General features: G+C 40.9%; 3 protein-coding genes across 4 annotated transcripts; 2 read left to right on the top strand and 1 right to left on the bottom strand.

Moving 5' to 3' along the window:
• Positions 1 to 43,729: 43,729 nt before the first annotated feature.
• On the top strand, positions 43,730 to 48,259 carry PIM1 (Pim-1 proto-oncogene, serine/threonine kinase). Its single transcript, XM_070941467.1, has 6 exons — positions 43,730 to 43,927; positions 44,175 to 44,281; positions 44,450 to 44,500; positions 44,643 to 45,009; positions 46,447 to 46,623; positions 46,980 to 48,259. Exons 1-6 carry the CDS (start codon positions 43,846 to 43,848, stop codon positions 47,135 to 47,137), a joined length of 942 nt encoding a protein of 313 aa, XP_070797568.1. The 5' UTR covers positions 43,730 to 43,845; the 3' UTR covers positions 47,138 to 48,259.
• Positions 48,260 to 55,919: 7,660 nt separating this feature from the next.
• TMEM217 (transmembrane protein 217) lies at positions 55,920 to 68,118 on the bottom strand. 2 transcript variants are annotated; one of them, XM_070941466.1, is made up of 4 exons: positions 68,050 to 68,118; positions 67,405 to 67,487; positions 62,300 to 62,416; positions 55,920 to 56,666 (listed from the first exon to the last, which is right to left on the bottom strand). In XM_070941466.1, the coding sequence occupies exons 3-4, from the start codon at positions 62,300 to 62,302 to the stop codon at positions 56,073 to 56,075; spliced, it is 597 nt and encodes a 198-aa protein (XP_070797567.1). In that variant the 5' UTR covers positions 62,303 to 62,416; positions 67,405 to 67,487; positions 68,050 to 68,118; the 3' UTR covers positions 55,920 to 56,072. The 2 variants fall into 2 exon arrangements, with proteins under 2 accessions (XP_070797567.1, XP_070797566.1); XM_070941465.1 differs by lacking the exon at positions 62,300 to 62,416.
• A 265-nt stretch (positions 68,119 to 68,383) lies between these two features.
• On the top strand, positions 68,384 to 118,658 carry TBC1D22B (TBC1 domain family member 22B). Its single transcript, XM_070941464.1, has 13 exons — positions 68,384 to 68,599; positions 72,557 to 72,613; positions 76,880 to 77,187; positions 79,091 to 79,270; positions 79,746 to 79,816; positions 80,462 to 80,590; positions 82,033 to 82,098; positions 85,715 to 85,829; positions 113,116 to 113,222; positions 114,502 to 114,577; positions 115,529 to 115,656; positions 117,094 to 117,189; positions 117,823 to 118,658. Exons 1-13 carry the CDS (start codon positions 68,544 to 68,546, stop codon positions 117,949 to 117,951), a joined length of 1,518 nt encoding a protein of 505 aa, XP_070797565.1. The 5' UTR covers positions 68,384 to 68,543; the 3' UTR covers positions 117,952 to 118,658.
• Positions 118,659 to 144,179: the final 25,521 nt, after the last annotated feature.

Genomic DNA, 144,179 nt, shown 5'->3' with positions numbered 1-144,179 from the left:
TTAAAAAACTAAAACAACCATTAAAATTCATGTTTAAGACAGCCCAGCTTGTTGAAACAACAGTGTCTTGAGGGCACAGCGAAAGGTGTGTAGGTCCGGGATCATACGTATCTCCGGGGGCAATTCATTCCAGAGGGCAGGTGCTCCCACAGAGAAGGCTCTCTCCCTGGGGGTCACCAGTCGACATTGTTCGACCGATGGCACCCTGAGGAGTCCCTCTCTGTGGGAGCGTATTGGCCGGTGGGAGGCTATTGGTGGCAGAAGGCGATCTTGTAAGTACCCAGGTCCTAAGCCATGGAGCGCTTTAAAGATGGTAACCAGCATCTTGAATCGCACCCGGAAGACCACCGGGAGCCAGTGCAGCTCGCGCAGGAGAGGTGCTACATGGCTGCGCCGTGTCACTCCCATAATCACCCGCGCGGCCACATTCTGGACCAGTTGGAGCCTCCGAATGCTCTTCAAGGGGAGCCCCATGTAGACAGCATTACAGTAGTCCAGACGGGAAGTGATGAGGGCATGAGTGACCGTGCGCAAGGAGTCCCAATCCAGAAAGGGACGCAATTGGTGAATCAGGCAAACCTGATAAAAAGCCCCCCTGGCCACAGCCGTCACATGATCTTCTAGAGACATCCGTGCATCCAGGTGGACACCCAAGTTGCGCGCCCTCTCTGAGGGGGCCAAGATCTCACCCCCAATAGTCAGCAATGGAAACAGCAGGCTATAACGGGACGCCGGAAACCACAGCCACTTGGTCTTGGAGGGGTTGAGTCTGAGCTTGTTTCTCCCCATCCAGATCCGCACGGCCTCCAGGCACTGGGACATCACGTCAAGGGCATCATTGGGGTGGTCCAGGGTGGAGATGTACAGCTGAGTATCATCAGCGTACTGATGGAACTTCACCCCAAAACCACAGATGATCTCACCCAGCGGCTTCACATAAATGTTGAACAGGAGGGGCAAGAGAACCGACTCTTGCGGCACCCCACAAACAAGGCGCCTCGAGGTCGACCTCTGTCCCCCTGCCAACACAGACTGTGTGCGGTCACAGAGGAAGGAGGAGAACCACCGCAACATGGTGCCCCCCACTCCTAACCCCTCCAACTGGCGCAGCATAATACCATGGTCGATGGTATCAAAAGCCACTGAGAGGTCTAATAGGACCAGATCAGAGGAACAACCCCTGTCCCGAGCCCTCCAGAGATCATTAACCAATGCGACCAATGCCGTTTCCGTGCTGTACCCCGGCCTGAAGCCCGACTGGTATGGATCTAGATAGACAGCTTCATCCAGGTATTGGGGAAGTTGTCACGCCACCACACTCTCAACAACCTTCGCCACAAAGTGAAGGTTGGAGATTGGACGATAGTTCACTAGTACAGCTGGGTCCAGGGAAGGCTTCTTGAGGAGGGGCCTCACCACCGCCTCTTTCAAGGTATCCTAAGTACTGTATAACAATCTTCTGTACAACATATGGTTTATCCCTAAGAAACAGCATCTTTGTCACTGAACAAGATTATTGCTGCCTCTCTCCCGTTCTTCCATTTGTCTTCTTCCACCCCTCCCCCAGTCATAATTTATCATGTGAGAAGAGACAAATCCTGGTCTTACCACTGTTTGGCAGTTTACACAACTAATCCATGACTATGTGTGATATTAAAATATTGATTTTGATGATCGGGTAAGTATGTTTTCACACATTAATGAAAACTGACTATAATTGAAGTAAACCGACCCCCCAGTTTATCAAAAGCTTATCAGAAATTTTCAAATATTTGATGGACTGCTGTGCAAAAGATGAGACAGCTTCATTCTTCACTGTTTAGAATGGTATGACTAATTAATAAGGCAATAATTTCTAGTTAAGTATTAGGAAAAAACAGTTTAATACAGTAGTGGGATGGAATGCCGTGGGAATTCATGGTACTTAACCAGAAACTGTGTAGTCATCTGTCAAAGATGTTGTAGTTGCAAGATTCCTGCACTGGTTCCAAGGGCTGGACAAGATGACTTTCAACATCTCTAAAATGTTATGACCACACTAGCTCTGAACATCTGCTTTGAAAGTCAAAATAATAACCCTTCCCTCCCTGAAAAGCATCTCCAACATCTCAAATCTGGAGAACCATGCTAGAAGAAAGTCCAAAGATGGAGTCTACATTTTGTGACTGATGGTTTTCAGTTCTTCAGAGTGTTCACTCCTAGTCCGGAAATCAATCTAGCTTTGGCCTGAGGGCAGGGGATGGGGAGATAACTTGCACACTGAGGAAAGCTACTATTTACATAAAAATGTAAAGAGAAAGAGAGTTTGCTACAGTGGTTAAATATACTGCACTAGAACTTTGGGGGTTTAAGTCCTACCTTAGGCATAAAAGCTGAGTGACTTTGGGCTGGTTACTCTCCCCTCAGCCCTAGAATGAAAGCAAGATCAAACCACTCCTGAAAATACTGCTAAGTAAATTCTGTGGACTTCGCCATATAGTTGCCAGGAGTCAAAACTGACTCAAAAACCAACTGACTGATTGACTGATGAATAAGAGGAATAGGTGGGACATGCTGGAAAAAAAGATTGCTCACTGGGAGGCCAGGGATCTCCATGGAGGTATCTAAAAAAGTCAAGATGGCAGCTGCAAATAGATGATTGATGCCCTGCCTTTTGTTTCATGGGTGACACATGCGTCACACATAAAAAGGGATAGAGCTTTAATTCATGATCACAGCCACCATTTTGGCTTTGTTTTTACTACCCCTACAGCCAGCTTCCCTAATCACCCATAATTCCATAATATAGGATGATCAGCAGCTATCTTTTAATATTGTAGATCTGTGTGGAGGTTAGGTGTAGCACCAGTTTTGTTTTTTTGTTTTTTTGCAAAGATGGATGCTGTTCAATAAGCATGATCTATTTCGTGCCTGTTGAATGCAATAATAAATAAATAAATTTTTATAAAAAAAATGTATATGCCAGTAGTGCTTTGGAAACATTTTACTCCTTATCATCTCCTTATGATCGCTGTAAGTCAAGTCAGTATAATTAACTCTTGTATTGCAGAGAACAAGTAGCAAAAAGCAAAGAGCATTAAATCACCTAGTGATTTATCATGGCAGAAGCAAAATCCAAGAATTCTTGGTCCATAGTTTAAGCTGGCTATTATGCTGCAATAGTTTCTGGCATCACAGAGACAGTTCTTTCTGTTTTTCTGTGTTGGGAGGAATGCACCCATAACTGTGTGTCTTCCGCCCTTTGGTTAGGAATTAGAAAGGCTGACACCACACCACACCATCTGCCTGCTAGCAAATGTCTAAAAATGGTTTGCAAGGGCTGAGTTTATTTTTTAATTGGAGCAACTTGCAAACCCTAGGAGTTGTGGTATGCTAAATATCAGTATTCCTGAAAGACCAGTTGAAACTTCTTCTAGATCAGGAACATTTTTTGCTTTCTCATAACATCATCAGAATGGTCAAACCATGTTTAAAGAATTATGGAGGTCTGGAGCATAACTTTAGGATTAGGAGGGTTTAAGTAGTGAAATTGATAGTTTAACTTCCCTCCCTCCATTTTATGATGAAGCCAACAATGTTTTTTTATATCTGCATATTGAGCTTGGCATATATAGATTCCCATATAGTTAACAAACACAATACACAGCAACAAAACTGAGTTCTAGTTAGCTGCTATAAACGAACTAGAACTAGTATCATGGTGAAAGCTAGTTTACAACTAGCTGAGAATAACCAGCTTCCATTGTATAGAGAACCTGGTCATTCTGAGCTAGTTGTAAACTAGCTTTCACCATGATCTAAAGAGTTATAGGGGTCTAAAACAGGAAACTATTTAGGGTGCATAAATAATTTCTTTATCTTACTGTCTCAAATTTTGGAGCAGTGATGCATTCTCATTGCCCCCAATATAACTAAGAATTTGTCTTCAGAATTCACTCTTTTGAAAGATATTCAACCAGGCCAAGGTTAAGCAGACTGTACTTCCTGCACACAGATGTTGTCCTTCTGCATCCTTATTTGCTCAGTAGCACTAATGCAACCAGTTATTAAAGTTTTTCTTTCAGTTTGCTCTCATATGACTTTGCAATACAACTTAATCACAATTCATTCTCTCTGGTTTCTTTTCTTAAATATTGAAAAGTCCTCTGCTTGTTGAAGAGAGGATGCTCCTAAAATTAAAATAATCACCAAAGTATCAACATTATTAGAATCTTTGGTGGGCCTGTCCTCAACTCTTGTTTTTTGTAGTTCCTAGAAGTCTCTTTCATTTGTATTGCAAAATTTGGGGTTTCGAACATTAACCCAGTTTAAAGAGACTCCCCTAACCCACCCCATACTGAGAAATACTGACAGTACCTATATGCATGATATAGTTCCATCCACTTTGCATTTTCATTCTATATGTTGAAATTCCCCAAAATGCAAATACACACGCTCTAGTAGATTGTAGATTGATTACAAGAACGGAAAAAGCAGCTTTTTCATCAACCATCACCTAATGTTCCAGAAAGGCAAAACAATAAAATAGTTTCCTAGTAAGCAGGAAATATCCTTTTCTGAAAAGTGGATAATGATTGCAAAAGAAGATTTGGAGACAAGTCAACATCAGCCTTTAATTGTTTCTTACCCATTTGTGGAATTTTATAGTGAGTTCAAATGAGGTTGTCTTCCAAATGAGGAGGGTGCACAATCAGTGCTTGTGCCCCTCCTTTCTGTTAACTCCATGACATTATACGTGTGAGAGACTTCAGAAGCCTTGCATATATTGATAAAGACTGTTTCAAGGTAGTGACTATCTCTTGTGACTCAGCAGCCTTAGCACCTGAAGGGATTCTTGTCTCACCCCCAACTCACCTTTAGGGATCCCATTATAATGATCTGATTCAGAGGTGGTATTTAGCAGATTCTGACCAGTTCTGGAGAACCGGTAGCGGAAATTTTGAGTAGTTCGGAGAACCGGTAAATACCACCTCTGACTGGCTCCGCCCCCATCTATTCTCTGCCTCCCGAGTCCCAGCTGATTGGCAGGAAATGGGGTTTTGCAATAACCTTCCCCTGGAGTGGGGTGGGAGTGGAGATTTTACAGTATCCTTCCCCTGCCATGCCCACCAAGCCATGCCATGCCCACTAAGTCATGCCCACAGAACCGATAGTAAAAAATTATGAATCCCACCACTGATCTGATTAGGTAAAGGAGTACAATGGCGTAAGGGGGATTGAAGACAAAGAGGGGGGAGGGGTGTTGTGTTCAAATATTGATTTCAGGGGACAGGAGAAGATGGCCTTTTGGTTGGCGTACTCCACATTTGATCCTTGGCAAGAATGGCAAGCAAGACTTGACTGGTGGCTCTCTGTGTATGACCTGTAGTGCAAATATATAAACATATCCACAACCATAATGTGCTGTTACCCAAATACAGATGAAAATAGTAAAAAAAAAAAAAAAATCAAATTCATTTGCAAGTGCATTTTAACTGGATTCAGAGATATGGGAGATAGAAAAGGTGGCTTTCGAATGATCCTTAGATAGAATTTGATTCTCTGCCCAAAGAAAAGGTTTTCCCCCCAATCAACTAAACAAATGGATACTTAAGTAACTTACATGGATAAGCTAAATGTTTTCCCTTCTGATTGAATTAATGCACCAATTAAGAAAATGTATTAGTAAAGTAGCTTTATACATTTAAAATGGGATGAATATGATTTTGACTTTAAGAATATGGCTATTTTATAGAAAACAGAGGAGTTATGCCCAAACATTAATTCTATCTGTGTGTCAGGAGATATAATCTGAAATTCAGTTTTTGACTTAAGTTATAGGTATTATTGCTAGAACAGCGATGTAAATTTCATGAAAATACAGTAAAAATTTTAAGGCAATAAAAAAAAAAGAATAAACACCTGAGGAATTCACATGTTCATTGTATTTAATAAATAAATAAATGTGATTAAGTTACATTGAATATATTGTTGGCCTGTCCTGGCCCTGCCTACTTTGTTCTAACTACATGCTAATACTTCTAGCATGTGGAGCTGCAGGATCTGGTAAAAAACGTCAAGATGATGGCTGCAGCAGCGTGATCAAACCACTGGCCCATGATGAGCCGTGGTGGCAATGTGGTCAGAATGCAGTATTGCAGGATAATTTTGATTGCCTGCAGTTTGGGAGTTTGAGTCTCACAGGCTCACGGTTGACTAAGCCTTCCATCTCTCCTAGGCTGGTAAAATGAGGAGCCAGATGATTGGGGGGCAATATGCTGACTCTGTAAACTACTTAGAGAAGGTTGTAAAGCCCTGTGAACAGTGGTGGGTTCCTCCCGGTTCAGTCCGGTTCAGCCGAGCCGGTTCTCCCCCCCGCCCTCCCACGTTATTCTCACCTTTTATTTGGTCCCACCCCCAATCTATTGCTGCCTCCTGAGTCCCAGCTGATGACTAGAGGGAAAAAAACTGTTTAAACTCTTGCCGCGGGGCTTCAAAGGGCTGTCCTACAGCTGATCAGTGTTAAAAGCAAACAAATGAGTCGGGTCGTAAGTGCGAGGACTGGTCATAAGTGCGAGGACCTTCCAGAAATGACTCTGGCCAGCTAGCCACGCCTAGTCACATGACCTCTAAGCCACACCCACAAAATAAGCCACACCCACAGAACCGGTAGTAAAAAAAAATATTTATTTTATTTATTTATTTATTTATTTAATTTGTATACCGCCCTTCTCCCGGAAGGGACTCAGGGCGGTGAACAGCCAAAATTAAAAAACATACAAATGCAAAAGTTAAGATAATTAAAAGAATTAAATCACTGGCTACCCAATTTAAAACCCCAAATCCATAAAATTTAAAATCCCAATTAAAAACCATTTAGGCTAGGCCGGCTTGATGAAATAAAAATGTCTTCAGGGCTTTACGGAAGGTCCGGAGGTCCGGGATCAGTCGTATTCCAGGAGGCAGCTCATTCCACAGGAGAACCCACCCCTGCCTGTGAAGCAGTATACAAGTCTAAGTGCTTTTTGCTATTCCCCCAAAACAGGCAGAGGTTCGATCACACCATTGTGATCTTGAGGGATTTTTTTTTACCCACCTTGACAGGTTTTTTTTTTTACCATTCTCTGTTGCCTACCTGGCCTCTAGTCTGAAAATCTTAGATCCCTTTGATCTGCATCATTCCGTTGGATATCTGAAAGGAAGGGTGAAACTTTGGCTAGGATGGTTTCATTTGAACTCATTTGTGAGGGAAAAGCAGAGTGCATTCACTGATATCAAGCAACCTATGAGGTGATAGAAGAAAAATTATATGCTAAAGAGGGCAGGCAAGAAGTATCATTTTATCTCCCTAAACCTATTCTTTCTTGTCTTAGTCTAAAGAAAGGAGAGATACTTGTTTCAATGAAAACTGACTCAAGTGGAATATTGAGTCATGTGAGCAGGAAACCAAGAATGCGATTGCTAATACTGCCTTTATTATAAAGTTACAGTAAAAGAATCTTGCACGTCTGAATGCACCTCTCCTCCCTACCCTTTCCTTCAAGAGAACTAAGGAGGGTCAGGTCAATAGCACTTTCTCAAATTCCATTCCTGCTTTGAACTCAGATTTCTCTTATCCAACCTTTGTCTTCCTTGCGGCTCTTCTTTCTGTTCCTTAAGGTTATCCTCACAATCCATTCCATCCAGATGTATATTATGTATTAAACTATTCAAGACACACCTTTTTGCCACAGCCTCTTCTAATATCCAGTGGGATGATCTCATCAGAGGAACAAAAGATCCCACTTCCTGATGCAACAGGTTGGAAAAACCAATGCAGACAACAACATACCCAAGGGCCTTCGAAACTAGCTGTGGAAACAAAAATTACCCCACTATCTCCATCTTAATAGGAATTCTGAGCATCCCTATCTCTCCAAGGAAAGCAGATTTTCAGAGTGATTGCCTTGCCTCCAACTAAATTGCTATTGAATCAGCTTTTGGTTTGTTTTGCCCAGGCAAAGCTGTTGCTTTGGTTTCTGCCCCCTCACACTGCACACTTGGGGTTTGGATTCATTCTATCTGTGCAGTAGTTAATCAGGTACAAGGACGAAAAGAAGAAATGGGGGGGGGAGAGAATAAATGAAGCAACTGTTATAACAGCATCCTGTATCTAGGAAACCAGCTGAGGGAATTCTCTTGTTTTGGTCCTGGAGCTGAGCAGGAGTCACTCTCAGCTGGATGTTGTACAGTATTGTCATAACATGCTGAGGGTCCAGTTGGAGGCGATCATTGGATACTGATTCATGAGAGGCCAGGCGTAAGGCTCTGCTTGTTGGATTCTGAGCTGGCATTTCAGAAACATGTTTCAGGGAGGTCACATGCATACCTTGGAGATATAGACAGCTTCAATCTCTTTCATCCTGCATGGTTGTCCCTAGCTGGCAGCAATTCCCCAAAAGTAACTGGACAGGCCAACAGTTAAAGCTGGATCTGCATGTCAAGGAAACGCTCTACAATAATCAAGCAGACAAAGTTTATTTCCCTATTAGGGCAGAGAATCTGTTAGGTGTTGAGAGGCAGCTGGCTCCTGCTCAAGAAAGCAGCCACTGTGAGGAGGCTGGTAGGGGACAGAGAAGGACAGGTTGCTTGGCCAAAAGCCCTGGGATTCCATTTTCGCTTCCAGGATAGCAAAGGCTGCCCTTGTTCAATAGCATCTGGATGGGACAATGCAAGGGGATCAGGTATGGGCTGTGCCCGAGATGCTACATCCCAATGCCATAAAATTTGTACCAGATCACAATGTACTAGCTTGCAATGTGACTTTATAATGTCAATCATTATTCTCCAATTTCAAATCACGGGACCAAGCTGCTTCCTCTTCCAGGCTGACATTGAGCAATAAATCAAGTACAAATGCCTTTTGCTGCTAGCTCCTGCTAATTAATACTCAGGCTCACCTTCCACTCACACTTCCACACATCACATTATTTTACAGAGGCCCGGAAGCCCAGTGAGAACATTCAGTATTATGAGGAAAAGAAGTCAATGCTGGATGCAAACAGCAAGCACGCATTACAGGGGCTAAAATGCCTCTGCGCTGCCTCTGTGATTTTTCTGTGTTTGTTTTGTTTTACCTTTCATCTTCAGAATACTGTATTCTTTTGTGTGTGTGCCAAAACTCCTTAAAACTGAAATAACAAATATATGTAAAAGGACTTCTCATCCTCTCCTCTAAATAATGTTTTAGCGTCCGTCCATGTAAAGATAAAGTTACTCCAACTTGCAGAATACAAATATACAAATACAAAATATTGTATGGGTTCAAGAACTCCTTCTTAGCATCACTGCTTTTCCACTCTAAGTTACGAATCAGCGTAGAGGTTAAGGAGTATGCAGTAGCAGCAATAAAGAGGAAGTATCACAGTTTTGATCACATTTCCCACGGGAGAATTGTGTTGTGCTCGCTCTCATTGAGTAGTATTAGTGATTAAACTGGGAGAAATGTATGTTCATTCCCAAAGGAAAATTTCTGCTCAGTGTCCTCCCCCCCGCAAACCCCCCCTCCCGTTCTACTGCTAATGATCTGATCCTTTTTTAGAATGGTCAAGCAGAAGAAAACAAGTTCTCACGTGCCTTGCTTTCTCCATGTGATCTCTCCAAGAGCTTGGTTAGATTGAAGTATGGTCGGAACACAAAAAGCTGGGGGGGGGGAAACACCCTTTGCCCTACCTTACTCCCCCCCCCACCCCCAGCTCATGATCTCAGGGACCTGTTTCCCTAAGGCAGGGGAACAGGCTTCCCCGTGATCAGGAAGGTCAGCATTCCTGTTTGCGCTCACAAAGCCAAGAATCTGGAGAATGCACCTGAGAAAGGAGCAATTCTTTTCATTCCAGGAGGCGGTATGCAGAGATGCAGAATGCTGCCGGGGGTAAGCTCAACTTCATTTGGTAAAGAAGCAGAATCCCCATCTGCCTGACCTGCAAAGATCTGCATTTTGTAAATGGCTTTTGCTTTTGACTAGGAACAGGAACTACTAGAAGACTCATTAGCTCTCAGTTCCTAGAAGCAGATGTTCCAGAGGGGACATGACAGCCGCTTCCTAGCCTTGTCTGCTATGAACTGACCTATCCCGAGCTGCACCATCTGCCCTTTGGCACTGCTCTATCAAAGGATAGTCCAGTGATGTCATTTTTCATAAGGTAGTTCTGCAAACCTTTTTTCACTGGCAATGGCACGTTTCTGCATATTGTTGGATGTATTTCTAAGGAGAGATTAGAATGGCGACTGTAGAAGTAAAGTAGCCATGCTAATAGCCTTTCCTTTAAAAACATTTTGAGGGGGAGACCTATCTGTATCTGGGTGCTGCTGCACTTTTAAAGCATGCCCTCTTTTCAGCAACCAAAGGTTGCATGTATGTTGGTAATGCCACCACCATATGACTGGAGGATGAAGAGCATGTGCTTTGAGAGGCTGGTTTTAAAGAAAATGCTGTAAAGGGCATTAACTGTTATCACTTGATGTGGCCCAGGGGTGGGTTCTACTTACCTTTACTACTGGTTCGCAGTGGGGCCGCGTGCGTGTGCTTGCTCACGCGCTCTTCTGCCCATGCGCAGAATGGTGCAAACTGGGGGCAACCCACTACTGATGTGGCCTATGTCAGTGTTGGGCTGCTGCCGGTACAGAACGGTTCAGGCGAACCAGTAGTTGTGACCCACGGATGGGTGGCCCACCCGCCCCGGCGCTATTCCGTCCTATATCGCCATGTTTTTGAAGCTGTGCACATGAGCATGCTCACATTTTCGGTGCTGGGCAAACCGGTTGTTACAGCCGGCAGCAGCCCACCACTGGCCTATGTGTTCCTGGAAAAGTGGCTGCATGTAGTCTCCAAAGAATAATACATGAGCCAGCTGGATGTCCCGCATGCAATGTATGCTTTTCACCTTGTTGAAACACTTTGGGACATTCCAGGTCCCCAGAACGTTCTCTACTTTTCCAGTCATTGAAAACTCAATGGCTTGGCTCCATATTTTGCAACAGGAAAACCTTCTTCCTTTGAGAACTTGAACTTGGAAGAGGCCCACTACTCAAAGCATTATATCAAGGTAAAATTTCTTTTCAAAGCTGGCAGGGCTGTAAAACCAAACACAGGAAGAATGGTATGTGGAAAGGCAGAACAAGTAAAATTACCATTTTTCTCTCTTCAGTTTGCTAAAGTGGAATCATCGAAGCAATTGACTGACAGCTGTTTTCTCCTATGAATGGCCAAAGCAAGTTCCTGTGTTGTGATTCTGTATCTTTTCCACTTTTATTGTTCCTGTTTCATCCAGCCCTGAGAATGATCCTTCCCAGAAATATGGGTGTATATTATAGTTCAGTGATGGCGAACCTTTTAGAGACCAAGTGCCCAAACAGCAACCCAAAACCCACTTATTTATTGCAAAGCGCCAACATGGCAATTTAACCTGAATAATAAGGTTTTACTACGTAAAATAATGATAAACAAGGCAGGGTTCAGCTAATTGTTCTAAGAAAAACATAATAAATGCACTTTTATGCTCCTTCATTTTTTTCTCCTTTTAAAATATTACATTTAGCAACAATAAAAAAGAAAAACTTTTGTAACATCATTTCTCTTTCCCTCTCTCTCTCCCTCCCTCTCTCTATCTCTGTCTCTTTCTCTCTCTGTGTCTGTGTCTGTGTCTGTGTCTGTCTGTCTCTCTCTCTCTCTCCTCTCCTCTCCTCTCCTGCCCAGCTTCACGTGTCGTGTGAATCCAACCTGTGGGCTGTGGAGGAGGAGTGGAGGCTGGCAGGCAAAACCAAGCGTTGGAGATCCATGCAAAATAAGGCAACTCCAACCTGGATCCTATTGGGGAGAACCCCCCTCTCTCCCCCTGCAGTGGGGGCCCGGGTGGCCTGAGGGCAGCTCCCTCCTTGGAGGCAGCCAGCAAGCAAACAAACGTGGCGCTCTGGCTGGGAGGCAGCAGCACAGAGCCCCACCTCTGGCAGGGCGCGCACCTTTTCTGCCACTGCAGTGCTGGCACTGGCCGAGAGCAATGCTCAAACCAAACGTTTGGAGCCATGCTCAGTGGAGTTTGCAAGCGGGCTCGGCGGGGCCACTTAGCGAGGAGACCCCTGTCCGTTTGGTTTGCTTCAGCGCAGTGTGGGAATGCAGAAGGCAAAGGAAATCCATGCCTCTCAGCCCTCAAAGTTCAACCCTCAAAGACATCTTTGGGGTGATTGGGAGGGCAGGGCGAGGGGCGGGGCCAGCCAGTGGTGTGATCATCCAACAGGGAGCCGCAGCACAGGGATGAAAGAGCCTGCGGCTTGCCGACACCCTCCCTATGGCATACTCTGTGCTGGGGTGACAGCGCACGTGCCCAGAGAGGGCTCTGCGTGCCATCTCTTGCACACGTGCCATAGGTTCACAACCAGGGTTATAGTTAAACAGTTGCAAAATGTCATACAGCTTATTGGCAATAGAATGTAATTTCCAGGAAATCCTGGCTTTCCTCTATTTCATTTTAGATAAATGTTGTTCCATAACATAGGCTCCAAAGTGGGAAACAGGCCAGTTGAAATCTTAGAAATCAAAGGCTTTTTCACAAGATAAGTAAAAAATGTCTGCAGTCAGATGGGGTATTACAGTTCCCTGTGTAGTTCTGCCTCTTTCCTAAATGAAGAAAAGTGGAAATGATTATATACAATGAAACAACTCATGCATATTTACACAATTGCCAGAATTCAGTGTGTTTCTGCTTCTCCTGCAGAATTTGGATTCCACTGATACAAAATCAAAAGATTTCACAAACCCAGCTTATAAAAGCCACATAGAAAACACTATATTGAGGGATATGGATATATGTGATTTCTGTAACAGAACTATAATGGGCAATGTGTTACAGAATTGAACACTGTAAGAAAAATGTTATTATAAAATTATTTAGGATTTTGAAGACCCAGATTGTTGGGGGCAATATGTTGAATCTGTAAACAGCTTAGAGAGGGCTGTAAAGCACTGTGAAGTGGTATATATGTCTAAGTGCTATTGCTATTGCTATTTTAGAAGGACACTCAGGACAAAGAGAAACTCAATCTCTAACAACTAAAACATTAGAGACAAAAATATTTCAGTGAGAAATTATGGGGACAAAGAGGAAGTTTATGTAGGAAGTTTTTAATAATGTGGCTTTCAGAAGAACAAGCTAGATGATGTAGGAGAGAATGAAACCACACAATTTTTAGATGACACAGATCATCTGCAAATCCTGTCTCAAAACAACATTAAATCAGCCCCAAAGCCATTGATTGGTTGTAAATCTTTAGAGCAAGGTTTTCTTTGCATATTAGCATCAGGTTTCATATATCAGGCTTCTGGCTGTATTGTATCAATATAGCTTTACAAGTCCACATTTATTCAGGTCTTGGGTGCATTTTCAAGATATGACATTTTTCTTTTGAACCTCCTAGTTAGTTAGTATTTAAAATCTAATTTGCCTTCCCTCTGCCTTACCACAATATCCAAATTGGCCTTAAAATGGTTAGTTGGGGCAAAAGTCCCTGCAACCCTGAAGACATTTGACCCCTTGTTGTCAATCCATGCTAGCTTCTGATAATCACAGAAAGATCTCCAAGGTCCTTATAGATTGATCACACTCTGGATTATGATTTATTGTTCATGGAATGCAACTGAATTGAACTTGCTACAGTTCCAAAGTGGAGTAGTAAAGCTCTTCAAAGGGATGCTTCACTTTCTTAGAGATGCAAGTGGTAATACGCCCCTTTGAAGCAACTTCACAAAACTGCTCCCTGTTTCAGATTGTCAAGGCAAAGTTTCAAGTTTCATTAGGAACTTGATGAATTGTGGTAGAGCAAAGTGTTTCACAAGGTAAAATGCCTCACTGAGGGTAGCTTGTCTGCAGTCTACACATTGCTATTCGAAACATTTTTTGCCAAATCAGAGCTTTGCTAAGAAATTATGTTTCTTCTCTTTCAAACAAAGTAGGTTGTAATATTTACTTCTTTGTTTTGGCATCTGCATGCTCAATACACTGAAAAAGCTTAGTGGACTCTATGATTGGATAATACTGGGCTGGCCTAATGAAAAGGAAGATAGGGCTCCTGTGCCATTTAAGAAGACATTTTAAGCAATTCCAGTAATTGTTTGTTTTCTGTTTTCTCTTCTTTTGCATTTGTTCAAACTACCCAATGGGTCTTTCTTCCCATGTGCCCTGGCCACTGGTTTTCTCTCTTCCATAGCTTCATTGCCTTCATCTCAGCCCAGCCCATATCTGAGGCAGTTTAAAGCTTTACCTGTTCCAGTGTTAAGGTTAAATTTTTGCCATGGATGTGATTGATCCAGCATGATTAATCAGTTAAGAGCTCAGTGATAGTTGGAGATTGGATCCTGCCCAGATTTTATTGGCCACTTTACCATAAGCACACTGGATACTGTTCTCCAGGGCCATTTTGACTTGGGATGCAAGAGAGACATGATATCTGGCTTCTCAAGAAGCCTTGTCTATATAATTCCTAATCAGCATTTTCTTTGTCAATTAACAGGTCTTAAACATGGCTTTATCTTCTGTAAGAGCATAATCCAGTGCTAGGAAAGCCAACTGCATTCTATTAGCGATGTGCATTATTGCTTTTGAAAAGTTTCTACAGTGCTGATAACAGAAGAATTATTCTACAGAGGAATTATTGAGTCTGTCATCTGCACCTCTATAACTGTCTGGTTTGATTCTGCAACCCAACAAGACAGACACAGACTTCAGAGGATAATAAGAACTGCAGAAAAAACAATTGCTACCAGCCTGCCTTCCATTGAGGACCTGTATACTGCACGAGTCAAAAAGAGGGCTGTGAAAATATTTACAGACCCCTCGCATCCTGGACATAAACTGTTTCAACTCCTACCCTCAAAACGATGCTATAGAGCACTGCACACCAGAACAACTAGACACAAGAACAGTTTTTTCCAGAATGCCATCACTCTGCTAAACAAATAATTCCCTCAACACTCTCAAACTAGTTATTAAGTCTGCATTACTATTAATCTTCTCATTGTTCCTATCACCCATCTCCTCCCACTTATGACTGTAACCTTGTTGCTGGTATCCTTACGATTTATATTGACTGTTTCCTAATATGATTTGATTGCTTATTGGTTCCCTATGACTATCATTAAGTGTTATACCTTATGATTCTTGATGAATGTATCTTTTCTTTTATGTACACTGAGGGTGTATGCACCAAGACAAATTCCTTGTGTGTCTAATCACACTTGGCCAATAAAGAATTCTATTCTATTCTATTCTATTCTATTCTATTCTATTCTATTCTATTCTATTCTATTCTATTCTATTGAGTTTCAGAATATTGTTTTACTTTGTAACAAAAAAAGTCTGAAAAGCAATGTACATGTGTTCAGAAATAACCTGGTTGATGAGTTATAGTTCAGATGTGAAGAGTGGAGAAGAGCATCAACATTGTTCCTTACTACTACATCACACAGTTCTCTCCACTTGCCACCTGTTAGTAGGACAACAGGTGGCTAAACCCACCATTCTAGGCTTCAGTCTAAACTCACCCCACTCACCCCCATTAGAAAGAGTGATTGGTGGTTGTGTCCTGCCAACAGGTGAAGTTGGTCAGGGGGGAAATTCATCAACCTGGACCTTTTAATTTGGCCTGGAAGAAGGACTGACAATGGGGACAACACAACATATGCTGTATTTTTCTGCTGTTCAAGGCTAATTGAGTCAGCTTCAATTTGACCATGAGGAAGACCTCATATCAATCCATTTCAGAGCAGGATCAGTGCTGGAGGAGCATCAATCATAGTCTTTTCATTTGTAAAATATACATCCATTCACTTTCTCCCAAACTTGGGAGAAAACTGAGCTTTTCTGGTTTTTTTGCAGTAATGCTTTATTCTTTTGATATTGTCTGTATATATAAAGTGATCCACAGTAGATCCCGATTGCATTCTCACTTTGCCTGCTTCCTTGACTATGGCCTTATTCTCCCATCATTGCTTATCTAATCCAGAGTTTGGGTTGCTGCTAGCTGTTTGCTTCCTCCCTCTCCAATACAGCCCATTTGGTGGCATCCACTTAGTAGTCCATCCATGTTCAAGCCACACAGTGAGGTTTTTCACCTTAAGACCTTGTTTAAACAGAGAGCAGTTCATTATCTCTGTTCCAACTCTAAAAATAAACAAGGGAGCAACTCTAATGCTGAAGCAGCCCCTTAAAAGGCCATTTTGTGGGATGGCTGGAATTCTTTCTCCTGCAACGGTTTTGCTGGGGTTTTTTGAAGGAGGGGATCAAAGCCAAGCCAAGAGGCAACTACCTGCCACTGTCAGTGAATGGAAATTAGTGTGATAAACTGGGTCTGGGCTGTGTCTCTTTTCTGAAACAGAAGTGCTGATCTCAGACGGGAGGTAAAGTTTCCCTGATCTCACACTTGCTGTCTAGTCCTACATGAGAGTTAAACTTCAGAGAAAAGGCATTGCTACTGCACACTCCACTCCTTTTCATCCCAACCCCTAACCCCATGCCTGGAGTTCATCCACATGACCTCACTTTTCACAAATGTTAAAGCAGTTGGCTTTCAGTCAGGAACAGCTGAAGAGCCATTTTCCTCCTTATTTATATCGAAAAGGGTTCAAGGGCATGCAATGAAAATTGACCCAGCTCCATCTGAGAGGGGAGAGGACACGGCTGGCGTACTTCTGTTGGAAGACAATCATGCTGAGCACTCAGTCCAGCGGCTCTAAAAAGATACCTAGGCCTCATGTATTCAGCAGGAAAGTAATCTAGCATATCCTATTGATATTAGCCACTTTTGAATCGCCAACCCCTTTTGCAGCTGATTTCCGTGGTAAAAGGACATACTATCCCGTCCTCTAATTCCAGATTCCTTATTTACAGGGATATTTTCTGTGTAAATAATACATAATCACTGAGCAAATTGTCCTTTTTTCAAAAATGGTCCATTCAGTAGAGCTGCTATATATTCATGTAAAAACTCAGCAGGCTTGCCGGCACACCTTTTAACTTGCAATATACATAATATATTATTGCAATTTTATGGAGCACCTGGATGCTATGTTAACTTATTAATTCTCATGCCATCTTTTAACATCCTTTCATCGGTTTTCCTCTTCTTAATGTGGACAATCTGTTTATGCAGAAAGATGATTGCCAGCAAAGAAACGGTTTCTTTTAAAAGGTGGTAATGTTCCATAGCACTTTATTTTTGCATGTGTTGGTAGCTCTGGCATCAACTGTGATGATTATCACCTTCCTCCCACTTTGATAGCAGTTAGGAATTATATGAGTTTATTCCAGCACCTTCGCAAGGCACCTGGTTGGAAAAGACTGAATGAGATGCTTGACAAAATACGATTAATTCTATTGATTTTCATTAAGGTAGCCACTTGCAAAAAATCAACCAGTAGGAATTTTTCTCACTATAAAAATGCAGCGATACAGAATGTAGTTGTGAAATGTTTATCTCTTGTATAAGAGTATGTGAATACATCCAGAAAAAAAAGCTATTAATAGCTTTTATGTTAGGATTCAGGACCAAGTCTAGGTTTGGGGAAATACTTAACAAAGATACCCTCTGATTTCAATATTCCCCTTGGGGTAGCAGAAATGGGTAGCAATAGCTCTATATTTAGCGATAAGAAGTAGGTTCTAAAACGTAGTATTGGAATTTTTTACTATGCCTCCACTGTAACATTATTCTAAGGCACAGGGAAATGAAATGATGGCCATATGACAAAGGGTGACAGGACATGGATTAATGTAAAACAATGGACATTACCAGTCTTTGAGGCCCCAGTAGCTACTTAAGGGGCTTGTATTGTTGAACCTGATATAGCAAATTTATGATATTCTAGCCCAAAGCAATGCCAAGATTAGTGTGCACAAACTGTCAGAATGAAGAAAATATTATTTGTTTCAGTGGTCTCATTTCATGTTGTATTAAATCCTTGAGTAAGGAGATAATTGCTCTGTTCACTATGAGTTCAGAGGAAATCTGGTTAAAGTAGTGCAAGAATCAAATATCTGTTTTGCTATGTATCCATTTGCGACATATTTCCTACAAAGCTCTGACTCCCAAGGAGAGTGGAAAAAGAACAACTAGGTATGAAACATCTGGTATTATTTCCAAAATATTAGCTTATAACTCAGGAAACAATCTTGTACTTGATTGACAATCTATTGATCAATTTTACACTTCAACATTTTACACATCTTTTTCTATCAGTGTCTTAAACATACTTGAATACTTTAGTTCACACCAGTGGTGGTATTCAGCCATTTCTGTCCGGATCGCACGAACCAGTGGTGGTGACTGCAGGAGGCTCCGCCTACCTGCCCGGATGTAATGCACGCAAAGCGCGTGCACATGCTCACATTTGTGAACTAGTAGGAAAGGTAAGCGAATCCCACCTCTGGTTCACACATAATATTAAATCATAATAGGTGGGTTCAAAGTTGTTGAGAAAAAGTCAACAGATCATAGCCTTATGTGGAGCATAAGCATATCCGGGCAACAAAAAAAAAAAAAAAAAAAAGAAGAGGAAGAAAAGAAAAGCAAATTAAATGTAGCCTCAAACTGACCTAATCTATTGATTAGCTAAATTTCTCCAAGTCATGAAATCTATTATCTTAGAGTTAAATGTGATTTCTGATACCTCAAGAAAATCAAGAAGAGTTCTGGAGAGGCTCTTTGAATATTCTGTTTCAGTTATCATTTTTTAAACTACCCATAACTTTACAAGGGAAGGGGCCCCTAGAAATGGGTGATTCTCCCCCATACCCTGTTCTCTTTGTTGGTGTGACCCAAATCACAGATTTTTCTCCATGTCTGAGAAGTGGCAAGGGGAGGAGGAATAAAACCAGAGAATAGGGAAGCAACAACCTGTCAGTCTCCTTTGAATAGTGACATGGCCATTTGATGACTGATTTTAAGTAACCCAATACTAGAGCTTCTGGCATGCAAAAAGGAGTTGTTTGACTGAGAGATGCTTGTGTCTTGTCATGCAAACATGGCCCTGTGCAAATCAAATGCCCTGGCTGGATCTCTTATTTCCCTCTTTATTTATACAGTCAGGTTGATTGTTTGGGTTTTTGAGTGGTCCCCGGTGCAATTTGCTTTACGTCTTGTTGTGTTGTACAATAATATTTTTATAGTAATATTTTTTTCTAATTGTGCGCTGCCCTATGTTGAGAGGGCATCTATATAAATTGATTAAGCAGAGAAGCAAAGGACCCCCATTGGCAGCAAAGGACTGATTGATTCTCTTGCTTTTCCCCCTTCCCTTGGAACCTGAGTGACCTTGGGCTAGTCACTCTGTCTCAGGTCTAAGAATATGTGGCATGTTTTATAACAACGATAGGGAGTTGCTGACACTCCAGGGGCGGGTTCCAAATCCCATCGCTACCGGTTCGCTCATGCGTGGGGCGCTTTTGCGCATGCACAGAAGCGTCCAGGTGGGTGGGCGGAGCCTCCCGCCGCCACCGCTACCGGTTCGCCCAATCCGGTAGCAACCCACCACTGTGACACTCTGGCTACAAGGGTGCAGTCTGTGTGCTTCTCTTAAACTTAAGTTGGATACAACTGAAACTTCTACCCTGTGCTTGCAATCACCACTGGTAAGGTGGTGTGTATGTATCCCAGCACTGCACTTGACACACATGCCTGGGTTTTCTGAATGGCCAGAATCTAGCAAGGCTAGTGCTCATTAAGGCAGACCCTGGCAACAACTCCACATGAGAGCTAGTTCTTTCTGAATGAATCCTCCTTCTGACAATTAGAGTGCTCTGTTTACCAATTGAATGGACCAAGCCCAGAGACTCAGCAGGCTCATTATGTATTTCTATTTTTTTAAAATGAGTGGACAACAGGAAAGACATAGAGAGGCATCTAGGAAATATGGTCGGCCTTACACAATTGAAGCGAGGAAATTCTGGAATTAAGCCAAAGGATATTGAATGAAATCCTAGCTAAAGGCTGGATTGTCAGTGATAGGCAGTTACTATGACTAAATGCATGAGACAAAACAAAGTGGCTGCTTCCGTTGGGAATTCTCCCAACGCACTGTAATAAAGCATGGCTTGGATTGCTTTACAGATTCGGGGGGAGCGGGAGAGTGAAGTGAAATATTCACTTGACTAATGTAGTATCTTTGGGCAGAACTATTGATGCCAGGCATAAATGAACTGAAAAATGTTGTGGGTTGTTTTTTTTTGAAGAACGTTGAAGCTACCTAGTAAAAATTAAACCACAATGCTGGTTTGGAACATCACTGACCCACAGACCAATGGTGTTGTATTTTGTGCCCTCAAGTCAGCACTGACTCTTAATGAACACATAGATTTTCTCTACAGCAATCTGTCTCTACTCTGATCCTTCAAATCTTCCAATGGTGCACCTGTCACCACTATAAATGAGTCCCACCATCTTGCTGCTAGTCTTCTTTTTCCTTCCACCTTTTCCAGCCTTCTCCAGCGACTTAGAGGGAGATCTTTCCATACTGCATCAAAAGTAAGGTATTTTGAGCCTGATCACTTGTACATCAAGTCAGAACTCTGGATTGATTTATTTGTGGATCCATTTGTTTCCTTAAATGTTTGTGGTATTCTCAGGAGTTTTCTCCTACAAAGTTCAAAGGTGCCAATGGTTCTGGTTCTTCCAAGTCCAACTTTTGCTTCCATAAAGTATCACATAGAATATCATTGCCTACACTATTCTGATTTTTGTAGGCATAGACACATCACAGTATTTGAATATCTTTTCCAAGACCTTCATAGCTACTCTATCAAGTGCAAGTCAGTAGCAATGTTTTCACTTGCTTATTCTTTTTCTGCTGATGGTTGATACTAAAAAGCAGAAACTCTCCGCCAATTCAGCAACATTGCTGTTATTTCTGAGGCTGGTTGTTGCTGTCACTAGCTTGGTCTTCTTTATATTTAATCTGAGTCCAATTTTTTTTCACTGTGATCCTTGACTTTTAGCTATACAATTTGGGATGAACACTCTTTGAATGGTATGGAGTAGGAATGGATTTCCAGAGAGGGAAAAAATGCAGAGTACAGGAACCAGGAGCACTACTCAGGTGACCCTGGGTACACAGATAAACCTCCAAGTGTTTGAACAACCCTCTAAAAGGATGCAAATGACCAGCTGTCTGCAAAGAATATAAATCCTTCCATTCCCCACTGAAGAAGAGCTGAAGAAGCTTCTTGGATGAGAAGCAAAATGTCTTCAAAGAAAAAACAAGTCCAGTTGCCTCCTGAAAAAGCACCTTTGGGATATATTTGGAGGACAGTGATCTGGGGAAGGCTGCTTTGAGGTGTCATAGGACTCGGTTATTTTTGTTATAACAAACTAACATAGCTACTCCTCTGGAATACATGGCAATTCACAATATTTAAAAAAATTAAAAACTATATTCTACTTTGGGATAATGGAGAAAAAAACATAGGCGGGGGGGGGGGAAATGGGTAACAAAAAAGTATAGGAGAAAAAGTAAGTAAAAACTGAGATCTAATTGTGCCTGTCCATTGAGAACACCAAAAACACCAGCAGAGCAGCTCTTTCTTCTGTGTTGCCTCAAGTCTGATTTGGAGGCTCCTGCGAAGGCAAAGATGAATGGTAGCAGAACTGGGGCAAAGCCTTCATTATCACTATTTCATTCCGTCTGCATGCAGAGCAGTGGACTGCATTTAAATATCAGCCTAGGAAAAGAGAGAAATGAACTGAACTCTACTCTCATGGCTAAGGGCATCTACACATGGTTGTTTGCACTGCTCTCAGAGTAGTTTCATTACCGTGTTATCCTAGGATATTGCTTCTGGCAGTTGAACTGATATATTTCCAGATCAGCTGTGCTTCAACAGGAACACATTGGATCTGGTCTTCAATGAAAAGGCTGAAATTCTGTGAGCTTAGGGGCAGATTTTTCCCCATTAGTGGGAATTCTTGCCTCACCTTTCAGACTCTCCTGCATCCTCAGGGATTAAGGCACTCCACGTTATAATTTCTCTGCTGTTTTAATAACTTCCCAAAGGAATTACTCCTTGGAGGCTCTGTAGCCCCCTGATTGCCAACGCTCAGATGTTTTAAATACTAAATAAAACAAACCATAGATAGGGAGATGCTTTAGTTGGGTGCTGCATTTGTGATCTTCTATTGTCACCTTATTGCTTAGGTCATGTTTTCTGTGTGTCATGGTTGGTGGCAGAGAGGACAACTGCATAGTAACTTAAGACTCTTTTGGAGGAATTGGGGAGCACAACTAGAGGCAGTGTGGTAGGGATCTAAGCATCTTCAGTTATTTTCCTCCCAGGAAAATCTCTGAGATTATAAATCCCCTGTCCACTTCCACCAGCACCCCTATTAGGAATAAAACCATTTTAAAGCAGAGTTTTAGGGAAGAAAGTGACACAATTGTCAGCTATTGCCTGCAAAATAACAATAACATTTAAACAGTTTCAAGAGGGGATTATGGGAACAAAACACTGAACATGTTCTGTTCCCATAACAAATGACAACACCAAACTAGCAGGAATAGCCAATACTCTGAAAAATAGGCTTAAGATACAGAAGGATCTTGACAGACTTGAACGCTGGGCACTATCTAACAAAATGAAATTCAATGGTGAAAAAAGTAAGGTTCTACATTTAGGCACGAAAATCAAAATACACAGGTACAGTATATGTGGTACCTCGCTCAATAGTGGTGACTATGAGAGGGATCTTGGAGTCCTAGTGGACAGTCACTTAAATACAAGCCAGCAATGTGCTGCAGCTGCCAAAAAAGCCAACACAGTTCTAGGCTGCATAAACAGAGGGATAGAATCAAGATCACATGAAATGTTAATACCACTTTATAATGCCTTGGTAAAACCACACTTGGAATACTACAGCCAATTTTGGTCACCACGATGTAAAAAAGATGTTGAGACTCTAGAAAGAGTGCAGAGAAGAGCAACAAAGATGAATAGGGGACTCAAGGATAAAACATATAAAGTACGGTTGCTGGAACTGGATATGTCTAGTCTTATGAAAAGAAGGACTAGAAGTGACATGATAGCAGTGTTCCAATCTCAGGGGTTGCCACAAAGAAGAGGGAGTCAAGCTATTCTCCAAAGCATCTGAGGGTAGAACAAGAAACAATGAGTGGAAACTAATCAAGGAGAGAAACAACTTAGAAGTAAGGAGAAATTTCCTAACAGAACAATTAATCAGCGGAACAACTTGCCTCCAGAAGTTGTGAATGCTCCAAAACTGGAAGTTTTTAAGATGTTGGATAACCATTTGTCTGAAGTGGTGCAGGATATTCTGCATAAGCAGGGGTTGGACTAGAAGACCTCCAAAGTCCCTTCCAATTCTGCTATTCTATTCTAACATCAATCAGTAATTTGCACATTAAAAAGATTTCACAACCACATTCATTTCATTTCATTTTCATTTTATTAAATTTGTATACCGCCCTACTCCCGAAGGACTCAGGGCGGTGAACAGCCATAAAAATAAAACATATAGATACAAAATTTAAAATAGAGATAAAACTAATTAAATAAATTTGGCTGAGACATTTTAAAACCCCAATAAATTAAAACCAAATTTAAAATTCCATTTAAAAGAGGAAAAGTTTAGGTCAGGCCAGCTTGATGGAATAAAAACGTCTTAAGCGCGCGACGGAAGGTACGCAGATCCGGAATCCTCCGTATCTCCGGGGGGAGCTCGTTCCAGATCGTAGGTGCCCCCACAGAGAAGGCTCTCCCCCTGGGGGCCGCCAGTCGACATTGTTTGGCCGACGGCACCCGGAGGAGCCCCTCTCTATGGGAGCGTACTGGTCGGTGGGAGGCTATTGGTGGCAGCAGGCGGTAAATAGCCAGGGGGAGCGTTGCAGTAGTCCAGGCGGGAAGTGACTAGTGCCTGAGTGACTGTGCGTAGAGAGTCCCGATCTAGAAAGGGGCGCAACTGGCGTATCAGGCGAACCTGATAAAAAGCCCCCCTGGCCACGGCCGTCAAATGATCTTCTAGAGACAGCCGTGCGTCCAGGAGGACGCCCAAGTTGCGAGCCCTCTCCGTGGGGGCGAGTGATTCGCCCCCAATAGCCAGCGATGGCGTCAGCTGGCTATATCGGGACGCTGGAAGCCACAGCCACTCGGTCTTGGAGGGGTTGAGTCGGAGCCTGTTTCTCCCCATCCAGGCCCGCATGGCCTCCAGGCACTGGGACATCACTTCAAGGGCATCGTTGGGGTGGCCTGGGGTGGAGATGTACAGCTGGGTGTCATCAGCGTACTGATGGAACTCCACCCCGAAGCCACGGATGATCTCACCCAGCGGCTTTACATAAATTTTGAACAGAAGGGGCGAGAGGACCGACCCTTGTGGCACCCCACAAGCAAGGTGCCTCGGGGTCGACTGCTGCCCCCCCGTCAACACAGATTGCGACCGGTCAGAGAGGTAGGAGGAGAACCACCGCAGAACGGTGCCCCCCACCCCCAACCCCGCCAATCGGTGCAACATGATACCATGGTCGATGGTATCAAAAGCCGCTGAGAGGTCTAACAGGACCAGGATAGAGGAGCAACCCCTATCCCGAGCCCTCCAGAGATCATCCACCAACGCGACCAATGCCGTTTCCGTGCTGTGCCCAGGCCGGAAGCCGGACTGGAGCGGGTCTAGATAGACAGTTTCATCCAGGTACCGGGGAAGCTGTTGCGCTACCACACTCTCAACAACCTTCGCAATGAAGCGAAGGTTGGAGACTGGACGATAGTTAGCCAAAACAGCCGGATCCAGAGAGGGCTTCTTGAGGAGGGGCCTCACAACCGCTTCTTTCAAAGCGGCCGGCAGGACCCCCTCACTCAAAGAAGCGTTAACAATCTTCTGGAGCCAGCCTCATGTCACCTCCCGGGAAGCCAGTACCAACCAGGAGGGACACGGGTCCAATAAACATGTGGTCGCGTTCAGCCATCCCAGGACCCTGTCCATGTCCTCGGGAGCCACAGGATCAAACTCCCCCCAGATAACACTCTCAAGACCTGCCTCAGTCATCCCATCTGGACATACCCAGTCAGAGGCCAGCCCTTCCCGAATCTGAGCGATTTTGTCATACAGATACTGCACAAAGTCCTCAGCTCGGCCCTGCAAGGGGTCATCCCGCGCTTCCAGATGGAGGAGGGAGCGGGTCACCCTAAACAGGGCGGCCAGGCGATTATCTGATGACGCAATAAGAGCTGCAAAATAGCTAGATTTCGCCGCTTTTATCGCCACTAGGTAGGTCTTAATATGAGACCTCACCAGTGTTCAGTCGGATTCGGAGCGGCTGGTCCTCCAACTACTCTCCAGGCGTCTTTTCCGGAGCTTCATCTCCCTAAGCTCCTCGGAGAACCAAGAAGCTAGGTGAGTTCGGTGCCGGGTCAGAGGCCGCAAAGGCACGACACGGTCCAAGGCCCCAGCAGCCGCACTATCCCAGGCGGCCACCAGGTCCTCAGCCGAGTCATGAGCCAGAGTCTCAGGAAATGGCCCAAGCTCCATCTGGAACCTATCAGGGTCCATCAGGCGCCTGGGGCGGAACCACCTGGTCGATCCCGCCTCCCTGCAGCGGGGTGCAGCGGTTAGAAAGTCCAGTCGAAGGAGCGAGTGGTCAGACCATGACAAGGGTTCGATGACTATATCCCCTGTATCAAGGCCACTCGACCACTGACCAGAGACAAAAACTAAGTCCAGAGTGTGTCCACCCATGTGAGTGGGGTCATGAATTAACTGAGTAAGGTCCATGGCCGTCATGGAAGCCATGAACTCCCGAGCCACCTCAGATGTTTCGCCGACAGATGGCAGGTTGAAATCCCCCATGACTAGAAGTCTGGGGGTACCAACCGCCACCTCCGCTATGACGTTGAGCAGCTCGAGCAGGGCCGTTGCCACGCGGCAGGGAGCCAGGTACGTGATCAACAAGCCCATCTGTACTCCACGACCCCACCTCACAAAAAGGGACTCACATCCGGCTATCTGTGGAACAGTGGTCTCCCTCGGATCAAGACTTTCCTTTATAATAACCGCCACCCCCCCACCCCTGCCCTGAGCTCTCGGCTGATGGAATGCTCGGAAACCTGGTAGGCACATATCCACGAGGGGAACCCCCCCCTCATGGCCCAACCAGGTCTCCGTAATACCTGCCAGGTCCGCTCCCCCCTCCTGAATAAGATCGCAAATGAGGGGGGCTTTATTTACCACGGACCTGGCATTGCACGACAACAGCCGAAGGCTCGGGCCCTGAGAGTCTGAACAGCCTGGGATACGAGAAGGGCTATGGGGACCGGGGCGCGCCACCACTCGAAGATAGCGAGTGCGCGCCCCCACCACATGATGCGGCCCCCTGCTCCCGCCATATCTGCCCCTCCCACTCAACACATTGATAGAAAAGCCCTCGACAGAATGGACTCTAATGTCCCCCTTACCCCCGGAATCCGCACCCTCTGTGGCCCCACTAACAGCTGGGCCAGACCCCTCCCCCCGTGGGTTAACCCCCAAACCCACACAACCCTCACACCCCTTAAAATCCCTTAAAAATCTATCAAAAAGTTTCCCTAAAAAACCCCTCAATCCCCTTTTTGCAGCATGCCACCTCTCGGGGTGCCAAAGCCCGTCATAAAGGTAGGCCCTTGATAAAGTGGAGGGCCATACCTGCGAGAGGGGGGAGTCTCGCAGAATAAGAAGTTCTGTTGGCGAATACATCTAATCAATCAGTTAATTAATTAATCTGGGGGAAGTCCACGGCCTGGGGGTAATCCAGATAGTCCAAAGTCTGGGGAGGGACATTCAATCAATTCCAAGTCAATAAATTCAATAAATTCCACTGCTCTCTCACAGCAGTGGATGGAGTCTTAAGCCACTTCGAGACCAGATGTTAACACCAGCTGCCCTCTCACGAAAGCTGGGAAGGGCCAGAAACCGCAGTCATCGTCCGGCTCCATACAAAGCTTGAAATCTGAGATATCTCACTCTACAACTGGGGGGCTTTAATAGCAGCCACCAATCTACAGGTCCGCGAGCCAAGAGAAGCCTCCGATGGTTCTGGCGGCTGCACCTTGGGCGAATCAGGAGGCGAATCAGGGGGCTGTAGATGTCCATGGGAGGCAAATATCATCCTATTGTATCCTATCCTATATATTATGATTACCATTCAGTCTTTTCACATTAGAATCCCTGGCATTATTTATGTTCAATCAATATAATCCAGGTTTATCTCTGCTGTTCCACATAGCACCATTCGTATTGCTACTTAAGAAATTCACCAGCAATCTTTCAATAACATTTTGAGGGTCCTGTGAATTACAATGACAAAACTAGTAGCAGTTTTCTGTGGAAAAACACCTTCCAAAAATGCAGAACAAATTCTGCTTTGCAGTGCACATCCCAGAGGGAAGTTTAATATGGGAGACACATTACTGCAACTGCTAGAGCAACCTCAAGCAAAGCATTTTAAACAGTTCTATTTTAGTACCAAAAGGAAATTTCAGCTTTAAAAATTAGGAAAATAGGCTATTAACATAAATTTCACCATTTAAAGAATCATAGGAAGCAGTGGTGAAATCTAAAATTTGTTACTACCGGTTCTGTGGGTATGGCTTGGTGGGTGGTAATGTGACTGGGTGGGCGTGGCCAATTTTTTTTTAAACTTTTAAAACCATTTTTTCTACAACCACTTCAGTGAAGAGGTTGTAAAAAAATGCTTTCAAAAGTCTCTGACAATCCCAGCTGAGTTGCCTGATGGCAGAGGTTTTTTTTCTTTTAAAAGCCTCTGCGGATCAGGCAACTCAGCTGGGATCATCAGAGGCATTTAAAAGAAAAAAAGCCTCTGCCAATTAGGCAACTCAGCTTGGATCATCAGAGGCTTTTAAAAGCATTTTTTCTACAACCTCTGAAAATGCTTTTAAAAGCCTTTGACGATCCCAGCTGAGCCGCCCGATCATCAGAGGCTTTTTTTTTACTTTTAAAAGCATTTTTTCGGCCGAAGAGGTTGTAGAAAAAATTATTTTAAAAATTAAAAAAAGCCTCTGATGATTGCGCGGCTCAGCTGGACATGGGGGGGGGGAGGCAGGGATTTTTGCTACCAGTTCTCCGAACCACCCGCCTCCATTGCTACCGGATCGGGTGATCCAGTCCGAACCGGGAGCATTTCACCCGATAGGAAGGCTTGATAAGAAAGCTTTAACGTACACATGCATTTCCTCTCCTGAACAGCTGATCCAGGGTACAGAACATGTACTGTAACAGAAAATGCCGGACAAGCAATGTAGGAAAATAAGGCTCCATTGATGTCATATTTGGCAACCTAGTAGATGTTACTTCCGATCAAGTAACATTCTAAGCAGCTTAACTATACTTTATACAAGGATTAATAATGCAAAACCCTAACTTAACATTAAATGTTCAGATGCAATAGCCAAATGTGGCTCCCTGGTTTATCACCATCCTAACGGTTTCCTTTGAGCTTTTGATTTCTGGTTTGGGAGAATCAAGCAAGAGGTCTTAGTTCATATGGTACAATAAACACGCTATCAAAGTAACATCCCTGGTCTGGAACCAAGTGAAAGCAATTGAGCAGCATGCACTAACATGTTGGGTTATTTAGTGTCAAAAGCCTCAGAAATGGTGGCTTGTGAAATGTAAACTTTTCCAATTTTTCTTTGTCATTCCACCCTGAAAACTTGATTAAAAAAAATAATAATAATCCTTGAGTTTTGACTACATAGAAAGGCAGAAAAATCTGGTAGGAAGACAGTTAAGAAAAAACTGAAATAATGCAATGCTTTGACTGCAATGTGCTTTGGGGATTTTGAAGGCTTCAGTGAGCAAATCAAGTAAAAAGCTATGTAGAACCCAATATATAGCTATATCCATTTTTATTTTTAAACTTTAGATTAGCACTGTGAAAACTTTTCCATAATTAAGGTATGGCATGTTAACTGATCACTGCAGTCGGGCTTGATGGCCAACTCTATGATTCTATCTACTGACAAAGTATTGACAATCAACAAATGTGCTGGCTTCCTTCTTTGTTCTCTTGTTGAGTAGCAGAGAGGGTAAAAAATCAGCCAGGACCCCACATTTCTTTCTGTAGTTAATCTATTATGGTGTGATTATAATTAGCCATCCAAATCATAACTATACAACATGAATTCAGAAAAAGAGAGGGGATTTTAAACCCATGGCTCCTATTCTTTTTCTCCAATAGATTTTGTGTATAAATCACACAAATATGCTTCTCCCACACCTCGCCAGGCTCTCTTTCCTCAGCACTGCAGGAGGTTTTGCTTGTAAACAGCTATCACTTAGTAACACACTTAATCGGTTTCTGCTGGACCATTATTCATCCCAGCCTAGCCTTAAACTCTGCCCCTTTTCTGTAAGGCACCTCCAGAACAGAGGAAATTCCTCAGCTCTGATGTGATGTGAAACAAAACATGAGCTGCCATCCTAGGTCTCAGTCAAACTCTCTCCTCCCCAAACCCTCTTTTTCTCCCTGTGACACTTTCTAATAAAGTGGGGCTCTCCCTCTGCAAATCCACCCCTCCTCTCCTTCATTCTTTTCTGGTTCAGGCATTGTAACCTGATAGGCTGGAAATGCAGTTCTTTCATCTTCCATTTCCCACATCCTGAGAGTCTGGCGAGAAGAAGCCCACCCAGAGAAAGGAATGTCAGGCATGTGGCTTCCTTTCCCTCCCCCAATCCCCCATGTGGCTCCATTCACAAAGCAGATTAGCAATGGCAAAAGGGCCTCCATTGAGTCTCTCTCTCTCTCCTCACAATCCACCCCCTCCCCAACAAAAGGAAAAGAAGAAAAAAGAGAGAGGTTCCTAAGAAATATTAGCTATCCAGAGGATTCAACTCCCCTTTGGTCCTTTTCTTCTCCAATAAGGGGGAGAAAAAAAACCACTACAAAAACTGGCTTTCCTCTCCTTTTTAATACAAAAAGAATCTGGGTCTGGAGCGTCTATTGAACTAAAGCAATAAATCTAATGATGGATTTTGTGTATCTAACATTTATATAATGGTGATATTAAAATCTCTGGGAAATCTTAAAAGTTCATCAAAGAGTAGATGATTAGAAAGAAATGGATGACCAAAAGAATTGAAGCCACAGCAATTCAGAATAGTCAATGTGGTTTTAGATACCTGCTTTTTGATTACGCCGACTTGATTCTTGTTTCTTCACTTTTCTGAATGTCTTATATGCCTTTATCACTCTCTCCAATCATTGGGAGCTATTTATCAACAAACAAGAAAATACGTATGTTCATATGTAATCCAATTCTAAGCACATGTTCTTGCAAACTTCAACATGACTTACTTTTCAGCAAACATGTAGGGCTCGGCTGCAAGTTTTAATCAAGTCGTATTCACAGATGGAATAAATTAGAGTTGAAGCTGGGGCAAAATACAATACCCATCATTTATATGCATGCATTTCTTCCTTTCATTAATGATTTTGATGGGTATATAATGTAGAAAGAAAGTATACTGCCTAAAACATTTAATACATAATCCTGGTCTACATTGTTTGATTCTGGTTTAATATTATATGCTAACCATTATGGTATCATTTCTGTGTAAACCATGTGACTATGGCTTATTGAACAAGCAGTGGTTTAAAAATTCTGACTTGGCATTATGCATGAACCATATCTACGTCTAAGCTAAATACACTTAGAATCAAAAAAGAAATGGAAAATGTATTTAAAAGGTTGATATAAAGCAATGTGCCAATTGCTTGGCTATGAACAATAATTTCAGAAACATCTAAAATTTTATTTACTTTTCCTGCATTAGAGGATTACCTTACAATACCAGACAGAATGCTGATATTTCATGATAGCTATATGTCTGCTTGAATGATCTCAACATAGATTTTAGGAATAAACTAAGCAGTGCCTCAGGATTGGATGGGTAGTACGGTAGAACGTTCTAACAGTCAAGGAAAGATACTCAGTAATGTGTGTTGTGAATTGAAATGAGAGAATATTTTTGTTCCCACCTTTAAAAAGTTATTAAACAATTTGTTAACTGTAATGGCGAACTCTCAAGGGGGGCAAAAAATCTAAGTAGCTCTAAAGAAAGAGGCTTGTGGTGAGGGGACAGGAAGAAATGTACATGTAAGCTGAGAAAGAGACATTATACTTCCAAAGGCCCAGCAGAACAATTGAGGGATAAAGCAGTAATTAGGCCTGATTATCATGCAAGGCAACTCTGGTTAGAGTGAAATGCAGCTCAAGAGAATGAAGAACTGGATGGATTGTTTCCAGTGTTAGGAACTGACCCTTTGATGTCTGTATGGAAGCTGCTTCTCAGCCAGGAGAACATACAGAAACATAAAACTTGGCTGCAAATATCATATATTTAACTTAACACCTTACTAGCAGAGCAGAGAGATGACCATGACAGCTGGATTAAAGGAAAGGTTTTCACATGCCCAAGACCCTAATTTTTGTCTCATCTTGAAGTCTTTTTCAAAATTCAATTTGTCAGTTTCAAAAAACAACTAAATAAATCAGCCCAGCGAAGTCAGCCTCTATTTCAAAGTTGCAGATATGGGTCAGTTTGAGAAAGCAAGAACTTAAAGACAAGGCCGTTTAGATAATTTAGACATTCTGAATGAATGCCCTGTCTTATTTAGTTGGTTATTTTACTTGCAAATGCATATTTTTCTGCATTTGGGCCCTTAAAAAGCCTACATTTTGTCTTTGGAATCTGGCTTCAAGTCCTGTCCTCATAGCATCACTGCAGGGAGACATAAGCAAATAAGAGGAATGCCAACAGCAAAAAATGTTTACATACTCCAGTACAGAAAGACACCCTTTGGTACCACTGAACAATACTCAATGAATTGGCAATAAACTAGCATGCTGCATCCTTCTTGTTTTCCCAGTTCATGCTTTAATGAGCAATTAGAACTAGGGGTAGGAATGTAATAAGGTAGATCTCTTTCAATGACCTTTCACTTTCCCATACTTTCCCTCAACACTGTCAAACTATTTACTAAGTCTGCACTACTATTAATCTTCTCATCGTTCCCACCACCCATCTCTCCCATTTATGACTGTATGACTGTAATTTTGTTGCTGGTATCCTTATGATTTATATTGATATTGTTTCCTGATTGCTTATTTGTACCCTATGACTATCATTAAGTGTTGTACCTTATGAGTCTTGACGAATGTATCTTTTCTTTTATGTACACTGAGAGTGTATGCACCAAGACAAATTCTTTGTGTGTCCAATCACACTTGGCCAATAAAAATTCAATTCAATTCAATTCAACTCAACTCAACTCAACTCAACTCAACTCAACTCAACTCAACTCTATTCTATTCTATGTCTGGACTGTGTTGTCCATCCAATGTCTGAGAGACTGCCTATGTGCTCTGAAGGCAAATAAGGAGTCAGGGAAGGCCATACATGCTTTCCAGATCTGCAGGGTAATGAATGAATGCATTTAAGAGGTGAAAATATATCTGTGCAAAAGCACTCTACCGAAAGTGCTAAAGGAAGTGTAATAGCTTATAACCATCCTTGACAGCTTCTATTGTAATTTGAGGTGGCAATGGAGGAGGGGTTTTGTGAAGATATCACCTAGAAAAGTAGGTTACTCCAAAGTAGCACACAAAAAAAAGTATCAAGTTGGAATTCCTTTTGTGCACTGGAACACTCCAATAACTTGGAGAAAGGAAGCAAATGAACTGTTATTTACGAACACCTAAATATACACGGAAGGAGAATTTTATGTACAATTAGTTCCATGCAGGAAACAAAAATGTTTTTTTTTCCTGCTGGTCACTGTTATATTAGGGACAACAGCATTAAGCTATGTGGATGCTATTCTCTTAATGGATTTTAAGAGACTACAAACCTCTTAGGAGAATTCAGCAGTTTCCTGTCCTGTACTATAATAGCACAGCCTTCTTCAGTCTGGTGCCTTCCAGATGTGAGTAGATAGAAATGGCAAGTCCAGTGGCTCTGAAGCCATGGGAAAAGATACATTACAGTATGGCCAACCATTAAGAGTATTATTGTGGAAAAAGTGGACTTTTTGAAGCTTTAAAATCTGCCATTATGGAAACTCTTCTCTTGCAATCCAATCAGCAGTATGCTAAATATTTCATAGTTCACTCATTTAAGAGAACTTTCCCCTATATCACAGGTGTCAAACTCAGGAGGTCACTTTGCCATCCACGTGATGTATCATGATGTTTTTCCCTTCACGGAGCTGGGGTGGGCATGGCCTGCACATGATGCATCTGGCCCGCGGGAGGCAAAGATTTATTTTCTAGCCTAAACTTGGCTGTGTAGGAAGTTAGCACCCACCCCTCTCCTAAGAAAATGAGATATTTTAGGAAATATTACAAGGGCAGAATATTTCCCCTAAAAGGGAGGCAGAAACTCAGGCCCCCCACCTTTGTCAATGGGCCATTAAGGCCTGGGCCAGCCTATTCTACATAACAAAGTTCTACCTCCTTCAGGCAGAGCCATAGTGGGAATTGCCCAAAGCCCTTTCATTACATCATCACCCAGCAAGAGTCAACCAAGCCTGGGACTCAAAAGACAACTTACAAAGTTACCGCTGCATGACCCCAAGAGAGTCTGACAACCAATCAGAACACAAGCTCAAATTCAAAGCCTAACAGAGGGCATAAAACCCAGGCACGCTCAGCATCTCTGCCCTTTTTTTTGCCCAGGATCTCAAGCCATGTGATCCTGTTCATCAACAAACCTTCTTTCCAAGCAACTTCCATGAATCCAGTGTCTTTTCCCCCACTTGGAACTGAACCCAGATGGACATTTCTTCCAAACAGCTGTAAATCAGTAGTCTGTATTTATAGACAAGGAACCCCAAGCATGAATCTTAAAATAAGCACTTTCAGACAAACAGAGCAACAATATTTGTTTGAGGAAGGAGATCCTTTCCCTTTTCCAAAGCCATGCTTGCTTAATACCAAACTTGGCTAATAGTGTGTGGTGGGAATAGGCATATCTTTTTCTTCCTCTCTGGTCCTTTCAAAAGTCCCTGAACAGTGTGATGCTGATGTAGGCAAGGAGCCTTTCCCATTTCAAAGCATAGCATGTGGAACCAATGCCAATGGTCAAGTTCTGCACAAAGAGTTCTGGCATCTCTGGGGTAGATATGACCTGTCCTCTTTTGGAATTTGCCCTCCCTCTCCTAATCTTTTGTCACTTAAAAAAATTCTGGGGACTAGGATTGCTGTAAAATACATTTATCAGTGTGACCTTTAGATTTGTTTCCTATTAAGGGGCCACTTACTACTCACCTAAATTACAGTGGTAATCCATAAATATTCAAGATATTCAAGATATTCAAGACCATAGATATTCAAATACTTTTTATCTTTCTTGAATTCTCTTATCAATTCCATGAACTTTATATAAGTGAGAAGCTTTTGTGAATAGAAGATAAATGTACATGTGAATAAGCCCTTGGATATGTAAACTTGACCGAAGGAACCTCAGTGAAAGATGGAAACTGAAACTGTCATTGACATCTGCTTCTATGAAATGTCACATTTCAGATTTGCACTGATTTGGGGCAGTCTATTTGCCAGGACACAGACTAAGTTCCCATCAGTTTTCAGTGAAGTTGTGCTGTTGGGCAGCTACAAGCAAAGCCTATTTACAAAAGACTCCTGTACACGCTCATCTGGAACTAATGGCTGTCCTTAGGATAATACCCAAAGGGAAATAATGCCTTGGGGTAATAGAACCTCTTCCTGTTGTAAAATCAATCTCTAACTGTCCTTCACTAAGGCAAATCCAGTGATACTCACGAAACATTTATCTTAATTATTTATTTATTGGACTCTCTTTGGCATGTTGACACAAATCAATGCTGACATATAGATCACAGGAAACAGTTGGAGAATTTTCTGTTGATTATATATCTGTGCAAGTCAGTTGATGCCAGTTAGTAGGACAGATTTGTCTAGTGTTCGTAAATAGAAGATTAGCTCAAGGACTGTCAGGTTGCCATTCTTTTCAAGAATTCAGTAATCATCTGTTCAGAACAAGGAACAGGCTATTTGGTGTTGAATCACATGGCAGCTTAGAGCAAGAAGATTGGACACTTTCAAAGAGTCATCTGAAGTTTACTTAAGGTAAGCAGGTCATGTGAGTTCCAGCTATCCAAAAAAACATGGGATAGGCATAGCTATACACATGGCCACCAGTGAAATCCCCTCATGACCCCTTTCCCAGGCAGAAGTCTGGAATCTAGGCAGAAAACAAAGGAAATCAACCATCTAATCAGGCAAGTGTGCTAATAATCAACTACTAACAGAAAGAAGCCAGCAGGACAGCTCATTTAAGGATATAAATGTTCATCAATACATACTCAAGGGAAGTCTCTCCACTCTGACTTTTGTCTTTTAATTATTCCTTTTCACCCTGAGTTTTGTGTCTGTTTGCAAAGGGAGGGTTGGGTTTGTTCTTGCTGAAAGGTTTTAACATTCAGGTTAATATATCCACTCTGATTTACTTTAGTTGGATATTTCAAATGGGTGATAAAAGAAAGGACCAGAAGAGGCTGCTTGCGGGAAGGCAAAAGCCAGAATTACCTCTAGGCAAAATGAGCAACTACTGTACTTCTAGCAACATATTCCTGAAAGCAGTAATTATCCATTTCTATTGCAAGAGAAAAACTTGTCCCTTGACATATGTACAGTACTGTAGTTACATGTAGCTGCCTTCCTAGGCTATCCTGCAACTTCAGGTACCATGGAAAACATTGTGGTGGTCTTACTTTAGTGGTGAAAAACTACCAACCCAGTCAATTTGTGTATCTTCAGTGGAAAAGGTACCATTTTACTGGTCTGATTAGCTGCTAAAATATCTTAGATCAATCTTGGGGCTTATTCCCTTTGGTCTACCAACAATTTTTCTTAGTTTTGGTATGCCATACCTTCCTACTTCTAAAATAAAATATAAAGTTAAACCACTTGGTCTAAGAAATGGGGCACATAAATAATCTCATCTATTTATGCTTCTCCAGTGACTTAATTTTTAATATGCATAATTTTAGTGGACTTGCAAAGTGTCTGCAGTCAGGCAATAGATACTGGCTCAAATGTGACCCTTAGTGATTTGAAAGAAACCTGGCATGAGAGGTTGATAGAATACAATCTTTTGCGTATTCACCATTTACTACACATGGTGTAATTCATATGGCATGAATTATTATGGGGATTATATACAATTATATAAAATATTTTTTTTTGAAGGAAAGGAAGAAAGGAAGGAAGGAAGGAAGAAAGGAAGGAAGGAGAGCTGCTTTCTATAAGCAAAAATCCACAATTGCTAGTGATCCCAAACTTACAGTGGAGAGGTTCCTATCTCAGGAAATGTATTTATTTACACAGACTATTAAATTTATAGAAAATGGCAAGAGAAAAAGAATGATGAAATCAAAGGAGACTCCACTGAGCAAGGGTAATATTTTGCCATTCTAAATTAAAATATCCAGGCGGAAGTAGTATTAATCCACCAATTATCGCCCGTTACCAGATTCTGTTGCTGCTTCAGTTACAAGCAGTATAGGGTCATAGCTTAAAATGTGACCCTTGCTTAATTTGTTTGCCATGGATTGAATCTGACTTCCTGCTATTTTTTTTTCACTAGGGACAGATGCTTATCATGAATTCAGTACTGATTGAGTCATCTGTTTTGTAACTTTCTCCCATTAAACAATTCCAAATTAATCATTTGTTGGGCAACTGATTTTTTAAAATCACTTTTATATTTTGATTGAAAAATTGTCCCTTGGAAGTTACGGAGAAATTTGAAATGCCCAAGGCTGCCAGCCAATTGTTATAGTGCAGTTTTGTTCCTTATAGACAGTACCAGTTTTCCCCAAGCATGAACTAAGGAAGAGGATAAAACACAGGGCAACTTGTCAATAGATGAATTACTAGAATTTTCACTTTTTTCATTTCACCCTCCTTGCAGGGTTTCTATCAATAAATTGTTTTTTTATTCTGAATTTTTAATATCCTTTGCTTTGTATACGCGATATCCTCACTGGAATTCTGTAATTTAAGAATTAACTGCATGTTTACATAGAATCATGGAGTCTGCCACTCCAAATATACCTAAAGGTTTAAGTTTTTTTTTTTTTAAAAATATTGATAATGTAGAACAGGGCTGCCAAACTCCTGGCCCGCAGGCTGGACGCATCACGTGCTGGCCATGCCCATGCCCGGTTTTAGCAAAGGGGGAAAAAGTCCCGATACGTCATGTGATGCCGCCGTGATGCCACGAGTTTGACACTCCTAATGTAGAAGAATTATGCTTTTTAGTACAACATTCCCAGTGCCCTCTGGATGTTTGGGGTCAACATTTCTACAATCTTCAAGAATAGCCATAGATAATATTATTTATGGGTTTTATAGACCCAGACATACGAAGGGCCTCACGTTTGGAAAGATTATATAGGTAGTCCTCAAACTTGCGACCACGACGAAGCCCAAAATTTAAGTTGTTAAGTGAGAAATTTGTTAAATGAATTTACCCTATTTTACAACTTTTCTCACCACATTTGTTAAGGGAATCCCTGCAGTTCTTAAATTAGCAACACGGTTGTTAAGTGATTTCCCCATTGATTTTGCTCATCAGAAGGATGCAAAAGGGGATCACATAACTCTGGGAAACTGCAACCATCATAAATGTGAGCCAGTTGTCAGGCATCCGAATGTAAATTACGTGACCATAAGTCACTTTTTTCAGTGCTGTTGTAATTTTAAATGGTCACTAAATGAACTGTTGTAAGTCGAGGACTGCCTGTGTTAAACTGAAGGAAATAGCCTCCTTGCATTTAAAATTCCATAAGACTATTTCACTTGAATTAATATTACCTATTAAAACAAAAATTGCATACAGAAGATGGAGACAATTCTTTTGCAAAATAGAAATTGAAGAAAACCAGGCAGTGTACCTAAACATAACTCTGTCACCTGTTTTTAAAATGCCAAATGCTGAGTATGGAAGGCTTTTTTTTTTTTCAAACTTTCTACAAAAATTTAAAAGATGCATGCTGGAAAAAAATATATAAATGTAGACTCTTTGTTGTTGTTTCATAGTTTTCATGTAGGAGAATTGAGAAAAATATCAGTAAATTTAAATTCAGTAAATAGTTGTGAATTAAAAGGTATTAACTATTTTCTCTACTACTTACTCCTACAATTTTGATATTATTATCCTCTCAAAATAATGTGAAGTCACAGCTTCCAGTTCTTTAGCTGATGTTGGCCTTCATACAAATCACATTTTTCCCAAGAACCTAGGATGTTGTAATGTATTAGTATGCTATATAAGTAGATCCAAGCAGTGTGACTTTTTTGCAATTAACTGATGGAAATTTTTTTCAAAGTGCAGATTTTCTAAATGTTGCCTATGATCTTTTGACATGGCAATCACTGTACCAATAACCACTGGGACTATCACAGTAGGTTTATGCCATAATCTTTCAATTTCCAGATCCTGATAATTTATTATCTTCTTCAATTCTTTGTCTTCTATTCTACTATCCTCTGGCATTGCCACATCAATTATCCACATTTTCCTCTTTTCAATCAGTTATATTTGATGTGTTAAGAGGCAAGACTTTATCAGTCTGTATTCGGAAAGTCCACAAAATTTTAACCTGCTTATTTTCAACTATTTATTCAATTCCCCACCAATTTTACTTTACTAGCACATAATTTTATAGATGTTCCAGTGAATCAGTTTGATGACTATATTTTTGTTTACAATCAGTTTGTGCAATCTTCTTGCATGAGACGAATATAGTATCTATTGTTTCTTCTGCTTCTTTGCAGAATCAGCATTTTGAATTATCTGATCATCTTTCAATTCTGGTCTTAATTGCGTTAGTTTGAATAGATTGCTCCTAAACAACCAAAATCTTTTTTTAATGATCCAAGTTTTTTTTAATGTTCCAGTTGTAAGGCACTGCCAGATTTTATCTTTATGCATTCCCCTTGATCTATTGTACAAATTGGCCACATGCTTTTTCTTGACATTATTATTATTTACAAACAGCAGAGATAAGATGCTGCATGAAATGCTTGCAGCTTACTGAATGAATAAATGAATATAAGACCATATAGTCCTGTGATATTTTATACAGAACATAAACCACTATTTATTGTATTAGATAGTAAAAAGGTTCATTGTCTGTCTGTCTATCTAATCTATTTTAGCCAAAAGGTATTAGACCTTTATTATCCTTTTTCATTCACAAAGTTACATATAAATTTATTAAGCATCTGTTTAAGTACATATTATATGAGTGCACATTCTATATTGTGTTGAGGGCTAGGAAAATATTACCTCTATTATGAAGCATTTTCCATTTTTTCCTGAAATACCTCATAGGATAATTATAGTGAATGATGATGTAGCGCCACAATCAGTATCAGTTTCTATGTTGATTTGGAAAAGTGGTCAGATGCTTTTTGTTTCTGCCCAATATGTTTGTGTACATGTGCATGGGCCTGTTTTCGGGACACATTTAATCCAGTCAGCTAGTATTCAAACAAATCTCCTTACAGCAGAATACAATTAAATTAATGAACTGGGTCAAAAGTCACCACCCACTTTCTTCAGAAACAGCTTGGAGCCTTGCCCACAGCACTTCCTGGAATTCTTTAACCAGAAAAATATTGCAAAGGCTTCATTAGCCCTCCTCTACTGGCTAGGCATGCCTAGGTTTGTGTGGCTTGACTACTGGGGCCAGGGTCTGTGAGGTGTGTTCCGTCCTGCTAAGTCTTGACAGTGAGCTCAGTAATAGAGAGGGTTGTTTTTACAGCTGCTCTTTCTATTTAGTTCTTGGAACACTAGGTAGTGGAGCAATATGTGGTAATTAACTGGGTTTTGATGTTTCCATAACAGGGCTGACCGGATAGAATTATTTGAATCCTATGCCAAATGGGGGCTATTTTGAGTTAAAACAAAACTCCTGGGACTTTGGGAATCAGTTCAGGGGATCAGTTGCTCCCTTTTCTAGATGTACCTACCATTATTCATTTATATATATATACACACAACCTAACACCCTACTGGAATTTCTAGTAAAACACAATCTATTTAATCAGTCTTCAAAATATGTGTGGAATGGTGCAAACACCCAGTGTTTTTATAAAGAAATAACACTGCACACCTACTCATACACACAGAGGGATGCTGGGTTTCATCTGTAGCAATTTAGATGTTAGCATCTGAAATTCTATAAATGTTAATAGACTGACTCATCAGAAATCTATGCTGGTAAATTGTTTATCTTATCTTTGGAATTCTGGAAAGCATCTCATCAGCCAATGTCTGTAAAAAGACACTCTGGTCAAAGAATTCTCATAGGGATTTCTCCTTTTTACTGAGTAAAACTTAATCAACTAAGAAGAGCTTATCTGACAGATTTTCCATGATCAGATTTTCAGGAAGAGATGAAGTCATGACAAGATTAGCATAAGAATTCCAATGAGGCTGACTTCAGCCAAACATGGCAGACTTTCCTAGTGCTGATGATAAAGACATTTGTTGTTATCAGAAATGGCCATCATGCTTGCAAGATAACCTTGCATTAAAGACTGAGTTGGATCCAATATAGCATTATTTGAATTTGTACAAAACAGGAGGAAAATTAAGCTTCATGCTTGTACTTAGTTTCCCTTATATATCCATATATATCCATATTCCATTATATATCCATATTATAATTTTAAAATATTTCTCTAAAAAGACTATTTTTAGATATAATTCCCTGTCAATTCCTAATTGTCTTCAAATAATAATAAAGCTGAATGACTGTAAAGATGTAGTTCTCTCTCACCAACATGATAACAAAGCACAATAGCTATTACATGCTAGAAATTCTTTGAAATCCATAAGAAATACTGAGAAGACCAGCCACTGCTAGACAGACTGGGATAATGGCTGGAATTGAAATGGCAGAGGATCACGTGATTTTCAGTTACTTTTTTTTTTGCGTAAAAGCACAACCATTTTGGACCCTAAGGCAGTCACTCCTAATCAGGTCTTCTGAATTAGATCCATTGTTGACAATGGCCAGGCTTGATAACACTAATAGAGGGCCTATATTGAGTTCTTTTGCGCAAGGCTGAATTAGCATAACGGTAGTGGAATCACAGAAATTAAGGATTAGAAATCTATGGAGATTCTCGATCCAAGGTCATGATTGTCCCAAAGGTGCTTTTCAAAAGGCAACTGGATTTTGGGGTTTTTTTTTCCTTGAAAATGTTTTGCTTCACATCCAAAAAACTTTATTTGGTGTTATTTTATTTGTTTTATTTATGTGGTGGATTTACATCCAGAAATATTTCAGTGAGCATAACTGCTCACTGGGATAAGCAAAAAACCCCCACCTAAATTCCTATTCAGGAACAAAATGATTTCTCCATCTCAGACAGTCATTTGTATTCAGGCAGCCAGGTACATTCTTATTATAATATATTGGATTATCTTTTATTTTTTTCAAGATACAAATTTTACAACAGAATGATTATGAAAATGAAACCAAATAAATCATATTAGTATTCTAATCTCACATGACCTTCCACATTCATATAGTTTTTGCAAAATGAGTTAATAAATGCAGAATTCTGTCTTCAGAACATTTTATACCCAGTTGATACATGTTTAAATGCTGTTGGAAGTGCAATCCCAAAATCAATCTCTTGCCCTCCCATTTTCTCTTTTCTTTACCATGGGATGTATGTACTCCTTATTTCTTACATGAAAATAATCTGTCAGTTTCACTAGTATTTATAGAGTTTCACTTTCAGATTACTGTAATAATTGGCTTCCAAGTAAGTAGTGATGCTTGTTTTTAAAACAGCTGTTCCTCTTCGACTTCATTGGAAAATGAAATCTTGCACAACAGCTTTTTAAATTATCTGTGCAAACTCCCCTGTATAGTAAAATCAATATCAAACTTAAATTTACAACTTGCCTTCAACATCTGCAGGTTTTTATTTTTGTACAATGCCATACTGATCTAAGAACAAGACAAAAATTGCAAAACAAAAAACAAAACAAAAAGCTAGCAACAGTACCAGCTGATGAAAACAGTCAACTAAAGGAACTTTGTTAAATTGCTGTAATTGCAAAAGTGAATAGTACACAAATAAATTTTAATTAAAATTAATGGAGTACAGTGTGGAATATAGGGATTTATAAGTTTATTTATACTTGCTCAAATAAAGAGTCATCACAATGTAGTTTTTGTAAATAGTTAGGAATGTTGTTATACTAGTTCTCCAAAATTAAAAACCAAGTAGTTATTAGAGAAGCTTCTGTTGACAATGTGCATTCTTCTTTTCTAAGGAAAGAGTTATACTTTTGCCTTGGAACCTATAGCTAGCAGAAAATTAATATAAAAGTATTTTGACTATTGTGTAGCTTCACATAACAAAAATCATGGCCCAATTGGATGCTGATAACATTCATTCTATTTTTTAAAAAAATCTGTTATGATTTAGAACATTTTTTAAAAACTATACCATCTGAACTGGGTGGCTATCCTGTGTACCTGAAAAATTACTGAAGGACCTTTCATAAACAAGATTAGTCAGCCAACTATTTTTGTAGAATTCACAGAACTGGTGCTTGGAAGCTTAATTTTTTGTTGACTTGGTTCCACTAGAAACCAATTGGCCACATAAGCATCTATGATTTTATGGTGGCTTTGTTCTGCTTGTTTTATGTTTCATTATTAAATCTATTTCCCTTCAAATCAATATCTATTTTCCTACAAAGATGACTCCAGCGAAATCTAGTGCGAATGGCAAGATGCCTATTAATTTTGATGGATAAACTAATAGTAATCTAGCTTGTTGGACAGGTTTTATCCCTTACAGTGGAAAGGACTGGCGTTGGATTTAATTGCCACTTTATCGTTTTGTTAAGTTTCTTGCACGTACTGGTATTTACTCGGAAGAAAGCAGAGTGCTGCACTTGGAAGTTCTGAACAGGATTCCCCCCATCAGAAGCCATGAGTCATTAGGAGGAGTCTTCAAGCAGAGTCGGCGTGGGTGTATCTGCAGCCGTTTCAGGGAGCTCCTCGCCATACGTATCTACGCGTGGCAGGGAGCTCCCTGCCTAAAAACGACTGCACGGTAGGCAGCAGAGATGAAGAGATATGCACCCACTGAATGTTACCCCCTCATGTTCCGACAATGACACAATGGTGAGAAAAAGACGGGCAACCATGAATGCATTTTCCTTACATTAAAAAAAAAAAATCAATCCTCCAAGGACTCCCTCTCCTCGCTGCCTTCTCCCTTTTCCCGCCAAGGATCTTAGCCCTTTCCAGCCCCCTCCTCCCGGTCTCCAGCTTCTCATTCTTACCCTCTCCCCCCCCTTTCCCCCCCTTCTTTGGCGCCGTTTTCTTCCCGCCACGTCGAGCCTCCTCAGCAGTCCATTCTGACGAAGAGGCCCGGCGCGGGCTGCCAGCTACAGCAGGGATTGGCCGAGGCAGCGCCAGTGGGCGGAGTCTTCCCGGACTGGAGACCTGCCCGCCGGCTCTCCCCGGCTCCACCCCAGCTCTGCTCCCTCCCACTTTTACTACAGGCGGCTGAAGCCGGGCCGCCGCGCCACACGGGAGGGAGCAGGCTGGCCCGGCACGACCCCGCCCGCAGCTCCCGCCCGTGCCTAGGAGACGGCAGTTGTGCCGCCGCCGCTGCCGCCGTCGCCTCCTCCTCCTCCGAGACATTGCCGCTGCTGCCAGCCCCGGCCTGCCTGGAACACGCGGACGGGGCGGGGATGTTGCTCTCTAAGATCAACTCACTGGCCCACCTATGCTCGACGCCCGGCGGGGATCTGCACCCCGTCAAGCCCCTGCCAGGTCAGCTGAAAAGAGGACGGAAAGGAAGAGGGGAGGCGGGAGGTTGGAACCACCAGTCGGGAATGGTCGATGGATGGATGGATGGATGGATGGATGACCTGGAAATACCTCGGTTTAAGTGGCTGGATTGGGGTGGACTGATTTTTGTTTTGTTTTTGCTTCTGTTTTGCTTTGCTTTGTTTTGAGGAGGGGGGGCAAGGACATGTCTGACAGGGTTTAAATGATCTTTCCTTCCTGCTATTTGTAGGAAAGGAAAAGGAATCCCTGGAGAAGCTGTACCAAGTGGGCCCGCTGCTCGGCAGTGGAGGCTTTGGTTCTGTCTACTCAGGCACCAGGCTGGCAGATGGAGCTCCGGTGAGTGATGGGTTTCTAGTGGAGTGTGCCCTCTCGCAGCCTCCATCGTTCCCCATTGTTTTTGCCCTTCCCGCCTCCCCAGTAAACTCGCATATTCTCCTTTCTTTAGCATTGGCTGCTATCTATATTCATTTTTATTCTCTCCCCCCTCCCTTCCTGTATTTGAAGGTGGCTATCAAGCATGTGTCCCGGGACCGGGTTTCTGAATGGGGAGAACTGGTAAGTTGTGGGGAAGGGAGGAATGCTTGAGGTTTGTTACTGTAGAAAGATATTCACAGTCAGTATTGGATGTTGAGGTTCAACTTGTATTCCTTCTCACAAATCATTTTTTCCTCACACCCTTTTCCCATTCTTTATGCAGCCTGGTGGAATGAGAGTACCCATGGAGATTTTGCTGCTGAAAAAGGTTGGCTCTGGATTTCGAGGGGTGATCCGCCTGCTGGATTGGTTTGAAAGGCCAGACAGTTTCATTTTGGTTTTGGAAAGGCCAGATCCTGTTCAAGATCTATTTGACTTCATCACAGAACGAGGTGCTCTTCCTGAGGATTTGGCCCGTAGCTTTTTCCGTCAGGTGTTGGAAGCAGTTCGACATTGCCACAGTTGTGGTGTCCTGCATCGGGATATCAAAGATGAGAATATCTTGATTGACTTGAGCAATGGAGAGCTCAAACTTATAGACTTTGGATCTGGGGCACTGCTCAAGGACACAGTGTACACGGACTTTGATGGTAAGTGTTCTTAGTTTTAATTCAAAACTGAGCTAGGAGGTTTCATTTCTGAAACATAGTGTTCCCTAGCCTGTGTTTTAGGTAACTTCACAGCAATAGAACAAGTTCTTCCTCTGATTTTAATGATTTGTCTTTTCTCTTAAGTATATTTGATTCTTATAAACCATTCCCTGCATAAAATTGCTCTTGCCCAGAGAACTAATGCCTATTTGTGGCTAACCTACTGCTGATGAGATTGTTTTTCTATTAAATCTGATGGGCTCACAACCTTACTTAAAAATGTGGAAAGGAAATGCCTTGGGAAAAAAATCTATTGCAGATTGTTTTCAAGTTATGATTACTAATTCACCTGCTAGATATAATGGATGCATGCTAAGCTGCATGTAAAATATTCATGCAATAGTCTTTATGTTTTAATGGTAGTCTAACTACAAGTCCAAATAAAAATATAGATGTCATGTAATTTCTGTGTGGTAAGAGTGAAGAGAGGTTTTTGTATTTTGTCCTTCCCTGTGATGTCTGAATATGAAGCCTAGATGAAAAGGTTACTGTTAAAAGCTGTATTTGCAGACTCACTAAATTAATCATTTCAGTAGGGAAGCTGCATTTTGTAGGGCATGAACGTTGTGAAATTTGATCTAGGAGTGATCATTTTAAAATAACCTCACCTAGGGCTAGAAATGCAAATAAAGGTCTTTTGAAAGCAAGTTTGTAGTGATAGGAATTTAAGCATTCATATTAGAATAGAAATATGATCTGCTTGTGTATTCAAACTGTTCCCAGAAAACAAAACAAACTGCTTGTGTTGCTAACAGACTCGTGGAAGACTTAAGAGCCGTTTACTTCAAAAATCACTGCTGGCTTGCAGCTTGTTTGTGTTTTTTGGTCTGGGTTCCCAAATGGCACGCGCTGCCTTGAATTTTTTGTTTTGTTTTTAATTTAACGGTTAATAACCAGGATGGGTTTGCTGCCTTCTTTCAGGCGCTTTCCCAAGCTTCTAGTGCCCCCTTGTGGATTATGAAGTATCTTTTTACAACTCAAAGTTTGTAAACAACAGTCACGTGGATGGAAACCAGGCAAGCAGCTTTGACCTCAGTATCCTTGCTTCCTGCCAAGAGAGGGAGGAGGAGGGAGAGAGATCAAGCACTACAACAAAGACATCTAGGCAAGAGGTTTCTGGCATTGCACTTACAAGCTGCAGTCTAAATTTTTTTTAAGATATAGGCAAATGATATAAAAGTTCCTTTTAAAGATGAAATACATACTAATCTTTTCATGATTGAAAATTAGATCTTTTTTCATTCCTATGCCTCTTGATTAGTGTCCATGGAGACTGTCGAAATTTATACCTATGTATATCTATAAGATTTAAGAGTACTTGTGTCTGAATTTTGTAGTTTTTTAAATTTTTCCTGATGATCTATCATCTGTTTTCAGGCACTCGAGTTTATAGTCCTCCAGAATGGATCAGATATCACAGATATCATGGCAGATCTGCTGCTGTCTGGTCACTCGGGGTATTACTCTATGATATGGTGTGTGGGGATATTCCTTTTGAGCATGATGAAGAGATTATAAAAGGCCAGGTCTATTTTCGTCAAAGGATTTCTTCAGGTAAGTCTTAATTTGGGGTGAGTGAAATTCTGTCTGGAATGCTGATCACAAATAACTTGTTTAGTATATTGGATAAGCAGTAAGCAATAATATGCACGTGCCACTGTCACATAAAGCAACATCTTAAGATTTGAATTTTTGATGACTGCTTTTAGCCAAGGTTTAGAAGGTAGCATTCCTGAAAACTCAATCTAAGAAATTTTGATTTTACATAACCTTGGCAAAGTAATTAAGCATGGATGAATGGATGTTTCAATAAATAACCTATGGAGATTTTGCAGCAGCATGTATAATGTTCCATTTTGTAGATGTTCTTCATCAGTGAACCTTTGCTAATTTTGTATTTTCTTTTGTAGAATGTCAGCATCTCATTAAGTGGTGTTTGGCTCTAAGGCCTTCTGACAGGCCATCCTTTGAAGATCTTCTGAATCATTCTTGGATGCAAGATGTTCTCCTGCCTCAGGAAACAGCTGAGATCCACTTGCATAGTCTAATTCAAGAATCTAGCAAATAGTGTGTCTCATCCTTCTGAGGAGCAAAACAAAATTTTGCCGTATTTGATCTGGTGGAGTGAAGACTTTTATAGAAATGTGACTCATCTTTTTCCAGACACAGGCTGCCTGATGACTTTCTAAGTCTGAAGAAACCCATTTCTTGTGGGAGAGTGGACTTGCTGTTCAGGAGTCTGACTTATAAATCTTCTCACCACTATATGAATTGGACAAGCCGAATCCTAGAATATGAAATGAGTGGTGCAAAGAACTAGAGATGTTTGGTACAAGAGAAGGGAGAGAGTTAATGATTTGGATCGGCTACCTGCCTTCACTGTGTTACTACTACCATGTTCTGAGTGCCTTCAATTGCAAACTGAGCTGTGCTGGGGGAAAATACTTGAACATTCCTTCACTGCTGCTTTCTCACAGATTTACCTGTCTTAAAATTTATTCCAGTTTCAAAAGAACTACTTCAGAATGAAGGAGATAATATTAGCAACCCTAATTGCTGTCCAGTATAAACTCTGTGTTTGCTTTTGCTGCCTTTTGAACATGAAGGCATCCTCTAGTGCACAAACAATGCAACTGTAAATGTAAATTTGTACAGAATACAAGAACAAAAATTGGTGTACAGAAGATTGTAGTTATAATATTTTTACTTCAGTGTTTTTTAATTTATTTCTAGGGTTTTAAAAATTGAATATCCTAACTGGTAGGATTTTATTTATTTTATTTATGAATCATGCGAATTCTTGGCATACACCTCACTGCTATAGCTGTTGACCTGTTCTGCTATGTTGCATCTACTTCTGTTTCATATTCTAATCCTTCTTTGATTATGTTCTGCCTTTTTGTTTGATATCTTGCTTCTGTATGGAACAGCTGACTGCCCTTCCCCATCACCTGTAAATATTTCCAACTGTTGCTGTTCAGCCTCTCCAAATGTTTGAGACTTTTTAACTGGTGTTGATGGGGAGGATATGTATAAATAGCATGTGTATATAGTGCTGTACTTTGAAAGGGAGCAAGATGTCCCGGACTTCAACACTGTCAAAATTTGTTTAAGTAATTTGGTGTGTAGTCTGCTGTTTTTTTTAAATAGATAATACTGTACAGGGAATTGAGAAATGCTATTTTTTTTATACATGCTGTTTTAAATAAAAATGGAATCACTTGATTTAATCAGTCTACTGGATATTTAATGGTTATATGTCTTACATTCAGTTGTATAAAAACTTTAGTTCTAACTGTATAGTAAAGCACTGTCATCCCTCTGATTATAAACTCTCAGCAAAACAATGATGTGCCTGTGATGACATTTCAGACATAAATTGCCTTGGCTACCAATATTTAGTTTCTATTGCAATACCTTATACATAAAATCCAACCTGATATCTCTATAGTTCTGCGGTATTACAGAGCTTTCAGATTTTTCTTCTCTGTACAGAATATTGACCCTGAATGGTCAATATCCCCTGAGTGGCAGCAGGAATAATAGCATCTAAGAAAGGCCTTGGACAGCCCAGCATAATACTACCAGACAGAAGTTAATTTCTGAAGTTTATCTGCTGCTCAGTTCTGAAAAGACAATGGTTTCCAATAAAAAAGTAATTAACGGAAAATGTATCCAAAGCCAAATGACAATTTAGTATTCATTCTTGTTTACAATAAATGAATGATCTTATAAATGGGCATTCAAATAAAAGACCTATGCGTTATTAGGTCTGGATCTCATTAAATAATGGTTAAAGTTTGTTGTGAGACTTGCCTAAATTACTACGTAGTATGAATATATTTAACAAAGTCTTTCTTTGTGATATGTTATTTTAAAAAACCCTTGAGAACTCTTCATCTTCATTAATTGAAGCTGCTCTCTCTTGCTATTTATTCTAAAACACATCAGGAATTTTTCTGATTATGGATGTTGGTTATAGTTCAGAATTCCTATAATGCTTGACTTGTTCTTCATTTTGTTCCCCATTTTTATTCATGCAAATTCATAAAAATCATTGGCAGGCAGTATTTACATCCCAACAAATTTCTAAAATTGGTCAGGACTATAGTATCCCAGAAAAATATGGTTTTCTTTCTTGGTTAACTCATTGATCAGTTAATAGCATTTCAGCCTTACAAGCACTTATTTATTTTCTAAATAGTAACCAAAATGCAACTTTTTCAATTTGTTTTTCTATTTGTATTTGGACACTTTAATGCACAACTTAGTATTACTTTCTCAGAACTGCACATCAGTTTTATTTAGAAATATTCTTAATGTGCCATTTGAAGTTCAGAATAAATTCTTACTGGAATTGACTACTTAGTAAGAGCATTGAATCAAATGACACAAGAATGCAATGTTCCCTGCCATTTTCCTTCTCTAAATTGCATCCAGACAGGATTTTATTACAGTTATGATTATAGCCTATAGGTATATGTTGCATTGGTAAATGATAATTGAACTTTGGATCTACTTAAAATAAAAAACAAAATAAAACTATATACACTATGTAGCAGCCTATTTGCTTTAGCAATGAAGAGTAATGTTCTTTCCTACACTCAACATGGATGACATCAAGTATTTATATACATTTAAGCTTATAAATGTAAATCTACTTTTGTCTCAATAAATGCTTGTTAAAGAAATCTTCCTACAGCGCAGACAAAGCAAAACCAGGAAATCAAGATGTACAAAAGCAGATTCATTTACGGCTTCCTTCTATGTCTCATTTCTTTTTATTATTAAGATTACGGCCATCTGTGGAGTTTTTGTATGAATAAACAACATGTGTCCTTCGGACTTCCAATTCATTTTGGCAACACCAGCTACAGTATTTGAACTGCACGTTATGTAAAACGTGCATAGGTTTACATCAGCTGAACCGAAGAATACTAACTCCCATGGGTCTGTGTGATAAGATTGCTTACAGAAAGCGTACAACAAATATTGTACATGGCTGCCACGCCGTATTGCCTGAAATGCTCTTTAAAGAATAGATTGCTAGGCACCTATTTTGTTACCTTTTGATATTGAGCAAAACTTTAAAACATCTTTTACATTTGTTGTATTTCTATTGCTATACTGTTTTTTTTTAAATCAACTTCACCTCTTTTATCATTCTTGGATTTTCTTCTGATACCATTTTTATCCTCTGCTCTAATAGGCTGACAGCAATATATAAGAAATTTTCCTTGATAATATGATAGAGGAAAGTAGATATATAGCATCTTTAATAGGTGTCATGTAGTGTATTTGATCCTCCTGTACCCACCCTTTGCTATCATACCCTCTCTGGCTGCAAGTATTATTTAAGAATGGCAAGCGTCTAATTTACTGGTGATTGAGGGGTTTCCAGAGTACCATCAACTTATTTATGCATCATAGAATCAAGAATATAAACCCTGTCAAGCACCTTAGCTATCTCTGTTCCAGAATTCAACCAGACTGGCTACAAGATTGCCTGCTTCATTACAGAGAAATTACCAGGCACTCATTGTAAACCAAATTGTGTGGGGTGGATCAACTTAAGTCTGTCTCCCTTAGAGAGGACAATAATGAGCATTATTCTAGTCTGCCAAGATAGTGATCTAGCCATGCAAAAAGGCTGCTATTAATGTTCTCCATTCTCAGATCACAAACTAGCTGCTGAGGTAAATACCAAGTCCAATGTGTGCTCCTCCCCCAAATGATTGGTGATATGGCTTAAGGCAGGCCTATGGTTGTCATGGCAACCAAGGACTCCCAACCCCTTCCCAGCCTCCAAGACATAGGTAACCCGGGCACATAGTTGGGGTAATTGATTAAGGCTGAGGATCTCAGGGAGAAAACTAGCTAGGCAGCAGGGCATATAGTAAACTAGGACTACCAGCACCTATCTTCATAGCAATAGCACTTAGACTTATATATATACCACTTCATGGTGCTTTACAGCCCTCTCTAAGCAGTTTACATAGTTAGCATATTGCCCTCAACAATCTGGGTCCTCATTTTACCCACCTCGGAAGGATGGAAGGCTGAATCAACCTTGAGCCTGGTGAGATTTGAACTGCCAAATTTCAGGCAGCCGGCAGTCAGCAGAAATAGCCTGCAGTACTGCATTCTAACCACTATGCCACCTTGGCTCATAGAGGACCTCACACCCAGCTACTGAGTCAATGAGCTGGTCACCATCAGATTCTTACAGATTATTAACACCAATCCTCTTTACCCAGGAATTGAGATTGGTATGCAACCAAATCCCCAATGAGGCAAATTTCCAGTTCTCAGCACCAATATATGTAGGAACAGAATTTATATAGAGGTCCCAAAGATGCTTTTCAAAAGGCAACTGGAGGGGCAAACTGTGTGCACATGTGTATGAGTGCTGGCACAACTCTCACCAAGTTGAGCTGCACATGTGAGTGCATGCATGCATGCCAGCCAGCCACTCACACTGTCCAGATCCCCTCTTCCCCTTCCCCCCACTGCAAAGGTTGAGGACTGCTGTCCTAGTTCACCTGGGACTTTCTGTCTGCAGAAAGGAAGATGGCACAATTCCCAAATCTATTCCCAGTTCCTCTCAGTTAAAATGTAGCTCATTCAATGAAGTACCTTTAGTATTGCATACAATATAACTATAATAGAGTATTAAGGACAATTAAATCTAAGTCCTTTCTGCATAAACATATCCAAGTTCCAGACCTTTTAGTAATGTTTAAAAAGCAAACAAATCTCTATAAAAATTACCCTCCTGGGCTGTCCTTCACTTTTGCGTTGGGTAGATGCCAGTAGAGCTTGAATAATGATTGGTTCAAATCTAGTCACACCCCTGCTACTTGAGCAATGTGAGAATGTGTACCAGCACAGCCAGTCCTTTGTAAAGAAAGTCTTTGAAGAAAGCTTGAGAAGTATGTGAGAACAAAATGTAGACCTCCACAGTCAACCCTCCTCCACAGAAAATAAAAACTACTGCTTTGTTTCCTCTTACTACCTATATGTTTGCCTGCTATAAAGACAATAGATTATTATGGTTCATCGCACATCCAAATGTATAGATTGGATTTTGGCATTTTAACCTACCCATCGAGTTCTTCCCAAGGATATGGAATAGGCAGATGTTGACATTTGATGGTGTTTGAGATGTCACAGGATGTACCATATTTTTCGAACGACACATTTCCCCCCCAAAAAAACGGGCCTGTTTTTGGCCTCCCGAACCCTCTGCGCATCCCGTTTTTGCCCTCCTCAGTTTCCAGAAGCACTCTGCAGGCCAAAAATAGGCCCATTTTTGGCCTCCAGGGTCCCGTTTTTGCCCTCCTGGCATCCAGAAGTACTCTGCAGGCACTCTCTGATGCCAGGGAGGGCAAAAACAGGACCCTCAGAGGCCTCTGGAAGCCAAAAATGGGCCCATTTTTGGCCTGCAGAGTGCTTCTGGAGGGCAAAAACGGGACACGCAGAGGCAAAAAACTATTTTTTTCTTGTTTTCCTCCTCTAAATTCTGAGATTGCACCCAAGGCACCGATTACTACTACTATCTTTGGGGGGGGGGGGGGTTCAGTCATTTTATTTTTATTTTCAGATCTTTGTATATTGTTACCTTCTCCAGTTCCTTCTCTTCTATTCTGCTGTCTCCAGGTACTGTCATGTCCACTATCCAGACTTTTTTTTTCTCTTTCTTATAGATAATGGTTAAGTCTGGGGTGTTATGTAGCAGGTGCCGTCTGTTTGAATTCTAAAGACCCAGAACAATTTAACTTCTTTATTTTCTATGACTTTCTCTATTTTATGGTCCTAGCAGTTCTTGCTTGCAGGCAAATTGCACCACCTGCTGCCCACTTATAGGAAACATAAACTCGTTCTCTTTGGTGTGACTTTTTTTTCAACAACAGGAAATTTTTAAGGGGGCCAGTTTCTTTTTGAAGTGGAGGACACTAGATAGGTCACTCTAGGGCAGGGGTCTGAAACCTTAAACACTCAAAGAGCCATTTGGATTCATTTCCCACAGAAAAGAAATCACTAGGAGCCACAAAACCTGGGTGGTCCTGGCCAACTCAACATCACTCACTCCTACCCAGTCACATGACACACACACCCCAGCCACGCTTACCCAGATTTTGTGGCTCCTGGTATTTTCTGTGGGAAACAGGTATATCTCCCTGTCTCTCTCTTTCTCTGTCTCTCCCTCTCTCATCTCCCCCTCCTCTCTGTCTCGTGTGTGTGCATGTGTTCCCTCTTGAACAATTTCCAAAAACAGGTGAGGGTTGGTGTTTTTTTCTTCTTTGTTGGGTGCTTTTTACCATATTTAAATCAAGAGTCATTTCAGGTTCCCAGATAAATGAAGCTCTTTCATCCCCCTGCTGTGGCTCCCTGTCAGCTGAATCCACCACTGGTTGGCCCCACCCCTCGCCCTCCCCTCCCAGTCACTCCTCGCCTGGCCTGAGAAGGTAAGGGCGACGGCGGGCGATGGAGAGTCACTCCATATTCCAGAGCGGGAGCGAAGAGCCCCTGTACTTGCCATATCTTGCAGGCGCTTCTTCCGGCACTTGTTGGTGCTGCGCACACTTTGGTCACTCGGGGAGATGCACAACTTGCTCTCCACCCCGGGACACTGGCTCAGCCTGGCTGCGGCCGATGCCGTTGCTGTTGCCACCTCCATAGCCTGCCCGCTGCTCTCACAGTGCCTTGCGCAGCAGTTAAATTTAGCACACTTCACAATGGGGGAGATGGTGTCCCCTCCTCCTCATGCAGAGCATTGGCCGCAAATGGGCTGAGACAGTGTCTTGTGGCCGAGAGCAAGTCATGCATCTCCCCGAGCGACAGAGGTATTCATAGCACCAACAAGGGCTGGAAGAAGTGCCTGCGAGATATGGCAAGTACAGGGGTGCTTCACTCCCGCTCTGGAATATGGAGAGAGTCTCCATCCCGCGCCGTCGCCCTTACCTTCTCAGGGCAGGCGAGGAGTGACTGGGAGGGGAAGGCGAGGCCAGCCAGTAATGGGTTCAGCGGACAGGGAACCACAGCAGGGGGACGAAAGAGCCAGATGCGGCTCGGGAGCCGCAGGTTGCAGACACCCGCTCTAGGGAGAAGGAAAACTCACTTATTCGTTCAAGACAGTTCTTCTAAATCAGTTGCAACCCGGATCTGTGTGGCTGAGCTATCAGGTACTTTAGTCTTCATTGTTTCTGGTAAACTCAAGGTTGGTGTGAAATAAATCTGTTGCAAATGTAAAGTAAAATCCACACAAGTATTTGCCCTCCAATGTGAGTTGGATTACCATTCATTTTCTCAGCCAGCAACATTGCATCATAGGTAGCAAAAACACAAATATTTTCACATGCTTGACTCATATACTTCTAAGTTTACAGCATTCCTTGTATACTTATCCATAAAAATATTAAACAACATCACACATCCTTATCTTTCATGCTAAGTATTCCATTTATTCTCACATATGTTCAGATTGCCTTTACTACATTTGTCCTTACCACATTTGGCAACCAAACTCCAATTCGATACTCACATAAAACATTTTATAATTAAAAACTATTCATTTTGTATGCTTTTCTAAATCAATACATGTACAATAGCCATTCTTTTTGTCACCTTCATACTTTTCTCAAGGATCTACTGAAATGCAAAACCTTTTCCATATTCTGTACTATCTACCTACCATAGCATAAAATCACATTGCACTTTCAAAATTCTGCATGGATTCACATTTCTTTGTCCGCTGAAAATAATTAATTCAGCAACAGGAAAAGTATTTTTATAGAAAAGCTAATCATTTCGAGGGGATTACATTTTGCCCTTCCTTCCTGGACTCTGTCCATACTGAGAATTGAAGTTCAAAAAATATAGGAAGTCAAGGGTTGCCCAACAGTACTGTATCTTGTATTTACCATATAACATTTTTTTTTATAGTACATCCTGCCAAAGGGAAAATAATTGTTAGGAAAATATTCTAAAGGATTACGTACCTAATCCTACTATTTACATTTCTTTTGTAAATAACGCATATGTTGTATTTATTATAAAAACATAAGACTATGTGAATTTGACCTATAGAAAGCAAATTAGTTGATCTAAATTAAGCATTTAGCAGTAAAATATTCCTATTGTGTCTTTAATACAGGTAGTCGTTGACTTACAATCACAATTGAGCCCTATATTTGGTTGCTAAGTGAGACATTTGTTAAGTTAATTTTGCCCCATTTTACGTCCTTTCTTGCCACAATAGTTACATGAATCATTGCAGTTGTTAAGTTAGTAAAAACTTAACAACTGCAATGCTGTGTGTGAATCTTGCTTCCCCATTGACTTTGTGCGTCAGAAGGTAGCAAAAGGTAATCACATGACCCCAGGACACTGCAACCATCATAAATATGAGTCTGTTGCCAAGCATCTGAATTTTGATCACGTTATCATGGGGGTGCTACAATGATTGTAAGTCACTTTTTACAGTGCCGCTGTAACTTTGAACAGTCACTAAATGGATTGTTGTAAATCGATGACTACCTGTATATGTATACATCAAAATGTTTCACACGTTATTAGAGGGTTTTTTCCTCCACCAAATCTCTCGTCCTGTTTTTCAGAGACACATCTAGTATAATTATAGGCTGGAAACAGAATGGTCATCCTGCCCTAATTAACTCCTTATCGTCAATGATACAAACAAGCCCAGAGACCCAAGTACAGTAATTATGAAATTTATCTTTATTAAAGACATTTAGATTAACTCAATAAGATAATGAAGTAAAACAATGTGAAGCATTACTTAGTACATACATATATTGGTTCTGAACTCAGTATATATTATAGCCTGCCATGTTTCTGACAATCACCCTAATTTCATTGTTCTGAATAGGCAAAGGTATTGGATAACTAATAGATAGGAATATATTAATTGCCTATTTTTTGATATGCCAGGTATTGTGCAGGTCTGATGTTCATAATTGCATAGAACAGTATTTTGATAACTACCAATGAACTCTCTTGACACTTATACCGAGTCTAAATTTAGGAGGTTCAGTAATATATCTAGATGTCCTCCTCTGCCTCATTGACATCCTCCCTACACGTTTTCCTTCAACAAGCAACATAACATATGTTATAATAAAACAAAGCCAAAAACAATCCACAGGAATCCTAATGGCCAATCCAAACCATTCTAAAGGACTGATCGGAAATGAAAATAGACGTCCAATCTGGCTAGTCACGATTACAATGACTATGTTGAGTACATCATAAAAGATTATCCAAGCAAAGTATACATAAAGACCTATAGTTTTTCTCTTATAGATACAATATAAATAATAGAAACATATAGGATAAGTTATAAAAGCCAAAACTATTGCTGTATAATAGCAATATGGAATAATCCAGGTTAAGCCTTTCACTTTAATCTTTCCCAAGATAATTAATGTAAGGCTTAGGTGTCGAAACTCAAAGATAAGATACATATTGGTCATTAAGATCATGTACACACCAGCAACAACTGATCCTGCTTTCGGTGTTATGCCACAGATGCCATCACCAAACAGGGGAATGACTGTGTCTGGAGTAATAATTGCCTGAAAGAAAAAAAAAATAGGATCACTTCCACGTAATATGGAAAAAATTACCAGAGCTACATAAAGAAATCTATATTTATCTATATTAAATCTATATTTAATCCAAATTTAAATGTTAGTATAAAAAATAAAATGTGAGTTGCGTATTTGTTTTATATGCATTCTACTGTTCAATGTTTTCCCAAATTGATGCCTTTCAACAGCACAATTTCTATCCCGTATGATAGCCAATATGATCCAATCTATTTGGAGACTGCCAATAGGGAAGTATTTAATGAATTGTTTCATCACTCTAAGGTAGGTTTTAATTATGATCAATAAACTACAATTGGTTGCCATATGTTAAACCTAACAATGATGATTTAAAAATACCAGGGGTTGCACAACCTTTTATCAAAACCAAACAAATCATGTTATGGCTCAGCACAATATATGAATATGCTATTCTTCTATAGGTTTTAAAATTGTAATCTGTACTTATATAATTTTATCACACAAATGAAGGCGAATATATGTGTCCCAGGACAATGTTGAAAGATCCAATCTGGGTTGGACACCAGGACCAGAGGGTTCATCTTCTGAGCTTTCAGACTCGTGTTGGAGACCATCCTCAGGGAACCTCTCTCTACCAGTGTGTGTCACTATTTTTTCACAATTTAATCAAGTTTTCTCAATCATATGCCTTTAGATTTGAGACTTTAATGCCCAGAATTTCCAGCCAATAATATTTGGGAATACTGAAGTTACATTTTCAATAAAACTAGGAAGGCATCATGTTGGAAAAGGCTTGTATAGCAGAAGGGCCCATACCAGATATTAAGTAGGAAATCTCCACTAGTTGTCCCTGGAGATTCTCTGACGCTACCCACCTTTTGGTCCTGCTTTCCTGCATGATGTAGTTGTTGATAGGCCTGTTAGATTAGCCCATTCCAACTGATGAATCCAGCTGGATTCCAGAGGGAGGCTGGGATTTTCCCCAAGAATCTAGTGGGAAATTGAGCTGAAGCTTTAGTTGCAACCTGGAATGGGCAAATGGAACAGGTTTCAACCTGATTGCCCTTGTGTGGTCTCTCCCCCTGTGATGATCCCAATGTGAACTTTATTTGAGGAACTGTGAGAGATGAAGCAAAAGAAGAGGCATGTCTGGAGAGGCACTATAGGAAGATGAAGAGTGAATATGCGCAAGCAAAAGTAAAAACCCATATTATGGATTACATTGTGGTAATAAGGGCAGTGAACAATTGCTATTTCTCCATGTTTTACACTTGCTGATAGTTGTCCAACAACCCTGTTTAAGGAGACTTGGTCCCTGCTGAGGAAGTACGGGCTTCAGGAACATCTGCAGGGCTGTTGTGAAGAATATGCTTGCTATCTGCAGATAAAATCCCTCAGATCCACTCAAAATTTGGGCGGATTGGCCTAGATAAGTCCAGTTGAGATGCCTGAAGCAAGATCTTGTGGGATTGTCTAGAGGCAGAAACTTCTAAAAACAGGCCATTACTTATTATAAGTTCAAACGTACAAGATAGCACATACATTTAAGCCATTTGCCCACAATCAGCAAATTTCATAAGTGCATAAGGACAAAAAAAACCCAGTTACCTAAAGCATATTACTTTGTCATTATCCAAGATACATAATATGACACTTCCTCTTTTTTATTCCTAGGGTACTTCCCTTAACATTCTTGGCAATTTTCTTTCTAGACTCAACTCAGAAAGAATATATGGAAAGATTATACTTCTGCTCATTCCTGATACTTAGTTGTTAGCCAGAATTATACTATCTATAAGTCTTTTACATCAAGCTCTTATTGATGACTCGTGAACTAAACAAATAGATCATAGAGGCTGAGAGCCATTCTAACTAAATCAGTGTTAAGCATTGCTCTATATACATAATATTGAACAGAATTCTTGTAACTTTACAGGACAAATAAAAATATATTTTAGACATTTTTATTTGAGCAGAGCAAATTTCATTTCCTGAAACACAAAACACATTTCCACTAGGTGGTTCCGTCCCAGGCGCCTGATAGGATAGGTTCCTGACGGAGCTTGGGCCATTCCCTGAGGCTCTGGCTCACGACTCGACTGAAGAACTGGTGGCCGCCTGGGATAGGGCGGCCGCTGGAGTTTTGGACCACGTCGTGCCTTTGCGGCCTCTGACCCGGTGCCGATCTCAATTGGCTCCTTGGTTTTCTGAGGAGCTGAGGGAGATGAAGCACTGGAAAAGACGCCTGGAGAGCGATTGGAGGGCCAGCCGCTCCGAATCAGACCAAACACTGATGAGGTCTCACATTAAGATCTACCTAGTGGCAATAAGAGCGGCAAAATCTAATTATTTTTTCGCTTTTGTTGCTTTTGAACCGCCCAGCCGCCCTGTTTAGGGTGACCCGCTCCCTACTTTATTTGGGAGCACGGGAAGACCCCTTGCAGGGTAGGGCTGAGGATTTTGTGCAATACCTACATGACAAAATCACTCAGATTCGGGAAGGCTTGGACTCCGAATGGGTAGGTTCAGATGGGGTGACGGAGGTGGGTCTTGAGAGTGTTATCTGGGAGGAGTTTGACCTTGTGACTCCCGAGGACGTGGACAGGATTCTGGGTAAGCTTAGCGCTGCCACATGTTTATTGGACCCATGTCCCTCCTGGTTGGTGCTGGCCTCCCGGGCGGTCACACGAAGCTGGCTCCAGGAGATTATGAACGCTTCTCTGAGTGAGGGTTTCTTCCCTTCCGCCCTGAAAGAGGCAGTGGTGAGGCCCCTCCTCAAGAAGCCTTCCATTGACCCGGCTGTATTAGTGAATTATCATCCAGTCTCCAACCTTCGCTTTGTGGTGAAGGTTGTGGAGAGTGTAGTGGCACGACAACTTCTCCAGTACCTGGATGAAGCTGTCTATCTGGATCCGTACCAGTTGGGTTTCAGGCCAAGGTACAACACGGAAACGGCATTGGTCGCATTAGTTGATGATCTCTGGAGAGCTTGGGATAGGGGTTGTTCCTCTGTCCTGGTCCTATTAGACCTCTCAGCAGCTTTTGATACCATCGACCATGGTATCATGCTGCGCCGGTTGGAGGGGTTAGGAATGGGGGGCACCGTCTTGCGGTGGTTCTCCTCCTTCCTCTCTGACCGTACACAGTCTGTGTTGGCAGGGGGAGAGAGGTTGACCTCGAGGCGCCTTGTTTGTGGGGTGCCGCAAGGGTCGGTCCTCTCGCCCCTCCTGTTCAACATTTATGTGAAGCCGCTGGGTGAGATCATCCGTGGTTTTGGGGTGAAGTTCCATCAGTACACTGATGACACTCAGCTGTACATCTCCACCCTGGACCACCCCAATGATGCCCTTGACGTGATGTCCCGGTGCCTGGAGGTCGTGCAGATCTGGATGGGGAGAAACAAGCTCAGACTCAACCCCTCTAAGACTAAATGGCTGTGGTTTCCGGCCGCCCGGTATAGCCAGCTGGCTCCATCGCTGACTATTGGGGGTGAGATTTTGGCCCCCTCAGAGAGGGCTCGCAACTTGAGTGTCCTCCTGGATGCACGGCTGTCTTTAGAAGATCATATGACAGCTGTGGCCAGAGGGGCTTTTTATCAGGTTTGCCTGATTTACCAGTTGCGTCCCTTCTGGACCGGGATGCCTTGCGCACGGTCACTCATGCCCTTGTCACTTCCCGTCTGGACTACTGTAATGCTCTCTACATGGGGCTCCCCTTGAAGAGCACTCGGAGGCTCCAACTGGTCCAGAATGCGGGCGGGTGATTATGGGAGTGACATGGCGCACCCATGTAACACCTCTCCTGCGCGAACTGCACTGGCTCCCAGTGATCTTCCAGGTGCGATTCAAGATGCTAGTTACCATCTTTAAAGTGCTCCATGGCTTAGGACCTGGGTACTTACGAGATCGCCTTCTGCCACCGATAGCCTCCTACCAGCCAATACGCTCCCACAGAGAGGGACTCAGGGTGCCATCGGTCAAGCAATGTTGACTGGCGACCCCCAGGGGGAGAGCCTTCTCTGTGGGGGCACCTGCCCTCTGGAACGAATTGCCCCTGGAGATACGTATGATCCCCGACCTACGTACCTTTTGCCGTGCCCTTAAGACTTTACTGTTCCAACAGGCTGGGCTGGCTTAAATAACGAATTTTAATGGGAGTTTTAGTTTTTTACTTTTTAATATAAAGGCCAAATTATTTAATACGTTTTAAACCGTTTTTAAATTTTATGGATATATGTTGTTTTATTGTGGCTGTGCACTGCCCTGAGTCTCTCAGGAGAAGGGCGGTATAAACATTTAAATAATAAATAAATAAAATAAATAAATTCAGAAACTACAGGGGAAAAAACCAAAAGTGTAGTCCAGTGATGGCTAACCTTTTCCAGACCGAGTGCCCAAAGCCTGCGCGCACTCCCAAAATGTGCACGCAGCCTCTGCACATGTGCCCTGCGCATGCACGCCCCCAGCATGTGCCATGCCCCCATGCATGTGTGGGCCCCCTACACACACTCCACCCCCTGCACACACCCCATCCCCACAAACATGTGCGGCAGAGACCCGAAGACCAGCTGGCCAGCGGGAGGCATATGCACATGTGGCGGAGCTGAACTGGGGTGATGGCTCATGTGCCCATAGATGGTTCACCATCATGGGCATAGTCCATACCACCTAGGCATGGTAATTTATAGGATCGCAAGCTCTGGGACACTTTATCTTAAATCAAACATAGGTCATCTGAAAATCTCCAATTTATAAAAATCCAATGATCCCCATGGTTTATTTATTTATTTATTTATTTATTGGTTTGATTTATATGCCGCCCTTCTCCAGAGACTCAGGGTGGCTTACAATGCATTAAGCAATAGCCTTCATACTTTTGTATATACCTGCTTAGTAGGGCTTTCAGCCCCACTAAGCAGCGTTCTTTTTTATACAAAGTCAGCTTATTGCCCCCACAATCCGGGTCCTCATTTTACCTACCTCGAAAGGATGGAAAGCTGAGTCAACCTTGAGCCTGGTGAGATTTGAACTTGCAGTAATTGCAGGCAGCTGGTGCTACTTAACAGCACTTAATCTGCTGCACCACCAAGGCTGGTTGACAGTCAGATTATAGCAGATGTAGTTCCAAAACATCTGATGCCCTAAATAGCTTGTCCCTGTCGTACGTGATCTCCCCAGAACTTCACAGAAATCTGCCTTGAGGGAGATATAACAATTTTTAAAATTTTTAAAATGGATGTACGACACTACAAAAATTAAAATTTCAGTCTACACTTTGTTATATTTGTCTTTGCATCCAATGGGTAGGCACTCTGAATTGTAAACTGCATCAAACTCTCATAAAAGCTTTACTGTGACTCTCACTCGTTCTTTTGTTTAAGGAGGAAATCATTACAACCACATATTTTTAAAATGAATCGTGGAATATTTAAAATTTTCAGTCTATGTTTTGCATCTAACAAACTGGCTTTAAAAAATGTGAATGGAATCAAAATCACTAATATCCCTTACAGTGGTTCTCACTCTAAGATTATTTTTATTCAGATGTAGATTGGTCTCCTTGCATTCCAGAATTTTTACTGATTTATGCATCTCTGCTTTCATTAATTTCTTGCAAAATTAAAATTAATTTTTTCTCACCATGGTAAGTCTGATTCTGTTATCAGAAAATCATTATTTATCAGGTCCTAGGCATTTCCTTTTTTGGATTACTTAACTGCTGGATTATAGAACCAGAACACCATCCTTACATCCTTTCTGTAAAGGAAGAGAAAAGTTATACAATTAAAAATCATATGATCAGTTCTGGCACGCACTCATTAAATGTGACATCATGTGACCAAAACTTGCAACTTCTTGCCAGCTATCCCATTCACTTTTTTATTAGTAGTATTATTATTTCAAATTTACTCTGGGCTGCTTCCGCATACCCTGTTTCCCCCAAAATAAGATATCCCGATAATAAGCCCAATCGGGCTTTTGAGTGCATGGCAATAAGGCCAAGCGCTTATTTCAGGATTCAAAAAAATATAAGATAGGGTCTTATTTTCGGGTAATAAACATTTAAAAACATTAAAATCATTGGATGTAAAATAACAGAGCAGATAAAGTAAAATCTTTAACGCAAGATAGAGAAAGAGAGAGCTGGATACACAAGGAGGGGGGGGAGAGGAGATTAGCTTTTAATTAGTCAACCACTTCCAGTATGAAACTCCCCCATTGGAGCCCCAAGCCATTTGGCAGAACCAGGTGTTAAGACTCTTATGGAAAGTCATGAGGCTGGGAAACAATCTCACCTTAGGGGGTAAGATGTTCCAAAGGGTAGGAGCCACAGCCAAGAAGGCACTTCTTCTGGACCCCACCAGTCAAAATTTCTTGACCAATGGGATTCATAGTATGTCCTCACTTCTGGGACAGATGGGGCGAGCCAGTCCCACTGGGGTGAGACGGTTCCTCAAGTAACCTGGACCCATGCCATGAAGGGTTTTATAAGTGATTATCAATACTTTGAATTGCATCCAAAGCAAACCAGCAACCAGTGCAGCTTGCGGAACAGTGGTGTGACATGAGCCACAATAGGGATCCTAAGGACTGCCTGCTCCGCTGCACTCTGTGCCAGCTTATCTGAAGCCAGCAATGAAGGTCACAAATAGCAATCATGTGACCCACAGAAGACTGCAACCTCAAAATTGCATGCGGGTTGCCAAGTGCCCAAATTACAATCGTCTGACTGCAGGGACATTATGATGGCCGCAATTTCAAGAACTGGTTTTAAGTCTCCTTGTTCAGCACCGTTGTAACTTTGAACAGTCACTGGACAAGTGGTTGCTAAGCGAGGACTGTCTGTATACTTACAGCTTACACAACAAATTAAGAAACATTTTATTTGCTTACTTGGGTTCATACAATGCTTTATACCCCAAAAGACTCTGAGTAGATTATATACCCTCTAACAGTAAGGTTCCAAATTATTTGAGTAACCTCAGTGCTCTTCCCAGTCAAAACTTCAAACCAAACAACCAAAAACCAGAGTTGTTGAAAGAAGACAGTATGGATAATATGCAGTTTTGATCTGATTGATTTGAATAAAGACAGATAATACAAAACTGTAGTTCTATCACTTCATATGGAAAAACCTTTTTGATAAAATTCAGACATAATATGTATGCTAGATAAATTTTGATTTTCCAAAGGATTTATAAAATAACACCAGATGTGGGATATGGCCTCTAGATTGAAGATAAAACTCAACTGTTTTTTTTTTCCCCATATGCACAAGCATGCTGGCAAGGCTGTGGGAGTGTGTTAAAGAATGCAAGATCTCTGGAATCTCATGCTCCTTAACGGCCTCCTTGGAAGAAAGATGGTGAGGGCGACTTTGCTTTTGGGAAACTGACAGGGTCACAAATGGCAGTCATGTGACCTTAGCTCACTAAGCTGTCATAATTGCAAGCAGGGCACCCAAGTATTCAGATCACCAATACATGACCATGGGGATGCTGCAACAGCCACAACTATGCAGACTAATCATAAATCCCCATTGTTCAGCACCATTGTGAATTTTAATGGTCACTGAACAAGCAGTCATAAATTGAGGACTACCTGTATACTGTACCATCATGCCTAACCTTTGACTTATTCCAAATTTTAGATGGTTTCACTTATCATATATTCTCCTTCCTGGGCTTTGTTTAGGGTTGAAAATATAGAAGATTAAATGTATCTCCTATCACCATTATATCCTTTTAAATATTATTTCTTGAAAATGTATTTATTTATTAAATGTGCCCATCTTGCCTAGATTTTGATGCTTTCTCTCATCTTTCTCTTGATGCATTTTGATGTTTTCTCTCCTCCTTATTCTGATCAATAAATCAATATGATATACAAATTTTAAAGACTGAATTGAACAAGAAATTAGAGATCCCCATTTTCAGTTAACCATGGGAAAATGTATTACAACTATATAAAAATGTTAATAGATCTTAGACTATTGAATAAGGCGCAGATGCCAGCTGCCATTTACTTCTCATGTCCGCGTTCCAGTTTCTGAGCCACAGGAGGCGATGCGAGGTCACGGAAAAGCCCAGTGCCTTGGCAGCGAACCTGGTCGCATTTAGCGTTGCATCCGCGGAGTACTCAAGGGCAGCCGATATCTTATTCAGGTCCTGATGCGACCTAGTGTCGGAGGCAGGCAGACGCTCTTGGAGTTGTTTGAGCCAAAGGAGGGCGGCCCTATTGAAGAAAGAGGCAGAGAATGAGGCCTTGATGGACCAGGCAACTGCTTGATGCCCTTTGAGCAGCGTCTTCTCAGCGCGTCTGTCCTCCGGGCGCAGGGAATCCTCCATCGGCCCAGTGGGATGAGGAGCGTTGCAAAGAGCCACAATGGGCAGATCCACGGGCAGTGGTTGTAAGAGATCAGAGAGACCTGGAGTGGAGTTTTAAAGTCGTTTATCAAGTCCGTTGGGGCTGGGCCCAGCCCCTGGAAGAGACCATTGACGGTGAAGGACATCCAAAAATAACTACCGGATCCCTGTTTGGCCCTCCTCTGGAACCCCTCCTCATTGGGAGCCGGAATAGTCTCTGGTTCAATTGTAGGTTCTGCGAACATCGCCGACGCTGGATCCGAAGAGTTGATCGTGGTGGAGGCAGAAGGAACATCCCCCAAACGTATAGTCGCAATGGCCTTATGAAGTAAAGATCGGAATACTTGTGGCCGAAAGAGACCTATGAATGGTGTCTGGTCAGGGACCAAGCCCTCATCATCCGAGAGAGCAGATTCCCAGACCTCATCCACCTCCGAAATGGAAGCTTGATCAGCTGACACTGGAGATTCAGCCAGGTCTTGTTCTGACATGGAATCCTCCATATGACTAGCATGGTGGGAATGCACAAAGGTGGTTGGCTCAGGCAGAAAACTGCCCTGTTGCATGCATTGGGTCAAGCCCTGCCTGATGGCTCTGGCAATAATGATCTCAAAGGCCTCAGGCCTTTGAGAGTGAGGATCCTGGGATTGAGGCATTGGTACGGGGGGAGCCTCTAGGTCGCCCTGAGGTGCCTCAGGAGTAGGCAACGATTGAAAAAGGGGCTCCTTCCCTGGGATGGGAGCGGGGCCCACGGCAGCCGGCAGATCTGGGGACAGTTCTCGTATAAAGCGGTCATTCTGCGTAGGAGCTGGTGAATGAGACCTCGAGGGAACCCCTGGTCGAGGTTGTTGAACCTCCAGCCCAGTTTGTGATTGGGCCTTGAGGAAGGCCTTCTCGATGGCTTTATGTCGCCGCTGATCCTCCTTGGAGAATGAGGCAAGAGAGGCTGAGGGGGCTGCCTTGGTATTTCTGGCCCGTTTGGATGGAGGAGGGAGGCCCAAGGAGCCCTCCATAGGGTCGTCAAGAGGACGCCGCCTCCCCGCGCCAAGGCTTTGGACCGCATGGCGTCCGCCATTTTGATTAGGTCCGATTGCACTTAAGATGGCTGCCCACTTAAACTGTAAGGACAGAAAGTCGCCAAAGGCAAAACTCACTGCGTGGAGACACCCAAATCGTAAGATCTGTGGATCGCTAGCTGCCCAGGAAGTAAAACGATCCTCTCGTCAGTGAGCTCGCTGCGAGCCAGTCTCTGGATGGCAGATGTGTAAGATCACTAGCCGTCCAGCTATTGAGGCAATCGGCAGTGGAAGCAGCTCTCACAAGCTTGGCGCTGATGGGTGGTGTCTAGAGATCGCTAGCCGTTTGGCTAGAAATGCGATCTACGATGTCGGCAGAGCCTCTAGGACACACGATGTTGACCAGCGCTTCCCCCAGAACGCTAGCCGTCCGGCTATTAATGTGATCTCTGGGCTAAGAAAAACCAGCTGGAGGCGGTTAAGACTGCTAGGCAAAGGCCGTTAAAATGCAGCGTCGCTTCCCCAATGGCTGGGGGAAGCTTCAATGATGCCCAAATTGCCCGCCTCACTGAGGTCTGTCAGCCGACAGAATGCGAGCATAATGTCAGCAATCGTAGAAAGATTATCTCAATTCAGAAAGGAGAATATAAGCAGAAATTTTCTCTCACAATTCCTTATTTGATGGGAAAAACACGGTCAGGCTGGGAAGACACGTCTGTCCAGCGTAGACCGAGTCGAAACACTGGGCCAAGAGGGCGGAGCCATGCAAATTTAGCAGACTCAGTCCTATGCTACATAGAGGAGTCATTCCCCAGCCTGACTGCCGTTTCCCTCCTATATGGAGAAGGGGCAAAACTCAATTAACAACTGTCTTTTGGGCTCAAATGTGGCTGTATGTCGAGGACTACTTATATATCATGTCATAGATAAAGGTAAATGTTCCCCTCGCACATATGTGCTAGTTGTTCCTGACTCTAGGGGGCGGTGCTCATCTCCGTTTCAAAGCCGAAGAGCCAGCACTGTCCGAAGACATCTCCGTGACTAAACATGACTAAACATGTTACCATAATAATTATGGCAAGAAAAGTCATAAAATGGGGGCAAACTCACTTAACAACTGTTTTGCTTAGCAATGGAAATTTTGGGCTCAATTGTGGTCATAAGTTGAGGACTATAATTACTGTAGTTACAAGAACAGGAGAGGGTTTCCTTTTTACAAGGGAGCTATATAATGGACCAGGGGCAATTTGGTGTACAGGTAATCCTCAAGGCCAGTTGCCTAGCAACCATTCAAAATTATGAAAAAACTATTTACAACCCAGATTCAAAGTTCCAACGACCACCAATCCCAGAAGACACTCACCTGCATTCATGGCCTTTTGCAACATGTCAGTCACATGACTGCAATTTATGATATTTTAGCTGGAAATTTTACTTCTTTTTTTCCTGCAAAAAAAAGGCCTCATTAAGTGGGTTTGCTTAATGACCACCACAAAAATAGTTGTAAATTCAGGCATAGTCACTGGCAACCCGCTTAACAGTCACGATTTACGAGCAAAATTGCATGCTCAATTACACATGTAAGTTCAAAAATATAGTGGTTAAGGCATCAAACTTGAAATTGGGAGCCCTTAATTCTAATCCGGCTTTATGCACAAAAATAGCTAGGTGATCTTGAAACAGTCACTTTTTCTCAGCCCTAGGAAGGAGGCTACTTCTGAAAAAATATCTTGCCAGAAATTGAATATAATTGAATAGAGAAAATATATATATCTGTCTGTCTATCCATCCATCTATCAAAACATGAATTACTGTAAAGTTTCCACCTGATTTTGTATTTATATTTTTCATTTAACTTGCTGAACTGTTTATCTCTAGGTTTCAAAGCACATGGGGAAGAAAGTCCATTTCAAACTTATGTACATTCAAATGCGACTATATGGCCAAATTCGTTTTTTCTTTTAAAAAAAAAAAACCTCAAGCACTTCCTGAATGCTCAAATCGATACCTTCTTGGAGCGACTTTCGGTGGACCTGCTTTATACACAACTCTTCCCTTCCCGCACCTGGTTTTGACAGTTAAACCGCCTTTCCCGCTTCCCCTTCTCTGGAGCGCATGTGACTCGCCCCCCCCCTCCGGTTCCCCTCCATGCATTCCCCCCTCCCCGCCCCCTTATCGCTTGTGATGCTTGTGATCGCTTGTCCCGCCTCTCATTCTCTGGCAGGTTTCTGATTCCTCCGGTTTGGGTTTTTCTTCTTCCCTTCGTGCTTCACGTGGCTCTACAGATGGGACTGTGGATTGGTCAAGCTTTGGGGATTTCCGTCCAACAGCCAATGGGTGCATTCTACCCGCCCGAATCCAAGATGGCGGCACTGGGGACTGGCAAAGGGACCCCGGGAAGGAGGAGGTGAAACGGTCTCGGCCGGAGGATTCGGGCCCCATCGCCCCGGGTTGTCCCCTCTCCCTACCGGGCCAGCGAGGGCCTCGGCCTCTGTCCGAGGCATGGCCGCGGAAAGCAACAAGCAGTTCTGGAAACGGAGCGCGAAGCTACCGGGCAGGTGAGTAAAGGAGGCTCCGACCGGGCATCGATGCCGACCGATCCGTTTGTTCCCCGGGGAGCAGAGGTTGACTTAGCAAAGCCGGCTTGGCTCCTAGTTTTTTTGTCGCCCTTCATTTCTCGGAAGTGCGTTTGAAGGGTCGAGCCTCTCTGCTCTTGAAGCGAATAGTTGCTTCAGTCGCTCGCTCCTGTGGATGGAGGAGGAGGAGGGAGAACCCTGGAGGTGGTCTGAAGCAGGGGATTTCCCCTTGCCTGGCATGGAAGGCAAGAGTTGGATCTTCCCAGCCGTGGGGCTGCCTTTTTTCATCGGCAGCATCCCGCAATCCTGATCTCCCCCCCTCCCACTCCCCTTTTGCCACTCGGAGATGTGACGTTCCCGGTCTTTTTAATCAAAAGTGGCGGAGCAACTAATTTGATCGGTTCTCAGGTTCCAAACCCGCCTCCGGGAATACGATGCCCTGGTCACCTCTGCCTTGCGGGCCGCGTTGGTGGTGGTTAGGGAGGCAGTCGAGGTAGAGCTTTAGGCAGGTGCAGATCGTGCCGCTTTCCCCGAGAAAGTGAAAAGCCGCCCGTGTCTTCCTTTGGTGTGCAGGCTGATCGGTTTGCATCTCTGTGTGATGCTTACTAGGCCAATGCTTTTTGCGGAGAGATCCGGTTAAAGTTGAAATAAAAACCCTAATTAATCGTGTTTAAACCGAACGAATGTGTTAGGCCGGCTGTAGAGCAATGATTACAAAACTTTTCCCTACCATCAGCCCAGGAGGTCCTCCGGAGAACTTCCATAACACAAGGCTGGAGCAGAAGACTCGAATTTTCAATTTTCTTAGAGAGCTATTCCATCTTTAAAGATGCAACTGGCCCCTGTTGTGACACGTCGCCCATAAAATTTAGGGAAGCTCTAATATTTGAATCATAAGGAGTTATGATTTAAGAGGGATTTTTGTCCCCCTACTTCTCTTCCTCCTCCCGTAAGCTCTATGTGTAAGGAGTGCTGAACAAATATACTGTAGGTTTCTTTTATCTTCTTCAAACCAATGTCTTTCCAGCAAAGTTTGGGCTCTTGTTAAAATTTGTGCATGCATAAACTTTCAGCGCTTTTCTCATATAAGATTATATTCTTGAGCATCTTTTTCTTAACTTCCTCTTTGACTACTTTGGGCGTAGAGGTACTTGAGCATCAGCAGTGGAATATTTTCCAATATTTCAACATTTTGGAATATTCTGATATTTTCTCTTTAATTATATCATTTAGACTGTGAGATTTGATTAGATTGCTCCCTTTTACTAGTTAAATGTGAGAAAACTTTTTTTTTTTTTTGCAATCTTAAAGGAATTAAGAAATAATGAATTGACAAAATCAGAAATAAATATGCCAACTGAGAAAAGTGTAGAGAAACTAAGAAGCAGTCTTCATGGATAGCAATTTGAGGCAAAAGCTGTATAGTTCATAGACTGGTCCTCTAACCTCATCTTGACCATGTAACTACTACTGTAAGGTGTCTGGAATGCTTTGCTAGCTTTAAATTCTTCCCAAATAGGTAATTCTTGTTTCTATCTTTATTACTCTAACTTCTCTGGCTATGAGAATACTTGGACAATTCAGAAGTCTAGGAACATTGCAGACAAATGTTGTATAACATGTGCACTTGAAAAGAAAGAAACAGTATTTTTGTTAGTGCAGTAGCAGTTTTTTGGTTTTGGATGTCTTATCATAGTGCCACATCCTGCTTGCATATAATTCTGCCTTTCTGTGAAACAGCTTTCATCTATAGTTGTTTTAAACAGTAAAGTTGACTCAACCAGCTAGACTGGTTTGAAGAAAGCAAATGAGCCAACTTGAACCAGAGCCAACCAGTAAATATAAACTTCTTCCATTTTTGATGTGAGTACTTTGCAACATCATCAATGCTGTGATATCTTACACCAGCAGAAGGGAGTGCAAGGTTTCCCCTTATTTTATGACAGCCTGAAGCTTGATAATTTTTATCAGATAATAGTCAGTTTATACAGGATTTCCAAACATGGCTATCTTACTTCTCCTAGAACTGTGTAATGTAAATGTGCATAAATTGTTTATAATAGACATAGTTTGCAATTTTGTATACATGTTTTATATGGGCTAGAAAAATATGAGCATATGATTTGTTCCCTATCAGGCAGCTAATTCCAGACTAAGCAGGAAAAAAAAAATCACTTGGCATACATAAAGCTCTGTCAGCTGGCTTCTGTTAAATCTGCTAAAAGGGATAGAAGCGATATTTTGATTTGGGCCAAAATGTCGTGGAAACTAGCAAAGAGTTCCTTATTAAAATGGGAAATCACTTCCACATGACTACTTGGCACGAAGTAAAGGAGAGGTGTTTACAATGGATTGTCAGTTCTGTTACTGCTTTTCCTTGTAGCTGGATAGCTTTATTAAAAATGCTTACTGAATTGGTCCTTAAAATTCTGCATAGTTTTGTCATTATATTCCTCTGTTTCACTGTGTTAAGTTCTAGATAAAATAAACTGTGGGGGGCTTACACTTATGATTCTCAGTTATATATCTCTGGCCCTATCTATCCAAGTGAAACTGTCAAAAATCTCTGGAAACTGTTGAGGATCTGGATAGGGAAACATAGGCTGTGCCTGAATCCTGCCATGGCAGAGTGTTTATGGATTCTGGATCTGGTTATTTCCATCTTTCATTCTAAACTGGGATGGCACTGCCCCGTTCAGACTTGATGTGCAACCTGGAGATCTTTCTGGACTCAAACTCTTGCCCTAAGAGCAGGTAACAGCAGTAGCCCAGAGGGCTTTTGCACAACTATGTCGTGTGCACCAGTTGCATTCATTCTGGGACTGGGAGCCCTTATTCGTGCTCACTCACACTTTAGTCACCTCCCAATTAGACTACTGTAGCATATAAACTGCTCTTGAAGACCATCTGGAAGTTTCAATGGCAGCAGCATAGGTAGTAATGGGTGCAGTTCATTTCACCTATATAACACCACTATTCCATAAGCTGTACTTGCTTATAATAGACTCCTGGTTGTGATTCAGAATGCTGAGTTACTTGTGGGGCTGTCTTCGCCCAAGAACATCTGTCCATTTGCTCCCATAGGGAGAACATGCTTCAAGTTCCTGCTTTTAAACTTTCCCATCTCACAGGATTTGCATGCCTTTTTTAATGACTGCCTATATTCTCTGGAACAATCCCCCCTCCCAATATACAACAGACCCCAATTCTTTTGCCTTAAAAAAGCAGTTAAGATCTGGCTCCTTCCCCCCTTGGGGAATGGGGAGGCCTTTTAAGTAGAATCCCTTTCTGATTGCTTAATTGTCAAATTAGGTCACCATTTTTCTTTTATATACTAGGTTTTTTATGTTTTGTGGGGTTGGTTTATTGAATAAGCCATAATGGTCCGGTTCTCATGTAACCAAAGCCAAAGTGATTTTTAAAAATTCTTTAAACTATTTCTGTAATAGTTCGAATGTCGAAAGGCAAGATTCACTCATTAGTTGCTGTAGAGCACCAAACCCAGCCATTCTAATACTATGACTGGAGTTGAAGACTTGTTCTGCATTTAATTCCTAACTTTTCACAATCTCACGCTTAATCTCATATTACCATAGCAGTTCAAAAGAATTATCTGTCCTCCTCCTAAAAGAACTACCCTTCAACTCTGAATTATTATGAAATTTTGAGGATGCTGAAGTTGTTTCTGTGGTTATTGAAGTACTGTATGGCTATTTTCAAAGCCAGTGCTGTATGTTGCATTAGTGTGAAGAAGACCCAAATTCAGATTCACCTTCAGACATCAAAACTCACTGGATTATTTTGGGCCAGACCCAATCTCTCAGCCCATTCTGTCTCAGAAACATTGTTATATAGAGGAAAATTGAGGTTGCCTTGAACTCTTGAAGGAAAGGCAAAATATATATCTAATATTGGTTGTGTGTCTTGTCTCTTTTACAGTATTCAACCTGTTTATGGAGCTCAGCATCCTCCACTGGACCCACGGCTCACAAAAAAGTAAGTACTTTTTAGTGCTTACTTTTGTCCCATTTTACAACTTTTTTTTTTGTCACTGTTTTTCAGCAAGTCACTGCAGTTGTTAAGCGAATTTTGCTTCCCCCATTGACTTTGCTGGTCAGAAGCCAGCTGGGTAGATTACATATTGTGATCACAGGAGCCCTGGACTGTGGAACTGTCATAAACACATGCCAGGTGTCAAGCACCCAAATTTTGATCATGTGACCATGGGGGTGCTGCAACAGTCGTAAGTGTGAAAACTGTCATAAATTACTTTTTTCGGTGCCATTGTAGCTTTGAACAGTCACTAAACGAATGACTGTAAAACAAGGACTACCTGTATATAGTAAAAATGGCAAATTATTCTACCTCTTCTATGAGAAGGCATTTTTACAATAGGAAAATATATTACCTTGGTTGATGATGTTCTACTGAAGTACTTGGATATTCTGTTGGAACCATTAATACTCCTTTGAGGTTTATATTTTGCTTTCTTGAAAAATCTATTGGCCATTAAGCGGAGGACATATAGTGAGATGATGGTTTAACTATTAAATCATTATAGGATGACATCTTCACAATCATTGCCTTCTCTGAGTCAGGAAACCAATAGTTTATAAAATTGAACATCTGTGCTAATTTGTAAAGGGAGAGGAACAGGTGGGATTTCAAAAGGGCAATGTACATATGTAGTGCAGTTTTAGTGTCAGTCTGGTTTACATGATCTATGTGCAAGTAATATGAGGAATGTAAAGGAGTATATTAGACTGATCAAACTATTTGATTGAAATATTGATTTAGACATTTAAAAGCAGTCCAATTCTGCTTGGTCTGTTTCAGGGATACCGAATTCAATTGGGTCCCAAGTGTTGATCCTAATTTAGGAAATATGGAGTATTATGTCTCCATTAACTACTGTACTACTATTACTATTACTATTACTATTAACTACTAACTACTATTGTATTCATTGCTCTCAGTACCGTTTCTCTGTGCACTTACTCTGCTGGTTGGTAACACAACAATATCCTTAACAACTACCATCATTGGAAATCAACACAGTTATTACTTGATTGTTGTTTAACATCAGATTTGCAAATCTAGTAGTTCCTTTTAAGGGGATGAAGTTTGGCAACGTGTAAATAAATAGGTGCATGGGAATTTTGTGTAGCATTTTCCCCAGAGAGAGGTTTTCTTATTCCTTTGCTTTTATTTGGCAAGAAGAGGCTTGGTTTTTACAAACATAACAGTGGAAAGGGGAAAACCTGTAAAACTTCAGACTTGAATTAGTATTTAAGTTTAAATGAATTAAGCATTAACTACTAGGTTGTTATGACTAGGTGTCATATTTAAATAGTGAATATGATTTTATGAAGAAATGTGAAATATTCATTTCATAAATATATAAATTCTATGCTGATTTGAGATTTTTTTTTTTTACTTTTGGCTATCCTTCATTCACACTGATATCACTTAACCTATTGCATTTATATTATGGGCTATACAACATTAAGTCATTTATTGTAAATCCTTATCACTGCTTCAGTTACTTATTGCATCTTTGTAAAGGGAAGGGGACAGTTGGGATTTAAGAAGGCCAAAGACATGCATAGGCCAATTTTAGTGTCAATCAGGATAAGGATGATTATTTCAAGTATATTAACTGCTGAACTTCGAAGTGGTTGTATTAGAGTCACTGAATTTAGTCTATACATTATTGATTATTATATGAATGATGAAAATATAGATCTATATATCTATCTATGCAATTAGTGTACCATTCAGATGGGAGGAGGGATAATGAATTTGTAAATAACTGTTGAAAAGAAACTGTTGAAGTAGTTTATTTCTTCACCTTTGCTTCTCTTTCTGTCTTTCTTACTTTTGTTTCTTGTAACTTTTTTCTTTGGCTTTATCTTTTATAGTATGAAAAATTCTTTACTAAAATTTATATTTTAAACAAGGGATTTAACCACTTTTGTTTTGGAATTTTCAGTGAAGACAATATGCATAATCTTTTCAGACAATAGGCTGTGATCCATTGATTTAACACATTCATTTTAGTCCTTTAATAATAAAGCCTAGAGTGAGGAAAGATGGTTGAGAATTTCAGGGGGCACAACCATTGTTATCCTAGGATCTAGAGCAATATTTCTCAACCTTGGCCAGTTGAAGATGGGTGGACTTCAACTCCCAGAACTCCCCAGCCAGCAAAGGTTGAGAAACACTGTACCTAGAAATCAGTATCAGTGATATGTTCCTCCTTTTATGTTGGTCTATGTACAGTGATTTGGCTTTTATGTACAGGCTAAATTTGGTCTTTTATTTGTTATTGTTATTGACATCGGACTTCTGGATTATAATGCAACTATTTCAAATTTACTTCTACTTGTCAGTTTAGTTAACTTCATTTTGTATTAAAATTTATGACTGAAAAAGTGCATGTGAGGCTCCTTTGCCTCCTCTTTTTTTTTTTTTTTTTTTTTTAAGCAAAGACCAGTGGAACTAATGGGGGCTCAGTACCATCATTAGCTTTGGATTACTGGTAGGGATTCCTGATCTATTCTTAAGAAATTCCTTTTTTTGCATTTAAAATGCCATTTGATCTACCTTACTTTATTGGAATTCATTTAGGTTTCTTGATTTGAAAGACAAAGACTATTTCCTGGGTTCTTTGATGCTAGGATTATGATTCATATAACTGAAAATAAAGCGAGTGCAAATTAACAGTATTGTTCAAAAAAAGGGATTAATTGTGTCTTTATTCAATATACATGTTAATTTGAGCAATAGTATATTAACATTTCTATTTTCACATGTCTTATATATGTGTGGTTTATACTTCTTTAGTATTCTACTTATATAACATAAAACCAGAGTTTTACTTTGCTTACCACACAGGAAGTTTCATGGACCGCCTTTTACATCATGGACTTAGGCAGAAATATTTTACTTCTTGCCTAAAATTATTTTCTGTTCTTTGGCTCACTGAAAGGGAAGAGAGGGAACAGTGGGATGGAGGGAGAGCAACTGATACATTAAATGAAAATGATGATGAAAGATTATCATAGGCAAAGAAAATTTGTATATCAAAACTGATATTCACATTTATGTGAAGCCACTGGGCGAAATCATCCGTGGTTTCGGGGTGAAGTACCATCAGTACGCTGATGATACTCAGCTGTACATCTCCACCCCGGACCACCCCAATGATGCTCTTGAAGTGATGTCCCGGTGCCTGGAGGCTGTATGGATCTAGATAGGGAGAAACAGACTCAAGCTCAACCCATCCAAGACTGAGTGGCTGTGGTTTCCGGCGTCCCGATATTTGGCAGTTGGTGCCATCACTGACTATTGGGGGCGAGTCATTGGCCCCCACGGAGAGGGCTCGCAACTTGGACGTCCTCCTGGATTCACAGCTGTTTTTAGAAGAGCACTTGATGGCTGTGGCCGGGAGGACTTTCTATCAGGTCCGCCTGATATGCCAGTTGCGTCCCTTTCTGGATCGGGACTCCTTACGCACGGTCACTCATGCCCTCGTCACTTCCCGCCTGGACTACTGTAATGCTCTCTACATGGGGCTCCCCTTGAGGAGCACCCGGAGGCTCCAGCTGGTTCAAAGTGCGGCCGCGTGGGTGGTTATGGGAGCGACGTGGCGTTCCCATGTGACAACTCTCCTGCGCGAGCTGCACTGGCTCCCGGTGGTCTTCCAGGTGCGCTTCAAGGTTTTGGTTACCACCTTTAGAGCGCTCCATGGCTTAGGACCAGGATACTTACAGGACCGCCTTCTGCCACCAATAGCCTCTCACCGGCCAGTACGCTCACATAGAGAGGGGCTCCTCAGGGTGCAGTCGGCCAAACAGTGTCTACTGGCAGCCCCCAGGGGAAGAGCCTTCTCTGTGGAGGCACCTGCTATCTGGAATGAGCTCCCCCCGGAGATACGGAGGATCCCGGATTTACACACCTTCCGCCGTGCCCTCAAGACCTATTTATTTCAACAGGCTGGCCTGGCCTAACTTCCCTTTTAATTGTAATTTTTAAAATTGGTTTTAAAACATTAGAGGTGTTTTAAATTGTTTTGGGCCAAATTATTTAATGGGTTTTTATATTGTCTTTTAAATATTGTAGTTTGTGTGTTTTATCTTTCTGGCTGTTCACTGCCCTGAGTCCTTCGGGAGTAGGGTGGTATATAAATCTAATAAAATGAAAATGAAATGAAAAAATGAGTGCAATTCTCAATACAGTGTATCACTTTACTTTTTTTAGCTTCATCAAGGAACGCTCCAAGATCAACACACTATCTCTGAAAAATAAGAAGGCCAGCAGTTTTCATGAGTTTGCTCGGGACACTAGTGATGCTTGGGATATTGGGGATGATGAAGATGAAGATTTCTCATCTTTCCAAACATTGAACTCTAAAGTGGCCAAGGCCACAGCAGCACAAGTCCTGGAAAATCACAGCAGAAAATCACAGCGTATGAAACCTGAGTGGCCCCAGGCAGCTCTCAGTGACGCACCAATCAATTGTAAAGTCATCAAATCCAATAGTGAAGCCCAGCTATCCAGAGGACCTGGTACGTTGCTTATGGCTCTTGGCTTTTTTTGCAGTGTATTGCTATATCCCACCAAATTTGTGAGAGTGAATTCTGCAGTTCTGTACAAATGCTGCATTTGTAGGCAAATGCAGAATGGAATATTCTCAAAACCTTCAATCTGTTTTAGCCAAGAAAAGCATTTTTTTCTTATGGACAAAGAAATAGCCTTTTATGTGTGTGGTTAATTTGTGATGAAATCCTGAAAGCTGGTGACTAGCTAAGTACAATATCCCAGGAAACAAGACTTTCATGCTTTTTTTAACTTTTTATTTTGTCCCGTATTTAGCAGGAACAGAATACATTGATGCAGACATATAAGCATGTTCTTGAACTTCATATTTATTTATTGACATTGGTTACAATATATTTGAGTTCTAGACAAGGTGAATCCTGGGATCTGATTATGTACTGTAGTTGGTAGACCTTGGCTTTTATTGCCAGTGAAGTTATAACGGTGTATTTTAAAAGTACAATCCTTTACAGAGCACACATAGATCTGATATGCTCTTATGAGCACTAGTTAGTGTATTTGTTAGTCATTCTTACTAACTGGTATTAAGCATAGTCATTGCATGTTTAATGGAGGGTGAGAGTGAATGAGTTTGCTCTTTCTGTAGATAAAGGCCTTTCAGTTAATGAACTGGTACTCAAAAAGTATTTGAAACTTTTGGGAAGAACATAGAATTTTGACCACAGAATCTTGATATTGCATGTGAGATATGAGTGTAAAATATACAGCCTGAAGTCGCCATGCAGCCTACCAGAATTCTTTTTCTGTTCCACTCCCAAAATGGCCAAAATGTTGACAGCTTCGTTGGTGGCTTTGAACTTTAGGGAAGATTAGGGGATAAAATCAGTACCTTAATCTTTACAGATACTCTAGAGATACCCATTTCACCCTGCATGGTCCCTGAAATTCCCCTTGAAATGGGTTCTACCACAAAACCTAATGGCATCCTCAAGCCAGAAATTGTACACTCCTAATATTAATCAAACAATTAAGATAATGCATGCCTTATCTTGCATACTGCAATGATGAGCAAAGTATATTCTGCTTTCTAGCTTTGAAAAAGTAGCCATCTGATAGCAAAGCTACCACCAGATGGCATCAAAGCCCATACCACATTCTATTTCTTTTTTGGAAATTGTTTGGCTTTTTAGCATTGAAGTATAGAGGAAGTTGGGGTGCTAGATTGCTTTTGAGGTGTGGTGCTTCCTCTTCTGTGCTATTGATTTTGTTGTTTAGCATGCTGAAGGAAGAAGGAATGAAAGAGCCTGACATCTGGAAACAGATGGAAGGGATTGAATAAGTGGAGATGATGGAAGAAGAGCTGAGAGAGTATTGGCTTTGTATAATGTTGATGGACAGGCCAGGTAATCTTGACATCAGTGAAAGTGGTTTAAGAGCCATCCATCTAAATTGCTAACAATATAACATTCTACTTTTACCATTACAATCATTGGATCTCTGCACTTTCCTTATGTCAAGAGTTATGTCAAGCATAGTGAAAATTGTAAAATATCAGGGTATTCCTGTCCAGGGGTTCTTGGTGAATGAGTGAAACAGAACAGTTTGATAACTTGGTCAGCAGGAATAGATCAGTTCATGGTTTATCTTGACTAATCCTCAAGTTCTTTGCATACCTTTTTAATAACAGCATGGCAGGAAACAGTTCAACATGTGAAGCTTCTGCCATCATTCAGTGATGGAAGAGAAAATTCACGGGTATGGAGACTTTCCTTGCCATGTGTGTGTTTAAAGGTGTGGAAGCCTTCCTGGAATTGGAGATTCTGGAGGCATGAAGAAAACAATGGATTCTGGAAGCTCCAGTGTTTGCTGCTGCCCAGTATACTCCTGATGGACCTCTTTAAACTCTTTTAGAGGATGCCTGTATGCGCAACCCCCTCCACAAACAGCAATCCCTCCCACTCCGACCCATCATTCCACTTGTCGCTCGCATCTCTGACCAAAATGCTTCTGGGGCTCCTCCCATGACGGTGCGTGAGAAAACTCGCTTGGAAAAATTCCGGCAGCTTCTGTCCAGCCAAAACACAGATCTAGGTGAGTCCACATGTTGGGATGATAAAAGTACCTCAAGAACTTTTGTGGTTTCTAGAAATAATAAATAAACAACCACATTCCTCCCGTTGTGGCGCAAGCATGTTTGGGTTATCATAAATGTCCTTGTGTAACATGAGATTCTAGTGTGAGATCATCCCTAGCCAAGCTAGCCAAGAATGTTAATGTTATAATCTTGGAAGAGATCAAGCAAGGATTGTATGAGGACTAAAGCAGTACAGTTGTAGAGCTATACAGAGTCCCAATGATTATATTTGATTTATCATTTTATTTCCATACATATTTAAATACAATTTTAAATTTCAAAGAATTAAAATAAAAAGAAACATAGTCACTATTGCCATACATATTGAAGCAGCAAGTTACTTACCCAGAGGGGAGAAAAGTATATCCTTTCTGCCATCTTTAAAAATCCCAAAAAGTTAATATGAATAAATTCACTGTTACCCCTTTGCAGATGAATTGAGGAAATGCAGCTGGCCTGGTGTCCCCAGAGAGGTTCGTCCTGTGACTTGGCGACTTTTATCAGTGAGTGCTGCATCCTCTGACCTAGGACAACTTGTGTCATCTACATAATGAAAATGTATCCAAGATGCATAACTGGGCTCCAGGCAAACACAGCTCCTGGTTGGATTTTTAGCCCAAGTCTTTCTTAACCAAGCTGCCTGAGATCTCTTGAGAGGAATATGACACTGTAGCATGGGAGAACAGTACATTTTATGCTTAGGTTTGTAAAAACTGATTTAGAAATAAAAATAGCCCATATTTGATGTTAGTTATGCCATGAAAAAGCAAGAATGTCAATGAATCCCAAAGTCAGTCTCTAGAAAATGAGAGAAGTTACATGACAACAATATTTCTGACCTCCAAATAGCCTTATTCCCAAGAAATCTTTATGTGATGCTGGAATTGTAGTTTCCAAAGTAAGACTGTCTCCAATGCTTTTAAGCATTTTAAGGAAAAATGTTGATAGTTGCAGTTTCATCCTCCAAAGGAGAACTTGATTAGAAGAAGCTGCATTTTTCAAACTTTTTGTTGAACTCTTGTTAAATCCTATATCCTTTCCTAAAATATTTTCTTGTGGGCTAGGATTGGGCAGGTTGGAGTGAAAATTGGATAGGAATGTGGAACACAGTGGAAGAATTTTGACTTGACAGGTTTTGTCTTCTATAGGGTTATCTCCCTGCCAGTATGGAACGAAGGAAGCTGACTTTACAACGAAAACGAGAAGAGTATTTTGGCTTCATTGAACAGTATTATGACTCCAGAAATGAGGAGCATCATCAAGATACCTATCGGCAGGTACTCAGACTTCTAATCTCTAGATTCAGCTTCGCCCCCATTGCACGTAGTTCTGTAGTTCTGACCATTATTTGTTTAGTTACAATTCTTTGCATTTATGTTCCCACCTTTTCTGAGCTCCAAAGCATGTATTTGGAAAGTGAAGAAATTTACCTGCAGAACAATAGCCATATGAGATAGATTGGCTGAGACAGTTTCTGGGCAAGTCACTCAGTCACTCAGTTCTGTAGTTTAATGGGTCTTCCCATTCCAGATTCCCAAATTAACATTGGCAATAATATACTAGATAATATTATACACTTCCTAGGTATTATTCGTTAATCAGCAGACATGAAACTGATCTGACTAATGACCCTAGAACAGGAATAGATAGCCTTTTTGTCTTTCAGAGCTATGTCAGATATTGAAGGCCATATATTCCAGATATACATACTGTATTTTTCAGAGTATAAGACACACTTTTTCCCCCCTAAAAGAGGGTGGAAATGTTGGTGCGTCTTATACACCGAATACAGCCATTTTTGGCCTCCCAAAGCCCCACCCCGTGCGTCCCATTTTTGTGAAAAACGGGATGTGCAGAGGGTTTGGGAGGCCTGCAGAGTGCTCCTGGGGGCCAGGATGGGCAAAAAGTTTTTTTTCTTGCTTACCTCTTCGAGATCTTGGTGCATTTTATACACTGGTACGTCTTATAGTCTGAAAAATACGGTATATACCTAGCAGACACATAAACATATGTATGCACAAGAAACTGTGTTTATTCTCCAAGAACTTGCTTGCAGGTCAGTGCTTTTGGGGAAATCCACAATTTTAAGCATGTTTGAGGGGAGTGGAGTAGAGGTCTAGTCTCCAACACACCTTGCTCTAGGAAATAGGATGCTTTCTTCTGCTTCTTTCCAGAGAGAGCCACTGGAATTGCTTCACTGGAAAGAAAAGAAAAAGCTACACAAGACTTCCCTATTCCTTCCTGTTGAAGCAGCTCTATAGTACTGTATATTCCTTCCTGCCATTGACTGTAGGCTGGTTGCTCTTTAGCTGGGAGGAAAGCTTCCCCTATACTGCCTACAAAACTGATCCCTGGAACCTCATAACCATCAGGCTGGCACACCTGCTGCCTGGGCGTCTTCCAAGAGTTGCAGGCACTCTTGACCCAGAGATAAACTATTGCGGGGAAATCACCTAGGTTTTTTAGGGTAGTCTTTTGAAGGGATTATTCCTGCAAAGCTTGCATATTTGTGCTGGATCATTAACATATACCCTTGAGTCATCAGCTCTATTTAGTTGGCTGAACAAGAACATGCTATAATATTGGTCCTCTGTGAATCAGTGACAACATTCTATCTTCCGTTTATATTAGGCCATGGAAATATTGCCTTGTATTTGCAGATTGCAAGATTTGTTTGCAGTCTTTAATTTCTTTTTATTTTCTTAAAAATCATTTTCAGATCCATATAGACATTCCACGGACAAATCCCCTCATCCCTCTGTTCCAGCAACCATTAGTTCAAGAGGTGAGAAGTTTTTTCCCCACCCTGCTAAACCATTTAACTCTTGATGTTGGTGACCAAGGATGCTTACTGAAATTTTTGTTTATTATTACTGATTTTCTGAGAACTGTTACCCAGTGGCAACCAGTTTAAGATGTGTGAACTTCAACTTCTAGCTGGCTGGGGAATTCTGGGAATTGAAATCCAACATCATAAACTTGCTGAAGTCAAGAAACAATGTTCTAGGGTTAACTGCCTTGTACTATTCAAGGGCATTTCTGATAGATTTTTTCTTTAAATCACACTTTTAAGTATTTTCTTTCTACTCTAAAAGTTAGGTGGCTATGTAGTATATGCTGCATTTCCAAAATGCAATATAAATGAATCATGCAGGCACACTTATTTTTGCAGGAATATTTTATCAATATTCTACTTAAGCGCACCATTTGGAAAATGCAAAAATCATTATGAAATTTTAAAAGAATGCACATTGCCACCAGATAAATAATTCTCTGTCTCTTTCTTCTTAGGAATATGTATTAATATAAGCGTATGATAGGATAATGTTGCATTCTGTTTCCTTTTATTTTACCAGCCATTGCTGTGGGGATAAAGAAATTTGTAACACAATGGCATTGCATTATATATGATATATTACTAGATGTTGCAGGCAAATCAACAGGAAGAACTAGACAGGACTAACATTTCAATCTGCAGCCCAATAGCTTCAATACTGTATAATTATGAACTTTTCATAAGAATCCATATATTCAAATATTGCATGAAATTACAAACTTTCAACAGAAAAAGATGCAACTTCTCCATATTTTTAATTTTTTTTTAGAATGCACTAGATAGGATAAAGTGTTTTTCCTATACACAGTTATATTTAGTTAGTTGCAAGGGTACAATGTTCTGATATTATCTGTCTGTTTATAGCCCCTAATATCCTGCTATCTAAGGACTTCCAGAGTGGCTTACAAATCAAAAGAAGAAAAATATGACAATATTAGAAGAATAGACAGTATTCTAAAATCAAAGTAAGATTAGTAGAACAATAAGAACAGTACAGTTGGAAAGATTTTTTTTTTCTGATGAAGAAAAATTGACTATACAGTATGCCATTTTGAATACCTTTGAAGGAGAATTTAAAATCAAGGTGCGAAAACCAAGGGATTCATTTCTCCAGGCATTTTCAATCCTTCTTTCAGTAATAAGTACCCAGAATAAGTCTTCTGAGGATGCTACTAGTATCTAGGAAGTTACTATGAGTAAAAGGCAGGGGTCTGCTTTCTAGATTATCTCTAGTGATAAGGCTCTGTAGAAGTTAAGTCAGTATTTTTAGAAACTCTTCAACAGAAAGTAGTGACTTCATGAAGGAGTAATCTCTGATTTTTAAGTGTCCTCTCAAATGTATATCACCAGCAAAACTGCATTAAGTCCATATTGTAGCAATGAGGTGACTTGCCTACGAACATAAACTATTTTAGTAGAGTTTTAAATGGCAGACCTCTGGCTAGATTAATTGAATTCCAAATATTAATAACGAAACATGTTTTAAGGTATAAATTATTTTAGCTTTGGCCAATCTGATTCTGCTGATTATTTGCTGATGCCTGCAAATCATGCTTTTTCAGTCAAGCTTAAGTGATCTTAATCCATTCCTAGCTCTTGTGTATAGCAGAGATGAGGTTTTCTATATTTAGGAGTCAGCATTGATTGGGTTTGGGAATTTATGATTACTAATGCAAGGTATGTCTAAAACCATAATAGATTGATTCAGTTCTTCAGGTTTATGAAGCATAAATAAATACCTAACAAGGTCCTGTGCTGTTGGCCTTGAAATGAATAGGCACATTGTCATGGCTTGTTTTCTGGTGTATGTCCCTTTTCTCCTTGTAGCAGACAATGGCCTGTGCATACTGTTTAAAAGCTTTGATCAGCTTAAGAGCTAGAATACTTAACCATTAATATAAGTGGTAGTGCTGCAAAACAAATGGCCATGTTCAAAGTATGATTAATGAGAGCTATCTGTCACAATTATGTTAAATGCCATTGCTGACTATCCTGAAAGTTATAAAATAACCTGTGCAGGCTCTTGAAAGGAAAACTGGTCACGGAATTTATACCAAGGGCACCGAGATATTGCTTATATTGTTCTGCTACAACAAGTTTCCTACAAATAGCAATAAATACCTCCATCAAGATTTTATATTCTCTAAACAACAGACTTCAGATGCTTGTCTACTAACTTCAGTCATTGTGGATGCAAATGTAACAGAGAAGCTATTCATTTATTATTAATGTTTCATGAAGTGTGAACAACATATATTCTGGAGAATGTCAGTTCTCTCAATTACAGAAATCACCATGAGGACTTGAAGCATGCTGGGGTTAATGTTTCTAAATCTGGTGTGCAACTGGAAAACCTATCAGGGGCCTCAAGCCTGAGCCCTATTCTTATATTTGAAGGAAACAAGAGAATCTAGACCACCTCTGTCAAGGAGCTGCAATGTATGGTCTGTCAGACCGTGCTGATTCTGCAGAAGTGATTTATTGAACTTGACAGTGTGTTTTGGAGCTGCTGTGTACGTATTAGCAGTAGCCTCATCCTAAGGTTCATGAATTTCGGCCATACCAGATAGTTGTGAGAAGGCCTTTTGTTGCCTATATTCATCCATAAACAAGAAACCTCATTGCAGAAAACGAGGAACTTTTAACAGTAGATATAAGAGCATCTGCTAAATATGTGATAGTGACTTTGGAAAGACTCTTACATAACAGAGGTAGGAGACATGTTGGACTAGAACAACAGGAAACTGCCTTAATCCACATCAGAATACTTGTGAATTTAGCCCAACATTTTGTATTCTCCGGGATTTCCAGAAGTGCTTTTTAAAAAAATCTTTTGTTATCTGCTCTTTTGAACTAGGCGTAACATTTATTAAACTTGTCATGAAACTGCTGACCCCCAAACACCTGTTTGAAAGATCCTCAATTTACAACCATTTGCTTAATGATAGTTCACATTAATGACAGTACTGCCAACCTGGTGCCTTTTGTTCCCTTTGATGAAATATTTGAACAAATAAGCAGGCATTCGGCTCAATTGGCCAGTATTTTTTCCCCCTCGTTTTAAAAAGAAGCAACTTTGATTTTGTAAGGAAAGGTTTAAAAAAGTTGAGAAGGTATCTGATCTTCCCCAGAACTTCCAATGGCTGCAGATCTGGGTTGAAACAACCTCAGGGTTCCATCCATGAATATGTATCCTTGGAGGAAGTGAAGCCAGGTAATCCCCAAACAGCATCTCCTTTGCCTTTCAGCTTGTAACCCTCTAGGTGCTTAATCACATAGACAATGGAAAAGGATAGATAAACTCTTTTCAGAGCAGAATATTCATCTATGATAATTCTGAATTTCTGCTGGCTTCTGCACATGGCATCCTAGGAGTCAGGTACACTGTATGCTGAATCTTCTTTTGCTGCTAAGAACCTCAACCCTGGCTATTTCTTTAGTCACTCTGCATTTCTAACTCTTACCACAACCTCTTCCTCCCCTGCACTTGTTCAGGCTTTCTCCTTCTTTCTCTTTCCTTGGGCATGGCTAACTCAAGCACCTGGCTTTCCTTCTTCCTCTCTAGATCTTTGAACGAATCCTGTTTATCTGGGCCATCCGACACCCTGCCAGCGGCTACGTGCAAGGGATTAATGACCTGGTCACTCCATTCTTTGTTGTGTTCCTCTCTGAATATGTTGGTAAGCGATGCTTGATGGCTGAAGTATATGATTAGCTCTTGCTGTTGAATACTCAGATTGTCATCACTGAATCAACTTCATCATCCCTGAAATGCTTTTTCATTACAGTATATAAAGGTAGAGCTGCAAATTGATTCACCATCATCTCTCTCCCGGATTAACTTTTGTCAATCATGTCTTAAATCTGACAGAAAAAGTTTTTTTTCCCCCGGAGTGGTGGTGGTGGTGGTGAGAAGCAGGCTATTGTCTAGCTGTGATTGTCAGTAAGATAAAACAAGTCATTAGTGAGAAAAACTCCACATAGAGTAATGACTGTGGTAGTGTCAAACTTACATTGTTTGCCAAAGATAACAGCATTTTGCAATCAAGATGTATTATGCAAATGTCAATTTTTATCAGGTACTAGGAGGGCTCTGCTTCCGAATTGTTTAGAAAGGTGTAGAATGGCACTACCCCTTATTACAATTTTGTATCTTGTAGGATACATGGAGATAATTCCACCTTCCTTTTAGAATAATCTGGAATGCTTAATGAATTAAAGATCTAGTCATGGAACAGATTCTTCTTTTACATTAAAGCAGTGCTTCTAATTGAAGTCCACCTCTTTTACCCTGTACAGTGAAAACAAAAATACCCATCAGCAGTCAATACTGAACAAGGTAGCATATTCTATCAGTTTTAATAATATTGACATGCAGAAAAAATGGCTTCAAGAACAGAATTTAGGAACAATATTTAGGAAAGGAAAGAGCTTTTCAGAGAAACTACATAACACATAATAACAGCAATGCACTTTTGATTTAGAGCAAAAAACATCAAAAAGCACAGGAAATGAAGAACTAATAATGCAGCCTTTATATGGGTCAAATTATATATGCAGAGAATTACTAGTTTAAAAGCTGATTTAAAGAAATCTGATTGGTTTTGTGTTGGCTCAGAATCAAAGCAGCATCAGATATACCTAGTACCTGAGAACTCTACAAGGAATACCAAAGTTGTAGGCTAGATACGGAAGGGTCAAAAAAACTTCTCTGATGATGACAGTGCCGAACTGATGCTATCACAAACATTTACATGATCTGTAAGATTTATTTTGTTAAAAAATAATGAAAAAATAAAATCACGTTCTGCAAATCCTCCTGCCGTTGATCAAACTTATTTATACAGATAATTCATACACTAGTCATTTGCTTAATTGGCAATTGACCTGCATTGATAGTCTTCCTAAATTATTTTTTTACTATGTATCAAAGATTAGTAATCCAATTTTTGCAATTTCCTGGAGAATGGAATAACTCATGTATTTTGTGCATGTTGAATAAATGACTGGAAACAATGAAATCTGATAAAAGATGTATTTTGAATATTGATGATTATTTGAGATTATGTCTTAAATATATACAGTAGGTGTCCCCTCCTAATTATAAATGAGATAAAATAGAACTTGTGAAAATAATGGTTAGTAAGGGACGGCATGGAAATTGAATATTCAGCTCCCTTGGTTATTGGTATATTGTGCCTTATCATGTTTTTATTTTTCTAAGCCTGGAAATGTGGTCATTTAATTTTTTTATTTTCATGACATGCTCCTACTTGCTATTCTAAGCATGTATCTAATGATGTGACCCTTCATGTTCTAAATATGGTTGATGAGGAACTTTCCGTGCAGCATGGCTGCTGCTTCATTTATACGTGTGAGCTTCATGGCTGGCTACTATGGGGGCTGGGGTGGGGTGGGGAGCTAACTAGGCCTTTGGTCTGTTCTAGGAAGACTTTATGTCAGTTACTGTTCTTAACAGTCTTATCAGTAGAACTTGTAAGATAATGCTCCATTTGAATTTCATTTAATGAAATTATTAATTCTTCTTAAGAATCATTCAAAATATTCTATGTGGCATTTAATGATTAAACAATAAATTTATCAATATCAATTACTGCCAACTTTTTTCCCAATCAATTTTCAATGGCCCTCCATGGAAAAAAAATAGAATGATTAACTTGCATATTATTATAAAACACTTCTGACTGATGGTAAAAGTAGGCCTCGCTATGAGGAGGGTAGCCCAAGAATAGTGCTTTTACTAAAAAGGCCATTACTTGGTTATTTTGCTGGGCAGACAATTTAATTATTCCTTGCATATAATAATGTAGCTTCTCGTGAGATGTGAAGCTTCAGAATCTGGAACTCACTGCGGCCTTTCCGCTATTTCTTTCTTTGGTGGACTTCCTTAAGTAGCTGCCCATCAACTGTGCTTTGAACTGTTTCTGGTATATCTACCCCTTATGTAGCTTATACTCCAGGGGCTGAATCAGCAAACCAGCAAGCACTCTCATGACATTTGTGTAGGAAAATCACTGCTTTATTTGGAGATAGGCATTCTTAATTAGTTATCTCCAATAAAAATAAACTGGTTCTGACACTTGTACCTCTCAACATTGTATTTGCTGGATTCTTGCCTTATCCTTGTGTGGTGATGAATACCCTTGGCACATGAGGTCACTGCTGCTCATTAATCCTTCTTTAGTAGAGATAAGGTTGCTGACACCCTCATTTTAGATCAATTTGAGAAGTCTACCAAAGATTAGCTCTTTGATATATATGTCAGATCATTTGTTTGGTTTTGAGAGAGGTCTATATTTGTTCATGGTCATTCAGTGAATTAAGTTACAGATAACAGCCAAGGAGTTTACAAAGGATGTTATTTCTGAAATCATCCATTGGCACCAACTATTATCATACATACCATACCATACCATGCCATATATCATTTCTCTCTTTGTTTAAAAACTAACAAGTGAGCATGGCGGCTCTCATCAGGCCAAAATTGCTTTTGCTGAATCACCGGTCAAATACCTGGCTAGTGAACAGGACCAAACTCTTTCTCCTCTTCTTGTATGTTGTTGCCTTTTTTTCAAATTGTTCACTGTTAGCCTGTTAGCACAAAGGGAGTTGCCTTCATGAAGTTGCAGAACCCGTGAGCATTTTGGGATCTGTGCCAGTGTCAGATCCATATATGGTGTATCTGCTGCTCTCAACAGATCAGCGGATGTCATTGAACATTGCTGAGCATTGCTTGTTTCAGCCAGTGCTGTCTGGCAGAATGGCTTATGGGGGTTATAACAGCTACAACTATAGTAAAATTTTAGTGTCCCAAAGGTGGTTATCAAAGCGGCAGAATTGTTGAATGCTCATTTGGAAGAGTTTTTATGGTTGACAAAATAAACATTTGGTAAGCATTCCATTTATTCTCCCACATGTGTTACCATTCCTAATACATTTAATAACCAGCTTTATTCAACTTCAACCAAACTTTTCAAGGCAAAAACAAGACAGAATTTGATATCATTTGGTAAAGATTTTTTTTAAACTTGTATTAATTAAACGCTGGAGCAATCTAGTTGATAGTAACCATGTTACCTTCATGTGAAACTTCATGTGATTTGAATAAATTATATTGACTGGGAGATAGAGTATTATATCTATAGCAGCTATGTTGTATTAGCCAAAGCCTGTAGTACAGTGGACTAAAGCACTGTTATTAACCTCTGCTGCTTGCAATTACTGTAAGTTCAAATCTCACCAGGCTCAAGGTTGACTCAGCCTTCCATCCTTTCAAAGGTAGGTGAAATGAGGACCCAGATTGTGGGACCAATAAGCTGACTTTGTATAAATATACAAAAGTATGAAGGCTATTGCTTAACGCATTGTAAGCCGCCCTGAGTCTCCGGAGAAGGACGGCATATAAATTAAAGCAAAAAAAAAAAAGCCAAAACAACCACATTATGCCTTTAAAAAAAGCAATGGCATAATATATAAAAAGAAAACAGGAACCAAATAACAACTAACTAAACCAGATATAACTGAAGTATAAACTGAAACAAAAAAATCCATAGGGAAAAAAAAAGGTAATGTTATTAACAATAATGATTACATCTGTATGCTGCTCCTGACATTCCATCAGTGCAATAAAGTAGGGAAAGTACTGTGTTTCCCCAAAAATAAGACCCTGACTTACATTTTTTTTGAACCCTGAAATAAGTGCTTGGCCTTATTGCCATGTGCTCAAAAGTCCGATTGGCCTTATTGTCAGGGGATGTCTTATTTGGGGGGGGGGGGAGAACAGGGTAAAAAAGTAAGGATTTCCCCTTTTTCATGATGTCTTGAACTTTTTCTTGTCCCCATGCTCAGTTAGGTTCCCTTTTGAATATCAATTTTAATTGAAGTAGAAGGTGATCTAACCACAACAGCGGGCTAGATATAATGCTCACTAGATTCAGATCACCACAAAACTGCCGTCAAGCAAAGGAAAGTCTGACATATGTCCACTAATGTGTTTTGAGATTATTGGAACAAGCCCATGGTTGTCATGGAGTATATACACCGCATGGCTTTCCCTGACCCATCTTCCAGGCTGTGAGATTGAACTCCCCTGAACACCATCAAGTGGAGAAACTTCGACGCCAGCCCTCGATTGAGAGACTCAGATAGGGATCCAGGCAGGCAGAGAGTGCCTGGTTTGTCAAAAGGATAGTTAGTTATATATTGCACTTCCAACATAAAGAATTGGAAAGCCAGCCTATATTATACTTGGATGAATAGTATTTTTTACAATCCAACCATAATAACTTATTAAATGAGGATATTCCAATTTATTCCAAATTATCCACAAGTTTGCCAAATCTTCATACAACTCTTTAGTTGTGAATAAAAATAAAATTCAAAGCATCTTATTTGCTGTATAGTTTTCAGTAATTCATTGAGAATCTGCTCACTGTTACCCACTTTCATGAGATGAGAGAGTATAGAGGCCTGCAGGCACTGTTTGTCTGTTGCTGTACCTGCTGTCTGGGATACCAATTGAATTGTAACTAAAAACACTAGCTTTACAATTGTGTTCATAATGGGGTTTTTTTTTTTTAATCCTTCCATTACAGGAAGCAATAAGGTCAAAATACATACACAATGGTATACTTGAAAATGAAGAGCATTAAAACCTCAGTCTTCAAATAAAAGTCATAAGTTTGATACGGAAAATCAAAGTCTGATCATTCCATAAAAACTTTCTTTTAAAAAAAGGTAAATGTTTCCCCCATCCAGCCATAACCAATCTCATCTCTGTTTCCTAGCTGAGAGCCAGCATTGTCCAAAGATGCTTCCATGGTCATTCAGCTAGCATGACTATACACCCAAGCACATGGAATTCTGTAACCTTCCCAATGAAGTGGTACCTATTTATCTACTCGCATTTGCATGCTTTTGAACTGCTAGGTTAGGGCAAGAATGGGAGCTCACCCCATCATGCAGTACTTGGGACTCAAACTGCCGAACTTCAGTCAACATGCTCAGCATCTTAACTGCTCAGCCACTGCGCCCCTTAATATTTCACAACTTCTTGAAAATACTTTACAACTATTAATGTAGGAGTCCCTCCAAGAATATGTATCAACCTTGCAATAGAGCTTCCCATGAATTATAATCACCTGATTCCAGTTCCTATCCATTCCGTTGTAGTGTTCTATTGATTGAAGATATAGGAGACAGTAAATATAATTTCTAAATCTTACATTGATTCAGTTGCTGGGGAACGTGGATTTGGAAATTGCCTGTTATTCAATATTTCTGTTCTCGTTCCTTTCAGAAGATTAAACTGACTTATATTTGCAAGGTCAAGCACCAGGATCTGTCTCCTGTGGAAAGTTCTCCTTTTAGAACTAATGGCCATGTTTGGGATTTTCTGTTCATAGATGCCTTACTAAATCACAACAAAGGGAGAATAGTGTTATTTCACAGAATTGCTGTCCTAGTGAGCAACAACCAGTCTTAAGCTATCCCATTCTACAGTAGAAAAACTTGACCTGTTAAAAATCAAGTCACATTATAATCTGTGAGGCAAGTTGGAATCTTGAGTTTCATTTTTAAAAAAGATACCTTTGAAATCACAAACATCTGTTCACATGTGCATCCACATATCCACACAAATTATTATCAAGTTTGTTCATTCCTTTAATCCCAATCCGTATATGATATCCAGACAATACTCATGAGTACAGTCAACTGTTAATCAAGCCATGTTGTTTATTTTTTATCTGGCAGCAGAGTCACCCTCACCAGCTTAAAGTCTGCTGTTTGGGGGAATACTTATTTTCATTTTCTTCAGTCCTGAATGGTATTCCCTTTTTGCCAGGAGAAGGAAGATGAGGTTTCATTACGGTCAATAGCTGTTTCCTTGTTGCTTGGACAAACAGTAGATATCTGTATTTAGTGTGGTTAGGATTTTTTCAAGTCCCTTTACAATCTGCACCAATCGTGGTGGCGCAGTGGTTAGAATGCAGTACTGCAGGCTACTTCTGCTGACTGCCGGCTGCCAGGATTTCAGCAGTTCGATTCTCACTGGCTCAAGGTTGATTCAGCATTCCATCCTTCCGAGGTCTGTAAAATGAGAAGCCAGTTTGTTGGGGGCAATATGCTGAGCTTGTAAACTGCTTAGAGAAGGCTGTAAGGCAATGTGAAACGGAATATAAGTCTACGTGCTATTGCTGTTGCTATCTACAATCTTTTCCAGAAGGAGTTACTAGATGGGACTTGGACTGGATCATAAAACTGCTCTGACATTGACTCAGTTAAATATGCTATTTGAACTGAGCCACATTTTTCTCATATATAAATCTCAGCTCCCTACTTCATGTACACACGGGATGAGTGCATCAGATACATATTTCTTCTACCTTCTTCACTCCAGTCTGGATCCCCACTGTGCTATTACCTTGTCATTGTCCGCTGACCCATTGTTACATCCCTGCATCACCTAAAATGATACATTATAATGGTTATGAAGAACCCACTCTTCCGTAAATAATTTTATGGGTAATCAGGTTGGGCCACAAGGTGGATGCTTTGAGCCCACATATAGAAGTAAAACTAGTGAGATGAAACCCAACATTTCATTTTCAGTGCATTCAGCCTCCAAATTTAAACAAAAATTAAATTTTAAACAAATAGTAAAGGTAGGGAACCTTGGTGACTTCACTGCAGGCAACTTGTAGTAATCACATTGTCAAGACGACACTCTCTGCTGCTGGCATACACAGTAAATATCCATACTTAGAAGGTAATTTGTCTTCCTCTGCGATTGTTTCAGTTTCAATATGATCGTTTCAGTTTTATTTCATCACTTCTGTGCTGAAATAAAAGATAAGGAAGCTCCCAAAAGTCCATTCCTTCAAAACAGCCATAGCTTTTTTTCATGCTGTCATTGTATAAATGGATGGTTTCCCAGTAAGGTGGGAAAAAGTACATCTCTTTTTTTGACAGGATCCTACATATTTTAGACAGTGTCTGCAGGCAGAAAGATGAGCTGGCCTCTAGTCCTGCTGTAAATTAACTCCATTTGCAGGTTAGCAATCTCCAAGTTTCTTGGTTGAATGCCGTCTAGAGATCTTTGCTGTTCCCAGCAGCCACATGCATAGCGAGCCACTGTTGTGCGTACTAATCTTCTCCTATCCTAGTTCGGTGGTGCCTTGAGCTGCAGTGTCAATCATAGCCACATTAGACTCTTCTTCATGCCAGCTTCAAGTGGCTGCTGCAAAACTGTTGGCTGCCTTTCAGTTCTTGTCAGAGCCATATGTTGGATATCCAGGTTTTTTTATGCGGGTTCTGTCTAAGGCTCTTGCAGAACAGATGTTTGTGTTGAGCAATATACTCGAGAGGATTTTCCGAAGCTCTCTTCTTCTTTTGCCAGAAACCCATACCTCTAGTTTTCAGGGTTGCTTGCGCTGTCGTAGCCATTGCTTCTCCTTTGGAAGAGGGAGAAATATCTGATCGGGAGTGAGCTATATATGTTTGTCGCATTTTATCTGTCTTTCATATACAACCATTATGACTGCATTCATATTATTTCCCCAAACCATGTTTGTCATGTAACCATCACATGTAAAATACCTAAATGCTTCAAATATATGTGGATATCAAAACAGAAGGTATTTATAATCTAAAGGATTTGATAAGACAGAAAAAAAGAAATGAGATGGACTTGGAAAGCAAACAAATTCTAGCATCCATTCTTAAAATTGTATATTTTATTTATTTATTTTATTTTATTTTTCATATTTGTATACCGCCCTACTCCCGAAGGACTCAGGGCGGTGAACAGCCATAATAAATACAAATACATATAGAAGTTAAAAACTATTAAGAAACAGATTAAGTAATTTAGGCTCAAAGATTAAAAAACATCCAAATTTATCTAAAGAGGTTTAAAACCCAATTTAAAAGACAGTTTAAAAGCCAATTAAAAAGGGAGAGTTAGGCCAGACCAGCTTGTTGGAATAGAAATGTTTTCAGGGCTCGGCAGAAAATGCGTAAGTCTTGGATGTTTCGTAACTCCGGGGGAAGCCCGTTCCAGATGGTAGGTGCCCCCACAGAAAAGGCTCTCCCCCTGGGGGCTGTCAGTCAACATTGTTTGGCCGACGGCACCCTGAGGAGTCCCTCTCTATGGGAGCGAACTGGTCGGTGAGAGGCTATTGGTGGCAGGAGGCGGTCTCGTAAGTACCCTGGTCCTGAGCCATGGAGCGCTCTAAAGATAGTAACCAAAACCTTGAAGCGCACCCGGAAGACCACTGGGAGCCAGTGCAGCTCGTGCAGGAGGGGGGTTACATGAGAGCGCCACATTGCTCCCATTACCACCTGCGCGGCCGCATTCTGGACCAGTTGGAGCCTTCAGGTGCTTCTCAAGGGGAGCCCCATGTAGAGAGCATTACAATAATCCAGGCGTGAGGTGACAAGGGCGTGAGTGACCGTGCGTAACGAGTCCCGATCCAGAAAGGGATGCAACTGGCGAATCAGGCGAACCTGATAAAAAGTCCTCCTGGCTACGGCCGTCATATGCTCTTCAAAAGACAGCCGTGAGTCCAGGAGGATGCCCAAGTTGCGAACCCTATCTGTGGGGGCCAACGACTCGCCCCCAATAGTCAGAGATGGCGCCAACTGACTATATCGGGACGACGGAAACCACAGCCACTCGGTCTTGGATGGGTTGAGTCTGAGTTTGTTCCTCCCCATCCAGATCCGTACGGCCTCCAGGCACCGGGACATCACCTCGAGGGCATCATTGGGGTGGTCTGGGGTGGAGATGTACAGCTGGGTGTCATCAGCGTACTGATGGTACTTCACCCCAAAACCACGGATGATCTCACCCAGCGGCTTCACATAAATGTTGAATAGAAGGGGCGAGAGGACCGATCCTTGTGGCACCCCACATATAAGGGGCCTCGGGGTCGACCTCTGCCCCCCTGTCAACACAGACTGCGACCGGTCAGAGAGAAAGGAGGAGAACCACTGTAGAACAGTGCCCCCCACCCCCAACCCTTCCAACCGGTGCAGCATGATATCATGATCGATGGTATCAAAAGCCGCTGAGAGGTCTAATAGGACAAGGACTGAGGAGCAACCCCTGTCTCGAGCCCTCCAGAGATCATCAACCAATGCGACCAATGCTGTCTCTGTGCTGTACCCGGGCCTGAATCCCGACTGGAACGGATCTAGATAATTCGATTCATCCAGGTACTGAGGCAGTTGTCGTGCAACCACACTCTCAACAACCTTTGCAACAAAGCGAAGGTTGGAGACAGGACGATAATTTGCTAATACAGCTGGATCCAGGGAGGGCTTCTTGAGGAGGGGCCTCACCACCGCCTCTTTCAAGACGGTGGGAAAGACACCCTCACTCAAAGAAGCATTTATAATCTCCTAGAGCCAGCCTCGTGTCACCTCCCGGGAGGCCAGTACCAACCAGGATGGACACGGGTCCAATAAACATGTGGTCGCCTTTAGTCTGTTCAGTATCCTGTCCACGCTTTCGGGAGTCACAGGATCAAACTCTTCCCAAATAATATTCTCAGGACCTGCCCCTGTCATCTCCTCTGGATCAATCCAGTCAGAGTCTAGCCGTTCACGAATCTGAGCAATTTTGTCATACAGATATTGTACAAAATCCTCAGCTCTACCCTCCAAGGGGTCTTCCCGCGTCTCTTGATGGAGCAGAGAGCGGGTCACCCTAAACAGGGCGACTGGGCAATTATCTGATGATGCAATAAGAGTAGAAAAGTAGTTACTCTTCTCTACTCTTACCGCCACTAGGTAATTCTTAATATGAGATCTTACCAGTGTTCGGTCGGATTCAGAACGACTAGCCCTCCAACTGCTCTCTAGGCGTCTTTTCCGGCGCTTCATCTCCCTCAGCTCCTCAAGTATACCAGTATACCATATTTAAAAATATGAATTTAAAAAAGTAACATCTGTTCTGGATAGTCTGCTCTGCCTTTAAGTACACACACACACACACACACACACACACACACACACACACACACACACACACGGTCTTACAGTCTTGATCTAGCAAAAGAAGTCCAAATGTGCTACACTTGGAAACAGTGATTTGTGAAGGAATCCCCAGATATCAGGCCATATTTTGATGATAATTGTGATTATAGTTACTATGGTGCCTAAATTTACCAAATCAATGAAAGGAAGAAACACATTTGTACAGGAATGTGCACAAAGCTAATATAAAGCTAATGACTGACGAGTTTTGTTTTTTAAAAAAACGTGATTCTGGGTTTGAATATGGTTACTTTCAATGGATCCTTTCACAGAATTTGATTGTCTAAATGCAGCAAGTATTTTCGTTCAAGAAGTACAATAATATCTGGCTTACAAGCAGTCCTCCTTAGAATATAGAATAACAGAGTTAGAAGGGACCCTTGAGATCTTCTAGTGCAACCCCCTGCTCAAACAGGGGTTTTGAGCCTATACCAGCGGTGTCAAACTCAAGGCCCATGGGCCAGATATAGCCCACAGGGTATTTAATTCTGGCCTGCGGGGCCGCTCTAGAAACAACAAAGGACTGGCCCATGGTGCCTCTGCCAGCAAAAACAGAGCTAGAGAGGCCCGCGGGTGGTTCCGTTTTTGCTAACAGAGGGTTGCAGGAGGCCGTTGCAGCCGAAAACGGAGCTCAGGAACCCATTTTTGCTGACAGAGCGCTCGGGCCACCATAGGCACCCCCGACATGAGTGATGTTGAGCTGGCCATGCCCACCCTGGCCACACCCACCCCAGCCCCCTGAGGTCAAACACAACCCTGATGTTGCCCTCATTGAAATTGAGTTTGACACCCTTGACCTATACCATTTCAGTCAAATGGTTGTCCAGTCTCTTTTTTAAAATGTCCATTGTTGGAGAATTCACAACTTCTGGAGGCAAGTTGTTCACTGATTTGTTTGTTCCTTTGTTCCTTTTCCTATGTGTATAATACATGGCAGCCAAGCGCAAAATTTCAATACATAATATCCTGTTTTATGTGAATCAGGAAACTATGGATATTCATTTTGGATCAAGCCAAGGTTTTAAATTTCTAATCATCATATAACATTGCTTATTCTCCATTGAGAGTGGAGACAGCAGCCAGGACGGGTAGCAGCAGCCAATCAGCATGAAGGACTGGGTCTATCAATAATATTAAGTCCCGCCCTTGTTGCCGGGCAGACCCGCTTTAGACTCAGTCCTTCAGCTTGATCTGGCGTGTGGGTCTTCAGCTCCTATCCTTTTCTGGCTTTTTCGCTCTGTTTGCATGGTTCCTTCTGGTTTTGACTTCGGATTCCTCGACTACGTATTATTCATTGCATCCCTGATCGGTTGGCTGACTCTCGGACTGTTTACAACGTTTCTTGGTGGTATTGTGATATTTAGCACTTCTCCCATTCACGGGCCGTTGCTTTGCTCCCGTTCGCCCCTGGGGGGGGCAGCGATAAATCGCTGTTTGGCGCTCAGCGTTTTACAAAGGACTGCTTTGTTCGGCTTAGTTTGCCTCCTTTGGCTGGGTTCGGCTCGGATTGTCCGTTTCAAGTCGCGGCGGCCATTTTTCTCCGTTTTGGATTCCTTGCCGCCCTTTGCAGCTTTGGGACTAACGAGCGGCCATTTTGCCTGCCCTCAGGAGGTTTGGCTTCGTTGTGAGGGCGGCATCCATTTTGAATACTAATTTGCCACTTGCTTCAACGTGTTGCCATCGGAGAACTCTCTGCCCTCAGTAGGCTTTGGCTTCAACCTTTGGGCGGCGGACATTTTGATTAACCATTTTTATTTTTTTTTATTTTTTTTTTGCATCGTGGATTCAGTCCTTTCTCCGTGGCCTTGAGAACTTGGACCCTTTTGTATATCATCTTTGATTCTGATTCTGACAGACTGCATTGCCCTCTACTAATTGTATCTGAGCCAGGACTATTGGACTTGCTATCTTTTGTGACCAGTCACCTTGGAGGCTCTTGGCAGTTTCCAGGTTGCCCTATTGACTGTTCAGTTTGCCTCTACAGCCCTTCACCCAGCACAGCAGGCATTGTGGAGCTCTGTCACCCAGCACAGCAGGCTTTGTGGAGCTTTCACGCCCCCTGCCTCATTTGAACTGTGACATTTCTAAGGGCGGTTGAGTGGAGGCTATCACTCCCATATTGTTGTTAACCTGCGCCCTTTGGACTTGTGGGCTTGTTGAGACCATCTGTGCTCCCTTAGGGTGACCTTTGCCAGCATTATGCCCAAAGCGCTTGCAAAATCAAAACACAGCCGCAGGGCCGGTTCCTCTGACAATCAGGGCCCAGACCCTCTGCCTGCTGCTCCACCTTTGGCTCGGGAGGCCTCTCAGGAGCCATCCCCAGTCTCACATGCGCCTTGCGCCCGTAATAGGCCTGACAAACATGGCCATATATCCAGAGCTGAGCGAAGGAGGGATAAAGTGTTAAAGAAATTGTGCGACAAGGCCTGCGCAAATCTTACCTGTGCTGGCAATCAGGCTTCTTCAACGGGCGAGACCTCAAGTCGAGCAACGGTCCCTCGTTCCATCACTCCGGACCAGATGTCTCTCCAGGACTGTCCTGTAACCATATCTGCTACAGATCTCTGGGGATCTGAGGTCTCTGTCCAGCCCGTTTTCTCTCAGCCGGAGCCTTTACAAAGTCCTTCTTTGCCTGACCCTCCTGCTTCCTCTGCTCCTGAGCCTCTGTCATTGCCTCCTCCACCTGCAGTCTCTGAGCCTCAGTTTGTGCCTGGACAGATTCCTGGCCAACTTTCTCCGGAGCAGATCCAACGTATGATTGAGGCTGCGGTGCAGAGGTCCCTGGACGCCCGTTCCTGTGTTTCCAGCCGTGCGGGGTCAGTGAGGTCAGTTTCTCCGGGCCCGCCTGAACGTCCTGCCTCTGAGAGAGCCCATCGCAGGGCCTCTGGCTCTCCGTCCTGCTCCCACTCTAGTCATTTTTCGACTATGACGGATGCTGAACTCAGCGATTCAGGCCTTTCCGACGATGACAACCTTCCGCCGGACCAGCCTTCCTTTACGGGGTTGTTTCCACAATCATTATTCAAATCATTGCTATTTAAGGCTGTTTCCACGGCCCGCATGTCTTCTCCAATTGTTGATCCCGTGCATTCCTCCTCAGCTGACGCGTTGGACCCCATGTTTGCCGAACCGGCTAGGCCAACTACATCGGTGCCTACTCCGCCCCTCTTCTTAGATACGGTTAAACGACAGTGGTCCTCTCCAACTTCAGCTGTCCTGCCTTCGGCTAACGATCGACGGAATTTTAATGTGGCTACGGAATTGGACTCCATCCTCCAAATTCCTTCTGTCGACGCTCCTATTGCCGCCTTACTGCCTAACGTCAACGTTCCAGGGGAGCCGGATGAAGCTTTACGTCCTGATGAACGGCAATCGGACTTAGTCCTGCAACGGGCCTTTCAAGGATCCGCCTGGGCTATTCGAGCCGCTACTACGGCCTCATTTTTTAACAGGACTACTCTGCTCTGGTTACGGCAGTTGCAGGAGAAATTATCACCAGAGGATTCACGGATCAAGCAGGACCTGAACAAAATTGTTGCTGCCCTGCAGTTTTCGGCGGACTCTTCCCTAATCGCCTCCCGCTTTGCTTCCAAGGCTCTGGCCTCCTCTGTGGCCGCCCGCCGTTTAGTGTGGTTGCGTCACTGGCAGGCTGATGCCAGACATAAATGGCGTCTGGCTTCCGTTCCCTTTGGGGATGCCTTGGACCCGTTTCTCACGGAAACGAGAGACAAAAAGAAAATCTTGGCCCCTATCTTCCGCAGGGGGGAGTCCCGTTTTTCGCCTTATGCCCCTCGTTCTCAATTTAGAGGTAACGATGTGGGTGGGTCTTCCTCCTTTGGGCCCTCTCGGCCCCCTCCTAACCTTAATAGGTTCCGGAGTGCGCAGGATAGATCGACTCGGGGTCGGTCCTTTGTCTCAAAACGGCCCTTTCGGGGGGGAGGAGGTCGTCCCTACCGACGCCGTCGTTAGTTGCATCTCAGATCCTCCCATTGGCGGCAGGTTGGCCCTCTTTGCCGCTTCCTGGAAGAGATCAACCTCTGATAAATGGGTCCTGGCCACTTTAAAATCGGGTTTGGCCATCGAATTTATTTCCCCTCCTCCGAGTGCCTTTGTTTGCTGTCCGATTTCTCGTAACCCGGAGAAACGGGTCCTTATGGACTCTGCGGTTCAGCATCTCCTTTCCATCCGTGCTATTCAAATTGTTCCCCCCGACCAACGGGGTACGGGTTTCTATTCCCGGGTGTTTCTGGTGCCCAAATCCTCGGGGGGGTGGAGACCCATTCTGGACCTTAAGAGATTGAATCGGTATGTGGTATACCGGAAATTCAAGATGCAATCTTTAAAATCAATTCTTGACGGCGTTAGGAGGGGTGATCTCCTATCCTCTATTGATCTAACGGAGGCCTATTTGCATGTTCCAATTTGTCGTTCTCATAGACGATATTTGAGATTTTGTTACGGGGGGGTCCATTATCAGTACAGGGCCTTGCCCTTTGGACTTTCCTCTGCTCCCCGTACCTTTACTAAAGTGTTAGCGGCCTTGGCGGCCTACCTCAGGGTTCGTTCAGTTAGGTTACTTTGTTACCTGGACGATATTCTTGTTTTGTCCTCTTCTCCCCAACAGGCTGTTCGAGATCTCCAGCTGACTCTGGAGACTTTGGCTTCTCATGGTTTTTCGATTAACCTTGAAAAGAGCCACTTGGTTCCCTGTACCTCCCTGGTCCATTTAGGGGCTCTTATTGATTCTGTCCAAGGGAGGGTATTTCTATCATCAGAAAGACAGGATAGCCTAAAGGACCTGATTGATAGGATTGAGAGGTGTCGTACTGTCTCCCCTTATGTTCTTTCCCAGCTCCTAGGGAAAATGATTTCTGCCATAGCCATTGTTCCCTGGGCTCAGCTCCACACTCGGGAGCTCCAATGGTTTCTTTTACCCTTGCAGAAGGCGGGAAGAGCCACCTCAGCGAAGCCGATTCCTGTTCCCCCAGCAGTTCGCAGGTCCCTCAAGTGGTGGAAATCTCCAGCTCTGTCAGCCGGCTCCCTCTTCTTCGAACCTCAACGGGTGGTGATCACCTCGGATGCCAGTCTCCACGGTTGGGGGGCTCATTGTCAAGGGCAGATAGCTCAAGGAACTTGGACGGGGCGGGACGTTTTCCGTCCGATCAACTGGCTGGAACTGCGGGCTGTCTTCCTGGCCCTCCGGGCATTCCGTCACCTGGTGACCGGGGCACACGTGCTGGTCCTCACGGACAACGTCACTGCAAAGGCTCACCTCAACAAACTGGGAGGCACCAGGTCGAAGTCCCTGCTGTCCGTAGCTCTGGCGATAGGTCTCTGGGCGGAACGTCATCTCAGCTCTCTTCGTGCAGAGTACATTTCAGGGACCAACAATACTCAGGCGGACTGGCTGAGCCGTCAACAAGTAGATGCTGCGGAGTGGCGGCTTCATCCCCGCATTTTTCGAGCTCTGATTCTTCGGTTCGGCTCTCCTGTGATCGATCTCTTCGCCACGCATCTGAATGCCCAACTTCCTCTCTTCATCGCCCGTTACCCAGAACCTCAAGCCGTTGCCACCGATGCCCTGCGATCCCCTTGGCCTCGGGGCCTATTGTATGCCTTCCCTCCGACCTCTCTGATTTCCAAGGTCATCCGGAAGATATTGACAGAGCGGGCGGAAGTAATATTGTTAGCCCCTCACTGGCCTCGGAGGCCTTGGTTTGCGGACCTTGTGTCTCTTTCAATCGCCCCGCCTTGGCGTCTCCCATCCGATCAGGACGTCCTCACTCAGGGTGCCGTATTTCATCCAGACCTGCCTTGGCTCAGTTTGACCGCTTGGCGGTTGAGCGGCAATGTCTGAGTGCCGCAAACATTCCTGGCGATGTGATCCAGATTATCCAAGCCTCTCGTCGTCCTTCGACTAACCGGATTTACTCGGCTACCTGGCGGGCCTTCTGCTCTTATTGTGCCAGTGATGATGTTTCACCCCTTCAAGCATCTATTGTGGACGTGTTGGTGTTCCTTCGGAAGGGTTTCTCGGAGGGTCTTTCTCCTAACACCTTGAGACGCCAGGTGGCGGCTATCTCTTCTGTTCTTCGCTGTGGTTCTCTCTCATCCTTGGCACAGCATCCTCTGATTTGACGATTCCTCTGGGGTGCTGCTAACATATCTCCCCCGGTGTTGCATCGCTATCCAACCTGGGACTTGCCATTGATGTTGAACTCTCTTATGGGCCCTCCTTATGAACCGTTGCGGACAACTAGTCTCCGGTTGTTATCCTGCAAGGTCGCTTTCCTAGTGGCCATAACTTCGGCCCGACGTATCTCGGAGATAGCCGCCTTGTCGATTCGCTCGGATCTGTGTGTTTTTCATGCTGACCGTGTGGTGCTTCGTCTGGATCCCACCTTCCTTCCGAAGGTCAACTCAGTGTTTCATCGGTCCCAGGAACTCATACTTCCTAATTTCTGCCCCAGACCATCTCATCCTCGGGAACGTCGTTGGCACACCTTAGACGTTCGGCGGGCACTGTGTATTTACCTGAAGAGAACGGCTGGGGTCCGCCGTTCGGAGGCCTTGTTTGTATCCTTCTTACCCGTTTCTCTGGGTCTTCGTGTGACAGCATCTACAATTGGCCGTTGGATCCGGCAAACCATCGCATCGGCCTACGACTTCCGCTCTCTCCCGCGACCGGCTCATGTAACAGCACATTCCACTCGCAGTGCGTCCACGTTGGCGGCCTGGTCTACTCAAGCTTCGCTATTAGAAATATGCCGGGCGGCTACGTGGTCTTCGCCTGTTCCATTCATTCGGCACTACAAGATCGATACATTTGCTTCCGCTGAGGCTGCGTTTGGTAGACAGGTGTTGCAACAGGTGGTTGCGGGAGAGGATGTTTCTCACCAGTCTGGCCCCGCCCTTCCTTCGGGACAGTGAACTGGGGTATGTCCCATCCTGGCTGCTGTCTCCACTCTCAATGGAGAAGGGGCGTTGGTCCTACCTGATACGCTCCTTCTCGTTGAGTGGAGACAGCAGCCAGACCCTCCCTTTGTTTTTTGCCAGTCTGGTGTTGCTCTCCTCTTGTTTTTTCTTCTGGAACTTGGTTTCTTCGTCTCCCACACGCCGAGTCTATCTCTTCAGTCCTTCGCCTAAAGCGGGTCTGCCCGGCAACAAGGGCGGGACTTAATATTATTGATAGACCCAGTCCTTCATGCTGATTGGCTGCTGCTACCCGTCCTGGCTGCTGTCTCCACTCAACGAGAAGGAGCGTATCAGGTAGGACCAACGCCCCTTTTCAGGCAAATAACATGGTTTCCTTGCTTGGACAAAAATGAAAAACTTAGTGACTTCTTACATTAATTGCAGCTAAAGATAGTAAGATGAGTAACCAAAAGGCTTGTACATATCATAGTTGAATAAATCAAGTTTTAAATGTCCAAACTAAGCAACAGTTGTGTGTAAATTTATGGGTAAAGCCATTGCCTTAATTTTGGAAATGGTAGGAGTAGTGACATATCAGACCAGCTGGCATTTGGAAAATGTAGTGAGTGATCTTTTATCTGATGAAACAGAAATTACTTTGGTTTGATTTACATGTGGTGCAAATGCAACCTCAATTTGTAGCTGAGTTCACACATCAATTCAATCAGCGATGTGGCAAGTTATGTGAATCCAACTACTGCAAGTTTTTAAGCTGCTTTTTTAACATGTTGTGCAAACCAATGTACTTGTTATTTATTTAATAAATAATGATTAAACAAATAATAGTATAGCATAATATAGGAACACCTATATATAGCAGCAAGTTTTGGGATCAAGTGCTTTTTCCTCCCCTTTTTTTGTTACCTGTATATAAAAAGTTATTGTTTTTTGTTTATTGTCACATACTAAGTCAGCCAAATCATCAGACCATCCAGCTGCTCTGGGTTTATACCACCAGGAGACCAGGGGAACCTGACATCTGTTAAATGTGATGGATAATTTAGAGTGGCTTACTGAGGCTGAAACTGTAGATGATGTTCCCTACTGGTTTACCAGATGAGAAGGATGATTGGGTTGGGGAAAAGATTTAACAACGATGCCAACTCTCCTCTCTATAATCCCTTAATAATTGCTTAGTTAACCATCAGAATAGCCAAATTATTTGTGAGATAAGAAGATAGTTTGCAATTCCCCACAGGTTATGCACACCAGTTGCCAAGATTTTTTTGTTGTTGTTTTGTTATTATGACAATAACAAAGTATACAATTGCAGTCACTTAAATAAGGGCAGTGATGAACCTGAGGTGACTAGGCTAGAAAGGAGTTAATTTGGAAACAAACATTTTCTGTCCATTTCTTTCTTTCCTTCCTTGAACACTGATAATTTTTGTTTCACCTTTCCCCATATATTTTTTAAAAAAGTCATGCCACCATATCACTTTTCCAGACCCTAATCATAAACTCTTACCTTTTTGATCCTTGGAATGAGGTTGAATGAGGTTCCCAAACTGCAGCCAGTTTGGGAAACGTTGGTGTGGAGGGGAGGGGAAATGAGATTTAAAAATGGATAAATTTTATTCAGACCTGAGAAAAACAGGAAAAAAACTGTCTTAAACTGAGAAGACCGGGAGTGTTAATACTTTGAAAAATATTACAGTTCTTTTAAAAAATATTATAAAGGCTCAGGAGCATTCAAATTAAGTATTGGAAAAAGAATGTTTTCAAGCCTGCACATGAAATAAGCATCCATGGCAAAGATGTTTTTTTCTTCATAATATTAGCCTTAGCTAAGAATTTAAATGAAAAACTAAGTATTCTACAACCATTTTACTACAATTCAACCTCATTCCAAGGATCAAAAAGGTAAGAGTTTATGATTAGGGTCTGGAAAAGTGATATGGTGGCATGACTTTTTAAAAAAATATATGGGGAAAGGTGAAACAAAAATTATCACAGTGTTCAAGGAAGGAAAGAAAGTTTAGATATCAGAATAAATGTAAATAGCAATTATCTGTTGTCTACAGAGGCATATAGCTCTCGGATCATTAATTCTGATAAACATCTGGAAAATGATTGATTTACAGAAGCAAGATACTTTTCAGAAACCTCCAGTCCCAAAACTGTCTCAAGGTTTTGAACTAGCCTATTCGGATGATGTCACTGACCCAAGGCGCTTATGACCTTTAGATACTAAAGAAGTTAAAATGCAGCCTTGGCAATAAAATCATTACCCTTCCCAATCTGTTTGGGAAGCCTGTTCATGAACAAAAATAATATTCTTCTTAGAGGAGAACCAGGGGTGTCAAACTCACATCGTCACGGCGTCGTCGTGTGACGTATTGGGACTTTTTTCCCCTTCACTAAACTGGGTGTGGGCATGGCCAGCACATGACGCATCCAGCCAGGAGTTTGACAGCCCTGCCTTAGACTATTGTTGTAATTTGTAAAATAATATGAAAATATTTTACAGCTTCTTTTATAAGAAATTTACTAAACTCACTCTATTTTTGCAGACCAATGCTATCTTACATTTCGTTTAAATAGTTTTTCATTGTATCTGGAGAATTCTGGAACTCTATTCTTTTATTTTTTTAAAAAAAAATGTTGTATAATGTAATACTTAAAGTTAGTATTTGTCTTTTTATCCCTTTCAATAACATTTAATTTTTTTATCTCTGATGAGATTGGTCTGTCTCCCAAGAAGAGGCAACAAGGCTGAAACATTTAATCATATTCTTCTAGACCAGTGTTTCTTAAAATGTGGTCTTAGAACCCCTGGGAATCTCTCAAGACCCTTTCAGGGAGCCTCTTAAGACCTTTTCAGGGATCAAAATTATTTGCCAATCCATGTTGAAAAAATTAATTAATTAAATTAAAATCCTATCAAACAATCATGAGAAGCTACAGGGGCAATGAATGCATCTATTTTAATTTTTAATACATCAAATATTTATAAATGAAACCCATATAAATAAATGCTCTTTTGGGTTCCACCTTAATTTTTAAAAGTGGGAAGAGAAAAAAATTAAGAAGCTGCATAGCCAGGAGGCTGCAGTATTGATAATCTTCTGCTTGTTGCCTTTTAACCTCTAAATCAATAGAAAAGCTGCATAGGCTGTGAGGTCCCTATTTCTCTGTGACACTGGAATTAAAGGCTAGAAGTTAGATGGAGAACATCTTGGAAGATAGATGGAGGCAGCAGAAATTACTCTCACAAAACGGTCAGGATATGAAGATGTCTCCTTGATCTGGAGAGAAGAATTTTCAGCACTCTGGATCCAGCATCCAGTTGCCTTTTCAGACATAATGCCTCCCGCTAATCCACAGAGCCTCAATTTGCCATTCCTCCCCAGAAACATGACCTCAAATTCTTGTTTCTAAGGAAGCAAAAAAGTACGAAGAAGTGGCAAAAAAAAATCTGATGATCCAAATCTGCTTGTATCTGGAATCAAAGTACATTAAATCCTATATTCTGCTTCTTTTGAAAATCTTTAAAAATTGAAGTTTGCAAGAATGTAAACATTATTCATAGTTGCCTGTGCAATTGTATTCTATGATTGCATGCTCTAAAATTAGGCAATTTGCTTTTTAGAATGAAATAACAACTCACAATATAAACAATAATGCAGTATAAATCTCAAATACTTTTATGCTTAATGAGAGGGCATTAAGAATGTCCTTATTGATTCACTCATATCCTGAATAATCCTGCAGGCTGGATTGATACCAGGGAAAAGTCTTCTGACTGTAATCAATCCCATTCCTAATAGAATTAGTTATATATAAAATAATCCTTTTTTTTAAAAAATAGAGAAAATATCAGAATCACATCCATCCTCCCCAACCCCCATTATTCTATTGTTGCCTTTCAGAGAAGTTTCTGATAACATTTTAGCTTCTATTACTTTTAGGAGTTAAGGATTTTCAGAAGTTAGGTATTGTGATATTTTCTCCTCCACTAGGATCTAGATATAATCTAGGGTTATAATACTCAGTTTGTAAATTACAATTTTCAAAACAATTTATTGACTGTCAAGTGGTGCTGTATTTGACAGAGTGGATTTTATTCCATAAAACTGAAAGCAAAGAGCAAACATTTTAAAGAGTTCTAGTGCTTTGGTAATCAATTAAAAACAGCATTAAATGTGTTTAATGTTGTAATTTTAATGTTTCCCCAAAATATAGCTTGGTTGTCAACCCTGAAGTTGGCTGAACTGTGGCCATTTTATTTTTTGTAGTCTCTAGGGAGGTTTCTTTTCTCACTGCTTCAGGGCTCACACAGCCTGGAGCGAAGGGGGCGGGGGGGTTGTAGAGATTAGCTGGGGGTTGTAGTCAAAATAAAATTCTTTTCCCTGGGAATCAAGGACGTTCGCAGGGTGGAGACTGAGGTCATCTAGCAACTGGGCTGTATGCTGATTGGCCCATATGACCAAGACTCTGGGGGGAAGTGATAAAGTTTTACTTTTAATTGGGGGGAAAACCAGCTCCAATTTAGAGCCCGTTTTCCACCAGGAATATGCCAATTTGATATGTCCTAATAAAATGTTCTTTGAGGAACTTGCTTGCTTCGGTATTCTTACTGAACTGGGATGTATTCCTTAGAACCCTGACAATGGTACTATTAAAAGAAAACTGGTTGATCAGATATGATTTCAGCCTTGGTTACTTGACTCAAACATAGGTCCATTGCCTTTGCTTTTTTGAGTGTGTGAAAATCCCTCTGATTCTGTGAGGACTTTCCTTTCCTTTTAGAAACTGAATAACTAGCATTGGAAATATTGGGCAGAAACTCTGATTTCTCTCTTAAAGAGGTTGTTTCATTTGATTATGCTGATGCCTTAGGCTGGTCTCATTGAATGGTGTTCTTCTTTCAAGTTTGGTGAAAGAGGTGTGGGGAAACAGTTTATAATTGCTGCAGATGCAAATTACTTAGAGCTAGATGTCATTTTTCGACCTCTGATGGTTAAAAAATTGTTTAAAAGCTGTTAAGCTTTTGTGAGTCTGAAGTCTTTTCATAAATTTGCAATAAGCATTGGTGACAATATATGCTTCATAGATTCAGGAAACTGCCAGAAGCATCTCTTATCTCTGCTTCTCTTGCTGTGTCCCCTACAGCCATTTCCATTACACTAATGCTACTTATACACTGTTCACTACTGGGCTGCCACAGGGTTGGTGGCTTCTTGCTGTTCAGTAATATGTTTTCTTCTAAACTTGATGGTTAGTCTTGAGAAGCAGTAAAGATAGAGGTTGTTATTTTTCAGCAAGTTGAGTGTTAGGTTCAATTAAATGGAATGAAGGGCATATCAAATGAAGTCCGGTTTCATTCACCATTCCAATTAAGTTATTGGAATTCGTTTAAAAAGTATTTTGGTGGTAAATTCACTTTAACAAAATCAAGTAATTCACTCAGTCAAACTTAACTTGGGAGGATACATATATAGCATTAGTTACATATTAGCTCTAGAAATTCTAGAGCCGTGGTGGCACAGTGATTAAAATGCCCACAGTCTGGAGTTTGATCCTGATGGACTCAAGGTTGAATCAGCCTTCCATCCTTCCGAGGTTGGTAAAATGAGGACCCAGATTGTTGGGAGTGAAATAATGACATTGTATCCCACCCAAAGAGTTCTGTAAAGGACTATGAGCAATATATACTGTAAGCCTATGTGTTATCGCTATTGTGAAAGATATTACCTGCATTTATGTAGCTAAGTTATGACATAGCAAGCTTGGAACATCAGAACATAAGAAAATGAATTATTGGATAAAAGGCTACTTACTTCAAGATATGCATCTTACAATACCAAGCATGTGCCTGAAGGTGCTTCTAGACTATTTAAATATAATTTTAATTTTATATCTGTGTGAGTCACTAAGATTGGTTTTGGAGTGAACATCTTTGGCTCATGGTGGAAGTCCCCGGGAAACAAGAGAGTGGACTTCCACATTTATGAGGCTAGGGTAAAAGTGGCCCTTCAATTGATTTATTTTGTCCAATATGTCAGCTGCCTGGATAACAAATCCAAAAGTACTAGCTACTGAGCTTACCTTAAGAACCCCACATTTACATTTCACAAGCCATGTTATTGTAAAAAAATTGATTTGGATAAAAAAAGAAAGATTTGCCTACTAAGGCTATTCTCAAACACTATAAAGATGTCCTGCATACCAGAGAGGGTAATACTGAGCCAATACAGGAATATAGATGTTTATTACACAGCCATTTTTCCCTTACAAGGCTGAGTAGCTTGTTGTGAGACTGGTTTAGAATAAGAAACAACTCAGAAACGGGGGAGGGAACCCATACAAATAATTGCTGACCCCTATGATCCAAAATCCTGCTGTTTTCAAGATCCTGGATAATTATTTCAAAGTGAAAAAATGCTGGGAGATTGTATCGCCAGTCCTTCATATCATGTATTCTTTACCTCTTGTTCCTGAAATTTATAGTTTCTATTGCATTTACTCAAAGCTAGTGTCATGTCCAACTCTGTATTAGTCACTGAAATTAATTTTAGAAAAGAAAAAAATACTTTCCAGATTAAATTGCAGCAATTGTAAGGTTGGAAAGCAACCAAGAATATTGGAGGGGGGCAGGGGGTTGTCTTTGAATCTGACTTTATGAAAGAACCAATGACAGTCCTGCTGCCAAGTTTTTAGTTTCGAGATGGATAGTAAAATCTTTCTGGTTAATAGGATTCGAGGAACAGCCATCTCCAAGGCAAGGAACTAGAGGCCAAAACAACTTTGGTTAGTCCTATCCTGATGTCACTTCATAAAGGCTAGTGCCTGCCTTTTAAAAACAAGTATTCTTCAGAATTCAGAGCTGTCAATCCCTTGTACTGAATAGAGAGCTCTTACTATTGTGGAGGTTTGAATGACTTCTCCATTGCATTATAGCTCTTTTTCAGTGCTGCAAACCAAAGTGTCTCTTATTAAAACACTCAGATAGATGTGATGAAGGCATCTGCTATTAAGAGAAGCAAAGAATAGCGAGATGTAGGTATTTTTCTGCCTTGAATGGATTTGTGAATAGCAGTTTGCCATAAAAGAAATTAAGGTGTGCTTCTTAAAAAATGCTAATCCTGTCTTGCCATTTCCCCTCATCAGTAGTGACAGTTGTCTGAGCTTAATATTATCTGAAGATAATATTTGGGCAAAGAGTGACTGTGGACTCATTTGTATATTGTATGCATAGAAGCTGTATTTACTCATCATACTACTTCCTGTCAGGATAAGCAGAACACAGATATGAAAGTCTGAACCAAATGAATTAAAGACACAAGATAAAAGACACAGAAGTAGTTTATACTAGCACTATTCATTATTCCTCCCCATGTCCCTGCTTCCGTCATGTTAATACACTGACTCATATATGACCTTTTATTTTTTAAACTTCTCTTTAAGAATCTCCTCAGTTCCATTCAACCACAACCTTTTCTGCCTCTCCTTTCAACAGTTTCTGTCTCTCATAATAAACATCATCCTGCAGGGAATCTATTTCTATCCAGACCTCATTATCAAATGAAATAGATCTAGAAGATCATACAAGAAAACCAGTTGTTCTTTGAGCAAGTAAATTTCCAAAAAGTGGTATTATTGCATATAATTTACTATATATTCAGGATGCATATTTTTTCTCCAGGAATGGTATCTTACCAACTATATCATATTTGCCTTAATGTAATTTTAAACATTGATAATTTTATCTGCTAAGTATACATACATACATACATACATACATACATACATACATACATACATTATATTTTTGTGTGTGTGTGTGTGTCTTAAGTTTTCGTGGGTGTGCATATGCAAAAAATTAAAATCTCGGGTGTTTTCCCGCGTCATTATAAATAAGTTGGTTAAAATATTTAAAATCCTGGTTAAAATCCCAGCTTAAAATCTTCTAAAAATCCTTACAGAGCACTCTGCAAGGTCCTTTAAAACCTCAGCTAAAATCCTACCAGTGACTTTAAAAGTTTTTCTTAAAGCAACGTTTCGACAGGCTCACAACCCTATCATCTTCAGGCTCTGTTTCATGTAGAAGCTATGGGTTCTCTATTGCGGGGCCGGAGCTGTCGCTTATCTATATTTGCTGCTGCTGACACGTATGCTGGCTAGCCTGCAACTCTGTGTTCCGATTGGAGGACAACAGTTTTTCTTCCTGCTTCCTCATCCTAGCTGCTTGGCTTCGTGTTACCCGGCCCAGCTTTCTCAGATTCTCTATTATTATCTGTCTGCTGTAGAGGGGAAAGGATTCTGGTAGGCATCACAGCCCTCTTGATTGTTAGTTGAGATCTCAGCCTGTCTTCTGGCTCGATCCTCTCTCCAAGGATAAAAAATAAAAAACAGTGTTCCGTACAGATAGAAAAATATCGATGATGGTGAGAAACCCTAAGGATAAAATTGAGTTGGAAAACCAGGGGATATACGAAGTGCCATGTGCCTCCTGTCAGTCATCTTATATTGGACAGACAAATAGACAAATAAGTGTGCGTTTAGAAGAACATAAAAATGCAGTGAGGCAAGAAGAGCAAACTTCTTCTTTGGTACAACACATGAAAGCCACGGGACACAATATTGATTTTAATAAAACCAGAACAGTGGCGAAAGGGGAACATCTCAACAAAAGAATAATCAGGGAGGCCATCGAAATTGAAAAGAGGCCGCAGAATATGAACAGACGAGACGATGCCTCTAGGTTATCAAGTATTTGGGGACCTGCACTGAGAGAAACTCGAGTGTTAACATCAGAAGAGAGGCAGAGATTCCAACAAGCAACCAGTGGTGTTGCAAGGCCTGCCAGAATTCTTCCCGCTCTGCAGAGGGTGGCTAGCAATAAGGAGAGAGAGAGGATCGAGCCAGAAGACAGGCTGAGATCTCAACTAACAATCAAGGATGCTGTGATGCCTACCAGAATCCTTTCCCCTCTACAGCAGACAGATAATAATAGAGAATCTGAGAAAGCTGGGCCGGGTAACACGAAGCCAAGCAGCTAGGATGAGGAAGCAGGAAGAAAAACTGTTGTCCTCCAATCGGAACACAGAGTTGCAGGCTAGCCAGCATACGTGTCAGCAGCAGCAAATATAGATAAGCGACAGCTCCGGCCCCGCAATAGAGAACCCATAGCTTCTACATGAAACAGAGCCTGAAGATGACAGGGTTGTGAGCCTATCGAAACGTTGCTTTAAGAAAAACGTTTAAAGTCACTGGTAGGATTTTAGCTGAGGTTTTAAAGGACCTTGCAGAGTGCTCTGTAAGGATTTTTAAAAGATTTTAAGCTGGGATTTTAACCAGGATTTTAAATATTTTAACCAACTTATTTATAATGACGCGGGAAAACACCCGGAATTTTAATTATTTGCATATATATATATATATATATATATATATATATATATATATATATATATATATATATATAAAAAGACACACACACACACAACTTTGCTAAGAACAGATAAAGTCATTTTTTGATTTTGCATGTCTTTTGTATGTGTATGTGCATATACGTATTTTGCAGAACCTTTTCGGCTGTGGTAGTCATGGGACTTAAGTCATGGATGTTGTCAAATTCTGAGCAATAGCAATTCAGAGTAGTCATAGTCTTCTCAGCTTCAGAGATTTGAACGTCTTCTGCCATCATAATGGTCATAAATGTAGTTATAAATCAACAAAATCCAGTATGTGATTAGCCATTGAGTGATCTAACTGCCCATGCATTCTCCCTCCAGCTTTGTATGGTCTTCCACATTGTAGAAGTTACAACTCCGCCAACAAAAAGAAGCAGAACTCTACCAACAAAAGGAAGACCTGATGGGATATCACTTCTGTTTTTAGAAAGACACAAAATAAATAGTAGAGACAGACAAGGGGTGTATATCCCTAAGCATTATTCTATAATGGTACACTTTCTTTTTTTAGAAGAGGATGTGGAGAACTTTGATGTAACAAACCTGTCTCAAGATGTGCTGCAAAGCATCGAAGCTGACAGCTTTTGGTGTATGAGCAAACTGCTGGATGGGATCCAGGTAGGACATTTATCTGTACTGACTCTCAGGTCTCCAGGGAACCTCTTCCTTGGATAACTCAACCTCTGCTATTCCCAGCCACTTCTGCTGCTTCATGGTCACCCAGGGATAATGTGGAGTCTACACTTTCATAATTTTACCTGCTTTGGCCTCTACACTGAAGGCAATGTACAAAAGCAAGTGCATTCCATGCTTTAAAAAAAAGAATTATTCAGTTATCTAAACATTATGTCTCCCAAATGTTCAATTTGAAACATGGCAATCTACTGTATTACTATGCAATCATTTGTTTTATCATTCATTCTATATTTGTTTAATTTATTCTGGATTTGTTAGTTCTAGAGAAAGAGAAGGAATCACATGGATACTGAAACAGCATTTTTTTAGTCCTTGAAAATCTTAATAATGCTTTCCTCTGCTTAAATTCCTGTAGTTACTACAAATGTACAGTCGGGCATGTCTTCACAGCTCTAATGGCTGGAAACATAATGTAAAACTAATACAAAATTCTCAGGAAACATAATATTAGTTTAACATTATGCAGGTTTTGTCCATAATGTGCAAAAGCGATATTCAAATCAATACAATGTAGGTCAATTTGATCAGAGACACTATTGTATAGACCATAAAATGTTTGATGTACAGATAGAGGTTATTTATCCACATACATTTTTATGTATGTGGATAAGCAAGTGGGCTACTGAGAGAATTTTACTGCTTTTGACAGGAACATGGTAATCATAGTAGCAGTTTAAATTTATATTATTTTAAGCTGTGTCACCTCAAAAACAGAATTTTTGAAAGTCTTGTAGGGGATCTTTTTTGTAATATACTGGTATCTTTAATTTTGAAAATATTGTATACATAGGAAATAATTTCTATAATTCGTGGAAAACCAGGGTTTCTAGAATGTCTTATAACCAGATGAAATCAGCGGTTTCTCCTATTTGTTCATGCTGTGTTGAATAAACAAATTGAGAACATCAAGTTGTTATGTTATAGACAGTTAAAAAGGGCAAGAAATGGTTAATACCCAATTCTCACCACCATTTTCTATTGCATATGAACATTCCATAAGGAGCATATCCATCAGATATGTCCCAAATATCAGAAAATTATGGTAGGGTCTATTGGATATATAGAATTTCATATTTTATTTCTGGCATTTTTGGAATGGTTTGCTTGAAAGCCCTGGAAAACCATCTTCAATAACTAAAAAGGTATAAACCTGTTTGCTGGTCTTGCATCCTCTTAAACACACAATATATCTTTGCTTCAGGACAATTACACATTTGCACAACCAGGGATCCAAAAAAAAGTCAAAGCACTGGAGGAACTTGTCAGTCGTATTGATGGTAGGTGAATTTGAGTTTGACATCTGCAACTGAATTGTAACACTCATGGATTCTCACTTGAGAGAAAAACATAGGGTGTGGAAAACAAACAGTTGACATGAGACCAAAGTCATAGGCTCTTTTTCTCAATTGTCTTAGGTGACAATCAGACTGGGATGTTGATGTCCTTAAGGCATGTTAGAAATAGAATACTCTTGGGAAGAAGGGGTGAATAGGAAGTCATAAACTGATAGGCTCGTAAGAAAAAAAAATAGCAGAAAAGGGGCTAAAATTTATAAAATGTAAGTAAAAGGCATTTTGTATGGGCAGCCCCCCGAAAATGACCACATTGATGATAGGTTTTAAATAATTGCTATGTCCACGGTTGTGTTTATAAGACTTTAAGAACTCTAGCATTTGAACTTCCCAAAATTCTAATGGGAAGCTCTTCCATAGTGTGGGTGCCAGTGACAAAAAAAACAGGAGTTTCTCATATTCAAATAGAATACAGTAGAATATATGCAGCTCCGGGTTGATCTGTGGAGTCCATGGTGCTCTCTGAGCTTGGCTGTTTGTAGACATTTGATTACCCAACTAAGTAACATCATCAGTGCAAGTCAATATGGGTTTTTCCCTATTTACCTACAGTAGCTTGCCTTTCCAACATCGTTGGTGGAAATATAGTTTTTTCTTTCCTAGTTTCTTGATAGAAACTGGCCAGAAAAACAGAAGTTTTTCTCATTCCCCAAATCTCAAATGCAGGCTAAGCATCCTATCTGAGATGCAGGAACCAGATGGATAGAAGTAGGCAGCCCTATGGGACATGATAGGTCAAAACCAGCATGTTGAATTGTACTAAGAAGTAGAACAGAGACAGCAAGCAAAGGTACTGTTTCATGGAGATGTGATTTCTGCTAATGACAGCAAATTGATCAAATATTTGCCATTTGCAAATAAAATGTCCTGTTTCAGAGCAGGTACACAGTCACTTTAGGAAGTATGAAGTGGAGTACTTGCAGTTTGCCTTTCGCTGGATGAACAATCTCCTGATGAGGGAGCTTCCTCTTCGCTGCACCATTCGCCTTTGGGACACTTATCAGGTATGAGTACCTAGACTACCCCAGTTCCTTGTTGGAAGCCCGTCTTGATAAAAATGGTACCATGTGACTTTACTCAGATACCTTTTCCTAGCGATAATCTTACATGGAAGCAGGCAGTAGTATACTCAGATCACTTATTTATGTATTTATTTGTTGGATTTATTTAGCCACCCATCTCACGTTTGTAACTCTGGACAGCTCAAGCGATTAAATTAGCAAGAGAAAAAATTGCCAAAACAATTACAACAAAACCATTAAAAATGATTAAAGCAATTAAAGTACTATAAACAAACAAATAAACGAAAAACCACACGAAAGTGCATTCAGACTCTTGAACACAATGCAACCATTTTGTGGGCTCCATATTTCTGAATGGCAAAACCAACTTTTCAGGGCCATCTGGAAGGCCAGTTTTCTCCCAGGATTCTATAGGATAGGTCTTTACAGCTAGTCCTTGACTTATGACCACAACTGAGCCTAACATTTATGTTGCTAAGTGAGAGAGTTGTTAAGTGAATTTTGGCATATTTTATGACCTTTCCTCCCACAGTTGTGAAGTGAATCACTGCAGCTGTTAATTTAGTAATACAGTTGTTTGTTTGTTTGTTTGTTTTGTTTGTTTGTTTGTTTGTTTTATTAGATTTATATACCACCCTACTCCCGAAGGACTCAGGGCGGTGAACAGGCACAAAATAAAATACATAAATACAAAATTTAAAAGCAAAAGTAAAACCAGATTAAACAATTTAGCCCGAGACAAATTTAAAATATCCCAATAATTTAAAAACAGATTTAAAATTTTCGATTTAAAAGAAAAGGGGAAAAAAGGTTAGGCCAAGCCAGCTTGCTAGAATAGGAAGGTCTTAAGAGCGCGGCGGAAAGTGCGCAGATCCGGGATCCTCCGTATCTCCGGGGGGAGCTCGTTCCAGATAGTGGGTGCCCCCACAGAGAAGGCCGTCCCCTGGGGGCCGCCAGTTGACACTGTTTGGCCAATGGCACCCAGAGGAGCCCCTCTCTATGAGAGCGTACCGGCCGGTGGGAGGCCATTTGTGGTAGTAGGCGGTCCCGTAAGTAAGTTGTTAAGTGAATCTGACTTCCCCATTGACTTTGCTTGTTAGAAGTTTGCAAAAGGGGATTTCATGACCCTGGAACACTGCAACCATCATAAATATGAACCAGTTGCCAAGCATCCAAATATAAATCATGTGACCATGGGGATCCTGTCAGAGTTGTAAGTGTGAAAAATGGTTGTAAGTCACTTTTTGCAGTGATGTTGTAAGTCAAGGACTACCTGTATAAGATCATCACAAAATAGAGCTCTGCTGCTCTCCTTGCACATAACTTACATGTATATCCACTATAAAATGTAGAAAAGCAGTGAGAAATAAGGCATGCTGATAACAGTGGTTGTAACCCCAAGTAATGTGTTTTTTTCAGTCTGAGCCTGAGGGATTCTCTCATTTCCATTTATACGTCTGTGCTGCATTCTTGATTAAGTGGCGGAAAGAGATTTTGGATGAAGAGGACTTCCAGGTAAATCATCAGCAGGCAACCACATTTAGAAAAGGATGGAGTGTAATTATCCTGCTTGAAAACGTATTTATTTCAGCGAAGAGAATAGAATGAATATGTACAGCAGTATTTCTGTTCTGTGATTACAGGCATGAAATAACTTTACCCAGAGATGCAGACATTTTCTTTGAGTGCTTTAGAAAAATAATTTCCACAGCTGTAATATCTGACTTTCTAATATCTGATTGTCTGTAAGTTAAGCAGGAAGTGAAGATTTCGTGTTTAAGGCTTTGACCCCAATCCTGAGATGGTGTTTTTCCCCCCCACTGGTTATCAGGTTCAATACTGCCTGAATCAGAGCCCCAATGACTATGGTTCATATTGAATTGAATGTAGGTTTATTGAATTGAATGTAGATTGAATTGAATGTAGATTATTTTGGTCCAGGCTGCCTGGGTGGTTTTGTGTTTTATCTGTTTTTATGGATGTTTTGCTTTGGTATGTCTTCCAGAGTCCATTGAAGTTGGGCCACGATAATAAATTTGAATAAATAAAATAATGCAACAGAAATGCAATGCCACAAAAACATAAAAGCACTTTTGCACATTTAAAGTCAAGGTCATATCTCTGAGCTGTCTCTTTTCCACATTTCAGGGCCTTCTAATGTTATTACAAAATCTACCGACCATACACTGGGGCAATGAAGAGATTGGACTCCTCCTTGCTGAAGCCTACAGACTAAAGTACATGTTTGCAGATGCTCCCAATCACTATCGTCGATAGGTAGTCGAGTTCTGCCTTTGCTTCTCATTGTGCTGGCACAGTTTCAATCACTGTGGCATTCGATCACCTAAGCCCTCGGACACACTGACCAGGAGCCCAATCTTTGCTGTAAAAACGCTCCCATCAGACTTCTGTCTTCACTTTTGTGTGTGCCTGCCTGCCACTCCATGTGTGGACATGCCACTCCAGAAACCATTAGTGTCCTGCTGTGATGGTGGCCTGAGCTTGGATGGAAGTGAAATGAATAAACAGAACTTCTGAATGACCTCCAAGTTTCAGCCTAAATAGTCTTAAGTCTTGCAGCCTCTTGTTAACCTGCTAAGCACAGACAAACTCATGCACTTCCTGTTTGGCCTGTTTTTATTTTATTTTTTCTTGTTTCCCCCGTTTCTTCTTCGGCGGTTGTTTAAACTCCCCAATGAAGATGCCTTACAAAGAGTCCTGCCCAAGAGAAGGCAGTGCTGTTGAACACAAGACACTCTCAGGCCTTAGCTTCACTCTGCATGTCTGAAGAAATGAGGCATTTCAGGCATTAACAAAAGACATATATACTCCATGTGCATGCTGCCACATTCCTCTTGTGCAGCATCTTTGTGTAGGATGGTCCATACACATTGAAAAGGCTGGTTAGTTCATGCACAATTCAGAAAATACAAGTGAATAAAACAGAACTCCACCTGTGATTGTTGGACTGCCTAACCTGGTATGTGCACTGAACGGAGGGGGGGGGGAGAGCTGTGCTTTCCCCCCCTTCTTTTTTAGAGAAAAAAAATCCTTTCTGTGACAATGACACTCCTGTAAGGCATTATATGTAAATGTGTTCTTGTGTATATGGGTAAAGGTTGTACAATATAAGTCGTCTGTTTGTAGCAGATATGATTTTATATTTATAGTCTGCCTCTCTGGCGTACAAACGCTGCCTAGGTTACAAATAACAATGGGCCTCCTGCTTCCTCTGTCCATCAGGTTTTGAAGCTGTCAACACATCTGCACTTGCACATTTATTCTTCCCCAGAATGCACATTTCATTTTTATCAGAAAAAAAAATTGACTCCAAAGCTGAATGACATTGCATGACCTCCTGTGCCAAGGAATTTGAGGGTCTGAAGATTTTTAAAAACTTGCTGCTGAACCATGAATTTCATGGAATTTTTTTCTGCAGGGTGCCTGCACTTCCCAAACAGCACTTGAGCTTGCCCTTGTGGAAAGCAGTTCTCCTCCAGCTGCGGCAAAGTACATTGCTATGGCCATGTCTTTGACAAGGTTTGTGTCCCATCCTGTATCTTCTGGATGTTTATGCTCAGCTATACCAACCCTTTCTCCAGGCAGAGATCTCTTCTTTCAAGGCTCCAACCTCTTCTGGGGAGGCAGCAGCTTTAATACACTTCTTCTCCTCTCCACTATTATTGCAGTGTGATTTCCAGTGAAAAAAGGAATATATATATATATATATTAATTGACTGGTTTATGCAGGCAGCAGTACAATCTCATTAGTGCCAAGCTTTGACCTCTCAGATCACATTTGTTTCCATAGGCCGAATTCTTCAGATTGTGCTGGGCTGACTTCGGCTTGTCTCATCAAACTTCCAACTGCATCCATCTCATTTTGTTTTTCTTCTTGGAGTTAAAAAGGAAAAGCAATCTCCTGTGTTTTTTTTTTCAGTGAGGGTGTTGGGGGGATATTTGAGGTAGAAGAACACAAGATCCTTGCCATAATTCAGACACCAAGCAGTGTTTCTTAAGTTGCTTTCCTAACCGGGAATTGCTTTTTCAGGCATTGACTGGATTTTCCTTTGTAAGTGTGTATGTGTGAATTTGTTGTTTCCATTCAGACAACAACCTGGTGGTCATTAGTTTAATATGACTGATTAAAAAATATTCCTACTTGTGTCACCAGTCTTTTCTTCTTAGGATTTCATGAGGTTATTAATGGAGCAACCAGAATGTGGAGAATCTTCCTCTCTCTATCAATTCTGAGTGACTTATTTTTAGTGAAAATTTTCTTTGAAAATCTTCACTCTAAGCTTTCTCCTGCTTGTGGTGAAAATTCCTCCATATAAACTACAGAATATTACACATTAGATGCACAACACATGGATTGCATATGAATCTGCGAAGTCTTTTTAGAGCACCCAACCAGGCAGAAGTCAAAATATTTTTGCTTCTCAGTATTCCTTGACAACTTTTAAAATTCATATTGGGCCAATTTTTATCAGGAAAAGTCTCTTCTTTAATCATTTTGCTTCATATAAATGTTCCTTGTCTGATACTAGATAAAGAGGCAGAGGAGGGAAAATGCAAAGTGCCTTGTTTTTTTCAGTACCTTGCCAGAATTATTTGAATAGTAACATCATGTTTAGGAATCGGAGAAAATCTGATTGCTCTGCCTGCCAATTTCACAATTTAGCAAAGATCAGGAATATTTATGAGTAGATCTCTGGGTAGTTAATCGTGCATTCTACTAGTTTAGCAATACCAAGCATACTGCCTACAATAGACCATTAAGATCCCTGATCAGTACTAACTTGTATATAAGATTTGCATCCATGCAAGCAGGTGAGTGATGTGAATCAACAGGTAGTTTCCCCCAGAATTATCTTTTTTACATTTGAATTTAAATTGGTGAATGTCTGAATTCTGTTAAGATCTAAATGTAAGCAAGAAAATATCTCTTGCCTGAAATTTAGCTGCCTTTCTCCTGCAATGGGATTACTAAATGGAAGAAAACTTTAGGTTTCAAAGGCAGCACTTCTGTCATTCCACACAGTCTTATCAAAAATTCTACCTGATTCTGAGCTTCTGTAATATGCAATAGAGCCATAAACTGGCTTGAGAAAGTTATGCTAAACATTTTCACTGAAAGCAGTTCTACATTGCTACAGCATTTTTCAATAGATCTCTAAAGAACCTTAGAATGAAGGATTGTTCCTTTCTCAGGTTACCCATTAATGGAGCCGTTACTCTTGCAATGGTTCATTAGATTGTGGATTTTGTTGCTTAGGCTTGCTGGTCTGAGCTAAAGATGGTCAAAGATGATAGATGCTTCAACATTGTTTTAACTCCACACAACAAATACAGGAATTACTATGCTGTGGTAAGTCTTATCATATTGCTCCCTTCGCTTTTTCCCACTGCCCATTAGCCAGAGTAGCTTTTATGTACTGTACATATAGACATACAATAGATATAATTAAAACATAAATATATTTTTAATCTAGAGAAAAGTGCTCATAACTATGATGGGGAATCATTCTATTTTTCATGCAGTCAGGACTGGGCACAGTGGGTCACTCAAACTTTCTCTCCCCCACCTTAAGTTAATTACCATTAAAATAAAAAGTTCATTGGAGTGGAACAAACGTAATTACTTTTGGGGGAGCCTAATTATCTGCATTTATTGCCAGTGCTTTGTTGTAATTGATTGCTAATGGTCTGCTTCACTCTGGAATTATCTAATTAATACCTCTACCAGGAAAAAAACACAGATTCTATTTGAACATGCAAGTGTCCTGTGATATTGATTGGGTGCCTCAGCTGTATTCCCTTTGTTCTACCTGAGTGCCTTCTTGGAGTAGTCTACATTCCTAGTCTTGGGTGCCTTGCCATATTAATGCCAGTAGACCAGCCAGATGCCGTCCAGATACCATCTTTTTGTAGGCCACCCACTTAGAAAAGCTGTGTTACGCTCCATTTCTGCAGTACAACTTTTTTGTTGCTGAAAGCAAATTCACAGCTATGATGCTGCAGGCTTTATGTCTTGTTCACAAATGTATGTATCTAACCCGATTTCACACTTCACTACTCAATGTGTTGCTTAAATATATGAGCTGATGCCCTTGCTTTTGAACAAGGATAGAAATGTTTAGTTTGGGGCCTAATTCATGACGGGTCATTTATTTTTGCAGGTCTTCAGATGGCTCTGTGGTCATCAGATGTTAATGATTCACATGGTTACAAGGTGCAGCGGCCATTAATACATCTGTTACTTTTTGATTGGTCTTAAACCAGTTAGTTTATAGTATATGTTGGTGCCTTTTGTGGACTTTATCTTGCTAAAGATAAATGTGCTCTTTTGGAAAATAATTATAATAGAATACCACACATAAAGGGACTACCTAGAAACACCTTTTTAAAAATATCCTCTTAATTTTGAAAAGCTGCTTGTCCGATCATGAACAATGGTTAGAACTAATAAAGCTGTATAGAATATTCCTTGAGAAAGGAAATCATGCCAATCACACGCACGCTATTTGTAGTAAAATTTGAGAAAAGCTGTTGTTTACATATATGCCTACATCCCCATGATCCTATTTTCTTTCTGGATAAGCAATGTTATACAATCCAGACAAGATATACAAAATAATGTGCAAATTAAATTCAAAGCATGCCATAAGAGAAAAGAAAGGGAATCAGAAAAATTGAATGTAAAATTTGAAAGGTACCTTAGGAATTATCTAACCAAACTGCCATGTAGCAAAATAGGCAGCACTCACTTTTGCATATAGCTATTCTCACTTATTTCAGGAAAAATTCATTAGTCACCACGTATATCCTCAGGTTTCTTCTTTTTCCCTTTGCAATGAACTTTCTACCAAGGGAGATAACAAATTTATCTGCTTGCTTTAACTTTTCACCATTTATGTGTAATTTGGAACTGTTCAGATTTCTTGGCAAACCCAATCACTTTAGTGTATTAATTTTGAGATCAATACTCCTTGTTGTATCAGCTAGACTAGATCACCTAAAATAGACTAGTTGATGTAATTTGGGAATAGGGCAGGTCCAGTTCTCAATCCTTGCTTTCTGGAGTATCTGAGGGCTTTATTTTTTTCCCCCACCCCAACAAATATATGAGACCAGTGAGTGAGGTTATCTGCCATCCAAGGGCTAATTTATCATCGCTACACTATTGGTACTCATTTACGGATTCAGTGACTTATTCGCCCCATCTGAGCTACTGGTCACAAGAGGACAGTAGGCTGGGGATCTATATAACAGCTTTCAAATTTTTTGTTCTCTTTAAATAAGTCAGTTGAAAATCAAGCCAGTTTATGGGACATATTTCTAGATTTCAACTCCTTCCTCTACTTTTAACAACACCACTAGCAGTAGCAGTTGCACTTAGACTTATCTACCACTTCATAGTCCTTTACAGCCCTCGGTTTACAGAGTCAGCATATTGCCCCCAGCAATCTGGGTCCTCATTTTACTGACCTTGAAAGGATGGAAAGCTGAGTCAACCTTGAGCCGATCAGAATCGAACTCCTGGCAGTGAGCAGTGAGTTAGCCTGCGACACTGCATTCTAACCACTGCGCCATCGCCATGGTGGTAAATTAGCATTTACCACAATGACAGCCCAGGCAGCCATTACCGAGCTCTCTTCCCAATTCCACTACTTCTCTACCCATGCTGGAATAACAAGTGCCAATATTTTTCCTTTTGTAGGCATGTTCTTTGAGGATTGATAGAAAAAGCAGTTTTACAGTTTTTGCATATATTTGGCTACAAGGGGAAACTTGGCAGAATTTATGTCAATTTCACCCATTAAAAATGCATACAATAGAATACAATGAAGTGGAACACATAATACTGGACTGCTGTACTTGCACCAATTCAGAAGGAAAAAGACTTCTTGTAGTAGTGCTTCTCCAATAGTTTAGAGTAGCCAAAGGAAGTATCATCCAGTCCAGGGATGGGTTCTACTTACATTTACTACTGGTTCGCAATGGGGCCACACGTGCGTGAGCAAAGCTCACACGCTCTTCTGAGCATGCGCAGAAGCATTCTGATGATGTCAGGGTCGGTGGGAGGAGCCTTCCGCTGGTTTTACTATCGGTTCTATAGAACCAGTGCGAACCGGGGCAACCACCACTGATCCAGTCCTTCCCTCCTAAAATAGTAGGTGGACCATCCTCATGCTGAGGCATGTAGGGAATGTTCATTAGCCCTGGGTCTGCTTATTCTGTAAGAGGTGGCTAATCTGAAGTTAGTTCCTCCTGCCTTTTTTCCTCAGGCACACATACACAGAGCACATACTCCCGGTAGGGTGTAGACCAGTGGTGGTATTCAAATTTTTTTACTACCGGTTCTGTGGGCGTAGCTTGGTGGGTGTGGCTTGGCTTGGCGGGTATGCCAGGGCAAGGATACTGTAAAATCTCCATTCCCTCCCCACTCCAGGGGAAGGTTACTGCAAAATCCCTATTTCCTCCCAATCAGCTGGGACTCGGGAGGCAGAGAATAGATGGGGTGGGGCCAGTCAGAGGTGGTATTTACAGGTTTTCTGAACTACTCAAAATTTCCACTACCGGTTCTCCAGAACCGGTCAGAACCTGCTGAAGGCCACCTGTGGTGTAGACAGGCTCTAACTATCTGTGTAATGTATTTCCAATAAATTAATTTTTGTTCTAGTATACAGAAAATATAAAACCTGTTTCAGTAATCATTGCTAAAATCAGGTTCTGTTCTTAAGAATGCTAACTTGTCAAAACTATAAGCTCAGGATTCTAATCCAGTATTCACTTTGCCATTTTTCTGGCTGTACCAATCTCTTTATTTGATTACAATCTGAGTATTGGAGTGATAATTTATAACAATTGTCAGGTACCATATGTAGTTATCCTTGTAAAGTATTGTTTTTATGCTTTAATTTAATTCAACAAAGGAATGCTCATGCCAAGAGAAGAATTAAAGTGATTTCTGTGATGAGGTGGCCAGTCATAGACAAATTGTATGGGTGCTTGTTTTAAGATGCTTCTTGGTTTTGAAATATAAGTAGTCATTGACTTACAACCACAATTGGGACTAGAATTTCCATTACTAAGTAAGGCAACTGATAAGTGAGTCATGCCAGATTTTACGAGCTTTTTGCCATGATTGTTAAGCAAACCACTGCAGTTGTTAAGTCATTAATCACATGCTCATTAAGCAAGTCCAGTATTCGCCCACTGACTTTGCTTGCTGGAAGCTGGCTGAGAAGGTATCAGGCATGAAAGACTAGGTCCACACATAAAGGTTCAATTAAGCTAAAAGCCTATGCACAGGAATCTTCTCAACCAATGGTCAGCACCTGATTAGTGTTAGATAAAAGTCAATAGCACACAAGGAGAATTACTGTATTTTTCAGAGTATAAGACGCACCTTAGTTTTTGGGGAGGAAAATAAGAAAAAAGCTGATTGGCAGGTGGATTGGCCTCCTGGAATACCCCCAATCAGCTGTTCCCAGAGGTGAATTTTAGCAACAGGTTCCTTGGTTGTGAGCTCTGTGCCTTGCTTGCTTTTTTGTTTTTTGTTTTTTGCTTTTTTTCTGCCTCTGAAACTTCTGAAACTCCATTCCAGAAAAAACTTTTTTTTCTGCCTCTGAAAGCCTCCGAAACAGAGCTTCAGAAAAAAAGCCTCTGGAGCTCTGTTTGGGGGCCTCTTTTCTGAAGCTCTGTTTGGGGGCTTCTTTTCTGAAGCTGTTTGGGGGCTTTTTTTCTGAAGCTTTTTTTCTGATGCTTTTTTCAGCCTCTGAAACCTCCATTTGAGAAGCTGTGCGGGAGTATAAGACACACCCAGATTTTCACCCTCTTTTTGGGGGGATAAAGGTGTGTCTTATACTCCGAAAAATACGGTAGTTCACTTGTAGCTATGTAGGGATTCTAAGCTGATCCCTCTTTTCACTCCAACCCCAGGTTCCGCCATTCCTTCTCCTACAGAAGGTCACAAAGGTGATAACATGTTCCCAGGATGCTGCAACTGTTGTAAAAACATGCTGGTTTCCAGGCATCCAAATTTTGATCATGTGTCTATGAGGATGTTGCAGTGGTTGCAAGTGCAAGGACTGGTCATTAATCACCTTTTTCAGTGCTGTTGTAACTTCAGTCACTAAACAAATAGTTGAAAGTTGAGAAATACCTGTATTTAACTTTCTGCTGCTATAGTTTGCTTTTGTCCTACTAAACCAAGATAAAGTAGCTTCATTTTATGAAATAGAAGTAACTGAATTTTTAAAAATAACAGGTGAACAAATGTGCTACTTCACAATCTACATGCAAATTGCATGTGGTTTTCGATGTAGCAACATTTTGCATGTGGAAATTCCAAATTATGCAAAAAGGAAGGACCTCACAGGGAATTGATATCATCCTGATCTGGTCTTGACATCTACTCAGATGTTTGCACATGAGAAACAGGCACTTGAGAGAAGGTTACTTCAGACTGAATCAGCAATTAGATAAACACAAAATAATCCATGATCCTCAAATTTATACAAAAGCAAGCAAAATCATCATCTCCAAGCTTATGCAAAATTGGAGAATTGCCAGAAGTCGAGATGGTTCCATGACTCCAGAAATCACATTAGCATTGCACAAATGCTATGAAAGTTGCATGACACAGTGAAAGTCAGTGCTTCTCTTCTACTTTGCAAGGAGAGTTCCATTCCGGAGGTCACAAGCACCTGACATTTCATTCACCTTTCCTATAGCATCATCATCATTATTATGTTTTGCTATTTTTTCCCCCTGCCTGCACTTAGTCAGGCAAGCATTATGTTTTCTGACATGATAAAGAAAAAGTCAGCATGGCTCTCAATTAAAGGTCAGATCTGTCTGAATAGGTGGATTTCTAAATACCAGCCTTTCACTTCTGCACCTTCTCAGGCACTCACCTGTTGTTTTCATCATGGGACATAATGCCCTGGACAGTCACAGGCTCATTGGGATACTAATGGCTTGGTTGCAAACACATAATCTTGCTCTGAAAAACTCTTTGTGAGCTGAGGTGCTCACAACTGCCAATCCTAGCTCATAGTTGCTTATCTTCAAACCCTTTGAAGCCACAATATACAGGTATTCCACATGTCTTACTAATAACAGTGGCATTTTTAGCCCATAACATAATTTGTTTCACAGAAATTCACTGCTAGACCTACCATCACCTTAATTTTCTTCCAGAGTCCTGTCCCCTCTCCCATCCTAACATTTTAACTTCAATAAGCTTCTAGCCTTTGGCTCAGCATTCATATTGGGGGAAAAGTTTAGCTAATGAAACCAGTAATAGCATTTACCACATTTCAGATCCAGCCCTTGACTTCCTGAGAGCATATTACCCATTTAAGACAGCAGGGCCAGGCAGCAGCACTTGCTGTCCTCTTGAACAGGGGTCTCCAACCTTGGCACCTTTAAGCCCGGAGGACTTCAACTGGAGGACTTCCTCCGTGCTTAAAGGTGCCAAGGCTGGAGACACCTGCTCTTGAATGTCCTGGGAAAATTAAGCACTTACTGTAATGGTATAAGCTTATCTGTGAAATCAATAGCAAGCTCCCCTGTGTTTAATGGGGAAGTCAGAAGGTGAGTTGAAGAATTGGTATTACCAACACCAATCTTTGTCTGTACCTAACTTCAGAGAGATTGGAAATTTGACTCAAGTGATATCTTTACTGGACAAACTAATCTATAAATTAATCAAGAAAGAAAAAAAGAGTTAGTGGAAGAAATCTATCAAATATATTACTGATTGAAATCGACTAATCACTTGCAACAACATGGCACAGAATATGATTACCATCTCATGATTTATGAGCGCTTGATCTCCTTGAGACCACAGATGTAGCTTAAGCTTGACAATTAGTCTTTATAACCTGTACTTCAGTAGTCTTGTCCTGTCTTTTTTCTTCATGTCCTCCACACACCTCAGATTTCCTGGAATAGTTTCTTATCAGTGAGAGCTCTTGTTCCAAATGTACCCCTGCTCTTTTCTCACTGAATTATCTTGAACTACTTGTACTCTCTTAACATCCTCTGGTAACTTGTACAACGAGAACAATAATGCTAGTCTACTTTGCAGGCTTCTAATTAAGCTAGAAAAGGTAATGATTAAATGATTTGCAAATTAACAGCTGTATCTAATGCTGATCGGCTTTTTAAAAATTAAAATCATCACTGTTTAATCATTTTAGAAGGTGCTTTGAAACCAACAGTTCAAAAAGGTAAATGAGAGCAGAGGGGTTACAATTTGCAAGGCCCGTGATGTAACCATGGGAACAGAAGAGGTCTCTGTCTTTCCATTTTGCAGCATCTTCAGTTTTTTGGGGTAGGAAGGTCAGGTTGCTTCATTACAACTTGCCCAACTGTGTTAAGTGTTGCCGAAGGTGCCATGAAGTGGGGAGGGTTTTTGTGAAGAGCCAAGTCAAGACAATTATTCCTGAAAGAGACAAGCTGAGAAAATAACTGTTCACACCTATTAATCCCTCAGCCCATCCCTCTGCCTAGAGTCCAACCCTGTCAAGCAAGGGATAGCACGGGAGCCTGGGAGCTGTGCCAACATGTGTTTTACAGTCACTGCATCAGAGTCAGGCTGTGTTAAGCTCACAGCAACACTAAGAATGAAGTATCTGGTCAGCAAAAATTGCTGCAAAGGGCTCCCAACCTGGAAGCTGCTTCTTGTTAATGAAAAGGGGGATAGATTGTTTTCCTCTGTTAATGTTTTCTAGGATGTTATTAGTCAGTTCTTGCCCTGTTATTCCTCTTAAAGTCTACTACTATATTAATATTTCACATGTCTTTTGCAGCTTCTAGCTGGTTACGAAAGATTCATTTTAATTTATTATTTATTTTATTTTTTTAATTTTATTTATTGTTTAAATTTTAAGGCCACCCAATTCCACAGCAGCAAATATCATATATCAGAGAAAAAGAATATAGACACCTGGAAAACAAAAACCAAAAAACAGGAAGGGGTTGAATAATCATCCTAGTCCAAGACCTGAAAGAAAAATCAACCTTTAACAATCTGCAAAAAGACAAAAAGGATAGAAATGGTACAGATTTCCAAGGGCAATATTTTTCCTCAGGGCAGAAGCCATCACTGAGAAGACTCACTTGCTGGGTTCCACGCTATAGCTGACCTCACCATACAGGCAGAAATATACGGAGACAGGTGGTCTCACAACTAACCAGGTCCTATGCCATGAAAGGCTTTGTAAATCATAACCCTGAATTGTTCTTAGAAGCCAAATGGCAACCAGTGCAGTTTATGAAGCAGCAAGGAAACCTGGGCAGCTGACTGTTCAGTCAACACACTGTTGACTGTCTGCACTGCTGCATTCTGGACCAGCTGTGGCCTTCAATGACAGCTCTGTGTACAGTGCATCACAGTAGTTCAGTTGAGAAGTGACCAAGATCTGAAAGGCCTTCCAGTTTAGGAACAGATGCAACCAGAGTTCCTGTGTGAAGGCCTTTGCAAAGTTCTTGTGAAGAAGCCACCTATTTTTAAAGCATGGGCTGTAAGTATAGCAGGACCAATGGATTGCAAACTAATCTCAAATGGGGAATGTCCAACCTGATTAAAGACTGATTAAACATGAACTATCCCTAGAACCAAGGGGGAGAGGACATACAAACACAGCCACTCAGTCTTGTCAAAAATGCGCCTGGGCCTGTTCTTCCCTGTCCAGGCCTACATACTCCTGGCAGTCTGTCAGAACTTCAACCGCATCACTTGGTCAGCCCAGGATCAAGTTATATAATTGGATGTCATCAGCACATTGATGATAGCTGACCCCAAACTGATGGATGACCTCACCCAACAGTTTCATGTAATATTAAACAAAAGGACAGAGAGAGTCAAGCCCTGCCTCATCCCCTGTCAACAACAATTGAAACCAGCCACAGAGAAAGGAGACCCACTGCAGAATAATGCCTCGCAGTCCCAAATGCTGAAAATGGTCCAGTAGGATACAGTACTGAAGGCTGTTGAGAAATCAAGGAACACTAAGATGTGTACACCATTCTCATCCTGGCGCTGCCAGGATGCATGCATGCATACATATACATACATACATACATACATACATACATACATACATACATACATACACACACATACACACATACAGTATATAAGTTTATGATATTGTATATATTTGATATCACTTTTTGTATGAATGTGATATTTAGAAGTGTGTTAGTTTGGAACATGAATGATTTGTGCTTCTGTGTACACATTATGTGTTATTAGCCGCAAGCCCAAAGGTAGGCAGTAGATATTAGAACTGATGATGCAAAAAGTAGAGCAAGAAGATGAATGTATGTACTTTGGCAGATTGCTTACTAAACATAGGGAAATGGATGGAGAAACTTCAAAGATTTGCAAATGCTGGTAGAAAAGTGATCTGTGTTTAAATTATCAAAAAGAAGGGTCGGTTCTCTCACCCCTTCTGTTCAACATTTATGTGAAGCCGCTGGGTGAGATCATCCGTGGTTTTGGGGTGAAGTATCATCAGTATGCTGATGATACTCAGCTATACATCTCCATCCCGGACCACCCCAATGATGCCCTTAAAGTGATGTCCCGGTGCCTGGAGACTGTACGGATCTGGATGGGGAGGAACAGACTCAGGCTCAACCCATCCAAGACCGAGTGGCTGTGGTTTCCGACGTCCCGATATAGTCAGTTGGTGCCATCACTGACTATTGGGGATGAGTCATTGCCCCCCATGGAGAGGGTTCGCAACTTAGGCGTCCTCTTGGACTCACGGCTGTCTTTAGAAGAACACTTGACGGCTGTGGCCGGGAGGTCTTTTTATCAGGTTCGCCTGATTCACCAGTTGCGTCCCTTTCTGGATCGGGACTCGTTAAAAACGGTCACTCATGCCCTCGTCACTTCACACCTGGACTACTGTAATGCTCTCTACATGGGGCTCTCCTTGAGGAGCACCCGGAGGCTCCAGCTGGTCCAGAATGCGGCCGCGCGGGTAGTTATGGGAGCAGCATGGCGCTCCCATGTGGCTCCACTCCTGCGCGAGCTGCACTGGCTCCCTGTGGTCTTCCGGGTGCGCTTCAAGGTCTTAGTTACCACCTTTAGAGCGCTGCATGGCTTAGGACCGGGGTGCTTACGAGACCGCCTTCTGCCACCAATAGCCTCTCACCGCCCAGTACGCTCCCATAGAGGGGGGCTTCTCAGGGTGCCGTCAGCCAAACAGTGTCGACTGGCGGCCCCCAGGGGGAGAGCCTTTCCTGTGAGGGCACCCACCATCTGGAACGAGCTCCCCCCAGAGATACAGAAGATTCCGGATCTGCGCACTTTCCACCGTGCCCTCAAAACATTCCTGTTTCAGCAGGCCGGCCTGGCCTAACTTTCCCTTTATATTGCTTTTGATTTTATTTTAAACTGGGATGTCTTGAATTATCTAGGACCAGAGTGTTTAGTATATTTTAATTGGTTTTTTTTTTTTAACGTTTGTATTACATGTATTTTTATCGTTCGCTGTTCACTGCCCTGAGTCCCTCAGGAATAGGGCGGTATATAAATTTAATAAATAAATAAATAATAAATAAATAAATAAATAAATAAATAAATAAATAAATAAATAAATAAATAAATAAATAAATAAATGGCAAACCTCCAGATTCCAGTTTGAGGAACAGAGCATATGGATTTTCAGTTCATATGCTCCAGAGTACTGACTGGTTAACCTTCACTGTTAGTCCTACCTGACCTGAGTTCTAACATTGGAAAGATCCAATACAGAAACCTGTAGATTTAGGACAATGAATTTTCATTTCAAATCAGACTTCAATTTCTTTTAACCTCAAAAAGGTATTCAAAATATACAAAGCTATATAGCATGGAAAGCATACTCCAATCATGGGATTTGCAGGGAAAAAATTGCTCCAGTTCCCAGAGATCTATACACACCAAATCTAGTTGCCAGACATTTAAAAGTGGATCCCTGAGAAAGGTTAAGGTTTAGCACAGTGATTCTTAATCTTGACAATTTTAATATGTGTGGATTGGAACTCCCAGAATTCTTCAACTCCCAGAATTCTTCAACTCCCACATTAGGTAATTCTGGAGAGTTTAACTCCACATATTTTAAAGTTGCCAAAATTGGAAAACACCAGGTTAACAGTTCTGCACTAAATTTAAATGTAGTTGACTCAACCTTGAATGTGAAGACCTGATAGGTTCAAAATAAACTGTAATAGCCAACTGTGCTTGAATACAGTTGATAAAATGAATTTCTAGAGGCATTTGTGATGGGAGTGGTCTGCAAGCTCAGTAAAATGAATACAAATAAATAAATTTCAAGAGGAGTAAAACCACCTTAGGCAAATGCAAAGTTGTAGATTCAAAATATAGCAGGGAGACAAAGGAGAGTTAGACTACCCTTGTAGAGTCTAACCCACTATTGGAAGCAGGGTAAGGAGAAGAGGAACCTCTCGGTTTTTCACAATTCTCCCCCAGGTACAAGACATCATACCAGGTATCATATGAGTGAAGAACAAGGGTTATATGGTTAAGACACCAGGCTAGAAACAGAAAACTGAGTTCTAGTCCCATCTTAGTCATGAAGCCAATTATGTGGCTTTGGGCCAGTTCTTTTCTATCAGCCCTGAGAATGAGACAACATCAAGTCTCAAAACCTTACTGAGAAATCTGCATGACTTGTCCTGGCAAGGAATCAAGACTGATCAAAGGCACAAAACAAATCAACAAACAAAAAATACAGCTCAAATACAATGTTAGTTAGTCCCCAGAGATTTAATCTCCCCTCAGTCACAATAAAAATGCATTTCAGCACAACTTTCAGAGACATTTGGGGTGCTGCAGATAAGCATCGCCTCAGGTTGTACACTTCTAATTCAGAAGTCTGATTTTCCTGGTCTCAAAATCAAAGCGTTGTTGAGATCAAGAAGCTCCTCATTATACTAGTCATGTGAAAAGAACAAAGTTGAGATACATTTTGGTAGAACTAACATTCTGCTCTGCTACGCTCTACTCTGCCGTACTCTCCCTTACTCTACTCTACTCTTTATACTCTACTTTTATAAAAACTGTACATTTTAAGCAGGCATACAAGCATTTGAGGATGCTTAACCTTCTCAAGATTGGGGCCAGAAAGAGCTAACATTTGTGAACTAACTGGTGCCATTAATTCATCCCTTGAATGTTTCTTCATGATTTTCAAGCAAGTCCTTTTGCAATTATGTGTGATGTCATAAAATGGCCTCCAGAGTCTCTGCAGAATGAACTGTTATTGTGAGAATTACACATAGACAGTGAGCTCTATCTGCAAAAGATCTTCTATCTCATTTAGGTCTTAATCTACCTCAAAGAAGTTTCTCAAAGGAAATGTTTCCTAAATGGGAGGAGGAAGGAGAATCTCTGCCTCACATTATAATATAAGATTAATGATTTCAAGACCGTTTGCAGATCCAGGATTCACAAGTGCCACAGAATTGCTAATTGCTATTACAACAATTACCAGATACTTTATAGAATCCTATTCCCTTCACTTACAAAAAGTCAATGGTAAACCCAGATCTATTTGTTTTTAATCTCCCCCTCATGCTTTTGCAGATATTCCCCTCTCCTCCAGTAGAAATTTTATCTTGTTTTGTTGTCATTTGAAGCAATCTTTGCTGGAGTTGTCATGGAAACTGGCTTGTTTGTTTCCCTACACTATGAAGAAAGCATAACTAACTCTGACAATCCTAAGAGTTGCTTGCTGCCTTTGGGAGGAAGCATTCAGCAGTTTTTGGTAGGGGGACAGTCGCTTCCTCAAAAAAAGGGGGGGGGACTTTAATCCTGAAAGTAAGACCATCCTCCTATCAAGAGACACAATTGCATAAATCAGAACTTCCCAGAATGTGATTTGCAAACTCTGTTAGATACTCTGTGGAAATGTTTAAAGGCATAGTTACTGTGAGCATTAAATTTGAGTTACATAAATGCTTTTATTTTCTTTACAGAAAAGCAGCAAAAATTTAATGTGGGACACTATAGTGTCTAATATTCAAGTGATTTGTGAAGAAAGGAGAGTAAGCAGAAAGTTAGGCCTAGATTTCTCCTTGTCCTTTTCATACTTTTCTGTAACAGGTGATGATACCCTATTATACCTCATTCCCACCCAATATATGGCCATAATGATGATAGGAGCTTTATTGTGACATACCCTGAGGTATCAAATTGTGAAAGCTATTTTAGGGCCTTTAGACCATCAGTCATTCTAATAATTTTATTTCTTGAGGGACTCCTGATAACTCAAGATAAATCACATTTATGTTTTTTTAATCTCACTTTACACCTCCTGGCTAGTTCTTCTCCTGGTTGCTTTAATAAGATGTGTTCCAGCATAAATTGTTTTTCCTATTAACATTTTGTGTCTTCTCAACTGGCAACACAGTAGGTGGTAATGGATTCATGAATATAGGAGAGTTCTAGTGTCTTTTCGATGCTTGTTTATTTATACATTTACTGTTCAAACAAGGTACCATGGAGGCAAACAGGCCTGGCATCCTTAATCCATCTGAAAACATTATGTTCTGTCTGCCCTTTCAAAATCCAAGCTTGCAGTTTTTTTTTCACACTTCTCTGCAAAGCTCTGGTCTCAGCACCACTATGGAAATGAATTGCTCAACCGTGGACCATTCATAGTAATTAAAGAACATTTACTATTTTGTTACTCCTAATCATCTCAAGGATCATGGCAACCAAACTCCTTAAAATAACAGTTGCAATAACGATTTAACAGAGATGAAATTATAGATTTAATTTACCATATATAAAATATAACATCAGCCTTTATGCTAGGATTACAGAGTGAATCCAGGGATTAAACAAATTAATAACTATGAATAGGGCTTGTATTAAGAATACCCCAATGTATATGTAAAGCAAATTAAAGAAGCAAACAGAAACAGTTGTTGGATATTGCCAGAAGAATAATTTGGGGTTCCAACTTGAGCTAGGGCTGCACAAGAATAAATAAAAATGAGATCCAGACAGCTGTGAGGAAAGAAGAAATATTTCTTCCTAAAAGCAAAGAGTTTGGCTTTAGGGGCAGCTACAGAGAAAGGATCCTGGGTGTATGTGGAAGTATCTACGTGCCAATTCTAGGGTGACACCTGAGAGGCATGTATGTGTGTGTGTGGGGGGGGGAGTTATGTCTTTTTGTGAATATGCAGTTCCGCTGGGAGACCTAATTTAATGAACTCTATTTGTGTTTGTAGACCTTATCCTTTGATATGTGGACTCGGTCTGGGTAATTTATGTGGAAGTTTGAGGAAGTTTGGGTAAAGGATTTTCTCCATTTGCTATCTTTATCTGATTAATTTAGTTTCAGCTTGAGGTGGAGACACTGATTCCCAGACCACTGTATTTTAAGGGAAGATGGAAACAGTATAAAGAATAAAATATATTTAGATATAAAACTTCTCACATAGGTAAACTGTCCTTTAAAGGAAGCTTAAAACCCATGTAGTTTTCTTGATAGAAATATGAACATGGTTTGCTGTTGTCTTCTTTGACAACAAAGAGGATAGTAAAAAGTAACTTATAGAATGCTGAGAAATACCACAAAAATCAAGGAGATGTGTAAAATTCTGATTCTATTAGCGCCTATAGAATATTGGCCTGTATGAAAATGGTTAAGCAGTAATTTCTCTTCATCTTAGATCCTTTCATGATCCTGTGCTGACTATCTGTAGCCAGTGGTTGTTAACACTGGGCATTTATTACTCCAACAAAGTGAACAAACCTAGATGCACAGACTGTCATTTAATAAAAACAAAGGGAGAAACATGTTTTTTAAAAAGTGTTTCTTGGGATCAGATAACTACTAAGGTGAATAACCACCCTAAAGTTTCATATTAAAGATATACCTGAAAACTGTGTATCATGTACATAAACAGAATTACGTGTCAAAATTGTTGCTGTCCTGACTGAATGTTTTCCTAACATTATAATTGGTTTTTGTTTTGTTTTTTTTGGAGAGGTTCATTGATATCACTTCATTCTTGCTGGCAGTAATGGATTAAGGTGCATCTCATAAAACAATGTTTCTACTGCCTGCTTCTCAGATCCTTCATGATAACCAATTTCATATGCTAATGTGGACACTAACGAGGAGACCGCCTATTGCAAAATCTGCATACTCCATATAACATTTTGCTACAGTATATCATGTTATGTTTCCTATCTTCGCTGTCCAGGGTGTGAATTGCTTTTCCCCCCAAAGCATTAAGTGAAGCTGAAAAATTAGAAAAATGAAATTTTAAATTCTCAATATATCAGCTTTTAATAAATCACCAAGATATAGTCTTCTCCAGGGGCTTTGCCTGATGGCAGCACCAGTATCAGATGTTCAATTTCTTTTAATGAGATAAGGGGCCAAGGTGTAGCATCACAAAGTTTTAGATTAATTGGAGAATTATCTGGAGTGGGATGACAAGCAAACAATCTAGTACCTCGATGGCGAACTTATTGCATGCGTGCCAGTAGTGGCACTCAAAGCCATTTCTCCAGGCACACTAGCCATTGCCCATTGCTCTTCCAGTTTCCAACACGTTGGCCAGCTGGTCTTCACGCTCACAGGAGTGCCAAAAATTGGAAGAGCAGTCACCTGGTGCGCATGCGCGTGCTGGGAAGATAAACCTTCCGGTTTCTGGCCAGCTGGTCTTTGCCAGCTACATTCGCACCAGAAACTGGAAGACTAGGTGGCCGGTGCGCATGCATGCACTGGAAACTGGAAGATCATCTTCCCATCATGCGCATCTGCACCAGGCGGCTGCTCTTCTGGTTTCCGGTGTGTGCATGCGCACCACACAGCTGGCCTTTGAGCACGCATACGCACCAGAAACCAGAAAACCAGGTGGCCGGTGCACATGTGCATGCCGGAAACCGGAAGATCATCTTCCCGGCAGTGCATGCCCTCTGGACAGCTGCTCTTTCAGTTTCCGGCACGCACACTCGCTCCCATTTCGCCACTCAGTGCCAAAAAGGTTCACCAACACTGATCTAGTATAATGGTTCTCCCATTCCTCTTTGGCCCCTCAAGCCAAAAAAAAGACTTCTTTTTTTCACCCAAATTATCATTTACTAATTTCCAGAATAATGTTGTTCAGAATCTATTGCAGTCAGAAGAGACTGTCAAAGCCTCATTTGATGTAATGTCTTCTTGTGCTTTAGGAAAAGTTTATATTCCCTTTTCTTCCTAATAAGTTTCATAATTACCCATAAAGCACAACTATCTTTTGCTCCCCTTGCCAAATTTTTAACTGTACAACATGCTATTCTATATTCCATATCAACCCAGCAGCTATGTTGTTGGTGACATAAAACTTAATTTAGAGGTGTCCTGCCTTTGTTCTGGTTTTAAATGGTCAACTATTTCCTGACAATGGTTCAGAATAACTGGAGAAGTTGAATCAGCCTTAATCAATTTAAATTGAATACCTGCCACATGGTGTGAGTGAAGTAATGTGGTGATATATACACAGACACACAGACACCCACACAGGCATTGCAATAGCAATGAGCAAATCATATTAGGAAAATCTATGAAAACCACTCTTTACCCTGAACAGGTCTTGGCTATGGTGATTTATTCCTAACGATAACCAATGCGTCTTTCTGTTGAGAGATATGTTTGCAGCATCTCTGCTCTTGCCCCAGCTTTTCTTATACCAACAGAAAAAGCTCTTATTCCTACATTCCCATGCCATCAAAGAAGAACTTGGAGCTCTGATCTAGTATTTCTTATTTGGGGCTGCTAACTTTGTAGCAGCTATGAAGAAAATATCTGTTATATTTCTAATTTTCAGAATTTCTTAGGTCATTAAATAACATCACTTGAAGATTTGTTTCACTTTTAAAACATGTCTTCTTAAAGCTTGGTGCATACTATTATATGTATGAACCTGACATAGGAAACTTGATAATGCTAATTACATATAGATAGTCCTTGTTTACTGACTACATCATTTAATTCCATTTACAGTTGCAACAGTGATGAAAAAGTAACTTTATGATCAGTCCTTTGCAAGTGTGTAAAGCTAAGCAAAGCTAAAGTCATAAGCACAATTGTGGTTTCACTTACCAATTGCTTCACTTAACAATCAAGTTGCCAGTCACAGTTGTGACTGCTAAACAAGGGCTACCAATATATCATTCTGGTATTGTACAGGACCAATGAATATCTTCTGAACAGCACAACCCATCACTCATAAATTGGCTCAGTTTATACATTCTCTTTCCACTGCCTTTATCATCTTTAAAGACAATTTGTCTTCAAAGTATTTGTCATCTTTGAAGACAATTACCATCAAATGCCCCCCACACACAAACACATTTGTATTTCGACGCTCAATAAACTTTACTCAAAATTGTTCATATTTCTATTTATCATGATATTTAGTTACTGATGCTATTGGGTAATATGGAAGTCAAGGTCCCACTTGATAAAATGAGCTGATAGTTTGAATATTTTGAAATGACCAATATAAACTCCTAGTTTTTACTTTCCTTTAAGTGTGTGTGTTGTGGGAGAATATTGTCTTGGACACCACGACTTCTATTCATTTCTCCGTATCTTCTTTTCAGAGTTATGTTAATATATGCGAACCGACATTACATTTTCAAAATTAATGCAATTGCTGAGAATACATTTAATTTTTTAAGGCATGAGGGAATATTATTCTCACAGAAATTAGCTTACATAGCTTAAATCAAGTTATTTCTGCAAACAGCGTTGATTAAAAAGTACTACGGAATACTATGAAGAGTGTTCCTTGAAAGAAAAGTCTTTGCAAGTGCAGTGTATGCTTTCTGCTGATGTTAGAGGTGGATATTTGTCACATTTGTGACTAAGTAATAAAAATCTTCCCAAAATACTGCTCCCTTGTGTGATTAGGTTTGGAATTGCTTATATTTTGGTGCTGTACCTCTAGAAGATAGCACCAAAAGTGTTTGATAAAAAATGGATGCCCAAAGCAATCTAGGTTTTTTATGATGAAGTACCTACTTTGCTGTTGTGCCCTGCACAGATCTTTAATTTCCTCTGCTTTTATTTACAACAGTAGAGCACAGAGGAAAATTTTTACAGCCTGTATCAAATATATTTCTAGCCAAACGGTGCTCATTGCTGTTAGTTTTGTTCTGCCAGGAAAAAAAAAAACCTTTGAACATTTGTTAGTGCACAGAGGCTAATTCTCTAAGTTCTTTTGAGTCCATAGCCATTCACCCGCGATATTATCAAGCAAATATATTTTTTCAAGGCCATTCCTTTTTGGGACAGATAAAAAAATAATCCAGAATATTTGGTTGATAATTCAAAATAGGCTAGGAGATAATTTTCTGATAATAGCAAACTTGGCATTCCAGTGGTATAACATGAACTGTATATAGAAGAGCTTTGACATCTGCTGAAATGTGTACACGTGGTTATCTGAATAACAGCACTTTGTTATTCTGAAGAGGCAGAAAAGAAGGAGCAAGCTGGAAGTGCTTTAAATATGTGTGGACTGATGTCTGGCGAGAACGTATCTTTTAGATTGGATTATCAGTAAAAATTTAGAGTACCTCTGCCTCCACTTTTGCTATACTTGTATATTTAGACATAAAGCTATCATTACAGATGTTTTGGCTGGTTTAGCAAATTGTGCAGCTTCATACCAAAAGGTATTAAAAAAACATGTACTAATACAAATAAAATGATGAAATGCAGTCTGACTTTAGACATTAAACTCATTTTCAGAAGCAAAAACCTATTGAAAATATGCCATGATTGTGCTATGACATCACACACTTCCATACTATAGAAGTTCAAATGTTGGCATTCTGCCTTGTGAGAAATTATGACTTTAAACTTGCCAGTTCAGGGGAGACAGCACCTCAAGGAGAAAAGTCCAGCTCTCATATTTCTCTATGATAAAAATGTCCTTGGAGGCCATTTAAGGCACAGCTGTTCGGATCAAAGACTATAGAATATGTATGCATTACCTACTTTGCATAGAATGCTCCCATTTTTAAGAAACACCATTTCAATTTTAAATGGATTGGATCCTGATGGAGTCGGGCTTACCACTACCAATCAATTTAACTTAAATGTCTCTAAAGTTCCAATGATTTAAATAGGGCTTCTTTAAGTAGGACTTTATCTGCATCTAATCCTACCTTGTTCAATAAACTGTGATTATCTTATTCACACTGATGACAAAAGTCCTTGTTCATAGCATGATTTGTATAATAGACCTTGGGCAATATAAAAGGAATTAGGCTGTCAATAAGAGTAACACAAAAAGGATCTTTTGCTGCCCTTTAACATTACCACACACACACCCCATTTCATTTTGTAGCAGCTACCACTGATATTGGAAGCTACACCTGCCAACCAAAACAGTTTTGAAAAGTGTATTACCACTCAAAGCTTCTGCTGCTCACCTTTATACGTATATTATCTATGCTCCCTATTGAGTTAAGGCAGACTTTCTAATCTGCTGCTCTTCAGAAGCATTGGTCTACAGTTCCCAACTTCCAGGGTCAACATACCCACCATTTTGAGAGGGATGTGAAAACTATAGTAAAGCACATTTGGAAGGCAGCAGAGTGAAGAAATGAATGAGAACTGGCAGATTCTCAGGTCCCTCAAACTGTTGCTTGTCCTCTTTAGGAAATGAGCAATTACAGAAAAGCAAGCATCTTCCAGCTCAGTATCAGCTCCATTTCAGAAAACAGAATTGTGGTAGCCACTTTGGGATCCCACTATGATCTGTTTCTTCTTCTGGGTATTGCCATGGGATTAAAAAAAACAAAACAAAAACCTCCCCTTAATTTCTTCTGAAGCTTATATCTTACTTCCTTAAGTAGTTGACCCTGCACATGATAAAGATATATTCTTGTTCTTTAGTTAAACATGATATCATGGGTAGCTATAGCTCAATTACATATAAGCAGACCCCCTCAGTCATTCCTCTGAGTCTTATCAACAAGATCCTTCTCAGAGAAAACATATTCATTAAACAGTATGAAATGTATGTCAGCTGAAAGCAAAAGGACCAGTTTGGTCATGGAACAAAAACCATACCATTACAGGATTGCCATCGCTGAGTCAGTCTTTCTCACTTTGCCTTGAAACAATATTGGATCATTGTTGGCTTTTGAACAAAAAAGTGACATAGTTCAGAATGATTGTTTGACACAGATTAAGCTTAAAATACAGTATATATATATACTGAACTTGGCTAAAGTGGGTGTGAGTAGTTTATTGTTCAGTTGCTAATAGAAACTAAGCATTGTCCTACCAGCCATCAGATAAGGCTATATTATGCTTCCTTGCTTGTGAATTATGTATTATGTAAATATAACTAATGCTTTTGGAATATTTGTTACATCAGTAATTTCCAGATAATGCAGCAATAGAATAGGCTCTACGTTATCTGAAACTCTTGATATCAATATATGTAACTGTTTAATATGCTGAAGTGGACATAATTTATCTATGGATGCAAGATAGGCATCATAGATGGTGTTGTGTTCTGGTATTCCAGTATTTCTTGTGGACTCCTTCTCAGAGCAAATTACTGAGATCAATTATGACAAGACCAAGAAAATAATTTTTGCAAAGTGCCCTAAAATCCAAAGATGGATACTAAATGGGCATTAACTGCAATTGAACAAATTATTTAAGTATGTGGGAGTAATATTTTGCACCACAGGAAGCCATAATGTATATAGAAGGCAACTTACAAAATGTGAAATGTGAAATCAACTTTGGATGCCCAAGATTTTTTTTATATATCTTGGGGAGCATTATATATTTCAGCTTGAACTATAACAAGGTATTCATGTATCTTAGAATAAACACTAGTTTTAACATGTGCAGTTAAAAAACCTTTTAGGTTTTGCTATTTAGTCATATTGATTTTATAGACTTATATTTTATATCACTGTACTTAACAGTTGTATAAATATACCTTATTTGAACCCCGCTACATTTTATGTTGTTATTTATTGGTCATTAGCTGAAATAAAACATCTAGTTTTATCCAGTGGTGAAATCCAAATTTTTAAACTATCGGTTCTGTGGACATGGCTTCGTGGGTGTGGTGTGGCTTGGTGGGCATGGCAGGGGAAGGATACTGCAAAATCCCCATTCCCTCCCCGCTCTGAGGCCTGACAGAGGTGGTGTTTGCTGGTTCTCCAAACTACTCAAAATTTCCGCTACTGGTTCTCCAAAACATGTCAGAACCTGCTGACAGGTTTCATCCCTGGTTTTATCCTTCTCAGCAGTGAGAACAGTCGGCAAGGCTAAGTGATACAGCTTTCTAGTTGTTTTATGTCTATGTCTAACAGAATAAAATACACCCAGCCATTATATTAGGCAACCTCAACTTCTGCCGTTTCTGAGGGTCCAGTCTTTGAGTGAGAGTGCACAGTTTTTGTTTTGGAAGCATGCTCAAGGGTCAAATGCTATGAGGAATAAATCCAATCTTGCCTAATTCTAAACAAAGGCTACTGGTTGATATAATAGAAAATGGAATATCTATCTAGACGGAAAGACAACTTAAGAACTTCACTCACAATGCTTTCCTGGTGGCAATTGTCAGAGTTCTTAGCCAGTGTGTATTTTAAGTGCGATGACTTGAAATTCTAGAAGCTGCTGTCCCCAAACATCTGGAATGGGGGATACAGGTTGGGGAAGTTTGCAAGAAAGAGTGATGATGCTTGGAGTTAAGGACATTCAGACCCTGCAGGATGGATGAAAACAACCAACACAGCAAAGGACAGAAAAAGGACCCCTCAGTCAAAGCCTTTTTCAAGCCACTAGTAGCAAAACAGCTAAGATATTAGAATTTGATGCAGTTCAGAGCCTTGAGGTTAACTGGGATCAATTTAATCCTTCCCCACAGTGCATGGTTGTAATTGTTGATCTATTAGGATCTTAATTGTACTGGGAGAATGCCAGCCCTAAGAAGCAATTAATGTATTCACCACATTTGAAAGAATGAATATAGCTTTGGGACGTCTACCTTCGTCAGTACATCTGCCTTCGGGAAATGTATACTGAACTACACAGTCCAAAATATTTGGCCTTCCAAGCACACATTTAACATTTTAGATTACCTAGCCAAAAATTAAGTGTTACAAGGTTTCTTAAATCACACCTATCAGAGCTCACCATGGTATGGTGAACTATTTAACCAATAAATAGAAACAAGGGCTAACGGTCACACAAAAATGTCCATTAAGTCCATATTTTGCACATTTCTATGCCAGCCCAGAACACGTATTTTATGTATTTATGCATATAAAAGATGGGACTCAGATATTATGCATGCTATTTTATGCATTTTTTGTACAGGTAACATTGTAAGTGGAGTTTTATGCAGGTTCAAAAACATACTGTGTGCCAATTTTGCCTGAAACCAAAGCTTCCTAAACCCAGGTCCATTACATTGGGGATATTATAATGATAAGATAAAACTATTACAAAACATCTTTCAATGTGACAGAGTTATTCCTTCAGGCTCAGCATGGAAATCAGGCTCTCTAATTGCTACGGCTGCCATTTCATGGTCTTTCCCCTTTTACTTGTTTGACTGGTTTTTTTTTTCAAAAAAAATTATCCCATTGTATTTTGCACATGCATGACTCCATGTATTTACTCTAGTCTAATTCACAAAATTATACGGCACAAAAAAACCAAAAACAAATATAGCCTTTAAGTTCCCATTTTGTTTCTGCTGTAAGGAAGCTATTATCAACCACTTCCAGGTTGATTCTCTCAGCCTCTTTCCTTTCCCTGGTTGCAGACAAGAGATCCCAAACAAGGTAGCTTTTAGTGGGATGATGGGGAAAAATAATCTTTCTTCTACTGAGATAATGATGATGCCCCTTATTTTCTGCCAGGCTATGTTTTTCAGAGCTTGTAAAATGTAATTCAACATCTCAGGTGGAATCAGTGATGAGTGCTAAAGCATAATTTCCCTGAAATGCGGTGCAAAGTTGTAACATAAGCTTTCTGGATTCTCCTTTTCTCTGGGAAAAAGTACTTATTTTTAAATATATGCTTTGCTTTGCATGCTGTTCAAAATCTCAGAATTAAAACTGTCAGAAATACATGAATAATTCAGTAAGTTAATCAAATTCAAAAACTACAAAAACAATACAGGTACCCCTCGACTTACGACCACAATTGAGTCCAACCTTTCTGTTGTTAAGCGAGATATTTGTTAAATGAGTTTTGCTCCATTTTACAACCTTTCTTGTCACAGTTGTTAAGTGAATCACCACAGTTGTTAAATTAGTAACCAAGTTGTTAAGTGAATCTGGCTTCCCCATCGACTGTGCTTGTCAGAAGGTCAAAAAAGGTGATCACATGACCATGAGATATTGCAAGTGTCACAAATATAAACCAGGTGCCAAGGATCTGAATTTTGATTACGTGGACCATGGGGCTGCTGTA

Source organism: Pituophis catenifer, unplaced genomic scaffold (assembly GCF_029215685.1).
Source record: "Pituophis catenifer annectens isolate HBS135680 unplaced genomic scaffold, rPitCat1.0.hap2 SCAF_3, whole genome shotgun sequence".
Taxonomy (NCBI): Eukaryota; Metazoa; Chordata; class Lepidosauria; order Squamata; family Colubridae; genus Pituophis; species Pituophis catenifer.
Note: the sequence above shows the minus strand (reverse complement) of the source record. Positions and strands in the feature narration are given on the sequence as shown.

What these genes read in the sequence shown, in the direction of transcription:
- PIM1 (XM_070941467.1), top strand. Translation starts at nt 43,846, where the DNA reads ATGTTGCTCTCTAAGATCAACTCACTGGCCCACCTATGCTCGACGCCC. An exon ending in GGCTGGCAGATGGAGCTCCG is followed by an intron (nt 44,282 to 44,449) that starts GTGAGTGATGGG and finishes CTGTATTTGAAG; the next exon opens with GTGGCTATCAAGCATGTGTC. An exon ending in TTTCTGAATGGGGAGAACTG is followed by an intron (nt 44,501 to 44,642) that starts GTAAGTTGTGGG and finishes TTCTTTATGCAG; the next exon opens with CCTGGTGGAATGAGAGTACC.
- TBC1D22B (XM_070941464.1), top strand. Translation starts at nt 68,544, where the DNA reads ATGGCCGCGGAAAGCAACAAGCAGTTCTGGAAACGGAGCGCGAAGCTA. An exon ending in AACTGCTGGATGGGATCCAG is followed by an intron (nt 113,223 to 114,501) that starts GTAGGACATTTA and finishes TCTTTGCTTCAG; the next exon opens with GACAATTACACATTTGCACA. An exon ending in GCCTTTGGGACACTTATCAG is followed by an intron (nt 115,657 to 117,093) that starts GTATGAGTACCT and finishes TGTTTTTTTCAG; the next exon opens with TCTGAGCCTGAGGGATTCTC.